Source organism: Phycodurus eques, chromosome 11 (genome assembly GCF_024500275.1).
Source record: "Phycodurus eques isolate BA_2022a chromosome 11, UOR_Pequ_1.1, whole genome shotgun sequence".
Lineage (NCBI taxonomy): Eukaryota > Metazoa > Chordata > Actinopteri > Syngnathiformes > Syngnathidae > Phycodurus > Phycodurus eques.
This window is the reverse complement of record NC_084535.1, coordinates 5730699-5852603: the sequence shown is the minus strand read 5'-3', so window position 1 is coordinate 5852603 and position 121905 is coordinate 5730699. Positions and strand designations below refer to the sequence as shown.

The window sequence follows — 121905 nt, the reverse complement described above, 5'->3', positions numbered from 1 at the left end:
CTGACTTTTTTGGGTAATTTAATTATTTTAATCAATGGCTTCAGCCCTAATTTTCCTCAGAAATAATGTATAACATACATTATTTTAATCCATCCATCCATCCATCTTCTGAACCGCTTCTCCTCACTAGGGTCGCGGGCGTGCTGGAGCCTATCCCAGCTATCATCGGGCAGGAGGTGGGGTACACCCTGAACTGGTTGCCAGCCAATCGCAGGGCACATACAAACTAACAACCATTCGCACTCACATTCACACCTACGGGCAATTTAGAGTTTTCAATTGACGTACCATGCATGTTTTTGGGATGTGGGAGGAAACCGGAGTGCCCGGAGAAAACCCACGCAGGCACGGGGAGAACATGCAAACTCCACACAGGCGGAGCCGGGGATTGAACCCCGCTCCTCAGAACTGTGAGGCTGACGCACTAATCCACCGTGCCGCCTACATTATTTTAAGAACAGTTTATTAGTGGGAAAAATTTATAAAGTGGAAATTTAAAGGTATTCACTATAATCACTCATGCCTGTTCTTCTCTGCAGTTGACTAAATAAATGCTCCTGGCCACTATAACAGGAAATCTGTTTAAGAATTTCAAGCACCCAAAAAAAAAAAAAAAGCTTTTTACCGTTTTCACAGGTTAGGGGCAATCTAATAAAAGTCCGTTAAATAGTAAATTTTTCATAAGCCATAAACACCACACCATTCAGTTTCAAGCGAGGGCCCGATTGTCCTAAAAAGCACAAGCACAAATAATGGGAAAAAGGTAGCTTGAGGCAACTGATAAGTTTTATCAGCAAAAGAGCAAAAATACAGTGGAAAGATCTTCTTAGCATACTTTGAAAATAAATGTTTTCTTGTTCCTCGGGGCTATTCACAAAAGTGCTGGAGTGCATCCTGTTGGTAATGGCACCATTGCAAGAGCTCACTAAAAAAATTAATAATAATAATAATTTAATTACACAAGCAGTCACATTTTTTGAGGAAAGAAAACCTGTTAATCGCCACTGTATAATAAATATTGTCATCTTCCTAAAATAGAGGCCCAAGTCATTTATGGACATTTTTTTGCCTAAACCATCCTCATCCTCATGATACTGGCTATCTCCGCTAAAATCACACATCAGCAGTTGTACAGATCATTCCCCTGAAACAAAATTAATATATATTCAGTATTTCCATCCATCCATTTTCTGAGCCGCTTATCCTCACAAGGGTCGCGGGAGTGCTGGAGCCTATCCCAGTTATCTTCGGGCAGGAGGCGGGGTACAACCAGAACTGGTTGCTAGCCAATCGCAGGGCACATAGAAACAAACAACCATTCGCACTCACAATCACATGTATTAAATATCAAGTATGTACAGTGGTACCTCGACTTACGGTAGACTTGACTGATGAGATTTTTAGGCAAAATATTTTTTTGTGTTGAGTAGCAAGCCAAAATGAGTATGAGCGCAAGCTATGGTGGCAACAAAGTTCACAACAAGCAGCAGATAGTGAACATTATATTAAAAAAAAAAAAAAAAAAAAAAAAAAAGAGGCTGTGTGTTTGCATAAACTTGTGTAATGCCACTCCCAGTTTAAGTTTATTGTAACAAAGAATTAGTCGCGTACTTAATCAAACCATATGAACTGTCTTACTAAAGTCTGCTAGCTTTATGTTAACATACAATGCAAAACACTACAGACTGGATTACAAAACTAGCATCGATGTCACAGTAATTCTAAACCTTTATTTGAACACAAGCGGTAGCAACACATGCAGACAAAGCATATATTTGTTATACTCAGCGAAAAACTAACATTACTGCAGCTTAGTTGCAATGGTCTTCTGTGTTTCATCAAATCTACATGTAGTATGTCTGTCTGTAGTATACTGCCCCCTGGTGGTACACACCAGAAAGATTAGCACAATGCCCATTGAATTATCATGATTCATACTGTTTAATTCTTTACTATGTAATTATGTTGTTACTGTATGTTTGTACGGTCCAATATTATGTGCTATTTTATTAAAAACATGATTTAAATATTAGTTATGGATTAATGACATTTCCATTCATTTCAATGGGGAATGATGATTTGAGATCTGAATCTGTCCAATAAAAACACAAGTTGCAAGTTACATATATTATAATGTATAATATGTACTGGGGGGGAGAATAAGTTGTTGGGTATAATCTAAAAGTCCCACAAAAATATGTATGGGGAGAAGGCACTGGTGGAGCACTGCCTCCAATGCTCCAAACAAAAAAATATCTTGACACATCTGGACTGGTGGCCACAATAGTTTCCTATAAACAAAGGCAATGAAAAGCCTGCTCAGCTCATAGCTCACCAGCTTCTCAAGAGCGCCTTAGTTACTTTGAAGGACGAAAGGCTTTTTGAGTGTGCTACAAAAATGACGAGTACAAAAAAAAGTCATGTGAAAATGCCGCCGCAAAACAGCCCTTAGAAGGACACAGAGCTTGCGAGTCTGCAGTTGAAAACACACAGTTTTCCCGTCATTGGCAACATTGCACTCTTGAGCAGCGGTATTATTAACTGTCCTTGTGAGGCTACACGGAATGGGTTCACTGCGATGATGTCTAAAACCTCGGCGGAGAAACAAGCTATGGCCAAAATGATGACAGCAGCGGAAACACAAGTGTATTTATGAGGACAGAAGAAGAATGGAGGTGATATTCACCATAGTAGCAGCTTAGAGTGTTCGAGAGGAGGATGCAGGAGATGAGCTTACATGGAAAAGGATGACGCGCCGTGGCGAGCCCTAAAGGGACAAGCCAAAAGGAAAAGACGAAGTGATAAGACAAATGGGGGAGATTGGGGGAATTAAGTATTAAGGTTTGTAGCTGTATTTGTTTACCCAATTTACCAGTGTTTACCCACAGCTACTTTGTGGCACGCACGTTACACCCATTCAATGGCCACAAATTAGCATTAGATTAGATCTGGACTGTGGCCTTGATTTTGTTTCCCCCCCCCCCCCGAAGCGCCGTAGAAAGGCCTAGTTGAAGGTCCATGCTTCAGGAACAAGACTGTCCCTCCTTACAAGACTGGTTACAAAACCAAAACAGTTGCACCGTAATGGACTGAAATCTTGCATTGCCACTTGCTCTAGAAGTAACTCTTATCTTTGCCAGTCAACATCAAAATGACTGAGAGAAGGCTTGGGAGAAAGCAGTGTGGTCAGATGGAGCCATACAGTGGCACAGGATCATACTGAAAAGTGTCAATCATGCGTTTACTCTTTTGATCAGTGAAATCAGCATACTGTAGTGTACCTTTTCACTCAACACCAGATGTGACTCATGTTGACAGATGTCCAGCAACCCAACCATAGCCCCCCCCCCCCCCCCCCCCCCCCCTGCAGACTCATTAATAAAGCAATAAACTGCAGCTCCCACCCTCCTCCATGCTAGTCATTAACAGCATGGGCAAGACAGGAAACATGATTAAGTGCAAATAGGACAACAATAGAAGACAAACTGTCCTCCTTGATAATGGGACGGCAAAACCGCCACATAGAGGGCATTATAAACATGTGTGTTTATAATGCCCTCTAGAGGGACACCAACAGAATCACAGTGACAAAAACAACCTGTTTGGGGGTTTGGGCCAGACTCCATAGCAGTTATTCTTAAATTAAATATACTGGAAAAATACATATAAATGCAACACTTTTTAGCACAAGTCTTTGGTTACTCATGAAAACTGTTTTGTTGACCCAGTAACCAATACAGTCCCCTTTAACACATACAAATGTGTATTTAGCATTCTTTTAATAAAAGTGTCTGTTTTAACAGGTTACAAATATAAAGCCTTAGCGTAGCATAATTAGCAGTACAATGGCTATGATGGAGGGAGAGAGAGGAAAAAAATGACTTACTCATGCCAGGTCTTTAAATATTACATTAATATCTTGACACTCAGTGAAGAAATGCAAAACTGACAGGCTGAGCAAACGGGATTATTTATAGTGGTCTCCAATTAGGACCCAAAAGGACCCAAAATGTTTAAAGCCGTTCCTGAATATGCCTGTCCCATTTACCAGGCACCTTAAAATATACTGCCTACTTGTTGGAATTCAGTGCAGTTAGTCATTACCACATTTTTTTTTAAAGTAATGTACAGTATTTCACCATAAGAGGGTAACAAAGAAAACGAGTTTGAAGATACTGATGACACTATGGAGTACAATACGGCAGTTTTAAGCCTTACCAGGGTAAACTAACGTTGAGCTGAAGCTAAATTGCGTGTGTTTGTTGTCATTTCTAGCCATGTACTGTGGACTCATTCTCGTCAACATCCAAAACTTCCCCCACATCGTTAAATCCAGCCTTGGCACCATTACACACACATAGCCAAATATTTACAAGTCATTTTTGATTGGGAGTTCACCTTCACAGCCCACTTCTGTAAAGTCATGGAGTCATGCTTCTTCCACATTCGCATCAAAGCCAAAATATAATCAATAATTACTAAACCTAACTGGGAAAACTTGATCCACACTCTAATTTTCAACTCGCTCCTCTCTGGTATCAGTATAAATCACCTTCTTGCTTCGAGCTGGTTCAGAACGCAGCAGCAAGCCCTGGACGAGACATCATACCGTCCCAATTTTAGCGTCACGCCATTGGCTTTCAGTTTGTTTTCGAATTGATTTGAACATTTTGCTGATTAATTTTAAAGCATGTAGGAGCCTGGGTCAGTCCTATGCAGCTGATGTTTTTACCCTGTATGAGCCAGTCTGCAGCCTCAGGTGAGGGCCTCGTGCTGGTTCCAAAGTCGAGACGTAAAAGTCAAGATGATAGGGCATTCACCATCAGAGCGCCTTCACTTTGGAACAACCCACCCGGGGAGCTGAGACACACAAAATCAGCGACACCCATTATAATGCCAGTGATACCTCGACTTCCGATTGACCAGAATGACGAGTTTTCGAGCCTCAGCAAATTTTTTTGTCTTGAGTAGCAATGCAAAATATATATACATATATAAACATTTATATCACTTCTTAAAATTAACTTTTACATTCTGGCTTTTGTGTGATGTTGTCTTCCCCCTTTATATATATATATATATATATATATTTATATTTTTGAAACCGCTTCTTTGTTATTATACATTCATATGTACAGTGATACCTTGAGATACGAGTGACCTAACTTACGAGTTTTTCCAAATATGAGGCAACATTAGTCCGATTTTTTTTTTTTTTTTTTTACTGACTTCAAAACAAGCAGCAGTTTGGCAGTGAACAATTCTTCTTTAACAATGTTGCCAGTGATGGAACAATGTTGCCACATGTAAGACTGATAATAATCAGGCATATCGTCTTTATCCCGTGCGAAGAATAACTAATATTATTGCAGCTCACAGAGGAGCAGATTGTGACTGCCTTTGTGTACTGTATATGCATAAATCTCTTGTGAGGATAAGTGGGACAGAAAATGGATGGAAGGATAATTTATACTGCCCCCAAGTGGCCAAGTCATGCTCACCAGAAGGAGCAACACAATGTCAACTGAATTGAAGTATAAAAAATGTGGCAAAAACTGTTTAATTCTTTACATGCTATTTAATTACAGGAACGTCTTTATTTTTTTTTTCTAAAGTATAATGTTATAGCATGCAAACTGCATGACAAGTTTTTTTTGTTGGGTATTTTTGGGGGAGGCTGGAACGGATTCATGCCGTGTCCGCTCATTTCAATCGCAAAAGATGATTTGAGATATGACTGTTTTGACTTACGAGTGTGGTTACCGACCACCAGATGTGGTCCCCCGGGTCTTGAGTTTGACACACGCTTTCGTTGATGATGAACATTAATATTAAAAATCTTTGTAAAAGAATTGAATTATTATTATTATTATTATTGAACTATTTTACTTGACCTGCTGTGCAGAGAGGACAGCAGACCGGGTTGCATGTGTGTGTGGTTTTTTTTTGTGTGTGTTTTTTTTTTTAGGGAGTAAAGAGCATTTAAATGGGACCGTCTGAAATTGAGCAGTCCAGCGCAGGAAGGGAGGAGCTCGCTTCCCAACTCGGACCACCCTCTCTCTTCCCGGGCCGGCCCCTCCCCAACAACACAAACGCTACATTGAGCAGAGGAAACGGAAAAGACGCAACACACGAGAAGACGGCTGTTTTGTCGCCCCCCTCTCATTTGAATACCCCGTGGAAAGAACCACAGACATCGTTCTTTTCCCCATACCTCTTATTCTGAGCGGTCCTCGTTTTTTCGATCGCCTCCGATTTTTGCGGATTTTGTTTATTTTTTTGGGGGGGGGGGGGGTGGGGTGGTGGTGGTGGGGCAGAAGTTGCCAGCTGTTAGCAGCTGGCAGAAAGCACCCGCCCTGCTCAGGAACAAGGCACTCGGAGGAGGAGGAGGAGGAGGAGGAACGAGAACGAGGGCTGAGAGGGAGACATGGCACCCCAGCAAGCGCAGCCGCAGGTGAGACAGCACATGGTCAAGTTCCTCCGGAGCTTCCCGGGGGTCACCCGCCTGCTGCAGATCGTCTTCGGCGCCGGCCTGTGGGTCACCATCGCCGCCAACAAGTACGAGGGCTCCATCCATTTCGTCCTGTTCGTGGCGGTGCTCTTCTGGCTCCTGTGTCTGGGCCTCTTCTTCGTCGCGCTGCTGGACAAGCAGGACGCCGTGCCCGTGCTCGGTGGCCCCCGCTGGCTGTGCGCCAACCTGGCGCACGACGCGGCCGCCGCCGCGCTCTACTTGCCCGCCGTGGGAGTCATGGTGTACAAGACGGATCGCAATTCGTACTGCAACTTGGAGCAGTACAAACACTTCTGCTTGTACAAGGTCTACCTGACGGCCGCCGTGTTCGCCTGCCTGTGCTGCCTGGCCTTCCTGCTCTCGGTGGTCTACGGTGCCTGCAGGAAGAGCCGAGGGGAGCAGACGCTCATCTGAGGGTAGCGACTTACTCTTTCTTTTTTTTTTTTTTTTTTTTTTTTTATAAACCACAGCAAGATGAGGAAGAGTTAACTTCACTGTAATTTCTTTGAATCTATCACATGCAGATGTCTATTTAAAGCAGGGGTGTCAAACTCATTTTTTGTCGCTGGCCAAATTGTCGTTAATGGTTTCCCTCGGAGACCCTAATGACTGTGGAACTGCATCAAATGTATAATCGTCTCATCATATCGTTACATATACCGTTCAGTGGAACCTCGGTTTTCGTATGCCCTACTTTTCGTAGGATTTGGTTTTCGACGAAATTCGGTCCCAGTGTCACGCCTAACTTTCTCGTTTTAAAATGCGTTATTAAAAGTGAAGACAATTTGAAATTTTGGTCCATGAAGTCGATGTACATGATTTTCTTACACAGGCCACGTGAAATGATATGACAGGCCGGATCTGGCCCCTAGGCCTTGTGTTTGACACCTGTGATTTAACATAAGGGGTGGGAAACATAAAGCGCCTCCGTTTTCCAACATTTATTCAGCACATACAGTGGTACCTTGACTTTCGTCATTCCGTGACCAAGCTCGTAGCTCATTCTACTCACACAACATATCAATGTTCTCCATTAAAATGCCATTAATCCGTTACAGTCACCCCCCCCCCCCAACATTTTTTAATTAATTGATAATGTTAACAAATAAACTGGTTTCATAAAGTGCAAGTTATTGGATTCACCTGTTCGCAGATTTTTTTCACAATTTTTATCCTTTTTTAATTTTTTCGTTCAGTTTTTTTCCATTTTATGGGGGGAACCGACACCGAAAATGCGTTTTTTTCCCCCCTTATTCGATAATAATAATTGGGTGTCTCAAAATATATATATTTTTAAATGCAATTATAATGGCCGTCAATTATCACTACTTCAATGTTCACCGAATAGCGGGGTGTCCACTGCATCCATGTGTACCTTTAAGGGGTGTGGTCAAGTGAGTGATGTCAGCAACTGGATTCCTTGCCAGTGTTCCCATTTTGTTTTCCTATCAGTTTGTCATATTCAATAAATGGCTGAGCAACTCTGGCTCTCCTTTCCCACATGCGAGGGCATTACAGTACCTTAATTGTGTCCAATTTTAGCTCGCATCACAAAGCTTCTGCCATCTAGTGGAAGAGCATTTAATTGTCCTGCCTGTCACTATATGTCGCTGGCATAGAGAGATGAACAAATCTATATTATTTGTAAACCACAGCTAGTGGTTGGGAATCACTGCCCTAGAGCTTTTAAACTGGTCCACTATGCTATTCTTAAAACAAATCAAGAGGAAGTGTAATTTTAAAAAATTACAAAATCCACATTTGTCCCAGAAATGCTTCCAAAGTTAATGCATCATATTGTTTCTCAGAAAAGGTGCCCCACCCCGGCTTTTAAGGTGCTTATACATCCACACGTGGATTGTTTTCATGATTCCACAAGTGCATACTATATTATTTTTTGTTTTGCTTTGTATTGTTTTTTTTTTTTTTTTGGGGGGGGTCAGGCATCTACTACAGGGGTCCTCGGTTTATGGCATTCTGTTGCCACGGCGGCGACATACCCTGAAGTCGCGTCGTAGTCCATCGTTAAAATGCACTGCAGTCAGAAAGTCGGAAAATGTTAAATATTTGTATGACAACACTGCGGTGCACTAGTGGTTAGCACTTCTGTCTTAAAGGTCTGAGGCTCAAGGTTCAAAACTCAGCTCAGTTGGAAAAAAAAAAAAAATACGAGAGTACCTGAGTGTGCCTTCTCGCGACATGTTCCCATTTATTACGCCGCGTGCCGTTTGTAACTACAGTGTCGTAAACTGAGGCCCCCCTGTATTTGTTTATCCGTTATGTCACTTCAGCAGAAAACTTTTTGTCACACAGTATGACTGGTACAGCTATAAGAGTTTATATCCATTATCTTTTATATATATTATTTGTTTCCACGTTTTCTATACTGACTCTTTACCAACACAGAATGGATGTTACAGTGTACGACTTTTTAAACTGTTTTCTCAGTGCCCTCTGTCACAATGCTGTACACGCAAAGCCTAAACGTATGGATGTGATTGTTGCTGCCTCAAATGTATTTCACAAACAAAAGTGTTCTTATTGTCAAGCCAAAAATCAGAACGTGCAAAAATAAAGCGCAGTAAGTGTACAAGGCGATTTCTTATGGGTTTTTTGTTTTGTTTTCACAAAGTCAATTTTAGAGAGTGAGCCAGGGACAATTTGGTGGCTTTGCCCCAAATGAAACACAGATTTTTGGAATGACGAGCCCCCACGAGCAAGTTCCTGTCGGGAGATTCAAAGCCTGGGCCTATCAGCAGGGATCATTTCTACGCTTTGGCCACATGAAAGGACCTCAGAAGTGTCTCTTTGTGTCTAACTGATAGCAAGTGTGTGTGTGATTATCTGGGAAGGGGGCCTGTTCATACCGGAAGAGTCTGTTGGGGGTTGTGGAGGTGGGCTGAGGTGCGGCCAATGAAAATCGAGGATGATTCAATGTCTCTGCCTTTTCCAGTCAGCTGCGCCCAAGTTGTGTGGCAGCTAAACATGGGGAGCCATTAAATCCCATGCAAGTCGCTTGTTTATACAGCGGGTTGACTTCCACGTGGTACTAATTCCAAAGCTATTTTTCTCTTCCATAAGAAGTCTTGTGAATTGACATAATTTGTATCAGGATGAAACTCACCATCATAAAACACTTATTAATTGTAGGGTGATGTAACATTTTAACAATGCCAGCTGTCTTGTGTGTTGAGAAGTGAACCGCTCCATAAAAAAATTAAATACGGTGATACCTTGACTTCTGACTTTAGTTTGTTTTGTGACAATCTCAAATCATATTTCCCCATTGAAATGAATGGAAATGCCATTAATCTGTTCCAGCCCCTCGCGTAACACCAACAAAAAAGGTAATATTTTTTAATTAATATGGCCACCGGGGGCTAGTATAATATATACATACAGATTTAAAGAAGACGATGACAGCTGCTGCATAAGATGCAGTAATATTCGAATATACCCTTCTTTAAACTACTGACGACTGATTCTGGGGAGTCTCTTATTTTTTTTCTTTTTCTTTTTTTGCAGAGCTGTGTGTGTGTTTTTTCTAATTTAATTCTTTTTAAAATGTATTTATTTTAAATGTAATTCTTCCAAGTTCCAAAGACAAATATTGTCATTTAGAGCATTTATTTGCAGAACATGAAAAAGTTCGTCCTGTGTCTTATTTACTTCCAGAGCCATATTTTATTTTCTAATGTATTTATTTATTTAATGTATTTATTTTACATAAAATCGATAAAATTTTATTTGATTTATTTTTAAATTAATTTTATATGTACAAGTCTATTATTTTCATTAAATTTTATTTAATAAACTGATTGTGCTCCCTTTCAATTTACACGGAGAAAGTGCGTGTTAATGGTCGTTTGTCTATACAACATGCCCTGCGATTGTCTAGCGACCATTCCTGGGTGTACCCTGCCCCTCCCCCTAAAGTCAGCTGGGGTAGACTCCAGCTCACAGAGGACTGAAGTAAAGTAAAAGTACTCGGTATTGCAAAGCAACACTCTCCAGCGCGGCATCTGTGTGTTAGACAAGTAGGAGCGCAAGGGTTAACATTTGACCATCTGCAAGAGCAGGATGTACATCTTGCACTTCTAAGAGCTAACCCCCGCCCCTCACCCCCGCCTCACCCCCACCCCCTCTTTTTCCGCCTTCTGGGACTTAAGCAATGAAGTGTCCACGTCCACGCCTCTGAGAGTAGACACGCACTGCGGTACATGCAGCCAAATGACCACATTCGGCGTGGCCTGTGAAGCAACATTACGAGAGTCTCACAGTTATGGCGCGCGTTGACGAGGAAGAGGATTCCTCACCTCACATGTTTGCCACATATCCAGACTCCCCTTTGTGTCCACATCTGGCCAGATTTCCTACGATATGTGCTTTTGAATTCAATTTATATCCTCGTGCTATACTTTACAGGATGTATTGTTCTCAATTACCCAAGTCAGCTCTGTGAACCACGACAATTTGAGTGTATCATGTTAACTAGTGGTTAGCATGTCTGTCTTACAGTTTAGAGGTTCAGGGTTCGACTCTCCTCGTGTGTGGAATTTCTTCGGTTATTCTGGCTTCCTCCAACATTTCCAAAACATGCACGTTATGTTAATTGAAGACTCTAAAGAAGTATTTCCCAACCTTTATTGCGCCAAGGCATATATTATGCAATGTTTCTTCACGTGTCCATGATTCACTACTGGCGAATACTTTGATTTTTGGTGGTTCATGCAAGGAGGCAGACAAATACAACCTGATGGTTGGTTCCTTATGTGAGCTCATATAGACACGTGAAAAAGTAGTTATCGTCTGCCTCATGCAACTGGCACCCCCACAGACATCTTGCTTTGTCTCGCAGCAGAGTGATTACACAATATCAACGATATCAGACAGAGAGTAACTAGGTCTGCTTTCTTATCTGAACAATAAAACAAAATATTATATGAGGTTATAATTAACAAAGAATACGTTTGAGAATACATATTTTTAACAATGTACCCAGTGGTTGGGTGACGACCAGTCGAGCATGTACAGTATCTACGACCCTCATGAGGACAAGTGCTACAGTAAATGGATGCATGGAAGAGCATCCGCATTTCTCCACCTCTTGCCCTTACACAACACTGCACCCATTCAGTCGTAGTGTCGTCTGGGGAAGGGGGGGTGGGGGGAGCTGCTGTAAAAACACCCAAAAAAAAAAAAGCTCTCACCATGTTCAGGAACTATAAATTGAAGCACATACTACAAAGCCTCACTATGGGCCACTTCATGCTTTACACAAACAGGAAGTGTTCATTTGCGGTGCCTCCTGGAAGTTTTGTGCACAGCGTTGTGCTTTTTTTTTTTTTTTTTTTTTCTTTCTCACGACTCGCCCTCCCTCTCCATTCACTTGTTCACTGTGTTTTCCCTATGCCCTCCTCTTCCTCTGCCTCTGCTGTGGAATGTGCATCGCTGCAGTATGCAGTGGGAGTGCGTGGTTAAAGGGCCGCTGGGCTGTGTGAGCTCTCTGTCTGTGTTTTTATGTTTGTTTTTTTTTTTTTTTAATGGGTGTGAGGGAAATAAAAGTGGGTGTCAGCAGGAAAAAGAAAGGGGCCAGAGCCACTCGGGGTGGAGAAAGTGCTGCCCTTCACTTTGGGTGTGGAGAGGAATGACTGGGTGCTTCCTATCATGAACAGCTGCTGATTCATTTGGTTTGAGAAGCAGTGAAGCACACAGCGTGAGTGTCCTTGTGACAACAGTGAACCCTACTTATTCGTAGGGGTTCGGCACCAAAACCCTGACGCCGATTAGTGAAAATAAAAGACGCCCCCTAAACCCAGGCGGGGCCTGGTGGGGTGGCATGTGAGGAGTCTGCGTGTGAGTGTCTGGATGAAAGCCGTAGCTGACAGCAGCTTCTGCACATGCGAAGGCATTAAAGAATATAAGTACACTGATTTAGCCCATGAAAAAAACACGATATGGCGTGGTCGCAAACAAGGCCCTCTAATGTTTTTAATACATATTTCGCAAATGACTATCTTTAGTTTAGCACTTAATGTACCTTATGTTGCTATTGCAATTAGCTGTGCTGGCATCTTGAGAAGCGTTGACCCCACAAGGAGCCTCGCCTGCCTGTCTGACCTCTACTGGAATGTTCCAGCACGCTGCTGCTCGCTGTCAAGCCGGGCGGTTATCAACTGGTGGCCAATGCTAGCTTGTACTCGGTTAACATGGCCCATGCCTAAGAAGAAGCAGGGTGTTTGGGCACCCTCTTATGACTTGACAGAATGCAAGAACAGGTGAGTTTTCTACCTAATAGTTGTTTATTTGGTTCTGCAGGGGGTCACAAACAGGTGATGTAATTTTGAGTGAACTGTAGTTGGTATGGGATGGATGAATTTAAGTGAATTCATTTGAACAATTATAGTTCCACTCTTTCAATTTTCTTTGCCTCAACGCAAGTGGAGAGAGAAAGAAAGAGAAAGAGAGAGAGAGAGAGAGAGAGAGAGAGAGAGCAAATCAGAATTTACTCAATAGGGGTCGCCATTTAGATACGTTACACAGCATTGGGGTGGAGGGTGGGGGCAACATTCCCATGGCGCAATTTCTCTTTGGGAAATAAAACGTTAAACATTCACTTGCACTGCAGTCGTTTTTTCCCCCCCGGTTAACTTTATTTCCAGCTTGTTGATATTATACTGTAATTACCGTTTTATCAACACACCATTTGTATTTTATTATTTAGCTTACCTGATTAATTGTTGTTGTTTTTTTAATCAAGTGACGCAATATTGGGTATGATTTAGTTTACTATTATATTGTATATTTTATTATTGCATAGTAAATAAAGTAATACCACCCAACGTACAATATGAAGGTCAGGATACGCCCACCTCCGTCATTGGTGAAAATCGCGGAAGAGTCATCTTTTACTGGAATATCATTGGATAAAGGAACCCGGAAGCGAGATGGCGACGAATCGACTTGATAAAAGTCTTTTCATCGGGTTGAAGCGGACCTCACTCGTCTGCTCGTCGCCAGACATATTCTCTCGTCCTCATTGTTTTTTTTTATCCACACATTCATCCTCTTTGTTCGATAATGGCCGCCTACAAGCTGGTGCTCATTCGCCACGGTGAGAGCAACTGGAACCAGGAGAATCGGTTCTGCGGCTGGTTCGATGCTGATTTGAGCGAGACGGGGGAGAAGGAGGCGAGGAGAGGTGGACAGGCCCTGAAGGGTGAGCGACGAGTCTTTCTATTCCGTAATTCTATAAAACGTGCCACTTCTGATGTGCAGAGGTGAATGCATCCAGTTTCATCATGCTTAATTATATAACTCTCTCAGTATAGGGACCCGACAACATGCATAAACAGGCTTTGACTTCATTGTGGTTACGACACGCCTCCATGGTATTGTTAAAAAAAACTAAAAAAAAAAAAAAAAAAAAACATGCTGCACTCAACAAGTGGAGACATGCTTACTTTGCCACTATTCTATCAATTGAATTGATAGAATAGTGCCGGCCCACCATATAACTATAAAAAAAACAACAACATTGGAATTGTTATAACATAGAGCTAAAACGTTGAATCCACATACATAATATTTAACATAATATTTGTGTTTACAGTGGTACCTTGACTGACGAGATTAATTTGTTCAGTGGCCAAGCTCTTAACTCGATTAACTTCAATATTCCCCATTGAAATGAATTGAAATAGCACTTGACAATACTGTACTGTATAAAAACATACAGTAATGGCGTAAGAAAATAGAATTTAAAGATTTAAGCAGTTTATGCACTTTCGCTGAAAGTACGTTCACAATATTTTGACTTTGTCGTCACGCTCGCTCATATATTTCGATGATTTCATGCTGTAATTCAATGGACATGAGCCGCTTCTTCTCAGCCCTCTTTCTTCACACCCACGGTTAAAAAAAAAAAGAGATTTGGCATAATTCCTGCACTTTTTTGTTCACAACAGAAAATAAAAATATATGTACCACAGAATATATCTTTTGTGACATTTTCCTATTGTAAATACAATATGTGCCTTGGCTCAAGAAAGGTTTGGAAATACTGTGTTAGAGCAGTGATAAAGAACACGGAAAATATGAATTGATTGCAAAATATAAAGCAACGTCTCCTGTTCTTAAACCCGGCAGACGCAAGCTTCGAGTTCGACATCTGCTACACCTCGGTGCTGAAGAGGGCCATCCGAACGCTGTGGTTGGTCCTGGACGCCATCGACCAAATGTGGTTGCCCGTGCGCCGCACTTGGCGCCTCAACGAGCGCCATTACGGCGGCCTGACGGGCCTCAACAAAGCCGAGACGGCCGCCAAGCACGGCGAGGCCCAGGTGAAGATCTGGAGGCGCTCCTTTGACGTGCCCCCACCCCCTATGGGCCCCGAGCACGACTTCGACGCCGTCATCAGCAAGGTGAGGGCAGGATACAAACGGTATGCACGGCTCAACTGTTGATTTGTGAGGCAAGAGTACACATTGAGCAACGCAATTGCCTGAACCTTAACAAAAGAGGAAACTTTAACTGGACTTTTCAGGGTATGAAACCCACCGACAGATAAGTGAAATCAGCAGTAACGTGACCCTGTTACTCTTTGGGTGCAGGAGTTTGGATGGCATTACCTAATAGCGCGTGTAAGGAGTTAATATATGACTGCAAAGAATGGGTTAAAGTTCAGCGTCAAAGTCAGACTGGATGCCTAGTGATCCCCACTAGTTCAAACGTGATGGGATGGCATTCAAGCAATACCAAGTAGAAAAGGATCCTTTGGCCATTTCTACTGGATTAGATTAGAATCAGAATCAGAATCAGAATCATCTTTATTTGCCAAGTATGTCCAAAACACACAAGGAATTTGTCTCCGGTAGTTGGAGCCGCTCTAGTACAACAAACAGTCAATTTACAGAACACTTTGGGGACATAAAGACATTGACAAAAAACAATTGTGCAAAAAGATGCAGAGTCCTCTAGCACTTAGAGCAGTTCGAACGACTAATATTGCAATAGTCCGGTGCAATGACACATGTCATGTATTCGTTACTTATTTGACATTTTATTTGTTCCCGGTGCAGGATCGGCGCTACGCAGACCTGACCAAGGAGCAGCTTCCCACCTGCGAGAGCCTCAAGGACACCATCGCACGAGCGCTGCCCTTTTGGAACGAGGAGATCGCTCCGCAGATCAAACAGGGGAAGCGAGTGCTCATCGCCGCGCATGGAAACAGCTTGAGGGGCATCGTGAAGCATCTGGAGGGTGGGTAAACATGTACCTTGACTTACAAGAGGCCCAACTTTCAAGTCGATATCTATATTTATTTTTTTTTGCTTGGTGTCACGGGCAAAAATATGACTTACATACACACACAAAACAACTTGAAACAAAACAAAAGGTAAACAAAAATACACTGCTTGTGTCACAGTTGGATGAAGCGTGGGTTGATTGGTCGAGCCTGCAGAGTGGAGTGCAGCTGAGCTTTATTAGGGGTTGGTACTTGGGATGGTGCCAGGTGTGTGCCCGCTCCTATTTAACATGAGTTTGAATGTGATTGGCTCATTCCAAACCATTTATAAGAGGGTGTGCACACTTGTGCAACCACAGCATCTCAGTTGTTTATTTGTACTTCCCATCTCGAAAAGATGTCATCTTTTTCGAGTTGTACACTGTTAAAGGCGACTGTATGTGTGGACTTTTTGTATGTTGTATGTTTACTGTTTGTAAAAAGAATACAAAGAAAAACGTTTTTCACCCTTCCCTAAAAGGACACCACAATATCAATCGATTGATTTTATTTTTGTTTTTATTTTTTGCGCTGCTTTCCGTGCAGGAATGTCGGACGCAGCCATCATGGAGCTCAACCTGCCCACCGGCATCCCCATTCTGTACGAGCTGGACAAGAACCTGAAGCCCGTGAAGCCGATGCAGTTCCTGGGAGACGAGGAGACCGTGCGCAAAGCCATGGAGGCCGTGGCCGCTCAGGGCAAGGCTAAGAAGTAAAAAAAACAAAATATTTTTTTAAATTAATTAATTAATTTGAAAAAAAATCACTTGAATCACAAATAATAAGTCTATCTAATGTCAGTAATCATTGTGTGCTTAGTTGGAACACTGTAACTTGCCTGTGCTGGGGAATTAAGTCAATACAAGGTAGTAAAGACAATAAATAAGAGGCTCATTAACATAAAAAAAACTTTAAAGTATTCTTCATCTGTGCACTTGATTATTTAATAAATGATGAATTCATTAGATGTTTGAAGCCTCATACAATTGTGTGTTTTAAATTGTAATCCATAAATGATGTTTGAATGGATTTTGATTCTGACGTTGACATCATGATGGCCCCATTAGTATGCAAAATGGATAATATAATGCAGAAGCTGAAGTCTACATTGAGAATGGACTTTTCTGTCCAGCATATTCAGAGACCAATGCAAAATGATCAGTTGCTCAGATTGGGCTATTTATAATGCATATATATTTGAGTAAAATGAACAAATTTGGTGTATTCTCCAGTATAAACTACTGACAACATCACTCCCAAATTCAAATTACAAGTATTGTCATTGAAAGCATTTATTTTCAGAACTTGTGGTCAAAATACCAAACAGGGTCCCGTACTTTTGGTTATATATTTTTTTTTCAAAAGCTGTTTGTCAATTAGAAATAATATAAATGGAAAGAGTTGACAATTGTTTGTATTGTATCGATAACAATACCATTCCGCAGTGAACCTAACGTATGTTTTAAGAATGTGTTTCTGAAGTGTTAAATAAATTGTACAAAGTTATCATTTATTTGCTTAGCTTGCATGAGTATTATGAACGATTTTGATAATTGCTTGCTGACCGTGAAAACGAGGAAGATGTCTCGCCCTCAAGAAAATGACTCATCCTGCATGCGACTGCAGCAGGAATACACGTTGACCTGGAGAGAGGAGATGAACCGCAAAGATGGTCCATCTCAAGGACACATAGCCAGGTGTTAATCTCATATCTTCACCTTGACTCCCTCCCCTTAGTATGACATGTTTTGTAACTTAGATACCTCCCTAAGAAAATAAATACAGGAGCAACGGAAGAGATTGTTCAGAGCGTGATAGGAGAAGGTAACTGAACAATCTCTCACACGTCCTCCTCATGAGCATTAAGACACAAGCGTCTTCATTCCTTTGTGTCTATTCTTATAGGTGTTGGGCGAGATAGATCCAACATGAAGTCAGCTGAGATTGTCTCCATGTCACCTGTGACCCTAGTGAAGATAAGCGCTATAGGAGTAATTCTAAAAAATGTGGTAGCACTAGTGGTAGGCGGCCTCTCTCTCGTTGTATGTGAGGGTGGGGGGATCACTGCCTAAGTGCAGTTCAGTTGTATTTAACTTTGAAGTTCAATATTCTTGCATGTAATCATTTTAAACTTGTTTTCGATGAACACCTAGCCCTACTACACTTCAATATTATATATATATATATATATATATATATATCAAGTGTAAAATGTCCCTTTACTCTTTCATATTTTATGACTTCAAGCGTCCGGGATGGGGGGAGAACGAGAGAAGAATAAAGATGAACTAACGGATGGGTTATAAAAGTAATATAGAAATACACAAGCGTTCATCGTCAAACAAGGAGATATAAAAATCTGATGTGGAAAAAAAACTATAAAATGTACAGTATCATATGATTATAAAATTGCAGTACACAGTATTAACGTGCAGGGAGCAGAATTGTATGGCCAGGCCTCTCGTCTGCCGTCTTTACGTCAGCAACAAAGATTGAACACAAGGCCGAAGAGGAAAACGAAAATCCGGAAGAAGACTACAAGGCCCATAATGCAATGCCGGCAAAGAAGCCGTTAGGCGACTTCGGGCGGGCGATAGTGTTGGTTACAGGACCTCCGCGTCTGCAGCCTTTGACACGTGACGATAACCGAGTACTACTTCACCCTCAAAATGAAGATTGGAGCTGAAAATAAAGGAGATAGTCGGTGAGTCAACGTACGGAATTTGGGAAATCGTCGATTACGATCACGTTTCCACGTTAGCTAGCTTAAAAGAGCACTTCCGTGTTCGTCGGGTCATGCTAAATGATATCAAGCTACGTTCGTTACATAGTTTTGTGTTTCTCTTGGCGAATTTGATTAAACAAAAGAGCGTTTAATGGCCTCCTTGACTATGACAACAAAGCTTGAATTTCACAACAAGTGTGATGCTAGTACTGGTAGCTTACGTACACACTCTTGTGCTTTATTTTGAGCGCTTGTGTTGGATATATCACAGTTGGGAGTAATTGCACAAATTAGCGAATTTGCATATTCATGTTTTTTCTTAAACCTCCTGTCCTCCGTTTTTCGTTGCTAAATTTACCCATTCGCTGCTTAGTTGCACATGCCAAAGCAATGAAAGTGTTAGTTTGTTGCCATCTTGCTGGAATAATGCTGTTGTCGTTAGGTTTAATTCCTTAGTGTTTTTTTTTTTTCGTGTGCATTTGAGATGTCATGTTTTGTTGGCACTCACAGTTAAAAAGTTTGGTTTTGCTTCCTTCCCGATGTAGCTACGATAAGCTTGTGTCGTCTACTTTGCAGTTACATTTGCCAATATTCCCAAACATTTAAAAATGTGTATGAAAACTAGGGCTGCGCCGTATTGGAAAATAATTACATTGCAATAATTTTTTTTTAAACTAGTGATATATGTTGCGATGTGAAATAATAATACCGGGTCAGTGTTGGGAAAGTTTATTTTCTACACGAAAAAGTTCCGTTCATTGTCCCAAAAATGAAACGGAATTTTGGCCCGTATATTATTGGTGGGTATTTGTAACTGGAACTTATCAACCAATCGGAGAAGGGCTTCGCCGAGTCGCAGACGAAACAAATGGGTTGAAAAGATATGTTGATTAATAAATCAAGTTAAACTGTTTTAACTCAAATTTGAAGGTGTTTTTAGGCCAGAACTTCTATCGGCGATAGAAGGCTTTTTCTTTTTAAGCAGTTTGACAATCTGTCATTTGGGGGAAATCTTGTCGCATTGCTACTGAAATGAGTCTTTAATTGCATATAGATGCCATAAAATGGCGGCAAAGATCATAAAGCATTAACACCATACACCTAGCATGTACACAATCATGGATTAATGTTACATAAACAACTGTATTCAGGACTTAAGTTATTCAACACAAATAAACCACTTTCACAAAAGGCTCATCAATAGTATTAGCTTGCATACAAGCCTAAATAACACTCCAGCACAAACTGACGTGACATCACACATGGGAAAACAAATATGCGTACTAGCCCTTCACACTAACAATAGGAGACTACACAGACTTAGTAGCTGCATCGGGAGAGAAGCAGGTACATACTTTCACTTTTGGAGGTCCACAAGGTGCATTAAAAGACAACCAACAAAACACATCACAAATGCAGACAGAAAAAAAAGCATAATCAATTAAATAAACCGAACAGCAACAGCCCCAGCACCAATATGGCACCAAAGTACGGTAATACATTTTATTACTTTGGTCTGAGCACAAATAATTGTGTTTTTTAGCGAATAACAGAGGATAGGTTCCAAAAAAAAAAAATCACCGAATGACAAACTACGGTTATGTACAGGTTCTGACATACGACATCTAGCGGTTCCGAACATTAATTGGTAGAATACTCCATTCTAAAAATATTCAATACCAGGCCTAATTATGACTTTACTCCTGCGTCATTTTAAGTGTCTGACATACATTTGGGTATCTAAACTAACAACCCTGTATACTATTTTGTTTTGTAATCTGTTTTACTTTTTGGCAACATCATCTTTTTTTCTGTCTGTTGCAGAACACCTAAGATTACAGAACACTATTCCCCGTGGATTAATGGTGGGTCAAAGAAATACACGGAGTGCTGTTTTTTTGTTATCTAAAAAAAGAAAATATTTTTTTTATAACTTCTAAATGTACCTTCAGGATTAGGATTCTGACATCATTATCAATGAGATATTGCATACCGTGTGTGCATATACATGTGTATGTATGTGTGTGTCTATAAATATGTGTGTGTGTGTGTGTGTGTGTATATATATATATATATATATATATGTGTATATGTATGTATATGTGTATATGTATGTATATATGTGTGTGTACACATATATGTATGTGTGTGTGTGTACACATTGGTATATATGTATGTATATATATGTGTGTGCGCATACATATATACACGCGCGTGTACACGTGTGTGTGTGTGTGTATATATATATATATATATATAATCATGAAAGCCCTTGTCCCGTGTATTGTCCGTTTTTTTTCAATGACCTCAGACTTTAACAGAGCCCCCTACACCATTTCACAAGGTTTTTGTTCTTCCAGAGACTCCAATGAAACCTTCTCAGATCGCTAATTGCCTCGTGGCCCCGCCCAGGAGAATGTTGCCGTTCCCCAGCCCAGACTCGTGCCAGCGCTACATCTCGTCTTCGCCGTACCAGCCTTCCTATCGTCCAACGTCGGTTCGCGCATCGGAGTCGCATCATCAGGAGCACCGCAAGTCCCTGTCGGGGTTGCGACCGCAACCTGTGCAGCGGCCCCAACCTCCAGTCACTGTTACTACAGTTGCCAACAAGCACGATGGGTCGAAAGTCTGCCGACCGAGTGTTTCCCAAGTCGAATCCCCTCACCCCAGGAAGCATTTAAGCACCCGTTCACTATCAGCTCACATCGGGAGACAGCATAAATCTGTGGCGGCATCTGACTCAGGAAGACACGCCAGTCTACAAAGACTAGCGTCAACAAAGGTATCATATTATATGAACTGATAGATGGACCTCTGGTGAGAAAAAACACATTGTTACAAAGATGTTGCGGGACTTTGACTCTCACAAAAAACATGCTTTCTTTGCTCTTTTAGGAATGTTTGCAAACACCTCCGATTGGAAAAGCCATTCCAGGTAATACTTCAGATTACAGTTATCGGTAACAGTTCCTTGTTTCAAATAACGAAAAAATGCGAACAATTGACGCGTCCCTATAAATGTTTGCAATTGCCTTAACAGTGAACCACCAAATATTCGCAGTTGGGCATTTGCAGATTTTTTGGGGGAACCTATCCTCTGGTATTTGCTGAAAAACTAACCTTTTCTATGTTTTTGGGCTTAGTTCAAACCCGTGTCTAATGTAAAAATATGGGTTTGGGGACCAAGGAACTAGTTGAAGTGAGGGAAGGCGCTTCATTTAGTCAGGCCTTAGCATTATCTAATGGAAAATAGTGCTTTGCAGGCACAATCGGCAATAACGAACCAATCGGGTGGTTGTCAGTTACTAAAGAATTTGCGACAGGGCTTGGTCCCTATTGTATTAATAGTTTAAACTGTAAATATGCCACAAACTATGATCCCAACAGAGTTTATCATTTCAAACTCCCCTAAAAAAATTACCTTTAAAAGGTAAATGGCTTACAGGTGTTTTGATTTTCAAAAAAATGCGCATGTGACATTTTTTGTAACATCCCATGCAAAAATTAGCTTCTTCCCAAGATACAAACAAGAGCCTGTTTTACCTGAGCAAGGTTTAACGTAAGTGATTAGACTGTTTAATCCAGCCGACCGAGCATTTACATGGTCAGCAGTCCTGTAATATTTAATGACTTATTTTACCCATTAATTAAATGTATTTATCAATTTTTGTAATTATTTTTGTCCTGTCTCATTAAGTAATTGCTTTATTTTAATATTTACAATATAGACTAGTAAAATAAAAACAATAAATATGCACATAAAGATGTTTTATTTTTCATTAGCTAATTACTTATTAATTAATAATTAATCCAGCCAACTGAGCATTTACATGATCAACACGACCGTGCTTTAATATTTTTTGAATTCATTGAGCTGTTAATTAAAATGTATTTATTCACTTTGTTTTTATTTTTATTAATAATGTCATAAATTGGTTTTTCATTTTATTATTTGCAATAAATATTAGTAAAGTAAAAACAATACATATGCACTTAACAATCTTTTTAAGTCAATGACTGGGTAATTCATTACAATTTGTTTATCTCTATAATACAAATGAAAAATGAGGATTTTATGATTAGAACAAATAATTATATATATATATAATCTTTAAAAAATATTTTTTGTTTGTTTGTTGTTGTTGAGCACCACCAAAGTGTTCCCACCCTTTTGTATAGCTATTGTATCAAGAGACATGACAGTTTGTCCCACCGCTATAGTAGAAGAAACATGCGGTTTTGTTTGTCTACAGCAGTGAGCTTGGACCACTCCTCTCAGAAGCGGCACAGGGAATCCAAGGACAGAGATGGCAGCGTCAAAAAGCTTTGTCTCCGAGTAGAGCCTCCAAATCTGCCGCAGAAAAGCCCTCTTCGCAAGTCACCTGTGGCACAGCCTAATGTTTCAAATGAACGGTCTCCATGCTTTGATCCATCGTCCACATCCGAGCCCGCCCAATCGTCCTACACGCCGTCCAAACCAGCTGTAACCAGACAAACGTTTTTAGGGGCAAAGCAACTCCAGATACATTCCAGTGATGGTGAAATGATCCAGTTGAGATCCCCTGCCAATCGCAACGGAGAAGTTTTCAAGAAAACAAGTGAGGGATGCAACACAAATGAAAAAGCAAATGCTGTCGTCCACCTGAAAAACAGCAATTCTTCTCACTTCAGCCATTGTCCTCGGGATCCCCAACACAGTTCCTCGGAGTCCTCAGTTAGGACTCCGATACGCAAGTCTCACAGCGTTCCTCACGAAGCACCCAATTGTTCTCTGAGCATTCCGCTGGCCAAACGGAACAAAATGGACCACCGGAGAAGGACCGTTGACATTCCCAACGACTATGACAAATCGTTCAGCCCAGATATCGTCCTCAGCCCTGTGGACAAGACCGACAAAACCAAACCAGATAGGGAGACAGAGAAAAGACCGCCAGGATACAGTTTAAATACCGTCCAAAGTTCTGAGAACACTTGTAGTAAGCGTGAAGACTCACGATTTGCAAAAGTTCACACATTATTAAAAGACTGCCATGTTTCCTTGCCTAATGTGTCGTTCTTAACACTAAAGATGGAAAATACCATATCCCTTTGCTCCATAGGCAGTAGGCCTAAATCCAAAGATTGCCCTGTCCCAACTTCACGCAGTCACTCGACGGATGAGAGCCTTAAACGTGACGAAAAAAACAAAGCTGTTCTGACCGAGCGACCCTCCAATTCCCCTCTGATCAAGAGAAGGGAAGGGCACACATCACCCACGTATAAAGCAGATTCTATGGATGAGGACCTGGACTTGGGCCTGGGTATTGCCCTCGAAGTGGACTCAAGCCAGACCTCCAACAGCAGCGAGGAGGAGCAGCTGCTGTCCTGGCAGGAGATCATGAACCACGTTCCCAATGGTCCAGTGACACCGGACAAGGCGACTACCTTCTCGGAGCCGAGCACAACTGGATGTTCCAGCAATGCCTATAAAGCTGTAAGATATTTTTTTATAAAAAAAAGCAGCAAAATAATTGTATGTGTACGGTGGTATCTTGATTTATGAGTGCCTTAATTTACACGTTTTTCGAGTTATGAGCAGTCACTTGGTTGATTTTATTTTTTATTTTTTAGTTATTTTTTCTTCTTTGTGTTGGTAGACAAAATTTTGAGTGGGCAAATAGGACAGGAGCCTCAGAACAGATTCATCGGGGGGAAATTATTTTGCATTATTAAACAACAATACCAATACAATAACAAAGTGCATGTGAGGGGAAGGTTTTACTTTTTTGTCCACTTGAGGTCACCATCTTCACATTCTACATTGTAGTATCTGTGACTTTTAGTGTGTGTGTGTGTGTGTCTTTAAAAAGGCCTGGCCTGGTGAGTGATGTTTATGTCAGCAAATGAGAGGTTAGTTGGCTGTTGTTGGCTCAGGTTAGCGGCTAACTGTTAGCAAGTTTGCATGTTAAGTCGTGCTCAGACTCACGCTCTTTTGTTAAACTCACCGATTTGCATAACGTTAATCTCTGGTCTTGCACCGCATTCTGTCTCTTGGTTGTGAAACCTATCGTGTCACCATTCTCTTTTCTGCTTGGTCTGAAATGCTCCTACACAGGTCATTTTGTCTTTTTGACATCTTTGTTGTTTTTGACATCTTTGTTGTGTTTAACGGCGTCGTTGCCATTTTCGCGCTCCTTGAATCAAATAAGTGCGCTTCACTTCCGCCTCCTTGCGTTAATTATGTAAGCACGTTGTGCTAGTCCATCTGCTCCGCTGAGATTAACAATTAAGTCTTTTCTGTAATTAACAGGCAGCTACTGGCGGTGAATGAGTTAAATAAGCGGATCCCTGAGGCAGAGAAAATTCCTCTATCTTTTATTTCATTTATTTATGTTTTGGTACTTGAATATCGAGGTGCAATGACATGTGTGCGTTTTCTGCAGCAGCCAACCATCACAAGAAGAGGGTGCTACAAAAACAGCCTGGACCAGATGCTTAAAGAGAGAGACACCCAGAAAAGGTAAACAACAACGTTTAGGAGCGTATTTTTAGTTACCGTAACATTTTTCAGCACGATTTGTGTCCCTACAGGGCGAGAGAGAATGAGGCACAGCTACGTACCTCGTGCGATGAGGAGCTGTTGAAAGTAGAAGAGTACCATGAGGAGGAGAACCGCGACAAGGCATCCAGTGAACAACAGTACGACATACCGGACACACACACTAGACCCTTTTATGCAGTCTGTTCAAGCGATTATTCTGCATTGTCCGGGTCAGTGAGCTGTGATGGGTTCCAGCTCATCCGCAACTCTCATGAAGATAAGCAGACTAAGTCCACTATCTTAATGCTAATATATAATGTGACGCGCCATAGACGGGCTAACGTAATTTGCATCGGTGTTACAAACAACTGCTGCATAAATACACACAGAGCAGCAACATGGATACAACATTACTCTCATGCATATATTCTCTCTGTTTTGTGGGAACAGTGGCTGTTATTGTAGTTTAGTCCGGGACCTTCGTTGCCTCTTCCTCCTCTATTACATATACAGAATGAGGGTGACCCAAGTCAGATCCCCAATATTCCATCAGCTTTCAGCATGTGTCAGGTGTCAAACGTCTGTGCAGTATTCCCTTGATGGCGAGACGTGGGTGTGAATTTTGGCACCCAACATTTTGTGTTGAAAGCAGTGTCGTTGCCTGAAAAGTACTTAATCGGTCACATCTGACTATGTAAATACTATGTAATAGAGGTTACTGAAACTCTTTACCGTACTGGAACATGATCATCTAATTTTGTATTTGTTGTTGCAATTTTTTTCCTCCAGGGAGTTCCTGCAGCGCTACTCGTTGGAGTCCAGCGCTATCAGGGAGGTGCCTCCGGGAGAAGTAGTGTTCCACCTTGACAAGTTTGGCCATATCTTCAGTCAGGATTCTCTGCAGCTCAGACGGTGTGCGGTCAAACCGCAGACCACCCTGCAGAAAACACTTCTATGGTGAGCTGCCTTTTTTGTGTGGCCTATGTAAATACAGCAGTGGCCTCACTGGACCCGCCACTTGGCTCTTTTGTTTTGTTTTGAGTTGAAAGCAAAAAAATGTTTGTTGCGACCGCTAAATGGTGGCAGCAAACAAATAGATTTGTTGTAGTCGACTATGAAGTCGAGTTGAAAATCAATTAATCAATGACGTCATTGATATTTTCTCAGTACAGTGCAGAGGTCCTCAACTTTTTTTGCGACACTGACCGGTTTCACTTAGACATATTTTGACCGACGTGTATAGAAACAAATAAAATGGCATGATTCGAAATGAAACACACCATTGTGCTAGTTGTAGGAGTTGTAATTAGTGGGAGTCCTGCACGTTTCTCTTCAACCAACTGAGCGGTCTTGTGTTCAAAATCTATTGCATAGTGTGTTGTAAGACGGGACATCACAGGCAGGCTTTAAAATTTTTTACATTTCTCTGCATCACTGTTTGTAGGTAGTTTATTTTTGCTTTCATTGTTTTTGAGGATAGACTTGAGGGAAAATGTTTCCACACATTTGTAGCATCCGTAGGGCCATAATACACTGACGACAGTGTCGTAACGCGATGCAAGTGTCATCTGTGGTGTATCAAACAACTTCTGTGATGAATACGTTTGTTGTTAGCACTGTTGTTAGTGCATTATTAGAAATAACATTTTGGTGATGCAGATGGAGTTTCACTTAGCACCGCTGCCCTCGTTCCCCACCGCCAGTCCCGCGGTACCGCTGATATGAATCTTTTCAAACTAGTGGCGATCGGAATTGCCGAACCTAGTAAGGCTAACGATCCGACCCATTTTTGGTTGCATTTTGGTTGGTCGCATCTATTTGATATGCATTATTATTTACTGCACGGTCCTCTATTATGTCTTTTGCTAGGTCCAGCCCGGCTCAGCTGAGACATCACGTGAATATCGGCTTGTTCCAGGAAGCTTACAGTTGTCACTTGCCCTGCCCGACCCAAGTTACAGATTTCCTATTCAAGGTAGGCCCTCTCGCCCATTGCCATGGATTCAGGGAAGCACTAAGCCATATTTTTCTCTTTGTCAGATGATGTCGGTGCATTCTGAGAGGATTTTGTCTGAAAAGATACTCCAGGCTCTCTGTGACATCGCAAAATCGGCTGCCTATAATATTGGTCTGTACTTTTCCTTTCCCCACTATTGGGGTTGCAAAATTCTGGGATTTTCAAAGCTGTAAACTCACCATTGGAATTAATTGTGTGTGTGTGTGTGTATGTATGTATGTATATATATATGTGTGTGTGTGTGTGTATATATATATATATATATTTATATATATATATTTATATATATTGGGATTTTCAAAGCTGTAAACTTTCCATTGGAATTAATTGTGTGTGTGTGTGTGTGTGTGTGTGTGTGTGTGTGTATGTATACTTAGGCTTTACACGATCAGGATTTTTGGGGCCGATCAAGTTTATAAAAAAAAAAAAAAAAAAAAAAAAAGCTCACTGATCCAATCACAAAATGGAGCAATGTGTCTATTTACATGGCTTGTTCATTTATTGTATATACTTGTGTACTGTATCCATCCATCCATTTTCTGTACAGCTTATCCTCACAAGGGTTGCGTGAGTCCTGGAGCCCGTCCCTCTCGCATTTTAGACAAAAGTTAAAACACCAATGACATCTAGGGGGCATTCTAGGATTGGCCACTGACATAAGTTTAGGTCAAATCAACATTACATGACAGAAATAATGGGTGCTAACTTAATGTAAATAACTTTATTGCAATTAAATTACTTTAATAAATACTGTTAATGACATGCTTACTCTAACTTTCTCACTGTTCCAGCTACATGGACGGGTGTTGTCCAGAGTTCGAGTCCGTTTGACTTAATTTTTTGTTTTTTTTTGTACCCCCCCTCATGCTGCGTTACTTGAATGCGGCATGCTACTCGTGTACATTCTTCAGGTGCGCGATAAATTTTTTTATGTTGAAGCATTTAGATGACGTTGCCCACGACGTACTTCAGTTGTGCACAGACTGCAAATAACATGTGGTTTGTCTGTGACCCCACAAAATAGTCCCACACCAACAAACTTTTGGATGAAAACGCGACGAAGACGCGGAGTTAAATGTCTTGTGCGGAGCCAATCGATGACGTCATTGATCGGATCGGCGACTTATGCCATGAAAGCCGATCAGCATAAAATGCTAATTATCGACCGAGACAGATCGGCGTGAAGTCTAATATATTCCTGTTTCAATATGATACCTTTCCAAAGTTCCTCTGTTTAACTTCCAATGGAAATTTACTGGAAACTTTCCAGAAATTTACCGGACACAGCAAGCCCGCGACCCTAGTGAGCATGAGCGGAACGTAAGATGGATGGATGAATGAATTTTCCACCCCACTGCAACCATACCCACTATCACCATAAGCTTTGTCATGTCCTCAGTGGATGTTCTTGCTGCATTCCTCAGTGAAAAAAAGAAGCCAAGTGTTTAACGTGTGGATGCCTGCTTTGGCTGACTTAACTTTGGTGCTCATGAACATGGGCGTCACGTTTGTGACGCTGTTCCCGTTTGAACACCTGCAGCCTGCGTTCACCGAGGGAGATTTGCTGTAAGTTGCGGGCTCTCTCACAAATACTTTTTCTTTTAATCTCACTCTTGAATGTACAGACACTTTCATTTAGGGGTCTACTCATCTTTGTTGCCAGCGGGTTAGGCATAATTGGCTGTGTTGTTGTTATTTTGATAGGAGTGTTATTCAAACTGTATTCCAGCTACTTTACATTGTAGAAAAAAGTCATGCCTCTGTTGCCACAAAAGATTTAATAAAATATTGACCAAAATGTGGGGTTGTACTAACATTTGTGACAGTTTTTAGTTTTGTTTTGTTTTGTTTTTTACAGAAAGAATGTCATTCTTCAAAGTGAATGTCCCTCCTTCAATAAGGAATGGAGCACATTCCCGGAACACAACTGTAACAACATATTTAAGGTGATAACAGAAGGCAGAAATCACTTCACACACACAATCCTCAAGAATATTCAGCACATGGCCCATTTTCTCCTTTTTCCACAGTACCTGACATACTGCATGAGGATGTGTCCAGCAGTGTACAGCGACTATGAGCTGCTCTTGCTGTTGACCGTGATGGCTCGAGTGGCTCTGGACGCTCACTTCATCCCCTTGCCCGGTGTGGAGATTAACATACTGCTGTGTAACATAGTGGAAAACATCAGGGACTGGGATACAATGGTCAGTTTTACGCTTGCATCATCTTGACAAATGATGACAAGTCCTCATACATGCTAGTTTCAGGCATTACGTTATTCTAACCTAGTGTGTGTCCAAACTGTGGCCCAGGGGCCATTTGCAGCCCGCCGTCCATTTTTTTAAGATACGAGTGACCCGACTTATGTGCGGTTGTCAAACCATTCTGCACAATGCGAGTAACAAGACAGAATGCAAAGTACGCTCTGTAGTCATCGTATTTGAGACTGCCATCCAAATTGCTCTTGCAAATAAAAAAACAGCGTAATCTCTGGAAGGTCTGTCATCAAAGAATGCATGTTATCATTTGTGAATATGCTTAAACTTTGTCTTAATGTCATGTAGCTCCCCAGAATCTGCCAGGCCCTCACCGACCTGACAGACGACCACCACAACATGTGCCATCTGGTTCAACTGCTGCCTAACAACACTCTCGGGAAGTAAGAAAGCATTTTTGTTCATTCATTGAAGCTGGATTCTGAAATAATGCAGTCCATTTCACTTTTTTTATTATTATTTTTTTTTTTATAGATGCCTTCGCCAGCATCTTAGTCTTTCGATGATCTCAAAACTCTTAGACGGAACGTGTAGATACAGGCCAACTGGAAGAGAATTTAAGGTTGTTAATTGTCTGATTTTAATTTCTATGGAATTTTATGTTGTGTTCAATGTCGTTAGTAATCCGTGTTTCTGTCCAATGCTTAGCTCGCTGCACTCAGACCGTACGTGCCCACTATGCAACCCGCATCCCTCCGCCGTTTCATTTTGAACACATCAAACAGAAATTCCACACAGGATGATGTGGCATTAGATCAGCAGGTGAGAGTGCAGGCTTTTATTACGAGGGGATGAATCATCATTAGTCTTTTTTTTAAAGAAGACATGCATCATTTTTTTAAACAATTTAAAATTGTTTGCAGGTCACTTAATAAAAGTTCTGACATTTTTGGGTCAATACACAAAACAATAAGTACAATTTTGTTACCGTGACGTGGGGGGGTCTAGGGTGTTGCAAAGAAGCGTATGTGTTGCTCACTTAAGTGGCAGTTTTGGGGAGGGAAAAAAAAAAAAAGTGAAAGAAACAAATCTAACGAAGTTTTGTGGTGTTATTGGAAACTTCCGGAGACTGAAACTCCCTTCAGAGATGGCGATGTTCACCTCCAGAGTGCAGATGAATGTCGTGTGCGCGAAAGCACCACTGGTTCATTTAACCATTTGCAGTGTAGATAGGACCGAGCCCTGCTGCAAAAAAATCCACCAGTAATTGAACACCCCCCGCTTTAAAAAAAAAACAAAACTATAATTGCCTATTGATGCCGCAAGTTGGTGGCAAAGCACTACTTTTGTTTAAACGGGGCTACGTCATGGCCGTGTGACACATCAACACGAATATACTCCAGTGTGCGTGTTAGTCTTTTGGCTTAATTACACAATTTATTTCCATTCGCTTATTATATGTTGTTATGTTTTACAATGCAGTGCTATTATTTAATAAAAACATGATATTAAGACAATTGTTTTTGGAGGGGCGGGGGGCACCTTGACCAGATTAACTAGCATTCCAATTCATTTCGGTGGGGAACTTTTAAATACTTGTAAATTGATTTACAATCTTGGTCACCGGACGAAATAAACTCCTAAGTCAAGGTCAAAGTACCACTGTATTTGTAAACAAGCCATTAAAAGTCCAATTTCCTTAATATACTCCCTTTTAAAATGTTTGTTTCCCAGTCCTACTACCTCTGCTACAGCCTGCTGACCTTGACAAACACATCCTCTGAGTTCACGTTGTTCCCGACCCATCAGAAGGTATGAGCATCGCTACATTTGAGTTACTGTGTTGCGTAAAAGCCGAAACGCTGCCATTGTTTTGTTTCTCCTCAGGAGTATCTGCTGAATCTGTGCTCGGATCTGAGAACTCACGTCATCGGTCACATCAGAGAAAGCGAAAAGTGGCTTTACAGGAGCAAGGTGTGTTTTGTGATCATCATGTTAAATGCTTCTTGTGTCCGTTTATTTGTATTTTTTTCAAAAATCATTGACATGATATTGCACATGTTGACACCTAAGCATGTCGTGCTAATATGTCTGCACCTCCATCTACCAGGTGAAGGATCTGCTGGCCAGGATCTATACCAACTGGCAGATGACCCTCCACCGCATTCAGCCTCTCAATGTACACCTGTCGCACACTCTTCCACGACTTTTGCACTACTTCATATACAGTAAATAAAAGATGAAGTTATATCATGGAACCTGATCCAACAACTGAAGACAATGGTACCAAGGTCGACCACAATCCGTCCTGTGGCGGTGGTCGACCCTTAAAAACCATAAATTTCGTATGTTTAAGCCAAACTTTCACTACTGTAAAGCCATTAGGAACTGTACAGGCAGTTAGTACAGGCATTGTCTTAAGTAACATTTTAATATTATTAATTGTCTAACAAGTATAACCGTGCCTTTCAAGATTGATAAAATACTCTTGCGGTAAGTCTCTTGGGGATAGTAAATGTTTTAACTTAAACATTAATTGTCACACAAATGTAAAAAGATATAATTTTTTTGTGAATTGAGTATAATGGGTTTTTAAAATTTCTGGTTCCAAGTTAAAGCAACGCATTTTTTTCTAATTTGGAAGGGGGAAAAAAAAAATAAGACCTAAAAGGTCTCTTTCAAAGAGACCTTTTAGGTCATTTCATGGAAAAACCAGACAACTCCAAGAAAGTTATGTAGTTAAAAAAACAGAATTCTAAGTCCAAAAATGTTCACATAAATATAAAATATACAAATATATATAAATGTATATATAAATATACACTGAAATGTTCAGTATTATGCTTTGTAAATAAGAATTACTAACAGGTGAGTGTGCTAGAACTACAATCTCTTTAACTAACCCTTATCCTAAATTAACCCTGAATCCCAACCCTTCAAATAGACAAGTCACATTGATTGCACAATCAGTTACCTTCTTCGTTGCTCTCAGTTTTTGTTGTTGTTGCTTCAGTGGATTTGTTCCCAAATTCTGAGTAAAATCAATTGCTAATTTAGAGCATTTAGATGATCAAAAACACAATTCCCGTCATCTCTCCCGCAGTCTCAGCTTTGTGACTACTGGAAGCCCTCGTCCGTGGGAACCTTGATGCACAGCCAACAGGAGTCAGACGGTTACCGTGGGCGCTGCACAGGAAGAGAGGATGCCGAAGAAGTAGTTAAAGGAGGTGGAGGCGAGGGGTTGGCGTGATGACTTCACCTCCGCCGGGGAGGAAGCGGGAGATGGCGCAAATCAGTCGCCAATCTGAGGGCTTGGATTTGTACGTTTTTATGCCATTTTAACATTTAGTTTATGGGTCATTAGCCTTAATATTACGACTTGATTTGCACTGTTAAGCCTGAATCCGGACTTGAATTATTAATGTCTGGATTGCACGCTTAATGCCCATAATATTAGGTACCCCTGAGCAGTCTAAATGGCATCGAATATGAGAGTATTATAATTCCTTTCAGGTATTTAATGTGTGTTATTGTGGATTGCAGTGTTGTTCGACTGGCTCTCACTGTAATGTTCAGGCATGCCTCATGTTTTAGCAACTAATTTTAGAAGCGGTCATGCTCCATTGGGTTAACTCAGGAAGTTAAAATGACCATTTAATGTTTTTATTTATTTTTTTACATTTGTGTATATTATAGGAAATGTGTTTGTCAAAAATGTTTGCTCCTGAAAGAAAAATAAACATATCAAGAAGAGAAAAATTATTTCCTGAAGGGTGAAATAAGGTTGTCAGCTTTTCCCTACTGTTAATATACAGGGGACTTCCACAGTTTGTCACCCGCAGATTCACCTCTGCGGATATTTTTTCAATTTTTATTTCAATAATTATTTTTGTTTCCATTTGGGTAGGGGAACCAATCGAAAAGATCCTTACTGGTGTTTTACCCCAGTTTATTCCAGATATTTGAGTGCTTATAAACAAATAGTTTTTTTAAAAAATGCAATTCTAATAGCTGGTAATTACATGCAGATTTTCTCTATTCGCAATCAAGCCTGGTCCCTTTCCCCAGAGAATAGCGGGGGCTCCACTGTACAGAATTTTGTTCAATAAGAAAAAAAGATGTATATAATTTCAAAATGAGCCGTGGCTTGTTTTGTGTAAGAATGTTACTGTTGACTACAGTTTTACTCAACATGTACTTTTGGGTTAATTATCTATTTGTAATGATCAAAATGCTCTTTTGTTTTTATAAGAATATTTGTTGGCAAATACAGAAAATAAACGATACTACTTTGTTCAATTAGTTTTTTTTTTTTTTTTTTTTTTTTCCTTTCTAAAACGTAAAATGACATGAGCAATTGTGCTACATCATACTAGTCGTAAAAATTGTCTTTAACAGTGAAGTTGTATAATTTCCAACGATACACCTCATCTCATGCCATACTGATTGTTAACCACAATCTGTTGCTAACAAAAACAGTGGAGATGCCGGGGATCGAACCCGGGGCCTCATACATGCAAAGCATGCGCTCTACCACTGAGCTACATCCCCGTTGGTAGCACCTCATGGTCGGTGTCATTATAAAGTAGCATAAACCACTTTCTTTTTTTCCCCCTCTAAAAATAATAGTTGTATGTTTGTATTGCTTGGTGGACCTACAACACATTTCTCTTGATCTGTGAATATCCTACGCATGCGCACCAACGTTTGCGCTGACAAACAGAGCGCTCTTTGATAGAAGGGCGCAAAAATCACAAGGATGAATAGGCTTTGAGAACAACATTGACTAAATGCTAAAGCGTATCCGCGTCGGTGGCGGTTAATCACTTTTTTAAAAGCTTGAAAGTATTAACTAACGAGTGGGCGAAGCGTAAGAAAAAAAGAAAAACATTGGGGGCGGCGAAGATTTTGTTAGTTCCATTTCGTCCCACTTAGCCGCGGTCGCCTAGCGACCGCAGTCAGGTGACTGTCTGCAGACAGAACATGGCCGACCTGTCAGAAGACCAATGAGGGAAAGGCCACACTTAGCATATTCGATCATTTGTTCGGCGTCTTTTCTCGTCGCGGTTGAAAGCGGCTCTTCGTGTGAGACGTTTTCGAGGTAAGCACGGTTTCCATTTCAGGAGATATTTTCATTTTTATGGTTTTTTTTGTTTTTTGTTTTTGTTACACGTCTGTGTTTGTTGGGGCTAACGTCTCCGTGTAGCTAAGTTGAGTTAGCTGCTAACCAAACACCCCCTCATTCCTCTGCTAGTTTAAACATTTCAACTTTTTTTTTTTTTTTTTTTTTTTTTAATAGCAGAAGGAATGTACCCTTTTCGCCCATTCGACGTCATTTACCGTCCACTCGGGTGCCTTAAAGCGGTCGAATAGCTATAAGTAACGCCAATTAAAGAAGCTGTCGTTCAATTAACTAGTCAAGCTGTGTCGTATTTAAATTATTCTGAATCTTTCAAAAGACTAATTCCACTTCTGCCAAGAGGTCCGTTTGTTTAGCGGTGAGGCGTTTAAAAACCTTTGACCAGAGGGCAGCAGTTCGAGGCTTGTTTGTATGTCGCAGTGTTGATGCATTAGCCTTGATGCCAACAGATAGAACATATTTCTGATGGACGTTACTTCATACTTGTTTTACTCGTGAAGGAGTATTATGGTCACCCTGGAGTAAAATTACACAACGAGATTAAAGTCGTAATTTTATAAGAAACAAATTTTGTGTTTTCAATATTTTTATTTTATTTTACTTGATTCAGCTAATATATATATATATATATATATATGTGTGTGTGTGTGTTTTCAAGATTAAGTAGAGATAAAGTTGAATTTTCCTTAGTCATATTTTCGAGGTTGAAATCTTCATTTTCTGAGAATAAAGTTGCATATTTGTAGTTTTACCAAAATAGTTGTGTATTTATGCAAGATAAAATGTATATTTTCAAGATCAAAATATTAATTTTACAATAATAAAATTACATATTTATCAAGTAAAAAGACTTACATATTCAAGATGAAAGTAAATTCTTATGAGAATAAAGTCAGAATTTTTTGACTTCTTTATTTTCGAAGTAAAGGTAGTATATTTTCAAGATTAAAGTCATAATGTTAGAATAATAGTTGTAACATTTCAAAATAAAATTGAAAATCACAATTTTACAATATTTGTTCATTTTTGAGGAAAAAGTAATTTTTGAGAAAATAGGAAATAGTAATATATATTCAGTTCGTCATCTAAAAAATAGTACTTTATCCTCTAAATTTTTTAAAATGTGAAACTTTTTATCCTGAAAATATGTAACTTTTTTCTCAAGGGATTAAGATTGTAATCTAGTAGTGATATATATTTTTTGTATTATAAACACTGTTCAGTGTGGCCCTAATGCTCCTTTTGTAAGATGACTGTTTAAAATCCTGCTCTCAAGCCCTTGGAATTTTCAAAATCCAACTACCACATGACTTCTAACCTAATTCACAGCTACTCGTAACAGGAAAAGGAATTACTTACTAAATCACCTGTAGGATGATGTAGGTTACTATTGTTGTTTACATGGCAATGCACTGCAGGTCTTGAATAACTAAAAATGACAATGAAATGGTAAAATGGTTCCGTGACTGACATCCCATCCCCATTTGTGTTTGCAGATGAACGGGATGCCAGATAGGATGTCGAACGGGAGTGAGCATGTCGGAAACGATGCTCAGGTTTGGGAGAGGCCGTGGACCCTGGAGGAGATGCGGCACAACAGCGCCGACTGGTCGCTCGCAGCTGACTCGGGGGTAACGTAAAAAGCGAAAACGCTCACTGAGAATCAACTTTACTGATGTCTGTTGCTGTAAAAAAAAAAAAAAAATTTCTCCTGCCTTACAGCTCTTGTTGTTCCTTCAAGACTTCTCTCAGAGAATGTTGTCCAAGACGCACGAGATCGAAAAGCAGCTGGACAGCTTGATCCGAGACACCAAGGCCACGGACAGCCGCCTAAACTCGGTCTTTAACGACTTCCTCATGCTCTCCAATACGCAGTTTATAGAGAATGTAAAGTCTAAACTTCCTATTTAAAGTCTTCAATTTGCATTACTTAAGACATGTTGCGTCAACCTTTGTTGCCTTTTGCAGAGAGTGTATGATGAAGAGGTTGAGGAACCCACGCCCAAGACTGATGCTGTGGAGAAGCAGCCTGATCAGGTATCATCAGGGATCTCGTGAGGGCTGAAAAAACCCCACATGATTGTGAATCATGAAAGTGTTTTCAAGGGTTTAAAATTCCTTAAGTAGTGGGAAAATATGCTTGTAATTGTAATTATTTCTCACATTATCCAAGCTTATTTGTTTCACATCAAGTTAGCCTGGCAAGCAATGTTTCCCTATATAGTGGCTGGCTGCTTTTATAACACATTTCTGTTCAACTTTTATTTTTTATTTTTTTTAAAATAGTTATTCAATTGATTTGATTAATCGTGGCAGCCCTAGTTTGAACATAGGGCTGCCATTAGTCTAAATATCGGTAGGGGAAAAAAACTCAAATAATGAGTCAAGTAAAATGTATTGTTTAGAAAAATTTCATTGTACCAAAATAAATGTTTAAAAACAAAGTTTTTGAAAATGAAATGCAAACTTTCAAGTTGAATACAAATACTGTACCTACACAGTGATTCTTTATCATACCACTAGAGGGAGCCAGAGAATCACTGCCATAATGAAAATGAAGGATCTCATGAAAATCTTAGGCCTCACTGCGACGTCTTGGTATTTGTCTGTGTTATGGTCGCCGTTTCCCGACATAGAAAACACGCGAGCAGAAAGAAGCCGAGCTGATCCCCAAGATGCAGGAAGCGGTGACTTACGGCTTAAAGGTGTTGGAGTGCGCCTTCGAGCACCTGGACATCAAAGCGGGAAACTCGGACTCCGAGGATGAGGAGGCCAACGACAGAGTGGAAGCGATCCTGGAGCCTAAGGTAATGTGCCATCTTTACGTTATGTTTTTGTAGGTATTATTGATACAGCTGTTGATGATCCATAAAAAGAATGTTTATGATCTTTTGTTTCTGAAGGATCTTTACGTGGACAGACCTCTTCCTTTTTTGATTGGCTCTCAGGCCTTCATGGAACAAGAGGACGTCGGCCTTGGTGACCTGTCTAGCGATGGTGATGCATTCGATTACAATATGTATACAGTATTCCCCGCTTTCTACTGAGACTGAGCCCTGCTGCGAATAGCAAAAATCTGAGAGTAATTGCCTATAGATGCCACAATATGGTGTTAAACCACTACTTTTTTGCCGAAATGAAACTACTCAGCTCACTTCAACACAATTCCTCGGCACCAAGATGGCGCCAAAGCCCTACGTTTGTCTAAATGAAGCTTCTGAACTCATTAGAACACGGTTCCTCGGCAACAAGATGGCCCCAAAGCGCACTACCTTTGTCTAAACAAAGCTCCTCAACTTACTTCAACATAGTTCCTTTTCATCTGGCACCACAAGGGCGCCGAAACGCTTCTTTTATCGAAATGAAGTACCTCAGCTCACTACAACATAGTTCTTGGGCACCAAAATGCCATAAGATTGTGTCAAAGCACTACTTTTGTCTTCATGAAGTGCCCCAACTCACTTTAACATAGTTCCTTGGCACCTAGATGCAAAGCATTACTCTTGTCTAAATGAAGCTCCTCAACTTACTTCAACATATTTCTTTAGCAACAAGATGGCACCAAAGCACTACTTCTCTTTGAATGAAGCTCCTCAACTCACATCAACATAGTTCCTTGGGACCAAGATGCCACGAGTAGCTGAGGAAAGACTGCATAGAAAAAAAACAAATACGTGAAATAGTGATAGTGAACCACAAATACGTGGTGCAATAACTGTACGGTATATTAATATAATACGCATTCCGTTTTGGATGTTCCATTGTTGATGTATGTTCATGGTTTATCATCACAGAACTGTCAGTGGACAGCGAGAGAGACAGCGTAATCGACAGCGAAGATGGCAAAGATGCAGATGTGAGAGCTTGTCACCTTCTCTTTTATATTAATTATATATATTTTTTGCTCTTTTAAATCAAACAATTCTGTATTTGCACAGAATTCCGATGAGGACTTTATGCAGGAGGAGGAGGATGTTCACCATAGTATGAAGAAGGTATGGTAACCTGCCTGCTGAACGTTTTCACTATATACTTGATTTTTTAAATTCCCATTTGATGGGTGGGTGGGCGGGCGGGCACTCCAGTGATCCAACTATTTGTATACAAGCCATTAAAAAGTCAGTTTTCACAGTAAGTCCCATTTAAGAAATAAAAAAAAAATGAAAATTACACTTACAGAAGTCATCTATGTTGAGCTATGAAGATGATGAAGATGATTCTGATATATTTGGGGAATCGGACAAGGAGGAGGAGGATGCAAAGGTACGCCTGTTTACGCCTTGTCTCCATACAACGGCTGTAACATTTAAATGCACCGAAAAATTGCAATGCTTAGTCTTGAATGAGGTATGTATTTAACAAATAGTTTATAATTGCATTTGTAGAATGCACTGCATCATACTGAGAGCTGTTTGTCATCCTATATGTTTCATCCGTTTTTCGTGTGTTGTTCAGAGCACAGGCCCGTCATCCTTTGCCGACGAGCTGGCCGCCAGGATCAAGGGCGAACTGGTCGGCAAACCAACTGGAGATCGAGCCTGTAAGTCGCCACTATGTCAACCGTAGTTTTATTTTATTTATGGCCTTCCCTGCATTTATAATAAATTTAATTTCAACATGAGACATTTACAGCAAAGCATACATCACCCGCACGTTCATGGATGTTTTCTTCTCATTAAACCGTTTCTTTAAAGCGTTATCATCAAGGAAGAAAAGTAAAAGCAGAAAAGAAGCAAAGCCTGTGAACTTGGATGGTACGAATGGGCTTGTCATTCATCCTCATTGTTCAAATGTTTTTTTGGTTTTGTTTTTTTTTTGTCTTCAAATCCAAACCCACCATGTTTTTCTTCAATCATATTGCAGCACCAGCTGAAGACGACAGTGACGACATGTTCAAACCTCCAAAAATGGATTATGACGACGACGACGATGACTTCTCGCCGTTTGGGGGGAAAAGTGGTCTCTTCAGTGGAGGGAAAGGCCTCTTTGATGATGACGACGAAGTAATATCTTATATATCAACATTTCTCATTTCAGTAAAGATTGCATGACAACATCCTAATCTGTGATTTATTGTGGGATGTCACGCAGGATGATCTGTTCTCTGATGCACCAAAGCTTCCCGTGTCCAAACCGGATAAGTCGCCAAATGAAAGCATCAAGAGCGCCACTCGACCTGCAGGTAAAATAAATACCATATTTCCTCAGATAGAAAATTAAGTAATACTTTGCTCAGCAAATGTAGTAGACCAGGACCCAATGTAAGGTTTTCTTTTTATAGTTCTATATTTAATACACCATTACATAGACGCTCCAAAACCCAATGCAAAAATATCTATTTATTACTGTCATCCGTAATTTTCAAATTCAGCGTTTTACCAAAAAATATTATTACAATTAAGCACATTATTTATACGCTGAAATGTTGATAGTTAATTGCTTGCCTTCCTGACCATAACAATTAGCTTGAGTCTGTGAATGTTAGTTATGGTTGAATAATTTCTGATTTCTCAGAGAAGCCTCAAATTTAGGTGCTGACTGAAAGTGAGTCCACATTAAAGCACTTCATGATGCTGAATGATCTCTTTATGACAGAATTCATTAAAATATATTTGTTACCATGATGACCAGACTTTGGCCATTGCTTGAAAATGGCAGATCTTCGGGGTGGAGAAACCTGTTGTGAGTCTAGGGGGTGGAGGGGTTAAATGTAAATTTGTCTGTGTACATCATAGACCAGCGAAATTCACAATTTGTTTGTTCAGTATATGTTGCTATATTTGTAGCTTGTAATGTGACAATGTTTGTTTGTTTACTCCCTGAAGAACCTGACAAAACTGTCAAGAAAGGTCTACCTGGTGCCATTTCTAAATTTCCAGGTAGTTGCTGTTTCCTGGCATAGTACGTGTACGGTACATCATTTCCATGTGTGATAAGACTCTCAAACCAACAGAATTCTGTCTCTCTTAAAACAGACAACAGCCTCTTCGGTCCAGTTGATGACTTAATGGAGAGCCGGGAGAACGGAGTGCCAACCGACAAGACCCACGTCACCCCGAAACCGGCCCCCGTCCTTGGTGGGCTGTTTGATGAAGAGGATGACGGCGATGACGACTTCTTCAGTGGTAAAAGCCCGAAAAACTCTTCTACTGGTAAAGGTGTTCACTTTTCATAATCACTTTGAGTTCCACTCGTCACTTTGTGTCTGGTGTGTTTTTTTTGTTTTGTTTTTTTAATATTATTTTTTACTTGTTTATTTATTTATTTTTCCAGCTGCAAAGGAAAAATCCAAACCCCAAAAGGTCCTTGACCTTTTCGACGAAGATGACGAGGACGGGGACATATTTAGCGAGAAGGCAGCTCAGAGCAAGATGGTGGAAGAGCCAGTTAAACTGCCAGAGAAGAAGGTAAGTGTCGGCATTAAAGTGCCATGTGTTCTTTACACATTTGTAAACTCTATCATATACATTGTTCTTTAGTTTTTCCAAATGGAATTCAAATTTTGAAGATTATGGTGCTCTTGTAACATTAAAATAAATTCAGGGGCAAAAATCTCATTAACCAAGGAAACTATAATTGTAATTGGCTATTATTTTGAAAATGTATACTTTACATTGTTAAGTGAAATACTCCTCTTTAATCCAATTTCACCGCTAACTGCACGCTCCACACGAGATTAAATGATGACGGAACGTATGTTTTGCATTTGTGGTTCGCTGCAGGTGGATAATTTAAGTTTGGCTTTAATTTTATGAATATAAGGAGGAGTCAGATAGACATTCATTATTTTATTTGAATGTAAACTTCAACTCCAGTGTCTTTTTTCATGCAGATATATAATTGTGTTCTCTAACTGTGTTCTCTGTAGTATTTAATTGATTTCCTAATACAACACACACTAGTTTTTTTTTTTTATAGATACAGGTAACAAAAAAGTGATATGCAGTGTTATGCTCCCTTTAGATGTCAAAATGGTTTTGTGGCTCGCAGTATTTTATTTTTTATTTTTAGACAGAACAGAGCAAAGAAAACAAAACAAAAATAGCAACAGCAATATAATATAGCAATATCTTTACTTAAAAGTTTGATTGAATCTATATGAGTGGCAAGTAGGACAGGATATTGTCAGAGAACAAGCCAGTGCTACCAGTTTATTGTGGGAGTGGCTATGCGGTGCCCCAATCTGCCTGTTGAGTTTAGTTAATAAATACGATATTCCAACCGAGGTTGTCCTGTTGGATACGTTGTGATCATTTCTGACTAGGCATTTACTTATTTTTTTCTAACGACTGTTGTTTAGATGCCTGCAGGTGCCATCTCCATGTTTGGTCCTGTCACCCAAAATGTACTCTCAGAGGGCCTGAAGAAACGTCAGCCCTCCCTCAGTGAAGAGTCTGAGAAAGCTGAAAAGGTTTGTCTCAGTTTCTCAGTCCTGAGGGAAAAAAGGACAACTTCATATTTACCAGACGTTTCTTTCGGGGCTTCAATATGTCGTAATAGAATGTTCCAATTCACAAAGATAATGATTCATCATCTTCTTTAGAATGGGTTGGTTCCAGAGGGTGGAACAACTGTCACTCAGACCCAGAAACACATGGCAAGTAGCCTCTTCTCTGATGACGAGGACACACGGGTAAGGCTCACAAGTTACTTAACATGATCTAACATTAGTGTATCTATGATATTCATTTCATACCTCTTCCGCTGTCTAGATATTCCCAACGATCCCCAGGAGTCAGTCTAACCCCCACACGACAAGTCAGAGCAGAATCAACAAGCACCACGTGTCCTTATTCGATGATGATGAAGAAGAGGTGGACAGAACAGCCTTTGATATTCATGCCCTAATTGGATATACCGAATTTCCTCAAATAGTGGCCATCCCTCTAATACTACTCAAAAAAATACATTTGTAAAAATAAAGGCCTCCTCTCTAATAGACACCCACCAAAATAGCCCCCAACAGAACTGCGTCAGCTACTATTTACGGAAATACGGTATTTTACATGATTATTCTTTCTCATTTTTAAAATTTCTTTTTGATTGTTTCCTGTAGGATCTTTTTGGGTCTGCCTCTAAGTCGAAGCCAAAACCCTGTGCAGCTAAAACACCACAACTCAGTAAAGCTATCCCCAGCTCCCTCTTCAGTGATGATGAGGTACGTGAGGAGAGTATGTATTTCCAGTCTGCAATGTGATTTACTAACTTTGTTAAAATTGTGTCAGGGCCAGTGGATAAGCCCCAAAGCAACCGTTGCCAAGCAGGAGAACAAGACGGGAGGAATGAAGCCAAGCGCCAGCGCCCCCTCCAGCCTCCCAGGTGTAACAACGTTGCACAAAAGCAGTCTCTTTGATGAAGATGAAGATGACCTGTTTGGTCCAGCTAAAGAGTCGAGGTATTTAAAATGTATTTAGACTCGCGACCACTCACGTCAGTACAGTGAGTATTAGGGCCATCCTGGGGGAAAAAAAAGATAATAGATAACAAGTACAAAGCTGACATAGTAGAAGAATAGAGATGTAGGAATTACATGGATTGGTAGCTGTTGGTCTCAGGCTGTTGTGTTTAGGTTTGTGTAGGAATTCTGACATTAACTTGGTAAAATTCTGACTTTATTTACCAAAAAATTACTTTTTTTCTTTTAAAACATTTCTCACAATATTACTTCATTCTCCTAACATAATATACCGGTATTTATAATTATTTACCGTATTTTCGTGACCATAAGGCGCACCGTATTAAAAGGCGCAGTCTCAGTTATGGGGTCTAGTTCTGTATTTACCACACACATAAGACACACATATTATTGGTAAAACATACATTAGCTTAAAACATGCGGTAGCATACATGCACGCTAAAACATACGCATGCTAGCGTATGTTTTTAAAAAGGCAGCGTGAGCAAAACTGAGTTTGGTTGCACTTTATTGACGTATTTAACAATGTACTCACGTTATTTTTTATCAATCCTCATCCACAAATCCATCAAAGTCCTCATCTTCTGTATCCGAAATGAACAGCTGGGCAAGTTCTCCATCGAACATGCCGAGTTCCCTCTCGTCATTGTCTGAGTCAGTCTCGTTGCCGGGGGGCTGTTCAGCAATGATGCCGGCGTTTTCCTGCTTCCTCCACTTGCGAGCCATGGATTCCATACTTTCCCCACCCCCGCCTTAACCCGTAGTCGTAAATCGTTGCTACTCAATAATGACTGTGTTGTATTGCCAAGGATTGTAATGTTGTGTTTTTGTCGCTCGTCACACAGTCAGAAGAAACCCCAGAGAGGTTCTCTCTTGTTTGAGGATGAGCATGATGAGGATAAAGGATCCCTGTTTGGAATCAAAACCGATGATGGCGCAAACGCAGCAGTGAAAGTGAGTACGATGGGGAAATAACTCTGGAATTTGCTTTAGTTTCTTTAATAATAAACTATTGTACCACACACACGCTATATAGTCAACTGTGCTGATAATTTTTTTTCCTGTGGATTCTCAGCCCAACTCCCTGTTAGACAAATCACCAGAATCTGCAGATGCTAAGAAAATTGTGAAAGGGAAACCGTCAGTGCCACAGAAACCGGTGGTGAAGCCCCCAGAGACCTTGCCGCCATCATCTGAGACCACCGAATGTAAAAAGAAGCCCGTCGGAGCCGTCAACCTGTTTGGTGGCATCGATGTTCTGGCCCAAAAGCAAGCAAAGACTGTGTCTGATGACGACAACGACAGCGATTACAACGGCCCACCACCAAATGTTAAGACCCAAACGAAAGTCAAAAGGAACGCTCTCAGTCTGTTTGACGACGACAAAGAGGAGGATGAGGAGGATCCCATCTTCACCCCCAGTAAACCTACAGCCAGAAACACAGCAACGGTTTGTGATTTATTTTTATTTTTGTTTTTTTTCTCTCCATGCTGTTGTCAACATATTACATAATGTATTTCCTCAAATAGTGGCTCTCCATCTAATGGATGCTGTAACCCAATTAGTCACAGACAAAAAGGCAAGACAAATGCCTCTCTCTTCCCACCAGGAAAAAAAAATGTAATTGGAATTACAGCGCTGCTTTGAGAATACGAGTTTAAGCTTGCAACTCAAAACACTTGTATTTCAAATAATGTTCTCCATTTGAAATAAATGGAAAGCGCCATTAATGCGTTCCAGCCTTCCTCCAAAAACTACAACAGTTGTGTGTATTTTAATGAGGAAAAATAACACCCCGCAATATTTTACTTTATAAAAACATACAATAATGACATAAATAAATAGAATTAGAAACAATTAAACATTTTCTGTCACTATCAATTGAATGGCCATTGTGCTGCTCTAACTGGTGTGCCCGTATGAGACAGACAGGTGAATATTCTGTTCACTGAGACGTCTTAACTCCCCTCAGCTCATCAGTCCGCCACTAATATTAGTCGTTCTTGGCAGAGGATAAATAATATATGACTGTGAGTACTGTTATATCGTCTGTCTACATATGTTCCTGCACTGTGTTAATGTTCAGTCTGTTGCTTAAAGGTTTTTAGCACCGCAGCATAGACGCTATTTAGGGTGAGCATTTAGCTAGAGGACTAAAACGTTAAGCTGAGGTTGTTTTGAATATACGAGGGGTAATTCTTTCGTATTTCTTTAGGCCCTCTTCTGAAGAATTGTTCACAATTTGCCAATGTGCTGCTTATTGTCAAGTGATTTGAGTTGAGTTAACTGCCACCATACAGCGCTCGTATCTTAAGTCTGCACTCGCAAGTCAAAGCAAAAAAACTGCCTGAACGACTGCTCTTATCTCAGAAAAAACTCCTAAATCGCCGTCACTCGTATCTCAAGGCACCACTGTATCTCGGTTTATGGACGCTGTTGTTTACGCGGACATGGAATAGATAACGGAGAAGCCCATTTCACCTCTAGTGTAAAAATGTGTTTTCAGCCCGTAGAGCAGCGTCCGCAGTCAAAGAGCACTGGCGTGTTTCTGGATGAGGAATTGTTGTTTAGTCCCACCCAGCAGAAGGACAATGATCCAGACGTCGACCTCTTTGCCGCCCCGGAGAAGACCACAGTCAGTATTTCCGTCAGTTGTTCTCTCCACTGGTTATACACTCATTTGGCCATTTTATTAGGCACACCTTCATAATATAATGAGATCCAACATGAGAACATTACAATTTGAGATTAGGACGCATAGTTTTTGGACAATGCATGTGTTCCTGACAAAGTGCACAGGTAGTATCTCCACATGGATGTTCCACTTCATGGTCAAATCTCCCAACCGTGTTTAATTTTTAGAGCGCCAAGCTCAGCTCCGTGAAGCCAGCGATGCCGAGTTTCTTCTCCGAAGTCGAGGAGGACGACCTGTTTGGCCCCAGCAAGCCTCCAGTACTGATTTGAATATTATGCAATTTCATTTGATTAAGAGCACGTAATTAAAGTCACTCTCACAATTTTTTTTTTTTTTTCTTTTTCTGGCTTTTCTTCCTCAGAAAGTAGCAGAGAAACCCAAGACGTCTAAAGACATAGCGCCGCTAGTGAGCCCCGAATCAGTTTCAGATATACAGGTGAGATCAGTATAAACTGCAAGAACATACTATTTCTCCATGGCCTGATACAGCACTGTGTCGTTTGTGATATTAATTCCTTGTCAAAAAAAAGCAACCAAAAAAAATATTTTCTTTATGAATTTACTATAATCCAACTACACAGAAATCTACACCAAGTCCTGTAAAACCAAAAGAACCATCATCAAGGATTGTCAAACTTCAAGTAATTTATTTTTTTTGTTATTGACTCAAAAGTTATCATTTCTGACATTTCATTCTTTTAAGACTTCCCTGTTTCCTTTCTTCCCATTTTATTTTTGCACTTCTTGACAGCTTGCTTACACTACTACACCTTGGCTCTCAAAATGTCAAATCACTTTTTTTTAATTTTGGTGACATTTCACTTTCACGGGAGTCTTTGCCTCATTTCTCTTGTTAGGCTGGATTTACACTGCTGCTCCAAGTGCCCAATTTTGGTTAAATGCCCATGTAAATCCTTTCTCTTTTGAATTTTGTTTGTTTGTTTTTTAGGACATTTACTGTCAATTTATAGTGACACACAGCCATGTTTATGTTGACGGAACACATGAAACAACCCCTGTGTGCTGATGCCGAATCTGTAGTGACAACATGGAAATAAACAATAATACAAATATTAAACATTATATACATTATAGTTTGCCTAGGCTGACTCTACATCCCATTGATTTAGATGAGAATAATCTCCACATTACTACACTGGCTGCTGGCGTCAATTACTATATTTAATGATGAAGAAGCCTCACTCCAAAGCGATCACAGTATTGTGTTGGTGGCATCTTGGTGCCAAGGAACTTTTGAAGTGAGTTGAGGAGCTTAATTTAAACAAAAATAGTTCTTTGCTGCCATCATATGGCATCTATAGGTAATAACTGTTTTAACCTTTGGGGGTAGGGGTGGGGGTCAATTTTCTTGCGGACTTTCGATATTCGTAGAAGGTCCCCTGCGACTAGTGAGGAATCTCTGTAAGTCCAGCCTTTAATTTCTGCTTCTTGGAATGTGTGCATCATTCACCGGTACCATTTTTCTACTGCTGTAAATGTCCATCTCTTCAAATTATAATATGTTACATGGTGTGGTTTCCATCATTAATGTATTTTAATGGTCTTTTTTTTTTTTTTTTTTTTTTTTTTTTTTTAAAGGCAAGTCTGAAGATCAATCCTGCTGCATTTCTCCCTGGCTTAACCCCCACCATGCCTGGGGCCATAAGCGTGCTCCCGGGTCTGGATCCCAGTTCCTCTTCTGGGGTCTCCAGCTCCAGCATGAGCCCCAGTCCTGCTACGACGCCACTTGGATCTCGAACGGACAGCGAGGCGGGAGTGAGCTTCGACACGCCACTCCAGGTTTCCATGTTGCAAAATGCAAACAAGGTGGGCCGGGATAATTTCTGCACTGATCAGCCACATTAGGTACACCTTCACAGATGAGATTTGATACAAGATCTGTATCATAAATTCACCACGCACACTTAATGATTTGTGATCATAAATATGAAGCGGGTTTGAGTTAACAGGTTAGACTTGTCAGCCTGACTCTTTTCTATGCAGATCGGGGAGGAAAAATCACTTTTAACACAACCCACACTAAAGGAAAATCCATCCATCCATCCATCCATTTGCCGTGAATATGCAGTAGTTCACTGCATACTTTTTGTGACATTTTTGTTTGATGTGCTGTGACATGTCTCCAATGTAAAATATGTGCCTTGTGCCTGGTCTAACTAAACCTCTTGTTACACAGGCTCGCATCAGAGGTTCTGTACATCGAAGACCACAGTCCAGAGCGGCAAGGCAAGCGTCTCAAAGATCAGCGGAGGAACAAGAGGACTTTGCAGCTGCGAAGCCCTCTGTCGCCCCCTCCAGTTCATCGTCATCTGTCTTGCCACCACCAGGCCACTCGAACCAGCCTCGTCTCCCAGATAATGCCACTCCAATTACATCCTCACCTTTAACTGCTCAAATCTCCACCAAGCCTTCTTCGCCGACGCTACCTGTACCCAACCATGCCAAGAAGCAATACTCTAGTAAGGACCGCAACCAAAGCGAAGTGCTGCCTCCCTTTGAGGAGGACGACATTTTTGCTTCCGACAGCCTTTTCGGATCTGTCACGAACATCCCTTCCGCCAAGAAGGTTGAACATCAGGCCGGGTCGGTAGCGAAGAAAGACATAAGCAACCTCCCGTCCATTTTTGACGACGACAATGACGACCTCTTCCAAACGGTGAAACCAAAGTCAGCAGCAAAGACTGCCAAGGTGTCGCCCTTTTTGGACGACGACGACGACGACGACATCTTTGGGTTGAAGAGCAGCTCAACGTCCACGTCCACGAGTAGCAGAGATGTCAAGAGCAGCAACATTTTCCCAAAGCAGGATATTTTGGAGGTGACTTCATTTCTTCAACTTATGCTACCAGTCAAAATTATGGACACTGTTTCTAATTCAATATACCGAGAAAGTGTGTCCAACCTTTTGACTGGTAGTACATGTCTTAAAAATGCAACGGAACTTTCCAAGTTGAATGCAGTCTGTGGAGTGATTATGGTTTCAAGTGGGTGGAAAATTTCAGGTAAATTTCCATGGGAATTTTAAGATCCAGAATTTTGTAAATATTCCAAATTGTTACTTTCCTTGAATCAAATGTCACAGAGGGCAGGATCTTGCCCATGGGCTTTTAAGTAGAGGTGGACCGATTAATCAACCACGAATCGATGATCAAATTAATCAGTAACGATTTTTGATTATCAGTTAATCATTTGGAGATCTTGTTTTAAGTTAAAATTGACCAAATCTTCGGAATTGACTGTTTCATCAAAATAAGACATTTGCAAACATCTGCTTTTACTTTGGAAAATAATTATCAGCATTTTTGCCCATTTTCTGACATTACCTACCAAACTGGTAACTGAATGATAATAAATGTATGTTTGTGTGTTTTCTGCACTTGAATTTTAAATAACGTCCTGTTTTTGAATTTGGAAATTTTAAAAACTTTTTTTGAAATCTGATTCATCTCTTAATTGAAAAAGTAATGGACAGATTAATCGATTGTTAAAGTAATCATTAGTTGCAGCCCTGCTTTTAAGTTTGACTTATTGTTGTTCTCAACGTATTGTTGAGTTTGCTACGTTGTGCACGGCTCAGTGTCCGGGTGTCTGTCTTCACAGGACGATGATGTTGTCTTGCCTGAATCCCACAAAATGGACAAGGACAAGTCCACCGACGTCAGTCTGTTTGACGACAACATCGATATCTTTGCCGACCTGACAGACTCTTTCACACCAAAACAGAAGACCAAGGCCAAGGTGGCCAGCAGGTCCATATTTGATGACGACATGGGTAAGCAAATCACAAGAAAATATGCAGTATTTGCTCTAAATATTGGCTCGACGGCTTCATTTACTCAACTGCATTGGGAGGAATCCTTTAATTGGGATTCGGGAATACTATTAAACAGTAGTACCAATAAAGTTTTTTTTCCTGGCTCATTTCGCTTGGTGGGGTGCCTTGAGATTTTCCTATTTAAAATAATTTGCTCAATAAAGGTTGGTGAACACTATATTTGAAGAAATAGCTAGCAACATTTGTGCCTTAAAATGATTTTTAATCAAACATTTTCTCACTTTAAGATGACATTTTTGCACCAAGCACAGTCAAAACGGCGACAAAGGCGACTCCGAAAGCGAAGACTACGCCTCCCTCCCAGGAGGCCAACACAGCAGTGGACTCTTGTACCATATTTGACGATCCGCTTAATGCTCTCGGTAGGAATTGAAGTGAATTTGTACAATTGTAGATCAACTCCTGAGTATTGTTTGATCGCTGCACCCGCAAGAGATTGGACACACTGCCGGAGTATTTATTGATATTCTTATCAATATGAAGTCTTGATTGATGGAGTATTTCCAAATTCATCCATTTGTTGCATCGCATCCTTATGTAACATTTACTAAGTACTGTTAATAATAATTATACATGATAGCACTTTATGAGCATACCGTTGTGCTTAGCCTCAGCGCGTGGAGAAATTCACAGTAGATTGTTTTTTTTTTTTTTTTGGCTATGCCATGTTGAGATTTCCTGTTTATAGGTGCCATGTCATGTTTTTATCAATGCCCCGTCCTCCATTGTCTTAAGCTTTTTCACCATATTTTTATCAATAAGAAATTCATCCATTTCTTAACTTTTGCTGTTATGAAAAGAAATTTCGTTTTTATGGACTAAAATGAAACCTATTTTATACTATCCAAATGTGTGTTTTTTTTTTTTTGGGGGGGGGGGTGGCTTTTTTCTGTTTTGATCAGGAAATCTTGGATAAATCAGTATAAGAATGCTGTCAAAATGAAGAGCTAGTTTCCAAAACTCAATAAATGCATTTTTATTATTCTGAGAAAACAAAAGACCTGGAAATTATACAAATGTTAATTTGAAAATACTAAATAATTGTTTTGGTCTGAACATGTTCAATAAAGATTAAAAGGCCATACAGAATGAATGGCAGGCCTAGATGGATATTTATTAAATTTGCCTTTTATTTCGTTTTGGAGAAGACCTTATCACTTCAAGTTAAATGTGTGCATATCATTTATTTTTTAGAAATATATGTAAATGGAAACAAAGCCTAAACATTAGATGATGACATCTTGAAGCCATCCTGTGTAAAACAAGAGACAGTGTTAGAAGTTTAGTATTTCTACAGTTGCTTGCCAGTCACCTGAACCGGAAGAAAGTGCTTTGAGCTGTTTTGCCGATGGCGGAAGTTGGTGTCGCACAAGCCCTAATACGTCAAGTGTATACACAAGGAATGGCAGGCTAAAATAGATATTTATAAAGCGTCTCAATTTGGAAACGAGCTCTTCCCTACCAACGGCTAAGCATTTCAGACATCCGATAATCAACATTCTAGACAACGATGAGTTAAATCTGGTGTCAACCACATCAAAGCCCCCCTCCTTGGAGCCGTTCCAGACAGCTATTGGTCACGTGCTGTCAATCAAAATCAGCCACGGAGGTGCCGCTCAGCCCCCCCACCCCGCTCGGTGTGAGTGACAGGTACGACGGTGTCGCGGCTCGCGGCGACCTACAACAGACTCGACCGGAGTTCGTTCCCGTTTATGGCGTAGAACGTGATGCAATGCTCTGTTTTCGCGAACGTAACACCGCCCACGACAGCGACACCGGCACACGGGGAGCGAGGACGCAGCCCACGGCGGGTGTAGCCTAGCTAGCTGGCCGTATGTGTGCAGCGGTAGCCATTGTTTGAGTTGTCGGCTAACATGGCAACGACGGCGGCGGCTCGGGACGGCAGCGTCGGCTAGACGGCAGCTCGCAGCCTTGTTATTAACGGTAAGCCGTTAAGCAGCACTTTCACCAAGCTACTTTTAACAACGGAATGTTTAAATTCACCATAGGTGACCATTCTCTCAGCAGAAGACACTGGAACGGCGTCGAGACTCCTGCTCGATGTTCTTCGCAGTTGCCTGCATTAACCTGCTTTGTAATAGTTTAAACGCGACATTTTGACTTTTGTTGTGGCCTTTTGTGCTAGTGTAGCTTGTGAGCGACTCACGAGAGGGCAATGGCCTTCTACAAACGTCCTCGCAAAGGCCTCATTGACGAGCATTCCACCGAGAAAGCAAGACATCCCACAATTTCCTATTGGCATCATTTATTTTTTTTTTATTTTTTTATTTTTATTTTTTTTTAAGCCCTTGTAAAAGGCTACAGTGCACCGGGTGGCCACAAAATTATGTACACCTGCCCCACCACACACACAAGATTGATGATGATGACACAAAGGTATGCCTGTTGCAGCTTTGTGTGTGCATCTCAAGGATGGTGTGCATTCACAGGCCGCCACACCGATGTTTTGATTGATGCTGTCATTGCGCTTGTAGTCGCTGCACTGCATCATACTGAGCTTAATGTTTCCGTCCCCCCTTCTCAGGCTAAGCAAAAATACATAAGCAATAGTTATGTCTTGCCTTTCAAGTTTAGTTCGTATCTCAAATCATCGGTCCTCATTTAAAGGAATGGAAATGCTATTAATCTTTTGGGGAATTTTGAGCGTTATGCTTGGAGAAAATGGTATGTTACTAATTCCTAGGTGTTTTACAAAATGCTTTATAAGGGATATGCATTATTATAATTTGATTTAATTTCAAAGTACAATACTACTATCAGTTACATATGTCTGTGACTTGAAGATTTGTGCCTTAAAATGCAATCACTGTGATCAGTTATGCATGCATTTAGATGACAAACTAAAGTTAAATGTTCTCATGATGTCTGAGGTTGTTTTGTTAAATATATTAAAAAAAAAAAAAAAATTTCAAGACTTTTCTAATGTACTTGTTTAGCGTTATAACAAAGGGACAATCTTATTTATTCTACTGTATTAAGTATGGTATGATTTACGCTCCTATTTTTGTAAAAGCAGAGGGTAAATTGTAAAATTCTTTAAATTCAGGATGTTGAACACGGGATGTGGTGTTGTCAGTTGTCGAACTGTGCCGAGCGCAATCAGGCCGGGTTCAACTAGCGCCAATAAGACGGCCTTCTGCAACACACCTGATCTTTGACTTTTGGCCAAAGCCTTCCATGTGTCTGAATGTTTCATGAGGCCATTGTACACTCAGACTTGCACTGAGGTGCAATTTTTTTTTTTCTTCCGCCATCTTGTGTTACCATAATGTAAACTTATTCACGAGATGAAGGTGGAATTTCAAATCAAATCAATAGCAGCATTAGAACTCCTTTAACTACAGTGAGTGTTTTAAGTAACATTTTCTGATCTCTTGCCAAGCTTCTCTAGTTAGTTTTCATGCTCGTCAATACATTCGGGACTTTATTCATCCCGTAAGGGAAACTAAATCACAGCAGCAATATTTTAACATATACACTTATATTAATAACAAAGAAACAACTAACAAAGTACAAACAAAAATAAAGAGCAGGACTGATGAAGAATTAAAATAAATTAAAATCAAAACAAGATTAAGATGTTTGTATGTGGTAAGTAATGAAAATTGTCTAGCTAATCATTCTGTAATATAGGTTTGAAATATATTATTGACAGTGATACATAATGACACATTATAATGCACCCAATATGTAAACGCCTGCATATGTATTCATGATAGTGCTATTGCACACTGGAACTTGAAAGAAATGAGACCTAATACAGGTGGCCAAGGCATGGACCCCAGAAGAGGCAGCACAATGTGTTATTTTTCTTGTTAAAAAGCTCATTACAAACGTTGTTGTTGTTTTGAGAGGCTGCAACGGATTAATGGTATTTCCATTCATTTTAATGGGTAAAGATGATTAGAGATACAAGTGTTTGTTTTGAGTTACGGGTGTGGTAGAGATACAAGTGTTTGTTTTGAGTTACGGGTGTGGGTCACAGAACAAATCTCGTATCTCAAGGAACCAGTGTATGTAATTAAAGAAAAAAAATGTGCGATATATGGATTCTTTGTAATAATAAGTAATTATTTTTATTTTATTTTCCTGGATTTTTTGTTTTCAAGGTGGCTCAGTTTAACCCACTATGTACCAGGAGTGTTAAATACATGCTCTTAGCCACTCTATGAGGAAACACGTTAAGTCTTGTAGAGAAATCTTTAAGCTACACCTGACCTATAGATCTGAAAGTATACAGCGTTGTGCAAAAATTATTGACTCCCTTCTAAATAATTATATTTTTGCACAATTTCCTCACTTTGTTTGAAATAATCAAACAAATGTAAATATTAGACAAAGATAACAAAACAAAAAATTTTCAAAGTTACCTGGCCCTGTGTGGAAAAACTAATGCCCCCAACCGCCCCCCCCCCATTACCTGCCCCCCAAGAAATCACTTAAATATACCATTTGACTGAATGAAGTCTGCTAAGAGATCTCAAAAAGCTGAAACAAAATGCCAAAATCCAAAGAAATTCAAGGATAGACAAAAATAAAGTAATTGACATCTATGAGTATGGAAATGCTTGCAAAGTCATTTCCAAAGCTTTAGAATTCCAGCGAACCACAGCGAAAGCCATTTTTCCTCAAATGGTGAAAACATGGAACAGTAGTGCCTCTTCCCAGGTGTAGCCAGCCTGCAAAAATTACCCCAAGAGTACAGCGATGACTCATCCAGAAGGACACAAAGGAACCCAGGACAACATCTAAAGAACTAGAGGCCTCCCTTGCCTCAGTTAGGGTCAGTGTTCATGACTCAACAATAAGGAAGAGACTGGGCAAAAATGGTATCCATGGAAGAGTTCTAAGGCAAAAACCAATGCTGACCAAAAAGAACATAGGCTCGTCTTACTTTTGCCAAAAAGAAAAAAAAAACATCTGAATGATTTCCAAGACTTTTGAGAGACTATTCTATGGACTGACAGACAAAAGTTGACATTTTTGGAAGGTGTGCGTCTCGTTACATCTGGCGTAAATGTAGCACAGCATTTCAGAAAGAACATCATACCAACAGTCTAACGTGGTGGTGGTAGTTTGATAGTCTGGGGCTGCTTTCTCCTTCAGGACCTGGACGACTTGCTGTGATTGATGGAACCATGAACTCTGCTTTTTACCAGACAATCCTGATGGAGAATGTTTGGCCATCAGTTCAGTGACCTCAAGCTGGAGTACACTTGGGTTCTGCGGCAGGACAATGATCCAAAACACACCCGCAAGTCAACCTTTGAATGGCTTAAAAAAATATGAAAGTTTTGGAGTGGCCTAGTGAAAGTCTGGACTTGAATCCATTTGAAATCCTGTGGCATGACCTTAAAAAGGTCATTAATGCTTGAACCCTCCATTGTTGCTAAATTGAAAAAAATCTGCAAAGGAAGAGTGGACCAAAATATCGTCACAGATGTGAAAGATTCATTGCCAGTTATAGAAAACGCTTCATTACAGTTGACGCTGTTGAAGGCAGCCCAACAAGTTCTTCGATTTAGGGGGCCGTTACTTTTTCACACCCGGCCAGTTAGCTTTAAAAATTTTTTATACTTAATAAATAAAATAACCATTTAGAAACTGCATTTGGTTTATTTGAGTTATCTTGGTTTGATATTTACATTTGTTTGATGATCTTTAAGATTAGAGTGGGGAAACTATGCAAAAAAAAAAAAAATACGAATTTGAGAAGGGGTCCAGAACATACTTACTTTTTGTAACCAAGTATTTTTTTCCCCCCAATTTCATTTTTATAATTTTTTTAAAAAAGTATTATAATTTTTTTTACAGTTGTGGTCATTCCACATGATGAGTGACAGTCCCCCAGCCAGGAAGCACAACCTGCCCCTCTCTCCCTCAGCTTGGGCCACACCCTTGCTTTGGCTACCCTCCTAAAGCTCCCCTTGCCCACCCAACCCCCCTGGCACCCGCCGAGATGACCGATAGGAAGGAGCCTCCCTTCTTCAACGACGACCGCGTGGGAGCTTTTCACCACAAGCTTCCTCTGTACGACCCCATGGAGCTGTTCATCGAGACCCTGACTGGGACGTGTTTTGAGCTGCGCGTATTGCCCTTTGAGGCCATCATCTCCGTCAAGGCCAAGATCCAAAGGCTTGAAGGTAGGAATAAATGTTATGAAGAAAATGCTTTTATTGTCTTTAATTCATTAACATTTTATACCTCAACAGGCTTTGGTTTATAAGCATCTGTGTCCGTCTGACCTTGTGCAAAATACCTCAGTGTTGTTTCTGTGCAAAGGTGCGTCAACCAGTGTTTCTGTGATGGCGCACACCACTCCCACTCACAAATGGTAGCTAGGCTCCAGTGCCAGGTCACCGACTCACTTGCTCACTTCGTTTGCATTCCCAAGTTTTCTCTTTAGATCACCCCTTCATTCTCACCATTCTTTCACAAGACTCTCCAGCTCTCATTTCTTCACAAAATGACAAATGTATTTTAACCATAAGGGAAATTCACTGTTCCATTAGTATCCACAATGAAAACAACACAAGGTAAATCAGGCATGCTGTATTACAAATAATAAAAACAAGAGGAATGTGAGGTCAAGCGCTATGGGGAAAAAAAAACAATTACACCGCAATGTTGTGTGCGCCCACTGCAAATTTTTATGCCAATTCTACCTAATTTCTTCCTTTTTATTGTTTAAAGCTCCACTTTCACTTGACATCAATTGTAAATCTTCCCCCGCTATTGGCACAGGAGCTGAACGGCAAAATTCACAGCAAGTGTTTGATCCATGAAAAGAGTGTCACAGAGTATCATCAACAGGTTGCAACACAGCTACAGAGACTGGAAGAGTCACAGAAAGGCATAGAAGTGGACTTCCTTGGAAATGTTCATGGCTCAAAGTTTCACCTTTTCCGAAATGTTTCCTTTTGTTAGAGAACAGCAAGTTAGGCAAAAAGTACTGAAATGTTAATCATTTGGATATGTTCAGTCACAAGTGCAGAGAAGGTGAAATTTGGTTCACCTGTAGAAGTTGGAGTGCATTTTAGATAAATCCAAAAGTTTTCCTCGAAAGCCTTAACCTTTTGTGAATAGTGTATGTTGGTACCATTACACCGATCGGCCCCAGTATAAGGACATTTTCAATTTAGCGTCTTGGATAACTTAGCAGCGACAGAACTATCATGTCATCCATCTCTAACCATTTTATAAAAACAAAGTGCAAAACCATTAAAAAAAAAAAACTGGGCCATAAATAAATCCGAATGACTCGAGTGCAGTGCAGAAATAGAAAAACAATGAGAAGTGCAGAGCTAAACACGATTGGATGAGCAATTGACCGCAGGCTACATGAATCAGGTCTCCATTTGCAGTAGCATTGATCTGTCTAAAGAGGGCAGTCATGAATCAGCTTTAGTGGCATGAACTATGGTCACTTCTAAACCTGTGGTGCTCTCTATTGATTTCGCTCATGGCGTCTTTGTGTGTGTGTCTGTGAAGGCATCCCAGTTGCCCAGCAACACCTCATCTGGAACAACCTGGAGCTGGATGATGAACACTGTCTCCATGATTATGGGTAAATGCTCTTTGCCAGCCCCACATTTCATAACTGCATCGACACCAAATCTGCTGGAGTTGTTATTCAGCCGTGCTTAATGAATGACATTCGTTGTCCCGCTGTTGCGTACGCCTGTCACTTCATTCGCCACACGACCCATCACAACACTGCACGCTTTGTAACTTTTGGAAGCAGATTGTAATGAAAAAAAAGAAAAGTTTTTTGTGTTTGTCAAACATTCAAATCAATCTGGAAATTGCTTCTATATGTATACCCCAAACTTGGCCTTATTTGCTCCATGGCCTCTTTTGGAACTTATCTTTCCCGCTGCATTAATAATCAGCTTGTGTGCTTTTTGCAGCATTGCGGAGGGCTGCACTTTGAAGCTGGTCTTAGCTATGAGGGGAGGTCCAATCAACACCAGAAGGGGTAAACAAAAGACAACTTAAAAGCTCCACATGAGCTTTTTTTTAATTTTTTTATTTTATTTTAAATCAGGCAGTCTCTGCTGAAACTCTTCTTCTTTTCCCAGTAACCATGGAGGATCCTGTGAAAGAGGTGGTGGACTCCATGGAGGGCACAAAGGGGGAGGGTTGGGAGAAGAGCTCGGCTAACAAACAGGTCACGTTCGTGGTCTACCGCGAAGGCGATCAGCTCAACTTCTTCCGGGTGGTGGACAGGGGAGATGGTTCCCTCACGCCTCTGTCGGAATCGCTCAGGTCTGCATTCAATTACTGTGAAGACCCACCTATTTAAATTTCTCTAGTCACGTGCAGGGCAAGAATGAGCTGTCACATGGCACAATACTGCACACTCGGTTTCCTTACTGATTTATATTTGATTGTTTGATATGTGGCCTAGGTGTGTTTTTCATACAAATATTGACTGTAATTCTGACTGCACTACTATAACGTAAGTTAGTGGTAGACTTGCGTACGAATTGGGGTTACAAATTTTGGCATAGGAACAGAACTTCACCGTAAACTGAGGATCCCGATTTACACCATTTTACGTATGCACACCCACCATGCTCCTGCTTTTCCAGTGGCGGCTCGGTGTACAACATGTGCACTGAGGAGGACGGCGGCGGCGAGCGCTCCGCTGCTGCTCATAGCCTGGAAAACTCCATCACCATGAACAAAATGAAGCTGCTCAAAGCCAAGATGGAAGACATGAACATCAACAAAAAGGTAAAACAGACATTTTTATCAGCATCTCTGCCTGGAAATCTCCTCACAGTTAAGTTTATCTTAGAGTGGAATTGGTCAGTAAGGACATAATGTTGATTTTCCTCGTTTCAAATAGTGCCTTTGTCTCAATTAAAAGAGGCGCATTGTCTACCTAAATGCTTGAATAATTTGAATAAGAGCTGTGGTGCTTCTTTACGTTTACAGTGGAGAAGTCCCAAGCAAAAACAGCTTTAACAATATATTTATAATATCTTAACGCACACAATTATTTTGTAGTTGTAACTGTCTTGTGCACATTGTACATCTTTATTGTATAGCCGAAGAAGACGAGTAAGGCAAAACCGCGTCCCCCCGTTGGGCTCCATCCCTGCGGTGGCCACCCGACACCATCCATCACGCGACTCCATCAGCGCCTCTTGCGTTCGCTCCCGCAGATTAACCCGTCTCGCCAGCTCAGTGGACAGCTACCTCCCATAGCAGACCAAGAGCTCCCGGACTCGTCTCCTGCCGGCGCGGCTCCTTCCATGTCTTCCCACATACCTGTCCCGAGACGACCGCCTCCCTCTTTCCCTTCGCCGTCTTGCTACATGCTTCAGGAGGAGGAGCCGTGGGAGACGTGTGCGCCATTCGCAAAGATTCGGCCCCCTCCCAAAGTCTCCCGCTTGGACATCGGCGCCACCAGGCTTATGAGGGACTGCGTGTACCCTCAACTCCCTCCGTTGTGCACCAGGAGTTCGCCCGAAGCCGCGTTCGAACCGCTCAAGCCGGTCGGCGAAGCGGTCGGGGTGAGTTTATTAGAGGAAGCTGGCGGGATGGTGGCGCCGTCACAGACCGCCGCGTCGTTCGGGGAGCTCGCGGACCCTCTGAGTCTGGATTTGTCTTCTCAATCGGAGGAAGCTTGTCGAGCCTTCGACGTCGGGGCGCCGCACCAGATGCCGCTCCCGCCCTCTCCTCTCAGTACATTGGACGCTCGGGACCGGCGGCGACACCCTGACCAGCAGAGCTGATATAACGCAGCTCAGCACTTCCTTCCATTTAAGTCCCCCCTCGCTGTCACCCGCTTCCAGCTCCCCAAAGCCACATTTTCAGCCTTTTGACTCCACGCTCCCCCTTCAAGTACATTCCGCAGCACAGGTGAAGCCGGGCAGCCCCTCCCCACTCCCGTCCATGATGTCAAGTCACGCGCCGCGCCTGCGGGGCGTAAAGGTGGAGTCGCCCGGCAAGAGGCCCGAGCTTCTTTCCAAGAAGGAAGCCAGAAGCATCACCAAGATGGCCAACCAAGCTTGTAGAGAGCAATTGGGCTCTCTGTGCAAATCGGAGAGCCTCGCCTCTCTCTCCACGAGGCCCGCTGACGGAAGCGGCATGCGGAGAGGCGGCCTGGGGCTTCCCTTAACCCCTGCTACTCCCATAGGACAGGGTATCCTGGGCTCCAGGCAGCCTGGCCTCCCTCAGGAAGACGCCGCTCGACAGACGTCCTTGCACCGAGCGGCAGCCTCCTCACACACGGTGAGAGCAGACGGCAATCTGTTTTTGTTCTGGAGGGATTTGCATCACTGTACAGTGGTACCTTCACTTATGAGTGAGTGCACCCACTTATGAGTGTTACGAGGAGGGATGCAGATAACGATTTTCTGTGCGATTATTGTAAAAATGCTCCAATACTACGACATCAATACCACTTCACCAGCCTGACATGGACCGGTACGGCTCAGTAAATTAGAATAGTGTTAAAAGCTTAATTTAGTTAATTTACTTCAATTCAAAAAGTTAAACTCATACAGATGCACTACACACACACACACAGAGTGAGGTATTTCATTTTTTTTTATGTATATTGTTGATGATTATAGCTTACAGCAAACAAAAACCCCAAATTCACCATCTCTAGAAACTAAAGTATAACGCTATTCACTAAAAACTCACCTTTTTGAGCTTTCTGTAATGCTGAAGAGGCCACATGATGGGTCCCAAAGCCCTGGTGAATAGCAAAGTAGTCATTTGTGTCAAGTATATTGAAGTGATACATCTCGACTGAGAGACTAACATCTTTGCATGTAGGGAAGGAGTTAAGTTTAGGCTGGGCTGTTAGTTGAGGTTTTCACCACATATGCATGTATACACTATTAAATTATCAATATATGGATTTGTAAAAATTCAGGGCGGCGTCAATTTAATTGCACTTTTTCGCTGTTTGCGGCAGGGCTTCCTGTATTCTCAGGATGACTTGAATTTCACCGAGATTCATGTTGAGTGAAAAGTTTGCCAACATCTCCTGGTTTTAGAAAAAATACAGATCGTTTTCAACGTAATTTTATCTATTGAGCATCTACAAACAATTCTCCCATCTTTAATATTTCACCTTTTTGTTTCCCCAGGCCAACAAATGTCTTGTGTCTAGCGGGGGAGTCATGCCTCCATTCGGGAGAATTGGTAAGAAAGAGACACAGCTTGTAAATACATTTAACCCCCTGTACTATCTTTTCATTTGCGCTCTAAAGTCCCTCCAAGTGTTTATTGAGGCACTGTTTATTGAGCGACTCCCAAGTCACACTTGTGGCACTGCCCGTCATATTTGCTACACGTTGCGGCTCTCTTTTCCCCGTGTCTGTCCCCTCACAAGTTTGTTATCCAATTAATATCACAGTACAAACAACCGCAGAGGGAGTTTTCCCAAACTCCCCTGTTGCACCGGAAAAATGTTCAGCAAAAAAAGGCAAACAGATACACCATTCTGCGTGACCAACCAGCTGAAGAGGACAGGTCAAAAAAAAATAAAGAGGAAAAAAGAAAACATTCCAATCTGTTCCTTGTGGTGACTCAGTCAAGAGAGAGGGGGGGGGGGGGGGGGGGGGGGGTGGTTGGTAAGATTCTATGAAGGTGTTCTTTGATAGGCGGGCTGTTTTTGTGCAACGGCCTTCAGTTTAAAACTAAGTATTCATTATTGCTGAGAAGAGGACTGGTGTCTGCATATAGCTGTGCTCATAGGTTTATGTACCCGTGCAAGGTTCGAGAAATATTGGCAATTTAAAAGTATGATGAACGGGGACCATCTAATTATTTTCTTTGGTATGTTTTGTTTAACGATTGTGCTACTTCTAAATGCCTTCTAGTATAAATTGAATCGCATTAATAGTAAAATAAGCGTTTTGTCTGATCACTGTTTTCTGTAAAGAATGATGCACATCTTACAAATTCTGGAATTTAAGAGCACCATTGTGTGGTATGCAGTGTTAAAGGAAATTGAAATATTTAGTATTTGTATGGAAAACACAACACAAGGTGCATCTAAAAAATAAAATAGAATATTGTTGGAAACTATATTTCTGTAGTTCAATTTAAAAAAAACTGATGATTTATATTCACTACACACTGCGAAAATATTATTTTGATTATAGCTTACACCAAAACAAAAACACCAAAACAAAAACCCCAAATCACTATCTCACTATCGCAAGAAATTTCAATCAAGAAATTGTTAGGAATTGACCTTGTGAATACTATTCCTATGTATTTAATGAATCTATGATTTTCACTTTAGAAATTGAACTACTGAAATAAAATATTTTCTACAATATTAGTATTTATTTAATGAACGGATAATTGTATGTGTACGTAAGCGGTTGGTATATTTTATGACACATCTGTTTCATGGAACCCTGCCCGGGTTGACCACCATGTCAGAACTATGGAGCAGGGTATGACAACCCTTTCGTCAGCAATTTTCACTGACGACATCGTCGTCCAAAAAAGTCGTCGTCCAAATATTTACTTGAGTAAGAAGGTCCTGAGTGATTAAACTACTCAAGTAAAGTGTAAATGGTGAGTAACTTTTTTTTTTTTTTTTTTTTAAATCAGCATCAATGTCAAATAAAATAAAAATTAATACTATATGGGAGTCCACACACACCTGCCACCATTTTAAGTTAAGTTCCCAGAAACCAACGACACATGCATTGTGCCCTACAGAAACATTATTTGCTTTATTCACTTAAATGAATGAATGAAGAAGCTGTTTGCTTCTGAACAGACTTACTAATCATGCGTGCGCGGATGATAATAAATATAAACATCTGCAATTTACCGCAAGGTGTTTTCTCAATTAAGAAGTGGCCTGAAATATGCACGTTTGGGCAGACGCTGTTGTTTTTCGGTCTCTATAAACACGTGGCTGTTTTTCTTCCCAAAATTTGCCATTTTGATTGGCCTACGAAGGCTGTGAGTGCGGTCATCTGACTGCCTTGTGCCGTCTGATTGGTGAATTGAGGTCAAACGACACCAGTGTTCATGTTGGGTTGGCGGAACAGCGCCCAATGCGGAAGTAGAAGATTTTGTCTAAAAATGTATCTTGCACGCAATAATGGATAAATAAAAGCCATGTTTAGCTTTTCTACTAGTTTTATTGGTACTTTTGTTCCTTTTTCTCTTCACAGAGGTGGTATTGAGCAGCAGCTTTGTGAACCAAGGGCTACTTTGAATCTGTTGTGCATTTGAGTTCATACTATTTGACAAAAACTTGAGTGTACATGTAGACTGCTACGTTAGCTTTGTGCAACTGGCCACTTTTTGGTTAGCGGCCATGTACTTGTGATATTTCGGTAGATTTTTGGTAATCAAGGACTTGAATGTGGTTATTCTATCACTGTTCTTAGTTTCGTTTGTGCTGTTTGATAAGCAGGCGCACTAAGTGAAGATGGAGAGCTTCTTGCGCTAGCCCCGATTGTCTTAGCGGCCATATGCTTGTCACGTATGACCCAAAGGTAGCTTTTTGTGAAGCAATTACTTAAAATGGAATATTGTGTTGTGCATTTGATTTGAGTCCATCTGTTTGTGCTGTTTGACAAGAGGGAGCACTTGAGTGAAGCCGTCGACTTCAGGCTGCCGTTTGTTTGGCTGCCATATGCTTGTCACTTGTGATCAAAAGGTACATTGCATCAGTCGCTGATTAGCTTTAATACTTGTGTGACGGTTAACAGCATCAGCAACGTCCCCTCCTCATTTGCCGTTAAAAGTTATGTGGCTCAATATATTTATTGTTTTTCTCCTCTCTCAGGAACTCCGACGTACCACCTACCTCCAGTCAAGGCCCCCACGGCCAGCAAGAAGAAGAGTTCTAAGCACTGCTTCCTTTGTGGCAAGAAGACAGGTCTGGCCTCCAGCTACGAGTGCAGGTACGAGAGCTTGTTGCCAAAATTGAAATGGAATTCAGTGCCCTTGTACTTGTCTTTTCCTTGCTGTGGGCCATCTCGGCTCCGCTGTGAGTACACGACCTCGTCGGCCGCTCGTTCGGCCGTAAGCTGCGAGCCGGCGTTCTCGCGGCGTCATCACGGTGCATCGCTCGCGTCTCCCGGGCTGAGCGGAACATCCTTTCTGATGCAACCGCGTGCAACCTTAAACAGCGACTACTTAAAAAGGGACGCTCCTCTTCTTGTCGACGTTAACAGTTTAGTCAACTATTTTAACGCCTTTGATGAATTAAGTCATTTTCATCTGGAATTTGTTCCTCCACTCCTACATTTACACCTATTTACAGCCAATATACCAATTATCTTGAAGGGTCGGTCCCTGTGTGTGTTTAAAGCGTTTTATGGGTGCGATACAAATTAAATCCTCGGTCACAACTTCTGCCATGTATTGTTGTTTAATTAAAAATAAAACACTGCTATTTATAGATTTGATATGCTTTTGATTGGTCAATCAGGTGCGGCAGCAACTTCTGCGCCGCTCACCGCTATGCAGAGACACACGACTGCTCGTACGACTACAAGGGGGCGGGGAGGCGTTTCCTGCAGGACGCCAACCCGCTCGTCACCGCTCCCAAGCTGCCTAAGATCTAGAAACTTTCTTCTCGAAAACCTCTGACCCTACTAAGGAGGACACGTTCAGCCTTGATGGACGGATATTATTCACCGATGTGTGCTTTGGTTTTCTTGTCCATCTTAGCCGAGGTGAACTCTCCTGTTAAAAATTGTGGACAAACAGCAGATGATCAATGTGAAAGTGTTCCTTTTATTTGCTCAATGAATCCATCGGTTTGGGCACGTAGGTAGGTTGTTGTTTTTTTGTTGTTGTTTTGCGAAATATCAGCTGCATATTCAGGCATTAAAAAAAGAAATAACAAGCGCTGATTGATTTCCGTTGGACAAGTCTTGGCCAGATGCACTTTAGAAATATCATATTTAAACATTCTGGGCTGAGGAGTCTTTTTATTGATTGTCTGTGTTTGTCTCATAAAGTGTTGTCATCGATAGATTATTATTATTTTTAATTGTATCCTGCACCTCAAATGTCTAGTTAAACGGGAACATACAAATAACCACACAACTGAACTACACCCACGTGTGTTTATATTTATTCATGAAATATTTAAATTCAAGTATGCAGTCTGTGTCTGTGTGAATGCCAGTTATAATTGTGTATAAAGGGGGGTGGGGGTGTTGGGTGAAGGGAGCAGGATATTTAAATGTATTTAGTAAGTAAGGTGGTGGTTGCTATAAGAATCTTTTGTATTTTGTCTTTTTTAAAATTCTCAGCCGTTGCAAAAATCTCCAATGCGGTCATCATATCTGCAGGGGGTTTGACTTTGAATAAAGTTTCTTCCCATACCTTCAGATACAACCACTTGTTTCTCTAATTTATTGAAGTTCCTCAAATAGTGGTCAACACTCTTTAAGACTCTTAAAGCTCCCTTTCCATCCAGAATCCAATTTTCGATGGTCTTATGCATACCATAGGTCAAAATGTGTCTGTGACGTGGTTGAAGTTTGACATCTATGCGGTTTGTCGATTGAATGCAAAAATCAAATGGCACGAGGCTTGCAAAAGGGGGGGGGGGGAGAAGCTGCCGTTGTGATGTCGTTTTGTCAATTATTAATCAAGTGTCTGCCCACTCAACTCAGCTGAATGGCAGCGCAGTATTTCCAGGTTTTAAGTGAGCGAGTCTCAGCTGCTTGAGGAAAGAAACAAAAGACGAAGTATGCGACATAGCTGTCAATGCTCGGCTGCCCCAAGCAGATGCCAAGGGACCAGGATGGTGTGGAAGATCAGCGATCCAATCACAGAAAAGCTCATTCACGTCTCATAATCAGAATCAGAAATAAAGATGATTCTGATGATAATGAGAAATGATGAAATCCGATCGTCTCAAATGGCAAATATGACAGAATTTAAGCATTCTACGTTCCATCTGTGTTATTCGCCAACAAACGGCTGTTCGAAAACTGCACTCGTTTGTTTGCATTTAAAATTTCAGCTTGCAGCAAATGCGAGTGACACACTGTTATAATGTGGTTACTCTATGCCAAATCCCAATGTAAAGGGAGCTCTTTTCGTATATTTAATTGTAAAAAGATAAATTTTTATCTTTACAGTTATTCAGATGATTGTAAATTACGATTATTTTATTGTAGTTTGTTTTATGTTCAGTCTTATGTACACCACTTTGTTACAGCTGCAGTTGTTGAAATGCTTTATCGATAAAGTTGAGTAACCAAAACAGCAGCACATCGTCACATAAACAGATCTGTAATCAGATTCCCTGCTCAGTATTAAAGATGCTCCAACGCTATATGGAGACAGCATCTTTAGCTAATGTTGCGAACCAAAGCAGAAGCACATACAGTCATGTAAACAAATAATGGCGACCAGTTCAGGGTGCACGCCGCCTCTCGTCCAAAGTCAACTGAGATCGGCGCCAGCACACCTGCAACCCTAGTGGATAAGTGGTACAGAAAATGGATGGATGGAGTTACCTGCACTAAAGATACCCTTAGGTTATGTGGAGCTTTCCAGTAGACCCCAACATGTTGCGTCTCTGTGGCTAACCAAAACAGCAAGTCGTTTTGCCGCAAAATTCACATTGGAACAAACCCTATGAAGTAATACCTCAAATTAAATCTCACAATGACAACCTTCTCGTTGTGGACTTACTTTTCAGCTGTCGGATTGCATGCTGACATAATGACCAAAAAAAAAACAACTTGTTTTTTTGTTTTGTTTCTTTGGCTGCTGTTCGATAAATGTTTTCAACCACGCCGGACATGTAGCTGCCTCCAAGTTCCATTAATAGTTGTCCCCTTCCTGCTCCTTTATGTTATTACTGACTCATTGTTGTCCCATTGATGTGCTGGTTGCTTAGCAACAAGATGACATCTTTCTTGTTTTGATTCTGGATGTACAAGTATTAAAAATAAATCAAGAAGACAGCAAAGAGTATTTTTGCCGCATTAGATAAATACTGTATGTTGCTTTTTTGTTTGGTAGGTGCGTCATGAGGAATGCGTAGTGGTGGTGGTGGTCCTCGGTTGTTTGCGCTGTCTCCACACCTCAGACAAAACCTGACCGGGTCACGTCAAGGCGGTCGCTCTCCTTACCTTTCGCTTTTGCAGTCTTACGGCTCGGAGATAATTGCGCTGTGCACAAACATTAATTGACCTTGTGCAACTGCAATGTACACACGTTTATATTATACATATACAGGACATACTGTATATTGGATATTACACATCCAATAGAAGCCCTCTATGCACATTTTAAATATTTTTGTTTCATTGATTATTTATTTGAATTATATATTATTGTAGTAATACGAATATAACATAATATACAATATAATGTATATAGAACTACAACCTGATTATATTGTATGACTATTTAATATTTATTGATTTTTTTCCCCCTCTTGTGCAAAGGGTCTATTTGGAAGTTGAAATATTTTTGTAATTAACATTTTATGTTTTATTTGTATTGTATTTGAATACATTTAATTACAATACTTAAAATATTGCATATACTGAAATGCATACGGAATATTATTATAAGTCATTAACTCAACTATTAAGTATAAAAATGAATATAACTATTAAGTGCATTTTGCCTCTTATGCTATGTACTTATGCATGCAATTGGATGTAAAAAATTATTTTTATTCATTGAATTATATTACTAACATCAAATACAATATATAATAGAATACAGTATATGTGGCATTAATGAATAATTGTATTGGTAGTATCAATATTATTTTAATATTCTTCATTAATATATTTATTTTTCAGTATTTTGTGTCTTGTGCGAAGGGTCCAAATAAATATAGAAAGTCGAAATGTCAACAGTATAAAAAAAATAATGAAATAATAATAAAAAATAATGAAATATATTTGCATTTATATTTTAATATAATATGCTGCTATTGTAATATTGCTAACAGACCATACATTTTTAAATTAGAATAATTTTCTTTTTATGTTTTTGTTTTTCATTAATGTAATTATAATAATCATTTAATGTATTTACATCATTACTATTTTTTTTATTAGTAGTATCGCTGTGATAATATTGATCATTATTGTTTTAAATGATATTGTTAATTTGGCATCTGCATCACTAGTCTATTAAATATAAACGTTTAAAGATATGATAATTGATCTTATAATTATTGAAACACTGCCGATCGAAATCGTTTTGGTTGTTTTTCCGATAAAAATATGAAAACAAATAATCGTAAAAAAATAAAGTAATCATTCTTTTGTTTGTTTTTGTCGAACTGAAACCAATGGAATACGGAGCGTTGAATTTCAATCAGTATTCTTATGGCGTGAAAGCGTCTTTTGTACATTTTGTACATTTAAAATGCATTGTGTGAGTGTGTTGGAAAACGCGCCCTTCTGCACGTTCTGAGACAAATGTCTCGGTTTTATGCATCCTATTGATGCCAGACACATACATGCTCGCATGACAATTTGGCAAAGTCACTTCAGTGGGGCGAACAGAGGCTCCGTTGTCCCGCCCCAAGGACGGCATTGCGGCCTTTGCATTTGTAATCAGGCCCAACGCAAGGACAAGTTTCACACAGATGGAGATAGAACGAGCCTGTGAGCCAACACACCATACATTCCTCTGGTTAATAAGTCAACCTCCAACATGCTACTGTTGACCCATTACCTGACTGACTTGAGTCTGTCCGGAGACTCCAAACCATAAGTCTACACACCCTTGTTGAAATGTCAGGTTTTTGTAATGTGAAAAAAAAATGACTGCAAGATAAATAATTTCTATTTGTTATTGAATAATTTTAAAGTCTTTTCAAGTGGGGAAGTAAAAATAAAGAACTGAAATAGTGCGGTTGCACAAGTGCGCACACCCTCTCTTTCGGGTCGAAATGTTCTATCCCTGAAAAAGGAAAAACAAGTTTTCCGTTACGGAAAAGCAGCACATCACACACATAGGGGCACATAGCATAAAAAGTCTGTGTGTGTCGGGAGGGACGGGGGTCACGTGCCCCCACCGCCCCCCCCTGGCTGCACCGCCTCTGCTCGTAGGGCCCCCCCGAGAGATGTTATTGGTCCATATCAATGACACGACTGGAAACCCTATAGACATGCGATGACACGTCGGGGTGCGGGAATCTCCCAAGAAGGGCCCTCAAGCGGGCTTGTTCTCAAAAGTCAAGTATCAGAAATTCATCAGTTACTGCTTTTTTTTTTTTTTTTTTTTTTTTATCATTCCGAAAAATATGGATGGGAAATGTGCTTTCAGTTTTGTAAGGTTTTCACGTCAAAATAAAAATTAAAATAAAATAAAATAAAATATATATATCTGCCCTTTAAATTTGTACCATGGCGACGTTTTCTGTGATGCTTTTTAAAAAAAGGTTATTTCTTATTTTTTTTGACACCTCCTCCTCTTTCTTCCTCCACTCACGTGAACGCGGAAGTGGGTGACGCGCCGCCACACGCAGCTGCCGCTCCGTGGGGGCTTGACTTGCCGAGGGAACGTCTGACGTGATTTTCAAACAACACAGCCGTCAGACCACGTCCCGTACGCACGAACCCACGAACACGAGTGTCCTCCCTGGACTTTGTGACGAAGAGGAGAGAGGCTCCGTGCGTGACGACTGCGGGGCGGGGGTGGTGGGGACGCCGAGGAAGAGGCGAGGAGGACGGCTGTACGTGTCGCGTCGGTCGCTCGGTTCCGGACGGAGGGGACCACCTGGACACAGTCGAGCATCTCCGTGGAAAATTGACGTAAGAATTTTTTTTCCCCCATATATATTCCTATGTGTTTATCACACAGATTACACACAAACATAATGTCACTCTGTTGCATTTTTTTTTTTTTTTTTTAAACGAGTCTCCGATTCGTTTCAAGCCACCGGACATTTCATTAGGTACACCTGCACAAACCAATATGATTCAATAAAAGAGCCACATCATCATTTGCTCAGTTTTGACCGAAAGGGATCCATTATAATGCATGTTCATGATTGTGTTTGTTGTTTGGTTGCCTCCACGTAGTCCAACTATAAGGAAAAGCTCCCCCAGTATGATGCACTGCAGTTTTTGCTGAGTGGAAGGAAGAATGGATGGATGGATGGATGGATGGATGGATGGAGAGGGCTGTGTTTCAGTCCCTGGTGGATGCATGCGTGCATGCATGTACAGTAAAGGCGGCGTATTAAATTGCGTCATCTTTTCTGTAGTGTGCAACATAAAGGCTTAATGCTAGAAGAGAAATTATGATTATGGTGGTTAATCATAAAGGCATAAGTTTGCTTTTTAATACAAGGGTCGAATCTGTTTTTATACCAGTGGGTGATTGAATTAAAAAATGTTTTAATCATTATCCTTACTAAATTAATAGATAAAATATATAAAATATATCAAAATTTGTATTTTATGATATGTATTTATATTTTACAATATATTTTTTATATGTATGATTTATGTATTTATTTCTAAAGCTTGGATTTTTGGGGGTATAATTGTTATTAATGATAATACATTAAAATATTTAAAATTAATGATGATATATATTTAAAATGTATTTCATGCTGATTTATTCTAGAATTATGTTAAATTCAAAATGCATAAATAAAATGCATGTAATATTAAAAAATACTTTTGATTTCATAATATAGCAATTTTTTTACTAATGATATAGCTTTCAATTAACATATTCCATTTTATGTATTGTTTTTCATATTTATGTGTTTTTATCGCACCTGCCCATTTTCAGTTTTTTTTTGTTTTTGTTTGTTTTTCTGTCTTTTTTTCCTTACCGTCTCTCTTTCCATCGTCTTTATTTCTGTCTCTCCTTCTGTTCTTTAACTTTCATCATTCTTTGTTCCTTTTCCGTGCGCGCCGAGCTGCTGCAGGAACGAGGATGGGACCTGTGTCCCGCTCGCCTGTTGCTGCCTCACTCAAGAGTGCAAACCGCGAGCGGCAAAGTTAGATGAAACGTTGCTCTATTTTTGGGACTGTACCCTCAATTAAAAATATAAGAGGTGGTAACTTACCTGACGACCCACTGAGAGCAGGTGAGGTCACCGTTCGTTCGTAAGTCAGGCGGCGGTGGTTTTCCAAGCGCAGCAATATGCAGCCCTCCACGTATAGGACAGCGCCATTATACTGTTAGCTGTCCGTTTCCTTCTTTTAAACTTTTGTTGCTAAATAATCCGGCCAAGAAACAACAGTACGCGAGGCTGCTCTGTATCCTTGCGAGGCTCGTGAGCAAATAATTGAATAAATAATTGACTATTTGGTCACGCCTTCTATCTATAAACCCGCTGATTGGCTATTCTTGTCCCGCCACGCCCAGTTGTAAAACAAAGAACCCGCTGTCCTTGAGTTGTGCACCGGTGCTGCAGTCACACAAAATCAAAGTAAGCAAAAAAAATAAAAAAAAGTCACAGGTTGATTGATGTTCATTGGCTTGCTGAACTACTTTTAACCTTCTTTTTTGAAATTAAAGAATTAATTTTCAGGGTTTTTTGGTTCTTGCCATGTACTTTTTGTTGTTGTTTTATGTTCAAGGCAACACATGATGCATTTTATAGTAAGTTAGGGGCCCTGGAAGGAAGTTTCTATTCAAGCTGAAAGGACACCCTGAAGTAGTTTGGAGATTTGTTGGTTGACATTGAGCATCATCCATACACACTGTGTGCATGTAATGTGGAGTTTTTGCGGCGAATGAGCCCCCGGTGTTGTGGCTAACTCAAATGTTGAGTGCGGTTTGGCTCCCAGCTCATTGTTACAGCGCATCTCGCATTTCAGCGGCGGACTGCACGGATCATCTTTCATCCCGGCATGTGCCACGCGTGTCGCCTTCTGGGTGCGCCAAATTCCTTTTTTTAAATGGGCCGCACTTTTTGTGTACTTGGAAAATGATGTTGCAGAATGCAGTGTGGTGGTCAATGATGTGATCGCGCAACTGTCATCTGTGTTACATCAGCGCCGTTGCCGTTGGTTACGCGTGTGCCGCTGAAGGCGAGTCGGGATTAAAAACAACAACAACAAAAAACCTAATTGCAAAGATGCGGGTAAAGAGCTCACTAGTATGTGGACCTTAAGAATTATATCAAGGATGCGCAAATGGCATAATTGATGACCAGTTGAATTGCATCGGGGGAAAACAAATCTTGGGGGTATAAACCTCCAAAACACGTTTTGGGGATAGGAAAAAAAAAAAAAATCCACGAATAGGTGAAAGCGCAGGTGCCGCACCGCGAGTATGCGGGGGGTCCACTTTATCTTGGTATCAAATAAATGCTCAAACAGCTTTTCATACCCTTTGAGCATTTATTGGATAACTTTATATCCAATTTAAGGTCCATGTACTAGTTCACTCTTTGTCATAACTAGTAAGACAACTTTGGCACACTAGTAGGACAACTACATGTTACAAGTGAGGCATAACTGTACAGTATTTGACAACTGTTTGGTACTAGTACTACCAGTGACATTATAAATGTATACTAGTTAGCATATAGCACTTCACCCACCAGTAGTACGGAAATGTCAATTAGTCCACAGTTTAGCCTCACTAGTAACATGTAGTAAACCTACTAGATGTAGTGGAAAAACCATTTGTAAGTTATTCTACTTGTGCGCTGCATTGTCATAGTAGTACATGGACCTTAAACTGTATATTGAGGATATCGAAATAAATACACCAATCTGTAGAGCACCATCGTTCTTTAATTTATGAGCCGCTTTTCACCTTGTCGCGCTTTTATGCCCACCTCTTGGCTGCTTGCTCATTATTGGGGCCCGAGCGCACGCATTACAAAAGGCCCTCTAGAAATTGCGACGAAATTAGGACGACATGGCGGGGTCAAGATGACCGCGCCTCATGTTTTCCCTCCATGACCAGACTAACTCCACGGCCTCTCGACCATGGGGCGACCATTTTCCGTCGAGTCCGACGGAACAGCAGAACACGAAGAGCGGCCGTAATTACATTTCCAAAACACTGCGGCCAGGTGCTTTCTGTCTTCTGTGCTGCGTTCGAGGGAAGTAATTGTGAGGCGGCAAGAATGCAATCCCGAGTACATGAAGGCTCCATTAGGAGCTCGCTGCCGCCATTGTTGCGCACAATAGCTTGTGATGGGGCAAAGTGCCTCCTGCGGTATTTGACAGTATGCGACGGAGGTGGAGTTTGACAGCTTCCATTGTTCGCCGCCCGAGCCGCTTCAATCAAACTTGGTGGAACAAAGGTTCGATAAAATTACCATTCTTGGATAAGCGGTGAAAGAAAATGGATGGATGGATGGATGATGTGCTCAAAGACATGTTGCCTTTTTCAAAACGCATTCAATGGAAATTCGGTAAACCCTACTTTATTGCAGAGGTTACATTGTCACTTGTATTGCAAAGCATCTTGCCCCATTGAACTCAATGGAAAAGCCATTAATCTGTTCCAACCCCCCACCCCCCCAAAAAAGACAGTTTCTGTAGCTTACTATTTAAGAAGGGGAAAAAGCACTCTAATATTTACTTTAATACTACATGTGATTAATTCATTGCGACGCCTTCTGGTTTATGTGACTGGGCCACCAGGGGGCAGAATAATGCAGTCATGACGACACAAACAAAAAACGTTCACAACTACTGTAAGTGACTCCGTAAACTGGAGTAATAGTTGTTTCTCCTAAAGGATGAGAAAAAGCTGCCTGTGAGTATTGTGATCTTGTCTGTCTGCATGTTTTACGCGACCGTTTGTGTTCAAATAACACTCGTTTAAAGGGTGACAATATCACGACTATCGATGCTTTTCGTCTGCCCGTCTATTCCGTTTCGCGTTGTGTGTTAGCAGAAGGCAAAATTGTGTGGTTGTTAATCCAAATTCGAATTTGCTTTTTGTTTCCATTTTGTTTTAGTCGTGGACTAGTTTTCAAAATATCAGCGTCAGACGCTTGTCTGGCTCCCTCAGCATCTCCATCCCAGCTGCTTCCACCCCCGTCGCTCCATTCTTCTGCTTAATCTCTCAATATTTATTGATTGGATTCTGCGAGGAGGCAGGAAATGGATACCGGCAGCAAAGACGAGGCGGGATTGTATCTTTGTAAAGTTTCCTGTTCCAGTCTGAGTGTTTTTATCTAGATGTGGGGGCTTGTGCTGCGCTCCTCCCATCATGGACTTTACTATTGAGCGAAGTTTTTCTTATTAAAAATATGTTACGCAAATGTTTTTTTTTGTGTGTGTGTGGGGGGGGGGGGGGGGGGGGGCTGCAACAGATTAATGGAATTTCCATTCATTTCAATGGAGACCTTTGATTTGAGATTTTAGTTATGAGCGTGGTCATGAGAGTCAAGGTCCCACTGTATATTCATCTGATGAGCGAAATTCAACTGTCCACATTGATGTCCCGCTGAACTTTTTGATCAAGTTACGTTTAACAATATTACCAAATGTACTAGCACAGGTCCCCGTATTGCTGTTGTCACTTGACTCTGGACTATCTGACTTGTGCGGTCCTGTCCACGCTTATCTGCACTGTAATGTAATAACCCTAATTCAATTCTATTGCCCTTGTGCTGAGTCCCACTGTGGCGTGGTCTGTAGAGAAATGAAAATTGATCTGATCATCCCCTCCCTCAATGGATGATGTCATGCTCACGCGACTTAAAAACCACGGCGACGTCTCTACATTTCAAGGACATGATACGGTACGGGGCAGCACGACGAGGGCGGCCATGTTTTGGCTGCGATCCATCACCAACGCCGATTTGCTGGGTCAGCGGAATGGGCCGAGGCGTCTTTGCGTGTAGCTTTAGCACTAGGTGACATCATTAGACCGTCGTACGACTCGGTACTGCTGGAAATACAAGAACAAGAGAGCCTCCCACACGATTGATTTATTGTCATACATCCTGCTGTACATACTGTAGAGTGATGAATGGCGCTTTTGTGAACGCATTAGATGAATAAACCGAGGCGCTAGTACTAGGGATGGGCATTGGAGTACATATCATTTATCGACTGTGAGGAAAACTAACAGTCAATGAATGGTTTTAATTTTCTAAATGGTTATTTTTTAATGGGATTGGCTCTGTGAACAGAGGTGGCAAAAATACTCACACTCTGTACTTAGGTAGAAGCAAAGATACTTCACATGCTACAGTACAGATAGCGAAAATCCATGATTAATGCCCAAATTGCCTTTAGATGCCACAAGATGGTGGCAAAGCACTACCTTTTTTTTTTTTCTAAATGAAGCTCCTAAATTCACTTCAACATAGTTCCTCAGCACCAAGATGCCACAAGATGACGCCAAATGACAAATAAAGGAATTCGCTCAACCCATTTTAACATAGTTCTGTGACACCAAGATGGTGGCAAAGCACAAACGTTTTCTAAATGAAGCTACTCAAGTCACGTCAACATAGTTGAGTAGCACCAAGATGCCACAAGATGGTGCCAAATTACTGCTTTTGTCGAAATGCCGCTCCTTCACTCATATTTCTGTGGGACCAAGAGGCTAGGTCATGCCACAAGATGGCAGTAAAGCACTATTTTTGGCGAAATGAAGCTCCTCAACTCACTTAAACGAGGTTCCTCTGCACCAAGATGCACAAGATGGCGGCAAATCACTACTTTAATTTTTTCAAAATGGGCTCGTTAGCTTTTATGCCATCAAAACATGTTGCCACAGATTTGCTCACATTGTGAACTAAAACAAGGAATTGCTAAACTAGCTATCGACAACAACAGGAAAAAACTACAGCAGAGCTGTGATTAATTAAACTTTTAGTTATCAAAACCTATTGGATATAAAAAAAAAAAAAAAAACATTTTTGGTTTTGTGCTTAAGCCCCCCCCCCCCCCGGGGCGCTCCAGTGTGTTCCACTAACAAGTGTGTGTGCTCACTGTGATGGGTAAAATGCAGAGAACAAATTTCACGTGCATGCATGCATGTTAATGACAATAAAGGTGATTCTTCTTCTTCAGAGTGGGTACGACTGTATTTCAATGTGAATAAACATTTGAATCAGTGCTTCTACTAGTACTTCAAGCACTTTTGCCACCTCCGCTACTAGCTCATACGCAACCAAACGGAGTTCAGGGATCCGTTTCACCGCGTTCCATTTTGTGTTCTGCATTTGAACTGTGCCAGGCATTCGGACTCCTCCGAGACAAATGTGATCGTTCACGCTGTGGAACGTGCACTGTTTCCTTGCAATTGCCTCTGGGGCATCGGCGTTTGTTGTTGTTGTCGCTTTTGTAGGTTTTCGTGGCAGCTTCTTAGGCCGACCCCATTAACCCGGCGAAGGAGAGGCGAGGGAAGCCCGCGGAGGACTTTGCCAACCCAATTAGAGTCCCATCTCCGTCGGTTCCGTTCGGCTGCGGCCGTGCGTCTGAAATCAAGACTTGTTGGCGTGCGTGGCAAATGAATTCACATCCCACGCTCCCGTTCCCTGATGTCCCTTCGCAGGTTTCGCAAAGTGCGTCGAACGAAACGCTGCGCAAGCCTCAGCGCGCCTCGACATCGTCTCACTGTTGACTGACAACGAGTGCATTGTAGGAGGCTGAGTTGAAATGAGAAATACTTTCCTTTTCTCAGTTACACCTAAAACAAAAAAGAATCCTGAATTTCTTGCTACCAAACGAGACAGATAGCTTATTTCGGAAGGTTTAAAGCTGGTACTCTGCACGCAAACCATTCTCCACACGGCAGTGGAAGCCTTCGTAGTGCTTCCCAGCTGACGAGACAAGCGTTACACAATGTGTTACAACTGCAAAAACGTTCACACGCCCGAAAACGGTGGAACCGCATGGGATTCAGGCGCCTATGATGACGTACCCAAAAGTTGTCGCACAAGTGTAAAAAGAAAAGTAAAGCGCAAGAACAACAAAACACTGCTTGGAAACGTCAGCTGTTGACTTCAAAAGACGTGACGCCGGCACAGGTTTCTACCCGAACACGCGGAATACTGAGAGGAGGACTACGTTGTTGCTTTTGGGCGAAATCCTCGCATCTCTAAAAGCGCACGAGGTTTTTGAGATCAAGCCCTTATTCGTCTTATTTTTATTACTTTTTTTGTTGCTTTGACTTGCACTGTGGGGTGCCAGTCGACTCAATGTAATTCATCCGTCCAAGCTAGCAGTTCTGCGAATGGTGAACAATTCATCCCCAAAAAGGTTTCATGCCACGTTTACTGTCAAACTAAAAAATTTAAAAAAAAAAAAGGGAATTATATGTTTGTGTATTCAAAACCACCACGTAGCCGAGCCTTTAGACTGCTAGCTTCATGTAAATGCTATTCATTCATTCATTTTGCGTACCGCTTATCGTAGCCACATGGCATTTATTCTAATAGCATATTGACACTAAGCACATTACTGTCATGAGAAAAATAACCTTCTCAAGTATTTTGGTGATATTTTTTACCAAGCGGGTACAGGCAACAAATTATTTGTATATATTCCTTTCCAGTGTTCAGGGTCAAATTCATATTTGAAATCGTATTCATTCATAATGCAATCAGATCAATGTGCAGGACACTTTGCATGATCAAAAAAATGTATTTTACAGTTGTCTGGTCTGCAAAAACGACACATTGCGTGAGGTTCGACACTGGGTTGTAGCGATCCAAAATTCTACAGCAAGGCGACTGTTTATAGCGCTCGTTTCGAAAGCACTTTGTGCTTGTCTTCTGTTGGTGAGCTCGTCTTTTCATTTCCCCTTTCTCACACAGAAAGGGGCCACTAGTCCGTTTCTGTGTATTTTTTTGAATTCGTTTTTATTTTACGTGGCAACACATAGAATAACAACAGGCTCCTCCTGAACAATAAAATAATAACGTCGACTCACGCAATCTCTTCTGTGACACTTCCAAGTTGGACTAATTTCAAAATAAAAGTGCATTAGCTCAAACTATGGCCCCCCTGAAACTTATATTAACTATACAAGCGATGTTTTAAGTAACATTTTAATATTCGTTTAAATCAGACATTTAATGCATTCCCCCCCCCCCCCCCCCCTTGCAATTTAAAACAGTTCCATTGTGTTTTGATGTTGTGTTTGAGGTTCCCGACAACACGTTCACATGCTTTGTAGCGTTGAGAAATGTAGAATTTCCTTTTGTCCTCCTGTTTGACATTTGGACTCGTGTGTGTGTGTGTGAAATTGAACATTACAGGAATGTAACTTAGGCGCCCCTCATGAATTAGTCCCAATTACAGCATTGAGGTTTTAGAGAAAAATTCCCACTCAGATGGAAGATAAATGATTTGAAGCGGAATTCAATACAGAGCTGAAATTGATGGCGAGTTGTCTCGCGCGTCCCTGCAATAAATTATGTCACAGGGTACAAAAGCTCAGTTCTATGACTTCACTGCACCACAATACAACAGTATGATCCTGAAAATGTGACAAAAGTATATGTATCCACAGTAAAGGTTGGTAGTGTTTATTTTAATTTTTTCCCCCCTTCCCTCTTGCCGAAATGTCATAAATAATTCATGTTTAAGTCAACAAACAACACGGGTAATGTTCCGATGTGCGCACAACAGCAACGACGCTCCAATACTCTGGGAATTGATATAAATTGTGTACACGCCGCCACTGATCAAATGCGCCGTCGACGACGTGCAGCCACTAAACTTGCGTGCCAGGTTTCGCTCTTGTTGATTTAAAAAGTGCAAAAAATACAAATGTGGAGGAGAAGTAAAAACAAGGAAGGAAGAGTTCATTAACCTTGGGCCTTTGCAGTGTAAAGAGTTTTTTTTTTTTTTAAAGTATATTCTGGAAGTAGAATGTTCTAATTAAGGACTAAAAAGGGAGAAGTTCATCAAGTGGTTCACTGGGAGTGAATGAACATGGTAGACTGTTCTGTTGTAGTCGTGTTCGGTCTGCATGAACTTGTTTAATTTCACCCAAACTAAAAAAGTATCAAAGTTTCTTAATACGTACAGTGGTACCTTGACTTACAAGTGACCTGACTCAAGAGTTTTTGGAGTTACTATGGTGGCGCTTCACGTTGTATATTTAAAACAACCACATAACTTTGCCTTAAACGCAGCTACAATGGGACATGCCATAGACGGGCTAACAAATAGCAACGGCTATTGTAAGACTAACGGTAAAGCAACACGTAGATAATAGAACATTACTCACAGGCGTACAGTATGTTCTTTATCCTCTGCGAAGAGCGGCCTATAAGACCGCCTCCTTTTACAGTATATCCATCTGTCTGTATTAGTGACCACGACGTGCACACTAGAGCTGCGGAATGTCCATCGAATCGAAGCTAACAATGTGGCAAAACCATTTAAATTGATTTACATTGTATTTAATTGTGCAATTACTGTATGTGTTAATAACAAAATATTAAAGTGCTATTATTATTATTTTAATTAAAACCATTTGTTGGGTTTATATATTCACATTCTATGGAAAAAAGTGTTTCTCACCACTGCCCTAGTCCTTCTACAGTACTGTACTGTACCCAGAGACTGTTGGTTGCTTGGCAACATTATCAAACAGCCTACGTGTTCTGAATGTATATGTGAGTGACTGAAGGACGTCTACGTTGTAATACAGTTTATTTTTATATCAATAAGGTCGTGAGATGCATTTTGCCCAACTGATCCCAAGAAGATTGACAGCTCGAATTGAAGACGTGATGTAAAATCGATGGCGCGATGTTTTGATGCCGGCTATTTCTGTGCCGAATTGGGGATGATGGCTCCATCTGAGCTGAACCTTCAGTGACCCACTTTTAAGGGTGTTCACAGGGCCAGCACGGGTGTTCCTGTTATGGTAGCCGTGTCAAAATGAAACTTTTAATAGCGACGAACAGGCCCTCCATCCTTTTTTTTGGGGGGGGGGGGGGGGTGTTTTTGCGTGTGTGTTATGCAGATGCGATGCTAAATTCGCAAAGTGCCTCGTCGTTATCGAGAAATCACCCGCTTCCGGAACGTCTCCTCCCGCCAGCCACGCGCCTTAATCACATCCAAAGTGGGCCTCATTTGCATAGACTCAAGAAGGATGTTTTGCAGGTTTATTAGGAACTGCACGGTGACATTTGAAGGACTGGAAAAAAAGAACCGTAGTAACGTGGAGTTGTTTGCTGCTGCTGTCTGGATGCGAAGGGACAAAATTATGATAATTTATTCCCAGCACCTCATCAAGAAGCGCAATCGCCGACTTTTCAAACTCACTACAAGGTGTAAGAGTTTGTAAGGAAACAAATCTGAATAATGCTGCCTGGCTTGACCATGTGGGGGAAAAAAACATCGATTTGAGACTTTGCCTGCTTCCTGGCATCACATTTTCATGTTTACTAGCAATTTCTACTTCTTTGGCCAGCACACGAGTTGAAACAATCGCGCTGCGCTGATTTGCTATTTGCAGAATGTTCTGCTTACTTGCGATATCCTCTTCTACCTTCCATGTTTACCTGCAACATCCTCCACTTCTTTAGTGAGAAAATCGCCGAGACGGAATCAAACCCTAAACTCTTGTGTTGGTTATCGAGACGTTTTACAGTACACGCCATGTATTCCGCTTCTTTAGCCAGCAAACTTGTTGAGAATCTAAGCCGCGCGCCATCTGCTGATGACTGCTTTTAGATGTTCGTGTTTAATAGCAATCCCTTTTTGACTAAATCAACCCCTGCGCTTTCAGCTGCGCGCAGGTTTTCATGTTTGCTCAGAACATCTTCCACCCCTTTAGTCAGCAAACTAGTCGGGACTGACTCAAATGAGACGCATCCTGGAAGGGAACGTCCATCAGTCGGTAATTACTTAACCTTTACGCTGCGTGCGGCAATTAAGGTTTTAACGCGTTTCTGTGTGACTTAAGTCTCACAGGAACCCCACTCCCTCTCCTGGAGTAATCCTATGGGGAGTATCCTTTTTTTCGACAATTTACGCCCGAGTTTGTCCCTTTTTGTAACCTGCCAGGAAGACTCCTGTGGAGATGTAGAGTGCGGCTGTATACAGTAGTGTCTGGATGCGGGTGGGGGAACAACCGCATGAGCGCACATCACAAGCGGAAAACGGTTGCCGGCAGACGAATCTCAGGTTCCGATCCGACAGCAGCGAGCGGTGAGGATAATAACACGGCGCAGCTGAGCAGAACACCAAGGGAAGACCGGGCTGCACTTGAACCTGGCAAGGAATTAAAATAGGGAAGACCTGCGCTGAAGGGCCTTGGGAAGTCACTGAAATTCATTCTCCAGCCAATTCGAATCGGATTTGTACAGTGGACCCGTTTCTGTTCTGCTGTTTACTTATTTTTTTTTACCACGACCAAATGACTGCTGTGAAAATGGTCATTAACGGCACACCGCTAAAAAGGACCCCAAGACCTTTCCACAATAGTGGACTGTTTATAGGCAAATAATGGAAGTAATATGTGATTTGTCTTCGGTTTGTTTGTTTTAGTTGACACCCCCCAGTGGAATAAAAGCTTGTATTGAAAATGGCCGCATGCTTTCGCGCTCGTTCACAGCACGTTAAGGGAGATGAGACACAGAGTGAGATGCGGAAACATTTTGCTTCCGCAGCCGACAGACGGGGCAAGCCGAAAGATACAGGTGCTACAAATTAAACCAAGTCTGCAAAGCCGTACAGACCCTCAGGAGGGAACAGTACGGTCAAAACGGCTCGCTCAGCAGTATCGTCCGATTTCAAAGAGCGACGATCTAGCAAATGTGACTTATTTAAACGACTTCCCCTTCAAATAGAAGTTTTCAAACGGGCGTGAACTATTTGGTGCCGATTGCTCGTGTGTGCGACGGAGGACATGTTTACTGTGATGTCGTCATACCTTGCCAATTTCCATAACACACAGTAGCACCTTGTACAATAGAATTAAGAGAGAACGAGAGCTAATCCACATAGGCGAAAAATTCAATCCCACGCTTGGTCGGTATGTAAATTGCGAGAGGCTACTTGAAGTAATTTCTCCATTCTCCAGTGCTATTTTTGCCCTGCATTAATTTATTTCAGCTCCTTCTCCATTGACAGATGGTTGCCATATGTGAAATCAATAGAAAAACACCAGCCAAGAGCCAGTTGTTGATTTAATGTTGGATTTGTGGCGCTGTGTTTCTGTAAACTGATCAATTATGTTGAGTGGGCTTTTGGATTCAAAAAGACAATCCCTTAGACCGCCAAACTCCATGCATTGTTGCCGTTGGTTTTTTAAGTCATTTATTATCTGAAATACATTTTTCAGCATTTTTGTGTGAATGTACGGCTTGTCCTTTTCTTGATTTATGATTTGTGTTACGCATGTCTGCCTTCAGGGCTTTTGATTGGCTACAAATGGGCTCCCATTTATGGGTTATAAAATTGCTTTGATAACAGCCTGATAAGATTTGTCCTGCTTTGTCTGCAGTTACTCTTTATCTCTGCGCTATTAAACATTTCAAACTGAGTAGACAAGTTTGTGTCATGCGAAGTTGGTTATGTTTCTTGTTGCCTTTACTCAACAACCAGACCATTTCCAAAAGCCCGGGAAAAAAAAAAAAAATCATCTTTAGTGTTTTGATCATCTTTTTGTCACGCCACGCTTGAAATATGTAACAAATAAGCTTTTCTTTGTAATGTGCCCAACATCAAGACTATGTCCAGAAGCCTGTAAATGATCATTTCTGTTTTGATGCTAAATCTGAACAGCATGAGGGCCATTCGGGTAATCGGTGTCAAGAGACCTGCCCCGATTCTTAACTTTTAGAATGATTTGTTTTTCCAAAGCTGCCGTGCTGTACGTTAAGCAAGTCGTTTTTTTATTTCAGCTGAGCCCGTATTAATATGGCACGGAACAAGAACATTCCGGAAGTGTGGAGGATTTCCCAGCCTCGGTTCAGTCCTCAACGTCTCCAATTCGTGCAAGCTCTCGCTCCAGCGCAGACCTTAAGGCTCCCAAACGCAAAGCAAATTAAGTTTGTCAGTGTTGTTATTCTGCACGTGTACAGCATTGAACGTCTTTGTCTTGATATCGTCATAAAAATACAAAATAAAAGAAGACACTAAATTGAAAAATATATTGAGATGAGGTCAAGGTCACCAAGTCACGTGAGTCACGTCGACAGTGGCAGGCTTGGTGGGAAAAGAAAATGCTTGTAAAGTCCGTTAAGTGAAAAAATAAATCTACCAACATAAAAAGAGAAAAAAAAATCCATTTAGCAGGAAATATGAAGACACCGTTTGCTTTTTTGTGCCACATAAATTTATGTTGCGGGCAGCATTTGACCCCTGGGCCTTGACTTGGACACGTGTGCTTTCAGGGAAACAGAATACAATGATTTGCAAATCATGTTCAACCTATATTTCACTGAATACACAACAAAGACAATATATTTAATGTTCATACTGAAAAACTATAAATAAAAAAAAATAAGCATAGTAAAAATATGCATTTTTAAAAAATATTTTTTATTTTTTTATTTTATTTTTTACCACCCGTGTTTGTTTGGTGATAGTTTAAAACAGCTCTTCTCAAAATGCCGCTTTGATTGTGGGTAATAGATGAGCGCTTCTTCCCCTCTTTATTTTTTGTCATTTCTAATTGATTTACTTATTTAACCCAACGTGCGCGTTTAGTCCATTTACACTCTGTTTTGATGTCCTCTGCAGGAAATTGCAGTCGCAAAAAAAAAACCAACAAAAAAAAACCCATCATGCCCGTCGAACTGGCGTCGGGACAGGAAGCGAGCGTGTGAGCGTCCAACACCCCCTGTCCCTCCCCAGCCTCGGTCGCTTCTGCTGGGATGAACATGCCACTGCACCAAATCTCCGTCATCCCCCGCGATGTCACCTCGTCACGGTTGTCGGGCGGCGTTGGCGGCGGCGGAGGAGGCAAAGCTAAGGACAAGGACAAGCAGGTATGTGAGGAGTTTGGAGAAGTGACGAGCTGCTTGGAAACAATTGAGAATGCGCCCCTACCCTTTCCGCAGGCTTTAAACACATTTAAACTTTAACTTTTTAAGCGTTAAACACCTTTAAACTTATTACAACACACTTAAACGTCTTAGCACACTTTTGAAAGCATCGCTTGCTCACTGGCAAGAAATAATACCACTTTCCACACGTTTATTTGTCACCTCCAGTTGAAGTTGACCATAAAACTCACACAAAACCAAAACATAATTGGATATTTAAACAGCAAAAGGTTCAACCAAGCTATATAATGTTGTCTAATAAAAGGCTGCTAGCTTAATGCTGACGTTTAATACGAAAGCCCAGCCACCTGCACTCAAGGATGGAATGCGCTTTCAATCACTTTATTGAACAAACGACCCCCCAAAAAAAAGTATATATTCACACACGGCCTGCGGCTTGCCACATCTGACGCCGAGTTACTCAACAGAGTGCCTAACGGTTGAGCCGGTAATCTCACTTTAAATTGCTTGATGACTCTGCATCATTTGCACAATCGTCATTATATCAGCTTTACGACATTACTGTTACCCTTTCATTGCGCAATGCCTTTTTTTTTTTTTTTTTTTTTTTTTTTTATGTCCTTGTGGTTATTTGTCGTCATACTAGAGTAGCTCCAACAACCAGAGACAAATTCCTTGTGCGTTTTATCTCACTTGACCAATCAAGATGATTCTGATTATTTCGTGGATTTAGTCTATTGGGTTCCAGGCCACAATTTAACTCAGCTGTTTCTCTGTTTTCATAACAACTTCAAAGTGTTCTGGTGTAATCTGTTTTTTTTTTTTTTTTTTTGGTTTTTTTTGGGTTTTTTTTTTTTCTTTTTTCTTTTTTTTTTGGTTTTGTTTTTTTTCCTCTTTCCCCAATATGGAGTTTTCATGCTTGGCTGTTAACTTGTTGTTTATGGCAGCAAGATGCCAATTTTGGCTTCAATTATGCGGTGGTGTTGTCTTTTTGTTCTGATGTTTTCCCAGATTGCCTGAGGTAATTTTTTCAATGTGTTGTTTGTGATGCTCACACTGGGAGACATTTGCTCTTAGTGCTTTTAGTTTTTTTTTAAAATATCTGTTCCTTTTGGTTGTGTACGTGAGGTTTCTGGGAGTTTGAGCGCAATGTCCTTAAAAACAATCTGCCACTGAGGTTCAAACATATTTATATATATAATATTGGTTAAATAAAATGTATATATTCAATTTGTAAATTATTTTAGCACATCGACTAATTGTTAGACTGATTTATTGTAAATAATAAAATAAATGAATTTGAAATGAATACATTTGTCAACTGGAATCGAGCCGTTTACTGCCAGTGACAAATGTATTTGTCCAGTTTGTTTTTCAACTGATGAGCTGCGAGAGGTGTTGAGATGTCTTCATAAACGGTATAGCGGTCTGTGTTATACCGCCCCCGCATGGCCAAGGCGAGCACACCAGAAGGAGCAACACAACGGGCATTCAATTGATAGTGTGTCATTGTATGTTTAATTATGTCATTACTGTATATTTTAAAGTTCAACATTACATAGTGCTATTTTTCCTCGTTAAAATTGACATTACAACAATTTTTTGGGGGAACAGATGAACGGTGTTTCGTTCATTTCAATGGGGAATGATGCTTTAAGATCTCAGTGTTGTCTCGAAGCGTCCCTGACCAAATGGCGTGCCACTCGGTACCGGTCCGGGCCCGGCGGTTGGGCACCCTCGCCCTGTGGCAATGCCACACCACAAGAGTTCTCTCAAGAGCGAGCGAGTCATCCTATTTTTGAGCGCAGGAACAAAGCGAGGTGCTAAGGCAATATGTGTGACAAAAGAGCACAGGCACAGGTGTTCTTAAGAGGCCTCACACATGCTGCATATGGTGGCTTTTTTTTTGTCTTCTTCTCTCTTCCTCCTCCTCCTCTCCTCCCCTCCTGCTCCAAGCCTCCCACATGCGACTCTGGTGATAGTCACACTTTTGCATTCTAAAGCGGCGCTGACATTTGCATTTTGAATTTTTCCAACGCGCACCTCACTGATGAGGTTGAGTTTGCAGTGTTAAAAAGCCTCCGCTCAGCTCAAAGACGAGTATTGTCTGCACGCGTATCGCTTCGCCTCCCTGTTGGATCACCTGAAATTAAAAAATATGAATGCTGCAAAAGATGTCGCGCTCCCTTTTCAATTTCCCCATCTGTGGTGTGGCAACAATCAAAATCGAAACAAAAAGACGCACAGTGATAAAGAATCATCGAGGAGCAGAGGTGCTCTATTCATCTCGAAACTAAACTTCGTAGTGCGCCGTTTCATCGGCGTTACTGGAATAAGTGTGCGGTTTGACGAAGCAGAAGTGACTCGAAATAGGCTGCGCATATCTTCTTCTTTAAATTTCAATCATCTTTAGTGTGCAGGAAGAAGTCAAGTCATGTGTTCAAGTTTAAGTAGATAAATCGACCAGAAGCGGTCTCGAAAATGTTGCTCTTTAAAGGTACAGATCCAACACACAGATACTACAGTACGTGAAGTAATTGCACTTTATAAAGCAGTTATTTCTTTACATTCTCGTTTATGATGGTTTTATACAGTAGAGTTCTATTTTTCTGCATGAAAATTACCTTGTGGGGGCCGGATTAAAGCGGATTAATGGCATTTCAGTTCATTTCTACAGGGGGAAATTGATTTTGACACACGACGAGCGGATGGAGTTACGCAGAGCCTGGTCCAGTTACCGCTGTAAATTTCTCCAGTCGAGCGTGTCAAGTGCACGAATGTGCGCGTTGGACATGGGGCGCCCTCGCAGCAAGGTTAACACACTCGCGCCAGTGGGCTCTTGGGTAGCTGCGGGCCATTTCTTCCTCCTTCATCCGTGCTTGTGGAATGGCGCTTTTATTTATCCAGTTACTTTCTTGGTTGCTTGGTTGGTCTACTCTGGGGGGGGGGGGGGGCATGAGACAAAAGAAAGCGCCTCTCACTGGAAACACAATGGAGACGTAATGCAGTTGAGTGGCGTGGAGCCACAAAAAAAAGAAAAAAAAAAAGGGATGACAGTGTTTACTTGGAATGCTAATGAGCTTCTGGACGTGTGTGTGTGTGTGTGTGTGTGCGTGTGTTTTTCAGGCGTATGTGTGTTCATCATGTGTTTTTTGTTTGTTTTGTGTGTGTGTGTGTTTTTATTGTTTGCTTTTGTCTTTTGGGTGTTTTTTTGTTTTTTTTCTTCCATTTTTTTAGGTGATTATTTTGTGTTTTTCTGTGCTTGTGTGTTTTATGTGTTTATTTTGTTTGTGTGTGGTCTTTTGTGTTTGTGTGCTCTGTTAGTGCGCTTGTGTGCTTTTGTTTGTGGTGGGTTTGTTTTTTTGTGTGCATTTTGCTTGTGTGTTTTTGTGTGTCTCTGTGTGTGCATTTGTTGTATGTTTGTTTTTTGTGTATTGCATGTGTGTTGTTTTGTGTATTTCTGTTGTGTGTGCATGTTTATTGTTGTGTCTGCTTTTGATTTTGTCTGTCTTTGTGTTCGTATGTTTGTGTGTGTTCATTTAGTGTGTTTGGTTTTTGTGTGTATTGCACGTGTGTTGTTTTGTGTATTTTTGTTGTGTGTTCATTGTTGTCCCCTTTTTATTTTGTCTGTCTCTGTTTGTTTTTGTGCATGTGTTCGTGTGTGAAGCTGTTGTGTTTTTGCATGTGTGTGTTAGTTAGTCTTGTGTCTTTTTTCTGTGAAATTTCTTTTTGTGTTGCGTGCGTTTTTGTTTTGAGCTTTTGTTTGTGTGTATTTGTGCCCCCAGTTTAGTCACACAGCGTGTGTCCATCTGGCTCACTTAGACAACACAACTCATACTTATAATTGTGCGGCCGTCTGCTGCTCATTCAGATGAAAACTTTTAGTTTTCTGCTTCCTCCAAATCTTGTGCTCATCTGCGGTCTTTTGCCAAGAAAGGGGGGGAAAAAAAAAAAAAAAAAGTTTCGTCACATTTTTGCGGCTCAGCAAGTTATTTGGTCGTCCGCTATGAGCGTCTGGCAGTTTCTGATAAGGCCTGCTTTGCGGGACGAAAGGAATACGTCATGCCATGTAAGCACTTGGCAAAAGGTTGGCAGGTTTGTCATTTAAACATTTATTTCAATGCGTCTTCTTCGCAGCTCTTAGCCAAAATTTGGACCGGTCACATGAGTGACAGTGCAAACAGGGAAATGTAACTTTCGTTTTCACAAACAGAACCCTTCCTTCATTGGTCTTTTTTTTTTTTTATCAGCACATGGTTTTGTTTTGTTTATTACATAACAAAACAAAACACGTACACAGTGAACACACTCAAAATGTCTTTTTAAAATTTGTTCTAATTAATAAATGTAATGGATATTATTTGTGCCCGCGACCTTAGTTAAGATAAGCGGTAAAGAGAATGGATGGATGGATATTATTTGTAGTCGATATTATTTGAATGTATGTTTATTTTTTTAATTGTGCATGTTCAATACTGTCTAAAATTAAAAATATATATATTTATTTGACTATTTCGTGTATGTATTTGTATTTAATATTTTAATATTTCATATTTCATTCATTTGATTTTTCTAAAAGAAAACTTGAATCTTAACACTTTCTAGTTTGTATTTTGTCTTCATCATTGACAATTTGTATTTCTTCCAATATTTCTATATATATGCATTTAATATTTAAATACTTTGGTATTTATTTACTTTTACTATTGTTTTTATCGTTGATGTATTTCAAATTATTTGAATATTTATTTATATGCATTTTACATTTATTCTATTTAAATATTGTTGGTGTACATTTGTATTTAATATTTATCTATATTTGATATTTCGTTTATTTGAGTTTTAAAATGTAACTTAAAACTTTTTTGGGGATTGAATCTTATTCAAAACCTATAATGTATTTAATTTTGATATTCCTTACAAATATTTATGTATTTAATATTTCAATATTTGCTTTTTGTATTTTTGGCATTTAGTTTTACAACTTATTATAGTTAATGTATTAAATATAATTTAATGTAGAATAAAATTGTTAATTAATCATGTTTTTTGTGTTTTAGGTAAGTATTTCATATATTTCCATTTAGCATTCAATTTAAAGCTTAAAACGTTTACAACTTTTAACTGTTAAAATTCAAAAACTATTGACAATTGTCATTATAAATGTATTAACAAGAATGAATTAATAACTAGTAATTGTTTTTTTTAAAAAAAGATCGTAATTATGAAGTTAATGTTTATAATAATTGTTTCTATGTGCCCTGCGATTGGCTGGCGACCAGTTCAGGGTGTACCCCGCCTCTCGCCCGAAGATAGCTGGGATAGGCTCCAGCACGCCCGCGACCCCAGTGAGCATAAGCGGAACGGAAGACGAATGAAGGAATGAAGGAATATGTGATCACATTGCATTTTTTCCCCTCCCCACCCAGCACACTTTACTGTTTAAGGGAACCCTAAACATTTTTCCAATGTCACGCCATCATTTCCAGCTTGACCTTTACTGTTATTCAAGATATGAATTGGTGAAGCAGCATGTGGCTCATTCCCCAGGGTGAACAGAAGACCTTGTGCGGCGCATTGCATCTGATCTGTACAAGTTCTCCTTCTTGGTAATGGAATACAGTAGCAAAACGTGGTGTTTCCCAGTGTTTGTTGCAGTTTACATCTTCGACCTAATGTAGCGTGTCGACTTTAGCCTTCGCCGCATCCAAAGCAAGACTCCCGCGGGCCGACACGAACAGGTGGCGTCAGCTGGCGTCTTATTGTCAGCCGGCCTCTGCAGAACTCGTACGCGTCTCCGGCAGGGAAGCGGCTGCGTGGAATCCACTTGAGGTTGAAGGGCTAAAAAGTTAATTAAATGTGGAAGAGGAGAAGACGATGTGGCGTCTGGTGGCTGCCTCGTCAAGGATCTCATTAGGCCAGCCTGCGTTTTACTTTTCTCAATAAGTGAGGAAATACTCACATTGCCCCTCAGCACAATCTCTGCCAATACACTTGGAATCATTTCTAATGATTGGGTTTCTCATTCAGGGGGAGAGCCAGCATCTACACCTTGTAGAAATACAAAGAAAAGTACATGGCATGCTCCATGAAATATTAGACTCTTGTGGTAGTGGGGTACAATATGTGGTAGTCAGTCTTGTATAAAGTACCTGGAAGCGATACTTGCGTAAAACCTTTGGTGGAAGTTGGTCATCTTGTAGAATATTACTTAAGTAAAAGTCTTAATGTATCTGACATTTGGTGTGCTTAAGTATCAAACGTAATTTTCTGGTGAAATGGACTTAACAGCCCTGTAAAGATATTTGTTTCTCAGTATGTTATAAATGTTGGAAGATAATTGCTGAAAATGTGCCAAAACAGAGAACTATGTAGTACTTAATTGTGGAGATTACGCGCTAAACTGTTATATACCATGTTGGTATTTCAAATCATCTTAGCCCATTGAAATGAATGAAAATGTCTTTAATCCGTTCCAAGCCCCCATAAAATTAATTTATTCTTTTAAATAAAAAAAAAAAATAGCACTCATAGTATTGTACTGTATAAAAACCCAGTTCGGACATAATTAAAAGAGTCTGTAAAAATGAGTTTAATGTTGTAACGCCTTCTAGTATTCACATGTTGCCCACCAGGGGGCAATATAATAATGACGAGACACAAAGAAGCTGTAGTAATAATAATTTTTAACAGACCAGGAAGAACAGATGCCAGTGAGTATTGTTTTATGCGCTGTCTGTAGTTTAAAGGTTTATTACTACTGCGATATGGATGCTAGTTTTCGCTAGCTCGTCCATGGCGTTTCACATTGTGTAAGCATTAACCTAGATAGGTTTCTTTCATAAGATAACGTTATGTGGTTTGGTTTAATACACAACATGTCATTCTCTGTGTTTTATGTTTAGTTTTACATTATACTCTTTTTTTGAAGAACTGTATATGCCAAAGTGTACACGGCACGCTCAGGGAGATCAGGATGGACATCACTCGGGTTTCTAACGTGCAGACTTGCAATCCAGGCAGCGGTGCTCCACTCTATAGGTTACAGGGATGGAAATGGGAGTGCAGAACATGCAGAGAGATGGAAAAACAGTTTGGCGGCAAGTGACTAATTTTAACGGGAGCCTTACAGCGAAACATGTTCCCTAATGCTCAAGTAAACTCTTCTTCACACAGCCTAATATGGTTCCCGAGTGTAAACAGCCCTCGGCTACGAGAGCCAGCGCTTTTCTATGACTGGGCAGCAAAGTTGGGAAGGCGCACGCACCCTCACAACTACCACAGATGGAGTTTACGCCCGTAAAATAACATAAATAAATAACGTTTTGTCGAAATGTTGACATTGTGACCGCGGTAACCGATGAAGGAGATGAATTTTTTTTTTTGATGCTGGCCGAAAGTGTGAAATGTGTCGCCCTTGAATTGCGTTCGGTCCACATGGCTGCAGGGTATGAAATGAAACGTATAATAGGAAGGGATGTGTTTGCCAGCAAGTCACTTAGAGCGCAGGTTTAATTTCATGAACACGTACACACACAGGAGTATTATTTTTTTGGGCTCTTGCTTAAAACCTTCTGGGCTCTATGCTGGCCATTTGTGTGTTTAGCTGCATTAATGTAAATTAGAGCTATGAATAAAATTAGAGCTACGAATAAATCTGGCTTGAATAAAAACAAATTCTGAATCAAACATGTTTGCATCTGAATGAAAATGAATCAAAGTATGTATTTTATTCTGACAAGAGTTGCAGTGCTTTGGTTTAGTTCTGCCGGCATTTTAGCCAAGGTTCACAAAGAGCAGTACTCTCCCTAAAACGATCATCTCCGCGGCGAGGCGTTCTATTGCCGTGAGGAGCTGCACAAATGTTCATGGCAGATTAATTGGATGAAGTAATGAAAGATACATTCAACACACCGTGGCAGATGATTGATGAGAGCTAACCAGCTACTGCTAACTAGCCTCTAAGCTAACGAGCTGTCTTAGTAGAAGCCGATGTTGCCAGCCAGTCTGGATTCACGCATTTTACGGCAACGAGACGGCGCAAAATAGACCACGGCCGCGATGCGGCAAGGGATCTTGGTCAAAGTAAGCCATTTTAAACTGAAAAGAAGCTCTTTGGCTTTTGTCAGAGGGAAAGGTGACTGCTAAAACGCGCCCGCCAAAATGTGTCAGCGTACTCTGTTTGGTATTGTGACAAAATCTGCAACCACAAAAAAAAAAAAATGACTAAGACTTAATCAGGGGACTCTAGTTTTCAAATAATCTAATTAGGTTCCTTATTTGTTGGACAATGATGTCTTTATTTCAGAATAGTACAAGTAGTAAGGATTGGATATGGATATTTTGTACTCGGTCTCAGCTCCTCAGTAAGACAAAGTAATATTAGTCGTTCTTCGCAGATGATAAAGAATATATACGTGTGAATATTGTTATATTGTTTGTCTGCATTTATTGTTTCACTGTTTGTGTTTAAACATCTGTTGCTTGGAGAGTTATAACATCGCTATACCGATGTTATTCGTTAACCCGTCTGTGGCATTCCACGACGTATCATTTTCTTCTTTTTATGTTTCGTTTGACAGTAAACGTCAACTGGAAGTGGCATTAAAATTCTTGAAGCCTCTGTATAAATAAAATGTGTTTTGATTTGATCGATGAATCGACTTCGGCTCGACTTTCATTACATTAGCGTCGACTAAAACACAGCTGAAGTGCAATTGCAAGAAGAAATCTAAATCTAATCCGAAGAAGGCTTTAAAGGCAAAAATGCAATTCAAACCCAAAGAAGAAGATGATGTGTCATCCTCTTGTCATTCTCTCATGTTGGCATGCTTTTAATCTTTCGGCCCTCGTATTCAAAACTGTCAACTGCCTTGCTGCCGTCTGATTGACTGCCAAGTCCGCCAGCCGCCAGCACGTCTTGTAAAATTGGAGGATGTTTGAGGTCGGCATAATGCAGAGTAATTGTTGGCACAATGGGAAACACAATCTCGCGTTGGCCTGATTTAGATGTTTTGTCTGTGCTGTCATAACAATTGCTTCAATTTAATGTTTTCAAATCAATGCTCCTTCACTGGAAGGCAAACATCAGATAAAAATGTTTAATAGGTTTAATTGAATGACCTTTGCAGTGTGAAGCATATTGGTAGATATTAAAGAACTGTAGAACCTCAAATATAAAAAAAAAAAAAAACCCCGCAATTGGTCCAACTGAGAATATTGTATATCATCACTTTGAGCAAACAAAAAGAACTCCAAATAAGATGTAAACGTGCTTGCTTCAAGATGTTCCTCAATCCCAGCTGAAGAGAATTCATCATTGTGTGTTTAAACACCAAACCATAAAATTCTGTTGAATGAAAGTCCGCGAGCTCAAGGCTAACATAATGCGAAAAGCATTCTTTCGGTAACGGCAGCAAGCAGAGGTCCGAAATGCGTTTCAGGGGAGGTGATTGGATGTTGTCAACTGTGGAATCACTCTCTGTCCACGACACCGTATATAGTGAGTTCGCCGTTTAGTAGTGCTGTTCGTTAACTTTGGGGACTGGCTAATTGACTTTTCTGTTGCTCGACACAAACGGGGAAATGGCTAGCGTGCTTGTTAGCTAGCACGCGAGCTATTCTGTTTTGCGGAATTACTCAAATGCAACGCAGTTTACTGTATACATATAGAGGGAAAATGTCTTCTACAAACTAGATGATAGAGGTTTGGTTCCCTGTCTGTCCCTTAAGAAGTGGCTACTACTCTAGTAGGCAGTCTTGCAAATCTTCACTGTACAACTGTTTGCGACATCCACTCGATTTATCGTACTCACCTACAGGTTCCGCTGGATTAATTTTGATTTATTTGAAGCAAATTGCCGGGGACACACACACCTTTGCCGCCATAACCCCAGACACAACAAGTTGTTGTCATCGTTTTCAGTCGTCAATCTCTTTCTGCCACCCGAAAGTACACTTATTGTTTTACAAACATTATTAAAAGGTCCATAGGTTATCCCCTGTAGTGCACTCATTGTATTCCACAATGCATCTTGAACAGTAGCGAACATCCGGAAGTCACTAAAATCAATATATCCCATGATGCATTTTGTTGGGGCCCAAAATATCTGTAATATAAGTAGAGCAACACATCGAAACACGTATGGCTTTACAGTGTATTCATTTTGTAACATACTCTCGACATTATTATAATAAAATGTCAAATGACAATCTAATTTTCTCCGGCATTCCAGAAAATGCTCCGGAAGACCCCGAGGAGCAGATTAAAAAGTATATGATGTCCGCGCTCAATATACGGCAAGATACAGTCGATAAGATTACTTTTCACCGTGTCCGCCGATTGGGAGGCCCTCGTCCAGGAAACCGACCACGTCCCATCTTTGCAAAGTTTGAACACTTTCAGCAAAAAGTGTTTGTAAAATCCAAAGGTCGGGCGAGCCCAAAGGTACTTCGTTTGGAACGAACGACCAGTTTCCCAAGGAAATCAACGAGAGGCGTAAACTTTTGCACCCGTTGATGAAGGATTACCGCGACAAAGGCAAACGAGCGTGGTTAGTTGTCGACAAGGTATACGTCGAGGGCCGACTGCTTCGTGATGCCAACGTCAAGCCCTGGCTCTTCTAGATAAGTACTTCTTTTTGATCTGTTGTCGTTATGAATTGTCAAAAGTGTATGGTATTTTGTTTCATTCTTTCCACTTTTGCTGAGATAAACAAAAACGGAATCACGCATGCCACCACCATGAATCCTCACTCCTATCTCTCTGCTTTCCTGCTCTGCTTATTTCCACACACACTAAACACACAAGTGGCTCAAAACTCTTCTTGCGCACCGCAAACCACCACCACACACCATATTATTTTCTTGTCACTGTTTGTTTCCTATGTTCAATATTTGTTCGTTACCCTTCAATGTACCCTGGCTTTGCAGTACTTAAATATAGCATCTCCATCACTCTCTCTAAATAACATTTGTCAACATAGTACCAAAAAATCTCCCGAAAACTGTGAAAAAAAACAACAAAGAATGCATAGTACCAAATCTATTTAAAATTATGATACACACACACATTATATGTCACACTTAACATTCGTGTCTTGGAATGTCAATGGCATTCGATCACAGGCAAAGAGAATGAAGATGATGCATTATAGCACTAAACTTAAAACAGACCTCCTCCTATTACAAGAAACGCACTTTACTAAGTCAGTTGAAAAATGCCTCGTTGACTCTAATTTGACTCAGGTTATCTCATCCTTTTATAACTGTAGACAAAGAGGAGTCTCAATACTAGTCCATAAAAGACTACTTTTTACAATAAATTGTACAGTAGCAGATCCAGAAGGCCGATATATATAATTATACAGGCTACAATATTTAACAAGCTTCACACAATTGTCCGTCAGCCACAATGCTCCAATATACTAGAAATAAATGAAATTAAAAATTTTTTTTTATAGCAGCTTATACGCATCTTCGAACAACCCAGGCAAAAAATCAATTGAAACTTTTATTAAGTATCTAAACATCCCTCAATTAAATACACAAATTACAGACACCCTTGATGTTCCTTTAACCATCACCGAATTACATAACGCATAAAAAAAAATATGCAATCGGGACGGGCGCCTGGCCCCGACAGAATCCCCGTTGAATTCATTAAACGTTTTTGGCCAATACGAGCGCCTCTATTTTTCAGAACAGTCAAGGAGATAAACGATAAAGGTAGAATTAGTAGTCATATGAACACAGCTTCAATTAAGTTATTACTAAAGTCAGTTAAAGACCCCACTCTCCCGGCTAATTATCGGCTCTTATCACTGATTAATGTAGATATCAAGATTTTCTCGAAAGCCCTCACAGTGAGACTTGAAAAGCTACTCCCGTCGATAATCCACTATGACCAGACAGGCTTCATTAAAGGTAGAAGTTCCACAAATAATGTCAGACGTCTGTTAAATTTAAACGCAGTCATCATGAAAGCTTTCGATAAAGTTAACTGGGTTTTCCTGTTTGCAGTACTTCAGAAATTTGGCTTTGGAGAGTCGCCGAAAGCGACAGTCACCACAAATAAGATTACTTCACAAAGTCTTACATTACAAAGAGGAACCAGACAAGGATGTCCACTCTCACCAATGCTATTTGCAATATTCATCTAACCTCTTGCTGCCACTATACTTCAGAATGCTCATATTAAAGGTATCTGCTCACTAGTGACAGAACACAAAATCAATCTATATGCTGATGATATTCTTCTTTACTTACAGGAACCCAAGTATTCTTCAGGCAGTTTTCAATCTCATTAAAACATTTCCACAAATGTCAGACTACTCTATGAACAGGACCAAATCAACAAAAGTCCCAATAACAGCAAACTCATGAACTCCTGCAGATCAAATCCCAGATTACCCTATTCCTATAGGAAACATTAGTATTTAGGTATCACTATTTCGTCAAAACTCACAGAGCTAACCAATCTAAATTACACACGACTTCTGGAAAAAATCTCAGCTGATGTAAGATGCTGGAATAACTTGCCTATATCATTACTGGGAAGAATAGCGACAATAAAAATGAAAACCTTACCTCCAATAAATTATTTTCAATTATTCCATTTAAGCCCACATTTAAATGGTTTCAAACTTTAGATTGTGCTGTCATAAATTTTTATTCAAAAAATGAGAAAAATAGAATCAGTCTATCCACTCGTCAGAAACGTAAACAGGAGGGAGGCCTAAATGCTCCTAACCTTCAACGCTATTATTTAGCTAACCAATAACAATACCTCATCAAATGGTTGCTCCACAGTGCGGAGTGTGATTCTTGGCTAGAATTGGTGCAAATAGACTGCAACAACATCAAACTCCCAAAACTCCCATTTATTTCTACTAGTCCTAAACGCCATAAATGCTTCAAGAATCCAATAATCGCATCCACCTTAACGGCTTGGTGGCCCTTGCAGTGGGAGGTACGACTTCTGATCCTTTTCTCCAAAGTGCGGCCATGAAATGCATTCGTCTGCTCTTGGCCTTTTCCAGCATTTCCTCTCTAGCGTCACCGCCTAACTGCCGATGAAGTGGGTCGCTCGACGTCAAATTGAGGCTAAATAGTCAACCTGTTCTTGTACAGAGACAAACCTCTGCGGGGCCCCGAGGGCAACGGCTCATTCCTGCGTTCGCGAGCGGCAGCGTTTTTACAGTGTGACTTTTTCTTTTGTTTTTTTTTTTTGCTTGTAACAATCCTCAGAGTGGAGTTGGAAAAGCAGCATTATATGTTTAAATGGGGCTTTATTCCCTCCACGAGGAAGGTTGCGTACGACATCCCACCTACAGTGTGTGATGAATCAACCGAGATTCTTTTACAGGTAGGCAACTATTCCATCCGTCCATTTTCTATGGCGCACATCCTAATTTCAATGGGGAAAGATGATTTGAGATACAAGTGTTTGGAGTTACGAGAGTGGTCACTGAGCTTGGTCACTTTAAACAATTTCTTAAAACACCATTCTTGATCCTTGGGGTATTGTGACAAAAGCATGTCAGACACTTGGCAGTCGTTTTATGTAAATTGCTATCTCTTCTCATTTTCACATTGGAAGTGCAACAACCAAAATCATAGATGGATAGCAACTGATTTTGAGCAGATGTATTCAATGGTGAGGTCTTGAAAGAGCAAAGAGAGAGGCGGCATATACCGCTGTGTGATCCGAGGCGAGCTTGTCAGTTTCTGAAGTCAGCATCTTGACCGCGACCTTGTGAGGTCAAACGGGAGAAGACCGGAATGGAAACATTTTCATTCGGCCGAGACGACCGAGGTGTCGGCGCGGATGGGCAAAGCCTCCTTTTCGAATTGAGGTCAAGCGATGAAAAAGGAGGATTGTTACCTGGAGAGGTAGAAGTCATTGTCAAGTGCTACGTGTCACACGGCGTGCAGCTCCATAATAGGATTTCTATCTTATTTTACAGAATCTTCAGTTGCCAAGTCCTGGTGTTGAAGAACTGAAGTTATGACCGCGACAGCAGATGGATGTTTTTCCTTGAAATAATTGATCTATTTTCTATGGCGCTTCTCATTAGGGTCACGGGTGAGCTGGAGCATATCAGAGCTGACTTGGGGCTCGGGTGGAAAGGGTGGAAAATGTCCACTAAATTTCTGTAGCTTCCGGTAAATTTCCATGGGAAGTTAAGGCAAATTAACATGGAAATTATGGCAATTCATGGGAATGGAGGGTAATTTAATGGAAAGGTATCACATATAAGCAAGGGCTTGTACAGACTAGTTGACTAGTCGATGTTACTACTCCACAACGATGTTTCGTGAATGATGTTTTTAGTTTGAGAAGGATTCAGAGCTGCTTCCAGCAAGAAATGAGTCCGCTGAGTAGATTTAAATTATCTTCCATTTCTGAATGTGCAGCTTTGGTAAATGAGGGAGAACCAGCAAAAGGGGAAAAAGCCAGGCTCAAGAAGGACTTTGAACAATTATTCAGTCCGCACGATCAAAGTGGAAGAGCAAGGGAATTATTCCACCATTAACGGAGATGTCCTTGATTGTATGCGAACACTGCTAATTCCCACCCACCAGAATCTGCTGCTGTGGTGGGCCAGAACGAGGACAGGTTCACCCGTTTGGCCAAGTTGTGCAAACCTCACCTGGCTGTCTCAGCGACAAGCACACCAAGCGAGAGGATTGTTTTCTTTAGGCGGGAATTACCATCACGCCACAGTGGGCGCCTTCACCCAGCCCACGTCTGTGCTCCCTTGTAGGTCTGCGTAAATTCAGTGTATGAGCTGTCCATTGTCGGCGAATATATTCACCCCTCCTGTTCCCTATTAAGAGCCAACCTTTAATTTGGTAAAAAAAAAAATATATATATATATGTATGTTTATGCCCATAAATCCCCATTTATCTAACATTTTGACACTTTCCTATTTTGTAACCCTATTATGGGCGGCAGGCGAGGTACAATCACAGTGGAATAATGAATCCACAAGACAAAACTTTTGCTGTGATTCCAAACCGATGAAAAACAGCTTCTGTAAACTGCATGTCAATATCTGGATTAGTCTCGTCGTCTTTCCGTTAATGCAAGTAAAAAATGTTCCCTGGCTCCCAAGTCTCCAGTTTGTCATGTTTGTAATTACCAGAGGATCCCGTTAATTAAATCTGAAATGTTGCACTTCCACAATTTATTTATTTATTTATTTTAAATATAATTTAACTCTTTAGATGTTGAGTTCTAGGGTTTGAGTATTTCCAAGGCATTCAAAATGTAAATGTAGTAAATTCTGGGCATGAGGTTTGTTACATGAGGAGCCTTTAAATGCAAATTGCCACTGGTGATGTGGACTGTATTTGTCTAGAAACCAAGCAAAAATTGCAGTGATGTGTTTGAAGGTGGAGATGTGAGAACATATTTATTTCCACATCCTTGAGACTGGATGGTTTGTAGAGTTAAGGTTATTTGCCTCAGGTGGAGCAGATTTGCATCTCACAAGTTTAACTTTCAAAAACAATTCAATGTGGGCGAGTTCTAAAGAAACCGAGCAGTCCTTGTGCATTGGGAATGTTTAGCTCGCTGAACGTGCAAAAGGGGTCGGAGGTAGGGGCATCCAAATCGGGCTTTGGCGGGCATCAATCGCTTTGAAATAATGGTTAGGTGCAGCCGTAGTTGGGAGTGAATCAACAGTGGCTTTGTTTGCAGTCAAATCCTGCACTCCACACGATTTAATCTACAATCAATCAACAGATGCTTGTTTTTGGCCCTGCTACATCATTGTCTGTGAAGAAGTTGAGTGTTATTTGAACCGTACGACCTCACAGAGGACTCTTGGCATGTTTTCGTTGAGGTCACTTTGACCCGTTTGGTGAATCTGGATGACCAAAAAGGATTTAAATGCAGGGCAGGAAGCTTTGTAACCTTGCACGTCTCAATCCCGCTGAGCCTCGGCTTCCTGCAAGCGCGCCGAGAATCTTGATCGGCTCCTTTGAAAGAGGCGGAAAGCGGAAGCGTTTTTCACCGCACGTCCAGCGGATTTGCGCCTTCAGCCCACCCGTCTGTCGTCGGTTATGGCAGGCCATCTGTTTACCAGCAGGTGACGACTGGATGGACGCGGGCATGGAGTGAGGTCTTTCCTGTTGCGTTGCACGTGGATGAGGAGGGTGTTGAGCACATAAACTACAGCGTATCCGCTATATCCGCTGTGCCTGCGCACGTCTTTGAAAAATTATTTTCCTGCAAACGGCAAAAAGGTCTCAGGGAAAAGTGATAAGCTAGCCCCTCAAACCTCTCCTGCGGCCCTATTATTTGAGCGAGACGCGATAGCCGTCTTATTTCGCTCATCAGGCCGTGATGTATTCCGCCGGCTAACGGCCGACTTGGCCTGCTTATTGATATGGCTTTCAAAGGAAGGGCACATAATTACTTCATCCATCAGTAAGGATGTAGGCGCAGCGTGGTGTTTTTGTGAGTTTTAAGCAGCGGTAATGTCCAACCTTTACTGAGCCACGGCACACACCGTATTTTACATTGGAAAAAATCTCATTGCACGCTACCAAACAAAATGTCACAAAATGCATATTAGGGCTCGGACTCGGCCGTCTCAATCCCCATTCGCCATTCACAGCAACGAATGACCAGTGAATCACAATCGAAACATTACTCCTTGTGCTATTCCGAAATCAAGACAAAAATCCAAACTGGCGCTTTTTGACAACTGCTTCTTACCAAAATGCTTCATTTAGGTTAAAGCGGCTTATTTTAACCAGGATCCCTCGTTGCATCGTGGCCGTGGTCTGTTTTGTGTGGTCAATCTTGGAGGTACTTTCCCACTGTGTTGTGGCATCGCAAGTGCGTCTTCATCCGAAGCCAAGGTCAGACCAATGCTGCAGTGACAAAGTCGTCAAGGATGTAGATTATAAAAAAAACAACAACAACACAATACGGTCTGTAGACTGCTGCCTGCATCCCAATAATTTATAATAGCTGCTCATCGAGCCTGCATGACCGGCTACTGTTAATGTTTAATTAAGCGAGCCCCACTTTTTTTGGCTTGGGGGGTCTTAAATAGCCTTCCACTGCAACTTGACATACTCACAATGCACTGTTTCAGTTCTGTGTTATGAGCCTGAAAAATGCTTGTCTCATTTAGAGAGCCGCAGCTAGCTGGAGGTGGGACTATGGATGCTGAGAGCTGAGTCTCCACACAAAAATGCAGCAATTGTCCCCCCCAGCCCACCACTATTATCTATTTGCTAATTACCTCCCGGAAAGAAGACCTAAAGAAGACTGCATGGTCACTGGCTCTAAGATTGTGATATGTGCTCCGTGCTATACAGTTGAACCTCTACTATTGAATACAGTCCACCCCGGGTGATTAGTCTCATAGGAAATAATGGAAGTATGATCCATGAAAGCATTTTAAGCAACTGTTTAGTTTTCTGAATGATCATGCAAGTGTGAGAATAAATTAACCGCTGTTGAGAATAAAACAGAACAATCAGCCTGCTGAATTATACTAGAGGGAGACCTCGGTTTGTGTTGGAGTTCCATTCCTACCGTGGCGTCGAAAACCCAAATTTGTGCATAAATCTGAATGTGCTATAGTCTATCACTAATTTACCCGTCAGTGATTTGAAATTTCAATCTCAGGTGAACGGCAGTTGTAGCAGCCAATCAAAAATGCCATGTCGTATCACGTGAGCTTTCACAACTAAAATGACCTTTCAGGGTACGGAGCAAGATCCAGCCGGCTGCCGTATACTGTGTTTTTCAATAATACTTATAAAAATACTATATTTAGGATGTTGTACCTGTGACTAAAAAGCAAAGCGTGGGGAGTCTCTGTCATCGAAAGGTTCGAGTGCAGTCGATGAATTCGGTGATCATTGCCAATACGATCTCAAATATCTTTTGTCTTTTGTTTCTTATTGCATTTTCCTTATATAGCTACAGCGGCCAGGGCAATCAGCTTCTTCCTTGGCAATTGTGCCATGTTTTTCAGTAAAAAAAATAATACAGTGCAGTATTAGTATTGCCGTAAAACTTTGTTTCCCGATTAAAAACACCAGGGGTAGTAGTTTTTCCATTGCAGCGAGTTGGTATACTATCGGCAGGTGTACAGGTAAGAGTCGCGGACTGTAATTTGTTTGCGATTGTCCAATTGAGTCACGTTGCTCGTTGTGTGTCGGGCCTTAGGGCTCAGGCCTGTCAAATAGAAGCGCCTCCAATCACTTAGAAGGCCTACTTTTCTAATCATCAACTCTTAGGGCGTTCCAGAAAGAGCACAAAAAAACAGCCAATATGCAAGGTAAGTAGAAGGGGAACATTGTCTACCTGTCCTTTAGGCTGAACTACTGTTGAAGTGCTTCAGACTGACAGTGTATCACATTGAACTGTGACAAGTTAGAGAACAGCACTGGATATGAAGTAACATCTTCTCGTTTAGTATCAACAGATGTGCCAGCGTAGACGCATGCACTCTGTCTTATGTCGTCGTTCAACGGCTGTCGTCCCCGTTTTTTCCATTGAAGTACGGCGCGTTCCTGCTCTGTTCCATAACAGTGAGTCACCCCGGAGTGATACAGTATCCCCTCCGCTGATGTCTGCGGCCAGCCAATCAGGCATTACTGTACATTCTGAAAGGGGGGCATTGCACTCATATTTTCCTTTGCACAGAGCGACCTTGCGTTCCATAGTCTTGTTTGCTTTTAAAGCGGACCATCTGTGCGTCAAAGGGACATGTTGTTTGCGAAATGGTAATCAAAAGGAAACTGTTATGGACACACAACGTTCACAAACACTCAAGGTAATGTTTGATAGCACTGTTTCTCCATATAAAATTCAGTGGAGCCTTGAGACAATTCATCTTTCCCTTTTGAAATTAATGGAAATAACATGAATCCCTTCAAGCTTCCCCCCAAAAAACATACAGAAAAGACAATTAAATACAATGTTAACAATTAAACCTTTTCTCCCCACATTTTTTGCTTCAATTCAATGGAAATCGTGCTGCTCCCGTCTGGTGTTTGTGCCTTGGCCACCTGGGGGCATTATAATACAGAAACACAAAATTCACAACTGACTCAATAAACTGCAGTAATAGTGGGGTTTTTTTCAGCGGATAATGAATATATGCATGTTGGTATTGTCTGTCTACGTGTGTTACTCCACTGTGTTCAAATATTCGTTGCTTAAAGGGTTATATAACACCACGAGACTGATGCTGTTCATTAGCTGGTCGATGGCGTTTTGCATTGTTCGCTAGCATTAAGCTAAGCTGGCTTTATTTAGGCAAAGCTATATGTAATTCTTAGCTTCATAGTTAGTTTGACAGTAAACTTCAGATGGGAGTGGCAACAAAGAGCTTGAAGCCTCTTCTTTAAAACACTCGTTCAAAATCTGCCAAACTTCCTACTAGTTGTTAAGTGAGCTGAGTTGTGTTCACTGCCGCCATCCAACGCTTGTATCTCAAATTGTTGCTCGCAATTCAAAGCAAAACATTGACCGAATGATGGCTTGTATCTCACAACTCGTAAGTAGGGTCTCTTGTATCACAAGGCATCACTGTACTTGAAAGAGAGAAATGCATTCTATCACCATTTGACATACTGTACAGGTAATGTACATGACTGAGGGAGTACAACCCTCGCGTATCTTTTCATGGGACAACATTGAGCAAACGACACTTTGCTATAATGTAGTCAGTGTATAGTTTGTATAATAGCGTACCTTTTATTGTCCCTCAAAAATAAATTAACAATAAAAGTGAGTGCACCCCTATGTGGAAATGGGCAAATTGCAGTAGAATACGCAGTCGCTGTGTTCGGAGTCAATTCAGTCATTCCTGAATCCCTAGACACTCTACAGTGGACCCCTGTTATTTGCGGGATAGGGAGCGGGCCAAACCACGGATAACAAAAATCCATGGATAATTGACAGCCATTAAAATTGCTTTGAAATGTTGTTTTTGTTTTTTTAAACCACAGAAATTCTTGAATAAGTGGTGATAAACCACCAGTTAAGCCTTTTAGGGATGCGCCACCCCCCCCCCCCCCCCAATAAAAAAAGAAGGAAAAAAATGGAGACAAAAAAAAACAAAACTATGACTATGTGAATCCGCGGTGCCAAACCGTGAGTATATGGGGCTCCACTGTATAAGGCTTTTTAGTGGAGCCCAAATTTGGTCATTTTCATATTGGAGTGTACTCTTTTATTGCCAGTGGTTTCGGTTCACTATATATGGATCATTTTGTGTACTTTTTGGTGAACTGTAGTCCACTGCATAAAAATGCCTATATAGTGAGTCGGGAGTCAGGAATGAGTGAATGATTCCAAACTCAGCCTATGTTTTTGCCCTGAGAAAACTATAACCACTGCGCCGCAAGCCTGCTGTTGATTGGTCCAGCCTGGGGAGTGACGTCGTGTCCGATTGGTCTAAGCGGACGGAAGCTCATGGCAGATTTATTGGCAGACTTTTTTTCTTCCCCCCCCCCCCGTTTTAAGAGATTCAGGTGGTGCACATGGGCGCAGGTGTGAAATGGATGGATGGCGCACGTGTGCGTGTGTGTGTGTGTGTGTGTGTGTGTGTGTGGAGGGTAATTAAGGTTCAGTTTAGTGTGGAGGAGAGAGGGAGTCTATTTAAAGGATGCCGCCTCCCTTCTCATGAATGATTCAATAGCGCTATGCCCCTCCCCCATGTCATCGAGATCAGCTGGAGGAAGAATCGACTCAGCCAATGGGATTATGCTGCCGGATTGAGTGTGTGTGTGTGTGTGTATACACAGCTGAGAGCGAGCCTGGACAAGCAGCAGCAGCTCAGCTTCTGTGTTTGCTGAAAATGTAGGGCAGCCGTCTCACTTTCTCCTTTTTCGCTGTCTGTCTTTTGTTCTTTTGGCCGTGCTGCCATATCTGCAGTCGCCACGGTGACAGCTGCCATCATCGCCGCGAGCGCCACTTCCGTATTTAACGAGGCTTTCCTCCTCTCTGCGTGGATTTGCATAGGGGGTCATGTAACCCCCCCCCATACCAAACTCCCCCTGAGGAACCATTGTCTGCATCAGTGTGAAAGAGAAAGGTGCGCCTCAGGATCCAGTCATGAATTCCTGTTGGAAAATAAAAATTCAGGTAATGTTCCTTGCTCGATCTGTTCTTTTGTGTGTCATCATCTAGCCCAAGACAGGAAGATGGTCATAAAAATGGGGGTTGTTATGGTGAGGCCTTCATGTTTCCAGCCCCTCTGCCACAAATGTGGTTTTGCGCCGCTTTTCTCTTTTGGTGGGTGTGTTGCATCAGCACCACCAGCTATGTGTTCTGGTGCATTCTCTTCCTGTTTGTGTATCTGTCACATCCTCAATGTGAAAGCTTGACCTACTTTTTTTCCTCCGCCGTGCCCTTTACCCCCTCTTTTTTCAGGATGACAGGAGGGTGGGGTGCCACGGGTGAGTGAGGGTGCGCAGGGTTGCGTCTCGAGCCCCTTTTTCATAGCACGGTACCAACTTGCTGTTTCTAGTAGCTGCTCAGCTGGGATTCGACGCAATACACGGCGAGAAATGACAAAAATAAACACACATGCTAACGTTAGCTTAGCCCATTGCGATGCCATATACGCCGCAGTCTCCACTTTGCTGCAACAGGTCTTCAAGCTTCTCGTGCGTAAAATGTGTGTCCTGACCGTGGCTAAATGCAGGAAACCCTTGTGCTTGCCAATTGTTGGTTGTTTCTGATTCAAAAGAGATCATTGGCACAAAGATGGCACGAAATGGCACCAAAGCACTACTTTAGATTAAACAGGGCTTTGGCCAGAGCACGAAAACAGCGAATGGGGGGTTTCCTGAACAAATAGCCGAGGAGAAATTCCCCCAAAATATGCTACTAGGTGAATTTGGTTGTTGAATGCTAACCTTAGCTTACCACGTTGCTGTGCCTTGTATGGCACCGTCTCTACTTTGTTATTGCGAGCCCTCAGTCTCCTCTCGAATAAAAATGTCTGTCCTTACCATAGCCAACTACATAAAACCCGTTCTGCTACATTGTTGTTGTTTTTGTTGCTGTTGTCTAATGCTAACGTTAGTTTACCCTGATGTTGTGCCTTAGCTCTGGCCTTGGCACTATATTGTACTCCACATTCTCCACTTTGCTGCAGTCTCCTTAAAATGTATCCTCCTACCGGGTTCAGAGTTTTGACTGATAAGGCTTGTTCATACAGTTTTGAACTATTTTGCAATGGAAAAGCAAATGAGATGCCAAGTAGCGCTGAATTGAGCTGGGATTACGAGCAAAATGCTGGAGTAAATTACAAAAATAAACACACATGCCAGTGTTATACCACACAGTCTCCACTTTGCTGCAGCGAGGTCTCAGTGTTCTCTCGAATAATCCTTACCGTGGCCAAATACAGTTGTTCTGCTCCATTGTCGTTGTTTGTCAGTTTCCCGACTGATGCGTTCACTGAGACTTGGTATTCACAGTTTCGACTATTTTGATCTGGTAATGCCTTGCTGAGCAGGGATTCCAAATATAAATGCTAATAGATGCTAACATTAGCTTACCTCATTTCTCTGCCTTGACTCAGGACTCTGCCCTCTTATGCTCCGCAGTCTCGGGTCTTCGGACTCCTCAAGTAAATGTCTCCTTACCGTGGCCAAATACCGACGAGCCTCATCCACCTTGAATGTTTATGCTTGTTAGCTTTCTGAATGATATCTTCAACGAGGCTTCGTTTACACAGTTTCTACTATTTTGGAGTGGAAAATCAATCAAAAGCAAGGCGAGTAGATATGAGCGGAGCGAGTAATGTCATCCTTTGAAAGAGGTCTACAAGAATAATGATATTCACTTTTGATTCACACATAACTCTCCTTTTATTTTAATAAAAAGGTTGTGCAGCGGAGCCGCATTAAGTGGTTAAACATATGATACATTTGCCCTCGCCATTAAGATAAATGCAGACCAACATAATGCACTCTGATGTGGCTAACGAAGTAGAATTTGTGTTTGATTGCATTTTCAATATGAAAAAATGAGCATCCAATAAGCGGTTTCTCCACCCACTTACAATGTGTACTGCTGTTTCTTCATTGGAAGAACACTAGCTATGATCAGATAACACATCCACATGAAGTGAGGCGATGCACTTAAAACTATATTTGGGCTCTGGGCTTAGCATATCGCATCATCAACCGATGTACCAAATCTCAGCTTTGTTTCAAATCCACAGCTGGGAAGGAGGAGGAAGCGGAGATTAAGTCAGTCACATGTCATGGCACAGCTTAAAACCCGGTGAAAGGGAGGAGTGAGGAAGACTGGGATGGTCAGAGCATCAATCCATTTTCAACTCAGAAATCATGTCTTTTGTAGACATAATTCGTCAATCAATTTTCTTTCGAAAGCACAACGCAGTGTTCCCCATTACAGTGCGGTTCATCGTTCACCCCCCGGCCCCGCTCTGTCGTGGCTTTTAAAAGCGTACTTACTTAAAGTCACGCGATGCCCTTGCATGCGGGAAAGGAGAGCCACCGTTGACCATGCACGTTTCAGAAAATGAATTGAACAACAAAACTGCCGTCGACCGCGGCTCATGCCCAGGCGATGTCACGTCGCCCTACCGGGCCCCGCCTCTTAAAGGCACATGCATGCACAGACACTACAATACAGTGCAAACAGTATTTTCTATACATTTTATGCTTGCAATATTTGATTTTGTTTAAATTAGGGGTTGAGCCGAATAAGCGACTGAATGACGAGTCGACTTTACTACTTTGCGTCAACATGTAAACCTTGAAGTCAACTAATCGCTCGTCACCTTTTTGGCGTCTCATCCTCCAGTTGGCCAATTTTCAGAGCACTTTTCCATTCCGCTGTTGTCGCCGGACTACAGAACGCTCAGTAGAGCAGCAAAACATTGTCCCAGATGATCGCACTACTCGTCACTTTAAACCGCATCCACTCCTTGAAGTCTCAGCGCCCCTCGCACAATGGTCATTGCACCGGACTATTGCAATATTAGTCGTTCGAACTGCTCTAAGTGCTAGAGGACTCTGCATCTTTTTGCACAATTGTTTTTTGTCAATGTCTTTATGCCTCCAAAGTGTTCTGTAAATTGACTGTCTGTTGAACTAGAGCGGCTCCAACTACCGGAGACAAATTCCTTGTGTGTTTTGGACATACTTGGCAAATAAAGATGATTCTGATTCTGAAAATGTCCATTTAACAAGGTGACACAGTCTTCACAGTCCATGCAGCTCTCAAATGTTTTTATTCCGATTGCCGTGAGTCTTAAAAGGATTCACACTCGCGATACCTTGGGACTGCGGGGGGTCAAAGAACGAGGGCATCGGCATAAAGTGAAATTCCATCTTGTTTTCGATGCCGCTCCGTCAGAATATGTCTTCACATGAAACCAGTTCGTGACTCAAAAGGTCGGGAACCGCTGTACTCTGCTGAAAAAATATCGACTGTGACCCGACTCTCATTGCATTATAATCGAATACAAAAAAATACAACCCCTAATTCAAATGCCTTTACATGTGTTTTGTTGTAAAATGTATTTAAAGAGTGTGGGAGGGTTTTATATCACAAATGTTCACCTTTTGCAGGTACAGCTAGAATTTATCCCACAATAAACGGTTTTCACTGTATGACGTCATACATTGTTCGGCTCTATGAATGTAAACAGGCATATGGCACGAAAACAGGAGTTCCGAAGGTTTCAAAAGTAATACTTAACAAATAACAAGTTTTAGCCCAGCCCTACTGTGCACAGATGGCAGACTGGAGTAAAATGAAGGCTGTTCGGTTCCCCAGGCAGGCACAGTTCGTGCATTTTCATGTGCCGGCTGGCTGTTTCTTGGCTGCTGTCGCATGTCGACATGTTTTGTCACATTTGGCTTTGGTGCGTTTGAAGGCGAAGACGTTTAGCTCAGAGCTGTGTTTTGTTTAAACAAGGCAGTTGTTTTTCGAGGGAAATGTTGGGAGCAAATGACAGATCCATGAGGGGAAAGTCATGTTTTCTTTCGTACTGCCGTCTGGAAATAATAATATAAATCTATAATTGATTTCCACAATCTGATGATGTTTTACACACATGGACACAGTTGTTCGTACGTTTCGGTTAAAGAAAGAAAAACCACAAACTCGAAACTGTCAAAAGTAGTAAGTAAAAAAAATTAGCTTGTGAAAATCAGGTACTGGTTTTGTTTTTGTGGTCCAAGTGAAAATCGGTATTGTTTTGTGTTTGTGGTCCAACTGAATTTAAATGTCGAAGAAAGTCAAACCCCACAGTGGTCACGAAAATAACTTGAAACTTGGCAAAAGTAATGAATAAAATGTTTCTGAAAATCAACTCAAAAATTGGCCATTGTTTTATTTATTTATTTAAATATATACATTTTTTTTAAAGCTAGTGAAACTGGTCCGGACAAAAATGACGGTCAGTCTAAATTTCACATTTGATTGCACAACCTTCTGAGACAATCGACTGAAGTCAAACCATTTCTTTAACGCTCATTGAGACGTGTGCACCTGTCATCAGGTATTTTGGACCACTGGGCAGCACTTTTGGCACTAGAAAAGCCTCGGAGATTTTATTGTAGCCTGCACAGATTCAAGTCACCCTGTGCCTGATGCAGTAAAAGCAGCCAAGAACGTACCCCAGACTCCTTTAGGACTCAGTTTCATGTTATTGCAGCGACCATTGTGAGTTTTTCTTGGTTAACAGACAAATGCAAAATAATTGTCATCTTGTTTCAGTAGATTCCTCAATGTCCCAAAATCAGTGATTCGGTACGAGTACTCACGCTAATGGTACTGGAAAGAATCAATAAGTTAAAAATGTACGTCATTTAAAAGATGTAGTACAATTAAATATATTCGAATGAAGCGTGTGGCTGTGCATACATTCTGTGTAAACTTTTTTTTTTTTTTTTTTTAAATCGGTACAGGACATTTTTTCAAATACAGTTCAGTTGTATTTAACGTAAGTACAGTGCAGTACATTTTGCAGATGTTCTCAGGCTTTTTAATGTTCCTAGCAGGGACTTGCTTTAATACTCCTCTAAGCACTGTGAGCTATTAAGAGCTTGTTTGGTGTTTTGAATATGAATATCCCCTTTTTAAAATTGAATTTTAGGACATGACACCGCTTGTACTCGGCCAACATTTGACTTCTTCCCCTCCGGTCTTCCTTATGTAAGCATCTTTTCTCTCTCTGGTCTCTGCTGGCGTGTAATTGAGCGACTATATCGCCAGGGTCGCACGTGTGCACAAACTAATAACACGGCTAATTAACAGACACGGCGAGGGAATGATTTATCTGCAGCTCGACTTCGTGGCAAAAGCCATAAATTATGAGCCGTGTCGTGTGCAAGGGTGAGGAAGTCCCGGGACCCTTCCTATCTTTGTTAGCATCGCACTTTATTTGTCATTGGAGGGCCTCTCACTGTTATTGACACACACGCAGAGGCTACGGCTGTCATATAAGATGGTGTCGCAGTCTCTTGTTAGGCCTGAGGTGAAGACAGAGGGATGGATCCTGGCGACGTCCTCATGTAATTACAGTATTTCCACATTTAGTATATGCTGGCCAGGGAGAGTTATTTACTCACGTGAAGATGGGAGGAGGCATCCATTACAGGGTTTCCGACAGCTTTTAAAAACCTTGAATTAGATTGTTGTTGTTTTTTCTTCTATTTCCAAACGGATTGCTTTTAATGATCCGAAAATGTTTTCTTTTTTTTTCTTTTAATAAACAAGAAAATATAATGATTCTATTTTGTTAAGATAAGGAAATGCAGAGAAATGACAAAAACCAAGCTCGATGGCACTCACCAAACAACATTGTGTAGCGACCACCGGTCAGTCTACTGACTGCTCATCGTCTTTAAAGGCACTAAGACATCATTGTTTTCGGTAACTATAGGTTACAGCATGTGGTAAGACGCCACACTGTAGAAACCGTTGGACCGGTGTTTGTGCTGATGTTTTAGTTCGCAACAAGTCACGTTTATGTATCCAATCCGGGCAAGGAATACTTGAGAACATATAATACATACTAAGAAAACCCATTTTGAGGGAAACAAAGACACAAACCTTGGGGAGGGATCACAGAGCAACAGAGTTCAAAGGGGCTCAAGGATGACAATACACACGAAGGTTACTCCCTGTAACAGTTTCTGTTGTAGTAGTTTACCAAAACAAGGTTTGTCTTTCCCTGAATGGCTCTGACTTCTAGCCCAGCTTGGTTGTCGGATGCCTGTTGACGTGCATATTTAAAACATCCCATGTGCGTCTGTCTGCTCTCCTGGCCTGCAGCCACGCGCGCAAGTCTGTCTGCTTTTCATCCCAGAAAGACGATGGCAGTGGGGAAAGGGGTGGGGGGGTTACAGGAAACTGCACAAAGACTGTGTGTCTGGGATGTTTGCTATGAGAAGGAACAGGTCAATACGGTGTTTACTTCTATGTCTTCCTCTGTGAACGATGGCGTGTACACCGGCGGTGTGGTCAAATTAAGTTTGATTTGTGCGCCTTTACCTTGTAGATGACTCTTAACTAGCTTTTCCATGGAAACAGAACAATAGATCATCTTATTGTAGATCGATATGTGACGGCATGACTGGGCCTCCTTTACCCCTCACCTATTAGCAAATCCACCTATTTGCAGTTTTCGTGCTCTTTGTGTTAGACAGTGGCATGCAACACTTAAAGGGTGAAACACTTATTTTTTAAGGGGAATGTTGTCAGGAAAACAAGTTTTAGGATCGTAGTTTGTGGTAATACCACAAACTATTAATATAGGCGATTATAAATGTTTTTTAGTTGAGCATAAGTTGGGTTTTTTTCACAACTTGTAGGGGTTTACGATAGGCTCATGCTTTTACGTACGTGCAGGCAATGTTGAAGTTTTGACATTCCCGTCATACAATTCAAAGCAAACGTTAAGCAGTCTACTTTCCATTTTCTGTGGCACTTGTCCTCGTTATGGTCGCGAGTGAGTTGGAGCCGATTACCAAAAGGCACGAATCTCCAAATTATGTTTTTTTTTTTTTTTTTTTTTTTTTTTTGATTGACTTGAAGCAGACACACAGAGTCAATCCTTGACGGCAGCGCTTCTCATTGAGATAATGAATTTACGGAGGAATCAACATGACGGGAAGAGTGAGGCTACATGCAATTTATTCCTCCAATTGAATTTCCTCCACACTCGCCTCGTTATTGTTCTTTACGATAACCATCATTCATTTCAGTGAAAATTTGATTGGATTTGACTGCACTTGGGTTAGTTTTTGGTAGAGTCGCGGTTCGCATAGTTGACCTTTATTGGACTGTTGATTCCCAAGGCTTTTTGACTTAACTCGGCTGGGGCAGGAACTACAGTACAGGAAATGTATGAATGGATGGATGGATGCGCTTTCTTTTTATTTGAAGACTTTTATCAGAATAGCCTTTGTTCCCCGGAAACCTTGCCTATGTCCGGAAATGTGACTTTAAGCGCAGCCCGGTGGACTATTTTCAATAATCCGATCCATGAATTGACAAAAACCTTTCACGGTTCAATTAGAGTTGGTATTTAAACTGTCCTTTTCACCGTGTTGTTCACAGTTTGACGTCACGAGACCAAGGCCAAACAATCAACAATACTTTCCGTACTTTACTTTAATCTCAGAAAGACAGAGAAGTGGACCGCTATTGAAATTGTCATAGATCAAACACCTGTTGTGAAATTTGCTGTACAACACTTGTTGCAGAACAAGTTGTGCTCAAAGTACAATGAACAGTTGGACATGTGCATTCAAATGTTTAGAGAGGGTCAAATAAAGTTCACCAGGAAAGGTTATGTTACAGTTTAGGTTCGTCCTGAAATTTCACCCGCGAAGTAACCACAAATTGTACTCAAGTCAAAGTACTATATTTTTTTTTTTTTTTTTTTTATTTTTTTTTTAAAGTAAAAGGCGTCCTTCAAATAATTACTTGAGTAAACGTATTCAGTGAGAAAAATTACTCAAGTATTGAGTTACTGATGGGAAACGTAATTTTTTTTTTTTTTTTATGTCAAAGTGTGAACGTCAAATAGACAAATATATGAATTAGAAAATCAGATATAACACATCACTTTAACTAAATGAGCAATACATTAAATATTTTATAAAATAACATAAATTAAGGCAAATTCAGCCACATATTTACAGTCATGCAGCAGTACAATAGGCCTGACCGGTCAGAGATTGCAGTTCTTTTGTTTTTTTACCAGATTTCACGTCAATTAGTCACTTTGAAAACTTGGTGCGCGGTCTTGTGGCTGCCTGGAGTCAAACATCGCTCGCGGTTACGTTGGATTGGTGAAACAATCATGTGACGGCGCCCGAGGCGTTTTTTTCTTTCTGACAAACCCCCAAAAAAATAAGCTCGCGCAAGAAATAATAGATACAAATAAAAGTGGCGAGCGGAATGTAGCTCAATGTAATAGAGCTAAAGTGCAGTTTCTTCTTACGAAAAAATACCCAAGTCAAAGTAGCAAAAAAAAAAAAAAGTATGTTGCATTAAAACTACTTGTAAATCCGCAGTAGCGTGTGTCATGCGTTTCATTTTGATACCTGGGAACTGTGTTGATTTGTGGAAAAACGGCTTCGTACTTTGTCTCCTTTTCAGCGGGCGACGTCGACGGACGATTTGAGATGTTCCGTGAAGCACGGAAAACAGTGGCTTCTTTGAAATGAATATTCCTTATAAAGGTTTTGGCAAGGATGAACGGTTTTGTCCCTTGGGAGATGAAAATAGAACTCAGTGTCTGCTCCTGTCGCACACTTTTCAATAAGCTACCCAATTTTTAGGTTTTATTCCACATTAGACAAAACCAGATTGAGCCGTGTGACTCTTTGTCTTTTGTCTAATCCCCGATGTTTACAGAAGGTCACTTTTTTGTGGGGGTGGCTTCTCAGAAAGTCTCCATCTGTGCTTTACTGCGTATTTGTCAAAGCGCTCAGGATTAAGGACAAGCATCAGTAATTTGTCCTTGCTCTTTACTGTCCATCTTCTGCAAAAACTGCTTTTGCGCTGACTGTCCTAGAACAGCCATATGAGAATCGTTATAATAAAGCCTGTTTGGAAGGGGAATTTTCCATTTATAGGATATTAAATTCAAGTCGTATCAAAGCTCACTGTAGTCTGCAACAACAGGTTCATGTTGCATTCGAAGACCGCTTAGACAGTCGGGAGATATCTCGCTGGGCTTATGAGGCTTGACCTCGGAATGTTCCAGATCACTTAAGTGGAATGTAAACACTGTTTTGTTATGTGCGCAGTGACCTTCGCATTAAAAAATGGAATTGGTATGATATGGATTTGCAATGAACTACTTTTTCTAAAATAACTCCCTTTCCCCCCCCCCCCCTCCCCCAAAAAAAATTACAGTGTTCCTCCATTTTTCATGATTTGCACACCTGCTATATTGTAGATTTTTAAAAGATCCTTTTTACAATATACAAGCAAGTCCGAATTTTGAGTTGCGCGCCTTCAATGTAGTACCACGTTGTGCCACAATATGCCGGGCAACACTGAGGTCTACTGGAAGAGATGCAGCGTAATTAAGAACAAGAGGAGGCAGAGAAGGTCCCCAACTAAGCTACAGAAAAAGTTGTCGTTCCCACAGTTCTGAGGACCGGGGTTCAATCCCCGGTCCCGCCTGTGTGGAGTTTGCATGTTCTCCCCGTGCATGTGTGGGTTTTCTCCGGGCACTACGGTTTCCTCCCACATCCCAAAAACATGCATGGTAGGTGAATTGAAGTCTCTAAATTGCCCATAGGCGTGAATGTGAGTGTGAATGGTTGTTTGTTTATGTGTGCCCTACGATTGGCTGGCAACCAGTTCAGGGTGTACCCCGCCTCCTGCCCGATGACAGCTGGGATCGGCTCCGGCACGCCCGCGACCCTAGTGAGGAGAAGCGGCTCAGAAAATGGATCGATGGATGGATAGTTTGAGGTGTCAGTTTTACAGTATACTTAACTGGGAGTGACAAAACAGCTTGAGGCAAGCACACTTTGCCTCTTATTTGCCTCGTTTAAATATGTTTGAAGTCTGCAGGGGGATCAAACGATTACAAAAGCAGACATCGTGAGCAGCACTATGTTTAAAAAACAAACCAAACAAAAAAAGATAGCAACCTCTCCTGGGCACTTGTGAACTTAAAACGAAGTCGATTTTACATGTGTTTGTTGTTTCACTGTTATAACTGGCAGTTGAGTTGACTAAACAAACAGGAGCAAACTCACACGTGCCGCGCCGATTAGCCCCGGTGACGATTTCTTTGTGAGCAAAGCCCTTTCGAAGCCCGCGTAAACTCGCCGCACATTATGTAAGCGAGATTGACTCGTCATTAAGGAGCCGCGCGAGGCTCTTTGACTTTGACGCCAAGGCCACACGCGGCTCGGTACCCCGCAGCAGCGGCGGTTCTTCATCAGCGAGTGAATGTGAGGAATCGAGGATCATCGCCGCCTCCAAAACACAACTTGACTGCGACGAACTCTGCCAGTATTCCTCTTCTACTCGCCGGGTACTACAAGCGGCAAAAGTACTTGCTGCGCTCTGTACTCAAGTAAAAGTAAAAATAATTGTTTGGGGAAAAAAAATACTCAAAGTACTGGTTCACGTTACTCCATGTTGCCGCTTGTGTCTGTTTTTTTCCGGCCTTATAAGTCTCCAATATCTCGATCTGGATCTCATGCGAGGTTGAATTTGCCTCTGTTGACGTTTCTTTGACATTGTGTCGTCTTCCCTGGAGGTTAAAAAAAAAATAAAACAGCAACCCTATTTTGACAAAGCCTATTTTTGTACTTGCTGTACGCAATCAGCTCGGGCCAGACTATCTTGATTTTCCAAAATTAAGATGCGAGTTCTGTGGAAACCTATTAGTGTTCTGCTCTAAACACACGTTATTGGACACTATAGTGCATTATTCCTTCCACTCCATCCATTTTCATGCAAACTCAAAGCCAAGTCTCGTGAGGCAGAGATGCTAACCACTGGTTCATTGTGCCGCCCAAGCACTGCATTTCCGACGCGGAATTGTTTCCCTTTGCTATCCAATTCTCATTAGGAGTGAATGATCGTGTTAAACCATCGACAGCACCCTATTTCGAGACTGTTGTTACTGACTCAAGCTGTCTTTGTCTTTTTCAGAATGAAAAACCGCTGGGTCATTCGGCGAGCAGATCCAGCAATATATCGAAGGTAAACACAGCAAGTATCCACAAATACTCCGAACTACGTAAATGCGCTCACATGCTTTTGAAGTTAAGGACTTCCAACTGTAAGGTCATTTTAGCCAAAAACACTTTTAAATCATCTGTTTCCATGCTTCGGTGCTGCTGTTTTGGTTAGCAGCAGGGTTGAAATGAGTCCCATTGGTAGCTCTTTAGTCTCTGTGCCTGAGTGTGAAGTATAGGATCTATGCACCTAAGTACAGGGACCACCCATTTTTTTTTTTTTCCTTGATGGGGAAAAGGGAGTTGTCTATTTTTGTATTTTTTTTTTTACGGTGCATTTCCCCACCTCAGCATACACACCTCTTCTCCCCCAATGACCTCGGTCTATTTTCTCTCCTCCATCGCAATCCTCCTGATCCTCTTAAGGGGATCAACCATTTACTTGCGCTGAGACATGTCAGGGTCTCTTAGCGCTGCGACACCAACGTGTCCGCCACGGGCAGCTCCCGGCTTTTTTAAACGCGAGCGCAACGCTGTTACCGTCCCCCCTGTGAGCTCTTTTAACGGCTACACTCGATTTAATCAGAATCATCACTATTTGCCAAGTATGTCAGAAACACACAATGAATTTGTCCCCGGTAGTTGGAGCCGCTCTAGTTCGACAACAAACAGCCACAGAGACAAAATGTACTTTTAGCACATAAAAACGCACTACGGAGAGTCATTGAGAAATGAAAGGTTACCAGTAATGTGGTAATGCCGATACTGTGATAATTGGGCAAATGATGCTGAGTCCTCAAGCAATTGAGAGCAGTTTGAATTGGGGCCCGGCGCTGATGATGCGTGCGGATGAGACGAAGGTGTCCTTTTCAAATCTGCAGTAGAAGGTGTTGAAGTCATCAGCCAGTCCTTTATTTTTCTCCACTTGGGGGGGGGGGGGGATGGTCGCTGGTCAGTGATTGTAATCCACGCCAGACTGACGCAGCGTCGTTAGCAGTAAACTGGTTTTCCAGCTTTTCTGCATATTTTCTCTAAACTGTCTTGAAGTGTTCCATCTTTGCTTGATTTGTCCACGTCTTTACTGTTTCACCACAGGCTTCTCACATTTAAGTTTGTGTCTCTATGTTGGTATTAAATTGAACTCCGATTGCTGTGACATTTTGGTATATATGATCTCTTTCGACTTAAGAGTAACAAGATACAACTTTCGCTGATCATTTCCAGATTGATGTATTTTTACAAACCGTAATTTCAACATAGGCCGCCGTTGTTTTTTCGTCGGAGTGCATTCTGGGTAGTGACGTCAAATGGTGACGTCCCCGACGCCCGGAGTTTTTAGCAGTAGCCACAGTCGCAGCCCCTGGCAACGATGAACGCTGTTCGGCCATTTCAGTTGGAGCCAGAGTGTGATCGGGAAAATGAGGAGAGAGAGGAAGAAACAAGAAATGAGGATGAAGATGATGACAGATGTGAAGAAACTCGAGTTGGTCATTTTCAGTGGTGCATTTGTAGCGACTGCTTGGCAATGCCGACTGAGAGAGAGAATATCTGTTGTAAAGAGCTCCGTTTCATTTCTGCCGCTGCCCCGTGCTCAGTTATCACTGTATTCAGTGATAACTGAGAGTAAAGTTACATGCATAGCTATTTTCCTATTTTTCACTGCTAACTCAGTGTCAGGCGGCGATGGTTTGTTTACAACAGCTGCTGCTGCTAAAGTGAGCTGATCAAGGTAGGCGTCCAGCGCCTCCTGTCTTTGGCGTCTTTTTTTCTCGGCTTTCGCTTGTCACACGCGGCCCTTTCGGCTCCTTGCGAGGAAAGATAGTCGGCACTGCATTGGATTTAAGCCGTCGTTGCGACCCGGGCACACCGGTGAGCTCTCTCATGAGAGCTGGGGACGATCAAAGGCTTCGAGCAACCGCAGCTCAACCCTTCCGGCCGCATCCTCCCACCGTTTGCTCAACTTGATCTTTTTGGGAAAGCTCGGAACGCTTACCTCCTTTTTTGCATTCCGTCCTGATTGGAAATTGCATCCCGAAGCGGCGCAGTGTGCCATTTTTAACTCTTTTTCACTGAGGATAAAAGTTGTTCACGAGTGGCGAGCTTAGCTCCGCAGAGAGCAGCAACGTAACAATTTTACAACAGCCATTCTACGTCATCATTCCCAGAATTCTTTGCGCACGCTAAACATGGCAGCGACAGTGTATCAAATTATGGTCTAAACAAAATAGTATTTTTTAACTTTTAGGAATAATTTATAAATATATACCACTGTATTTCAGTAGTAGAGGTCAGTAGTTGTAAACTTAAATGTATTGGTCATTTCAATCTGAGTTTACTTTAAGTGAATTAATCGGTGATCAAATAAGAGGCAATGTGTGCTTGCTTTAAGCTGTCTTTTTTTTTTTCTTTTTTTTTTTTTTTGCCTCTCCCAGTTTAGGTTTACTGTAGCAAAAGATAACAAATTTTAAAGACGAAAATGATGACCCAAACCATATCATTTTGTCTCATGAAAGTCTGTTAGCCTAATGCTAACATATAATGCAAAACACCATAGAGGGGCCAAAGGAAATGAGTGTAGATGTCATCGTAATTTTAAACTGTCGTGCACATAAGTGGTGCGCAGGTGCGCATGCGTACTAGAAAAGAGCACCAGATTCAAGTGTGTTACTACGCATTTGTGTACCAATCATTTTTCAGTGCAGAGTATGAGCCAGCTCAGATTTGTTTGACTGATTCATCTGGGGGCAAATCGAAGAGCGCAAGGACATAGTAGATGGACTTGTGCATGTGTTTTATGCTCGTGGTTTAGCGTTGTGGAAGACTCCTGACGAATTGGTGTCAGTATGCAGTGACGGAGCCACCGTCAACGTAGTAGGTTAAAATAATGTCAGACGGTGGATGTCGGGGATTCCCTCATGTGTGCTCCACCCACAACCTAGCGCGTGGGTCCCCAACCGCAGAGCTGCACAGAGAGACTGAACACTGGGAAATGGCACTCGCTTAAATGATATTGTTCTCATTGGCAAGTCTGGGAAAGGTCACGCTTGTCAGGCTGAGGAAATGAGCTGCGCGGGCGGATTCTTTTAAGACAAATAATATCTCCCTCAAATAGAAGCCTCCCTTTTTTTTTTGTGAGCAGTGAATAATTATCTCAGTTCATGGATGATGTCCCAATGGGTCATCTTAGGGATTTTACACGCCACAACAATGAGGCGCTCTACAGCTGCCACGCCAGTGGAGTATCCAAGGGATGTCGGCGTAGTTAGCCAGCTAACTGCACGATGCAATTGCGCCGGATAACCGCCGATGTGCAAAGCCGCTCAAGTTCCTATATAGTGGGGGAGGAGCTCCACAGTTGAGCCATAAGTCGCACGTTTTCCGCAGTTCTCTTCAAAGGTGTTCAATGGATTTAGAAACAAATCTCTGAATTCACTTCACAGGGTCTTCTAAAGAGTTAACTGGTGAGCCCATTTGAACTCAGTCGCGAACCAAAACAGCAGCCCCGGTGTAAGTAAGCAGTCTGTCAAATGAGTTAAGGTGTGCTGTCTTACCACAGATTGTAAGGGAGTATTAAACCTTATGTTAAGTGTGGACATTAAGGTTTTAACTGCTGAGCCAATTTGAACTCTGTTGCTAACCAGAACAGCAGCACAGAAAAGGATGTAAAATAGTCTCTCCGATTTATTCAAGTTTGGAGTCTTACCACATGCTTTCAGCATTTATCTTGGGTTATGTGAGGACAGATATAACTGTTGGGCTAATGTGAACTTTGTTGCTAACCAAAACAGCAGCACCGAAGGACGTGAGCAGTTTCTCGGATGAATTTCAATGCGGAGTCTTTCCGCATGCTGTAAGTGAATGTGCGATACATCGCGGGAGCTTGACTGATGAACCACGATATAGCGAGGTAATGTGTATTTCCAATGGGGGGGAAAAAAATAACAATGTTATCGGAGTGCAGGAGTCCGAGGCTCTCCCCCTTACTCGGTGTTCTGCTAGGTCAGGAGGCTTATCCGCAGCCTGGGCCCGGTGTCGAGCACAGTGCCAGGCATGTGTGTGTCTGTTTGGGATGGGCAAAGCGGGCTGGAATTAAAGTATTACACTGGTCATAAAGTCCAAGCGGGCGAGCCGCCGCTCAGTAGGCCGGTGTTGGGCTCCGGCCAAACATCTGGCGGTGGTTCTCCAAATTCAGATTGTTTGGAAGTTTTGTACGCAAGGGATAGGTTTTCGGCACATCGGTTCTGCTGATGATACAGGACTCCGAGCCACACCGGTGTAATGTTCATTTTGCCTGTAACACAAGGCATTTCAGTTATGCGGTATCTCATTCTGAACACTAGGGGGCACTCTGTAAACGGAGTACATAGATAATAGATGAGTCTGGTGGATTTCAACAAGTAGGAATATGGATGCCTTGTTACATGTGTGAGTTGGTATTAAGTATTGTAACGTCCAGTAAATAAATTGTATTTTGCATTTTTATTTAGATGTGAACAATGTCATACAACATGTTTTTGTCTTTTGTGCAGAAAGCCCCCTTATTTTTCTGCTTATATTTATATTTTTGCTGATTTTACTTGTATTGTATTATGTATTTATTTATTGCAGTTGTCATTTATATTCATTTGTATTTACATTTCGGTGGTGGCGAGATTTAATTTATTTGCACAGAAAGTATCCTTATTATTCTGCCAAATTGCACACCATTAATTATAATAATCACTAGAATATTACATACCTGTATATAGTCGTGCTGTTTGTTTATTTACATTTGAATTGTGATTTTTTTCTTTTTTTTTTTTTCAATAATTTTTTTTTTTGCACAGCAAGTATCCTTATTTGTGTGCAAGCCATACTGTCCGCAAAAGTATTTAATGGTAGTCAATGGAAGTGGAAAAAGTGGAAATTATTAACTGGTCCTGAAGGGTATTAAGTTGAATTTCACAAGGTATTAAAATGCAGCTCTAGTGATCGAGTGTGTCATCAAATAATTTATTGGAAGAAGGATATTACAACAAAATCAATCCAGTTTGGATAAATGAGTACTTGTTGATAAATGTGTAATTTTTGTCTTAATTGTTGCTTAAGCAGCTTTGGATGCCTCCAAATGTTGCTGCCACTCTTGATTGCCACTTTGTCTAAACTGATTTACAGGATACTGATTTAGGCGTCTCGAGGGGCACGTTAATGGTTGGCCAATCAAATCAAATGGCTTCGACTCCGCCATTTGCAAAATCACCTGCTCCTCAGGTCGTCTCATTAAAGTGTCGCTGTGCTTTTCAGGAACGTCTCAAAGCTACATATTTTATTCCAATCATTACCAAACCCGTACGACATCGCGACATATTGCCGTCGTCAAGCAGGCGGCATCTGCCTGATTCCCCCCACCCCTGAGGAAGGCGTAATCATGCCTGGGAGACATGTTGCATAATGCTGTTAAGCTCATTTATTAATTGGGAGCTGTTCATTAAGGCAACTACCACAATAAAATCCTAAAACCACAGTCAGAATCAACATGGCCGCTTATTGCTCACTAGAACATACTGGAAGAAGCTAGATACCAAGGATATCGAAATAAATGCTCGAATGGCTCGCCGTGGCCTCCCACGTCGTCCAAGGCCATCACGACCTGTCTGCGTGTTCGATGTGTTTCCAGCCGACGTGAACAGGCCTCTCATGTCACGTTGTCAGTCGGGCACTCGTTTCAAGCTGCGTCGTTTCCGCCTGCATCTTTAAATATAGCCGCCGTTGCATAACGACCATTTGCATCACTGAGCTTACCCCGGGGGCCCAGACGACCACGTCTTATGGACTGGAAATAAATAAATATCGGACTTTGATGAGGAAAATAGCTGTCGGGTGGATGGGAAGAGGCCTACACCAACTTTACAGGAGCTGCAGCGATTTCTGGCAATTACGGGCTCGTATAACGTGGCAGCAGTCTTCATTTGCAAAAATCGACTTATCTCAGAGGCCTGACCTGTCTACATGTTGTAGCGTGTGTTATAGACCACAAATAAACAAATAATAGGATTTTAAGAAAAATATGGTGGTAGCTTCTTTAAAGGATTTGCAGGAATTTCTGGCAAATCCTGGCATGTGTCTACATGTGACCACAAAAACAAATATAGGGTTTAGTGAAGAACATGCTTGTTGGGGATGGTATAAAGAGACCCACAGCAACATTTAAAGAAGCTGTAGAAACTTCTGGCACTTATACTGGCTGCGTCCTACCCGTGACAACAATCTCCATTTGCATCGCCGATCTTATCTCCAAAGCCCTGCTCTCCGCAGGGTGTGAACATTATGTTATAAAGGGAATAAAGTGATGGACATCGTGGTCCAGACAGCCTGCTTGTGCTGGGATAACCTGCGCGGACTCTATGTGGTATAAATGAGATACACTAGTGTGTTATTTATGATTTGGTAA

General features: G+C 41.2%; 6 protein-coding genes and 1 non-coding gene across 18 annotated transcripts in view; 6 read left to right on the top strand and 1 right to left on the bottom strand.

Moving 5' to 3' along the window:
• The first annotated feature begins 6077 nt into the window (after positions 1 to 6077).
• Positions 6078 to 8681, top strand: marveld1 (MARVEL domain containing 1). The gene has a single exon (XM_061690086.1). It carries the CDS (start codon positions 6428 to 6430, stop codon positions 6923 to 6925), a length of 498 nt encoding a protein of 165 aa, XP_061546070.1. The 5' UTR covers positions 6078 to 6427; the 3' UTR covers positions 6926 to 8681.
• A 4785-nt stretch (positions 8682 to 13466) lies between these two features.
• LOC133409591 (phosphoglycerate mutase 1-like) lies at positions 13467 to 17303 on the top strand. The gene is made up of 4 exons (XM_061689822.1): positions 13467 to 13730; positions 14660 to 14934; positions 15592 to 15772; positions 16344 to 17303. Exons 1-4 carry the CDS (start codon positions 13592 to 13594, stop codon positions 16511 to 16513), a joined length of 765 nt encoding a protein of 254 aa, XP_061545806.1. The 5' UTR covers positions 13467 to 13591; the 3' UTR covers positions 16514 to 17303.
• Positions 17304 to 18368: 1065 nt separating this feature from the next.
• Positions 18369 to 33577, top strand: slf2 (SMC5-SMC6 complex localization factor 2). Of its 4 annotated transcripts, none has more exons than XM_061690592.1 (20): positions 18369 to 18501; positions 20347 to 20387; positions 20883 to 21304; positions 21418 to 21457; positions 22779 to 23995; positions 24945 to 25021; positions 25093 to 25200; positions 25832 to 25999; positions 26912 to 27017; positions 27083 to 27170; positions 28484 to 28625; positions 28918 to 29005; positions 29090 to 29266; positions 29627 to 29721; positions 29813 to 29900; positions 29987 to 30100; positions 31013 to 31090; positions 31166 to 31252; positions 31389 to 31457; positions 32382 to 33577. In XM_061690592.1, the coding sequence occupies exons 1-20, from the start codon at positions 18467 to 18469 to the stop codon at positions 32526 to 32528; spliced, it is 3387 nt and encodes a 1128-aa protein (XP_061546576.1). In that variant the 5' UTR covers positions 18369 to 18466; the 3' UTR covers positions 32529 to 33577. The 4 variants fall into 4 exon arrangements, with proteins under 4 accessions (XP_061546576.1, XP_061546575.1, XP_061546574.1 ...); XM_061690591.1 differs by having other exon boundaries at positions 22776 to 23995; positions 24948 to 25021; XM_061690590.1 differs by having other exon boundaries at positions 22776 to 23995.
• Positions 33578 to 33757: 180 nt separating this feature from the next.
• On the bottom strand, positions 33758 to 33829 carry trnaa-ugc (transfer RNA alanine (anticodon UGC)). Its single transcript has one exon. It is a non-coding gene; the product is annotated as a tRNA-Ala (tRNA).
• A 185-nt stretch (positions 33830 to 34014) lies between these two features.
• On the top strand, positions 34015 to 50229 carry washc2c (WASH complex subunit 2C). Of its 5 annotated transcripts, none has more exons than XM_061689497.1 (31): positions 34015 to 34379; positions 35915 to 36049; positions 36141 to 36305; positions 36387 to 36455; positions 37055 to 37225; positions 37322 to 37415; positions 38213 to 38274; positions 38357 to 38413; positions 38598 to 38681; positions 38874 to 38958; positions 39113 to 39172; positions 39282 to 39421; positions 39510 to 39600; positions 40244 to 40297; positions 40394 to 40543; positions 40692 to 40825; positions 41719 to 41829; positions 41962 to 42051; positions 42131 to 42232; positions 42475 to 42576; positions 42644 to 42813; positions 43680 to 43788; positions 43910 to 44284; positions 45342 to 45470; positions 45698 to 45787; positions 45892 to 45966; positions 46112 to 46171; positions 47130 to 47357; positions 47728 to 48369; positions 49152 to 49323; positions 49614 to 50229. In XM_061689497.1, exons 2-31 carry the CDS (start codon positions 35915 to 35917, stop codon positions 49757 to 49759), a joined length of 4152 nt encoding a protein of 1383 aa, XP_061545481.1. In that variant the 5' UTR covers positions 34015 to 34379; the 3' UTR covers positions 49760 to 50229. The 5 variants fall into 5 exon arrangements, with proteins under 5 accessions (XP_061545481.1, XP_061545480.1, XP_061545479.1 ...); XM_061689496.1 differs by having other exon boundaries at positions 40394 to 40570; XM_061689495.1 differs by having other exon boundaries at positions 40394 to 40576.
• Positions 50230 to 50592: 363 nt separating this feature from the next.
• zfand4 (zinc finger, AN1-type domain 4) lies at positions 50593 to 64754 on the top strand. Its single transcript, XM_061689500.1, is given in 11 exon segments — positions 50593 to 51330; positions 55222 to 55550; positions 56899 to 56974; positions 57318 to 57385; positions 57489 to 57675; positions 58002 to 58146; positions 58464 to 59108; positions 59110 to 59652; positions 60522 to 60576; positions 63197 to 63314; positions 63845 to 64754. Coding segments are annotated over 10 exon segments (2157 nt in total). The 5' UTR covers positions 50593 to 51330; positions 55222 to 55366; the 3' UTR covers positions 63981 to 64754.
• A 4101-nt stretch (positions 64755 to 68855) lies between these two features.
• marchf8 (membrane-associated ring finger (C3HC4) 8) overlaps positions 68856 to 121905 on the top strand; it is a 69303-nt gene continuing 16253 nt past the window's right edge. For 2 of the 5 annotated variants that reach the window (XM_061689280.1, XM_061689279.1), the window contains exons 1-3: positions 68856 to 69167; positions 83013 to 83260; positions 115450 to 115500. In XM_061689280.1, coding sequence (XP_061545264.1) covers positions 83147 to 83260; positions 115450 to 115500 — 165 coding nt within the window. In that variant the 5' untranslated portion in view covers positions 68856 to 69167; positions 83013 to 83146. Of the gene's footprint in view, positions 69168 to 83012; positions 83261 to 103876; positions 104407 to 115449; positions 115501 to 121905 lie in introns of those variants that run through there. The other 3 variants (XM_061689282.1, XM_061689283.1, XM_061689281.1) reach the window with 3 other exon arrangements.

Bases quoted from the DNA above. Each gene is read 5' to 3' on its own strand.
- marveld1 (XM_061690086.1), top strand. From the start codon at position 6,428: ATGGCACCCCAGCAAGCGCAGCCGCAGGTGAGACAGCACATGGTCAAG.
- LOC133409591 (XM_061689822.1), top strand. From the start codon at position 13,592: ATGGCCGCCTACAAGCTGGTGCTCATTCGCCACGGTGAGAGCAACTGG. The intron at 13,731-14,659 runs GTGAGCGACGAG...TAAACCCGGCAG, and splicing joins AGGTGGACAGGCCCTGAAGG to ACGCAAGCTTCGAGTTCGAC. The intron at 15,773-16,343 runs GTGGGTAAACAT...CTTTCCGTGCAG, and splicing joins CATCGTGAAGCATCTGGAGG to GAATGTCGGACGCAGCCATC.
- slf2 (XM_061690590.1), top strand. From the start codon at position 18,467: ATGAAGATTGGAGCTGAAAATAAAGGAGATAGTCG. The intron at 28,626-28,917 runs GTAAGTTGCGGG...TGTTTTTTACAG, and splicing joins TTCACCGAGGGAGATTTGCT to AAAGAATGTCATTCTTCAAA. The intron at 30,101-31,012 runs GTGAGAGTGCAG...TTTGTTTCCCAG, and splicing joins ATGTGGCATTAGATCAGCAG to TCCTACTACCTCTGCTACAG.
- washc2c (XM_061689495.1), top strand. From the start codon at position 35,915: ATGAACGGGATGCCAGATAGGATGTCGAACGGGAGTGAGCATGTCGGA. The intron at 38,682-38,873 runs GTACGCCTGTTT...TGTGTTGTTCAG, and splicing joins AGGAGGAGGAGGATGCAAAG to AGCACAGGCCCGTCATCCTT. The intron at 42,814-43,679 runs GTATTTAAAATG...CTCGTCACACAG, and splicing joins GGTCCAGCTAAAGAGTCGAG to TCAGAAGAAACCCCAGAGAG.